Here is a 144,179-nt window from a genome sequence, read left to right as displayed (position 1 = left end):
AGGATCAAGCCAGGCAATACAGGTACCATCAGCAAAAAAAGTTCTCCCAGGGCAAGAAATTAGTCTATGATCATGATCCCATGAGAAAGTGCAATAAAAAACTATCTTTATTTCAAATCACCTAAAACACCAATACTAGTTTAAAACATACAGGAAGGACGCTACTCAGAAGTACCATAAATCAGAGCCACACAGGCATATGTGTATTAGACAAAGGTCTCAGAATGTCCCTAAATACACAGAGGACATCCAATACTAGAGGGAATGAGCTGTAGACAGGAACCCGAGGTAAAGAATAAGAGTTAGCGCCCAACCAGAAGTTAAAAGACAAGACACAATAGCCCCCAGCCATGTTTTGCCTTCACGGGCTTCCTCAGGGGAGAACTAGGGCTATAGGTGTCTACAAATAGGTGTCCCCTCTCATCCTGCCTGTGATGATAATTAGGAACAAACATGAGCTTTAACACTCATACAATCCTAATATTTGAAAATACACAACTGTTGTTTATACTAACCGCATAAAAAACACAAGGTTCCTAGCGCACAATTTGATCAAACTATGTGGGCCCATCCGCCACATCCAGGCAAATCTAAATGGATGAGTTTCTAGCTCTATAGACATCTCTGGGCCTCTACATATGAAAAAGCTGGATAGCCATCTATATACTATCACTGAGTCATTTGAGACAGATGGGACAAGGGAGGGCACGAAACATGTAGGCAGCTACTGCTACAAATATACGCATGAAACAGAAAGCAAAACTCTGCAAATTAAGGCCTCGGTCAGATGAGCATGCTATTTTGTGCGCCTATACGCGCCAAAACGATTTGCTGGACACATGCGCAAAATGCTCGTGACCGAAGCTTACAGGCGCGCATTCTAGGCACGCATGTCCTATCCTTTGTAGGTGCGAGTATTTGGTGCCACTAAAAAAATTGAACATGTGAACACTTTATAGGAAACCAATAGGCGCACAAATTAGCACATTCGTCTGACCAAAGCCTAAGTGTGAAGGCGCACAATAATCTATGGCCGCAACAATTACAGTAGCAAACCTGCTTCTGCACTCTATACAGACTTGATATCTGCATAAAACTGCACAAGTGTTGTTTATATTAACCACATAAAGATGTAAGGTTCCTGCATAATCACTCAGTGTAAGTGCTGCCAGCGACTGAATGGCCAACGATAATTCTTTCGCTTGTTATTTGCTGTTCAGTTTAAGCAGGATAAAAATCAAACGACGATCATCCTCTATAAACAGGCAGTCGTTCATCTATGAATGAGTGCCTGTTTACTGTGAATTTGAGGCGGGGGGGGGGGGCTGGAAGATCTCCAACCTGCTCCGCCTGCATTCACTGAATGATTATCGCTCCTGTATGAAAGCGCCGGAGCGATAATCATTGAGACGACTGTCTGGCACTTAAGTGCCCAATAATCTTCTTGTTTAAAAGGATCCTAAGGCCGGCTTCACACGAGCGTGACGGGCTCCGCCGCGGAATATTCCGCAGTGAAGCCCGTCACGGCGCCCCCCAGAGACCCCATACTTACCAGCGGAAGATAGCGTGAAGACACTTCACCGCCCACCGCCGTCGCGTCATGTGACACGCCCACCGCGTCACATGACGCGGCCGGCCGTGTCACGTGACGCGCCGGCCGCGTCATATAACGCGGCGGCGGTAGGCGGGAAAGCATTTTCACGCTATCTTCCGCTGTGTTACAGCGGGAGATAGCGTGAACGGACGGCTTCCATTGACTGCAATGGAAGCCGTCAGCGCGTACGCCCGCGGCAAATAGAGCATGCCGCGGGTGAGGACGGGAGAGTTCACGGTGCGAAATTCCGCGGTGGAATTTCGCATCGTGAGCATTGAGCTATTAGGTTCAATAGAACCTAATAGCAGGGGGCAACGCAGCGGATTTTTGCCGTGAATTTACGCGGCGTAAATCCGTTCGTGAGAAGGAGCCCTTAAAGTTCAAGCTTGGTTACTAAGTACTTTATTGCCTCCTTGTTAACTCCCACTTACGCAGGCCTCATTCACACGAGCGTATGCGTTTTTATGGCTGCCCGTACACTATTCAATGAAGAATATGCCCTTTCTTGTCTATTCACATGGGCGTATTGTGGGAAAAATACTTTGCAGTACGTAATTCCTTCAGTCGGCAGAAATCCTCAGAATAACGTCTAATAGCTTCAATAGCTTAAATAGAGCCAGCTGTCTTCTTTTCCGAGCGCCGGATGCAGCGAAACTCCGTCTCCCTTTTTTTCAGCTTCCATAGAAGTCTATGGGAGCTTTCAGTGTTTTTCAGCAAAAGATAGGGCAAGACCTATCTTTTCACGCTGCAAGAAAAATCGGTGACTGAAAACGGTCGCTAATGTTCTCTTTTTGATGACACGATTTTTTTACGTGCCCGAAAATCGCTCATGTCAATGAATGCATTGGAATCCAATGATTCACGTGGTCGCAATTTTGGGCTAAGTAGCCACGTAAAAACGCTTATGTGAATGAGTCCTTGAAGGTGGAAACGGATCCAAGAACCAAGGTGTTTGTAATATTAGGGAGAATCATAAGACAGAGGGATAAAGTTAGTTTGTTGCATGCTGCACCTCTCTTAAGTAAAGAAGGTTGAAGAGAACAAACAGCGCCAAACTGTAGTGCGGATTTTGTGTAGCATTAATGGTGTTTCCATAGAGGCTGAATGGCTAATGGAAATTGTTCTATGCTCTATGCTTGCAGCATTTTATGGGAATAGGATTAAATTGACCAACAACAGCTGCATCATAAGTGTTGGAGTGGATTGTATTACTAGAGTGTGTCTCTAAAGTGTCCACCTAGTCACAGAGATCCTAATTCTGCTACAGTTATAACTCTACTTTCGTCGCATTCTTCTTTTGCCAGTTTCCAGTTTCCTTGATTCTTCAGCGCAGAATTGCACCTCTACTTACGTTGCCTGCTTTTAGTTTCACCGGTGGACTCTGGCCCACGTGACCTTACTGTCCAATCACAGCCATTCAGGAATTACTCCAATCACAGCTATTCATTGATGAATGGCTGTGATTGGATTATCCAGTGCTAGCTGTGATTGGCTGAGTGGGCTGTCATTCAGCTGACTCAGCCAATCAGAGCAATCTCTTGCTGGAGGAGGGGGATTTCAATCCCTGACACTAGCAAGATGCTCTGCCAGCTTGACAAGTGCTCGGCCCTCCCGGACACTGACGGCACCTGCAAGGTGCGTATTGATTTATTTTCTCTCAGATAGTATAGCTAGGGCATTTAACGCTGCCAAAAATGTGGTACCAAAGTGAGCCATGCTTTGGGCAGCTCTGAAACTGCTGCCCATTCATTTCAATGGGTGACGCAGGGCCGAAAATGTTTGTGTGAACAGCCCCATTGAAATGAATAGGAGCGTTGTACAGCATTTAGCGCTGCCCTTAAATGCTGTCCACAAATGTGGTTTGGTGTGTTTTTTGGAATGTCTAGAACGAATTAATTGGATTTACATTGATTCCTATGGAAATAATTGCCTCGAGTTTCATTGGTGTCAGGTTTAGTCGATTGCTTTTTGGATGGATTACCAACGAAACTAGAGGTTTGACTGTACTTTGTTGCCATTTCAATATATGTTACTTTTTATCTCTTGCAATTCCACCATGGTATCTGGTATCTTTCTGCCCCCAACTCCGTTCCTGTTACTTTCTAACAGCCCACCTCTCTTCTATTGATAGTAAATGATGTTGTATCAATTCTCTACAAGAGGGAGAATCTAGGCATTTTTTATTACCATTCCTTTTTCTCTTCACTGACACAATTTGTCTCTTATCTTTCCTTTTCCATAACTTGCTCTTCTGTCTTTGATGTAATACAGTGTTCTTTGCTTTTAATGAATCTTTTGGTTACTGCTTTTTCTGCACCTTTCCCCTTTTACAGCTTTGTAAGGATATAATCTTTTATCACTTTACAACCTGTGCATCAACCAGTACTAGGCTTTTATAGCATTCTAACCCTTACATTATCTGCGATTGTCTTTACTGATTTATGTGCTGTTGGTAGATACTGCACAGATATTTAGACTTTTTCTGCTTTTTCAGACTCTTGTGGCATATCTAAATGCAAATTTATGTTATATACTACCAATCTTACATTTATTTTCTTTATGATTTGGATGAACATATTTGTTTCTCCATGGTTCACATCTGTGTTAGGAACCTCAGTTCAGAGGATCCGTCGCAGATCCGGCACAAAATACCATAAGAAATAGAGCTGCACGCATAGGGTTTTTTTCTGGTAAAATGCCAGGCAGCTGAGTGGAATCGCAATGGACCGTATTATGTTCCATGGAGTCCGTTTGGCACTGTTTGGGTCCATCATAAGACGGATCATTTGACCAGGGGATTCCCCTTTCCTGATCCATGAACAGAGCAGTAAAGCTAAACCCCTAACGCAGACGTGAAAGCAGCCTAAGGCCTCATGTCACAGGATGGGGCGGATCCCACCTGCGGGAGCCTGCAGCTGGGTCCTACCCTGCCCACGGCCATGGGCATTTTCTTACCTGTCTGGATGCAGTGCTGGTCTTCTAAGGCCCCATCCGGCGTGCCGCGCGCATGCCCAGTGCTTTTTAAAAAATCTGCTTTCCTGCGGATCCGTAGCAGGTCTGCAGTATCAGCTGCGGGTGTGCCGCTGATCAAACAGCACAGAGCCAGATGTATAACACTACACAACCTGAAGAGGGTAAGTATGGAGAGGGGGTATTGGTGAGCCGACATTGTCTATGGGGCCCCCCCTCCAAAGTGAATTGGGACAGAAAGCAAAAGCTTAAAGATGCTTAGAATGGAGTTTACATACGCAATTACTAATTTGTACAGTTTTTAGTGTTATCTATCTGCATTTTTTTTTAACATAACAGATTTCCACAAAATTCAACAAACCCTACGAACCCCCCCCCCCCCCCAAAAAAAAACACACACTTCAAGAAGTTGCCCAGTTCTAAACTGCTGATGGCTTATATTCACAGGATAGACCATCAACAATAGATTATCACATGTCTGCCTCATGCTCAACAACTGTTAGGCAGGCCATTGAACTTGTGCACTAAGCTAATTTCTGCAGAAAGCAGACAGCTGTTCCCACCGCAGTGGTCAGGCTTGGTATTACAGGCAATATTACCAATGAAGTGAATGGGTGTAATACCAGGCCTGGCCACTGCAGTGGAAACGGAGCTGCATCTGTCCTGCAGAAATCAGCCCATTATGCAAGCTGATCAACAGGGGTCCCGAGTGGCAGACCCCTGCTGATCTACTATTGAGGAGTAGACCATTAGTAGTTTAAAACAGGACAACCCCTTTAACTATGCTGACACCTATGATTAAGATCTTCTTCTTGACCTGGTAGAGGACCTGTGTGGGCATCTTTCTGCTCTATTCACCACCACATAGACCTTGTACAACACAGTCCAGAGAACCCTTAGTAGACATTACATTACTCATCCAAAACTGGTGGGTTAACAGTAGACGTTCAATCCTTTTCTTGGATGAAGTTGGAATATCTGTCCCTACACGGTCTACATCTTAGGAACATGTATTTTCATACCCCTCCTCCCTTCCCAACTACAAATGTGTCATAGGCGGGCAAGAGATAATGAACAATGCAGTCTATATTTAGGCAGGTGATGGCTCATAAATGCACGCTGTGCACATTGTTTGTGTAGTTACTTATGTCGCACGCATTCCGGAGATTTTTATATATTTACATAGTTATGTAGTTGTCAAGGCTGAAAAAAAGACACAGATCCATTAATCCGCCTTATAATCCTTCTGGCTTTATCTAGAGGAAGGCTAAAACACTCATCAGACAGTTGCCCGTTGCCTCATATTTGAGGGAAACAATGCTTCACATCTCCAAAAATGGTGATGAGAGTAAATCCCTCGATCAATGACCCATCTCCAGAAGTCTAGTAGACATAACATAGTATTGTTAATGTCTTTTTGCAATCAACTCCAACCCTGCTTAGTACCATGTTTCCCCGAAAATAGTATAGTGTCTTATATTAATTTTTGCTTTAAAAGATGCCCTAAGGCTCATTTTCAGAGTATGTCTTATTTTGATGACAGCGGGACTACCCAATGTGTGTGTAAGAGCCCGGAACTTCCAACCCTTATTGTTGCTCACACAAGTGCTCAGACCTTTGTGGTTATCAGCATTTTTACTGCGTATTCTGAGAAGTAAAAACGCCGACAAAGACCTTGGCTGCCCACTCAGGATCATTTCCTGGTTGCAGGAGTCATAAATCCCGCCTACACAAAACGATGACTGTGATTGGTTCTTTGAGAGCTTCATTGATTGGCTGAGCTGCGAACTGCAGGAACCACACTGGGGCTCTGGAGAGCAGCAGTAAGGACCTGGGATGAGTCTGCTGGGCAAGTGACTCAGCTGACCTGCATAAAAAGCGTTGTAAAAATGCAGCAATTGCATTTTTACGCCCCTTTTTACACACCTAAAGATTCTATTGACTTTTTTTTTTAATGAACTGTAACTAGAGCTTATTTTCAGAGTATATTTTATTCCTGAAAAATCATGCTAGGGCTTATTTTTGGGATATGTCTTATTTTCAGGGAAACATGATAGTTAAGTCAGTTTTCCGGCACTGCCAGGACACTAATAGAAGGCACCGACCCCTGGCTCAACAGTAGCTGGGCTGGGCTGGGCTGGTAGCACCTTATGAATAAACCGGACTCATCTCTTGATGGAAACTGCAGGAACTAGCTGTAAGTTCTTAAAAACCACATAACATTACCCCATTAGTGACAGACCGCTGAAGTCAACATATCTGTCACTACTTTATGCTACCCTCAGTGAGGGCAATATAAAGTACATGACAGGTTCCCTATAAGCCTGACAAGTGGCCATTTCCACATTTGCGCAGATGCCGGTATCATGAATGAGAATATTCTAAATCAAAGATGAAACACAAAACACATGTTGCAGCTGGGCTGAGCTGACTGACACTAATAGCTCTGCATAGAGATGTCTCATGAGCGTATATTGCTGACATGATGTGCTGTGATTGGCCGGGACTTGCAATATTGGATTTGCCTTCTCATTCACCTGTCACAGCAATCTGTGTTCATCCCAGAAACACTATCCGCTTTCCCGTTTGAAATGTGAAATTTCAAAAGCAATGTCATTTCATAGTAGTTCTGGGAAAAGTGCCTCAGTTGAATTTAATATATATTCACACATGCTCGTATCTTCTTGAGACACAGGCGAGGTCTGACGCGCTCGTTCTGTTTCCAGCAAAGATTGATAATTTAATTACTTTCTCTCTTTTCAATGCAGACAGGATGAACCAGGAAATCTCTCCAGCGTCTCCAAACAATATGACCATTTGCAACCCTATTAAATTTTGATAAGTCTATTTTTTACCAAGAATTGAAGCCCACAAAGAATATTTAAGAGATCGACCTTTCAGAGACGACTTGTAAGTATTCACACATATCTCTTCTGTGGCTTTCCTTTTTTTTGTGAAAAACAAGGTAGGACTGAGAGGTTTTCCTTCTTTCTTCTTCTACTATCCAGATTTAGGATATGCTTGTGTGACGGAGACCCAGCTTGAAGGAACTTTGATGTATGTATGCTTCTAAGGCATCTTCTGCATAGGACACTATTACGCAGCACGATGTAGCCAAATCCATAGGTCTAACTGCAGATTTTGACATGGAATTGCAGGCAGGTTTCAATTCCACATCAAAATCCACAGGTAGTCGGCTGATTTTGGTGCAGAATTTACCATGCGGTGTGTCATGTGACCTATTTAGTCCCGTGTAAAAGGTCCCTAAATCCTCTGCTTCATATAAAAGACCAATGGGAGATGATAATTATTAGTAAGAATTTAATTTACATACAGCGCTATTTATCTAAGGGATATGGATATTTGTCGAACCATACATATGTATGCTCAGTAGGGTTGTTATTTCAGGTTTTCAGAACAGACTGGTATCTATATGGCCACCATAGAAGACAATGGATGTGAGCATGCCATTACAGTCCTTTTACTCAGGCCATATATTAGGCAACTGAAGCTTTTCTTTTTTTTTAAATCAAATTTTTATTGACATTTTGAATTTTATAACAAACAAGGACATGCTATAAGAGTATAAGACAACGTCTCCAGTAGTAAATAGAAATCATGAATAAGCAAAAAATAGTTCCTTGAGATACCAAATGCTCAATTTTAGTGCAGAGACAAAAAGGTCAGCGATATTAATAACCATTGGAAAGGGAGATCCACATCCGGGGTCGGCCCCAGACGGGATATCTCTGGGTCCAATCCAATATCCAAGAACATAAACAAAAAGGGGGGGGGGGAACAGATACAGTAGGGAGCTCACTACGAAGGATAGGGTCGGGAGGGGAGAGTTAGGGTGGGGGGGGGGGGGGTAGGGAACAGTAGGGGGGTCGTCTCGTGCCACCCCGGTCGCCGTCTCTCACGCAGTCCGTTCCCAGCGAGACAGAGCATAAACATACTGAAGAGACCCGGTAAGACCCGGGGGTCCTCCTCCAATCGTGAGGGCCGAGCTTTGGGGGGGTAATGTAATAAAATGATGTGATAGTGACAGTGTTGCTAAAGATAATAGTAAAGATATTAATAATAATGTTAAAAATAATAAAAGATAATAAAAATCTTGATAAAAATCTTGATAAGGGGGATCAAAAGTCCAGATACCAGAACGACATGCGGAAGGGTGGGGGAACTGGTGCCGTCTCACGAGGTCCCGGGGGCCTCCCGGGCTTGGCCTATATCCCTCCTGATGGCTCGCCAAGGGCTCCACGTCTCCAAGAATTTCTCGTGGGAACTATAGGCATAACTGCTCAGCTCCTCTAAGCTGGCCAGGAGGTCAACCCTCTCTTTCCATTTGGTCAAGGAGGGAGGATCCTTCCTGAGCCAGAGAAGAGGGATGAAGGACTTAGCAACATCTATCAAGAGTGCTATCAGTTTGTTCCTCTGCGGGTGGAAACTGAAGCTTTTCTAATGCTTTCTCAACTGATAACAAAATGTTGCATGGTTTATGGCCTCATGACTCCTTACTAGCCTTTTAAATGGCGAGATATTTGCCTTAATAATCACTCAAATGAGCAATTACAGGCAACTGTCGGCTCGTGTAAGCTTGGCACCTGACAGGGTACTAAGTGAAAAGTCACTCATTAGCCATTAGTTGTTCAGCTCATTGAAACAGAATGACTAAGGAGTGACTTCTCACTCAGTATAAACAGGCAGTCATTCATGTTTGAACAACTGCCTGTTTGCAGTGGATGGATTTGGGTAGCCCGAAGAGATCTTTGGTGCCCTCAGCCTCCATTTACTGAACTATCACTACTGTGTAAATGCACATTTGCGATAGACATTGGGATGGCTGACAGACGCTAAAGCGCCCAACAGTGGTCAACTCTAAAACTACCCTTAGCATTGAAATCACTTCCACTTATAAAGGTAGGGGTTACAAGAACATTATATTAAGTCATATTTGGCAACGCAATTTCCTAAAGTAGTCTTTTACATCATTCCAATTTATAGTCTTACTTCTGACAGCCTTAAAATGAATCAACAGTGTGGTTAGTCAGCATAGAAAGCAAGTAGGATGCTTGGTTGCATAGCTAGAGGTATAAGCAGTGGAAAGAGAGAGAGATTGTGAGCCTGCTATATGGAGCTCTGGTGAGACCACATCTGGAATACTGTGTTCAGTTTTGGAGACCTTATCTACAGTAAGACATTGATAAAATAGAACAAGTCCAAAGATGGCTACAGAAATGGTGGGAGGTCTCAAAAATGAACGTTATCAGGAAAGTCTTAAATAACAATTTGTACAGCCTGGACCAGAGAAGAGAGAGATGGGACATGATGGAAACCCTTACATATGTTAAAGGTATAAATAAGGTTCAGGTGGGAAGTTTTTTTGCTAGGAAGCTAAACACTAGATAAGGGGGCACAATCTGAGATTAGTTGAGGGAAAAATCAGAAGCAATGTCAGGAAATGGTATTTTATGGAAGCAGTAGTAGATGCTTGGAACAAACTTCGTGGTTGGAAAACCAACAATAAATTAAGTCAAGCTGCCTGGGAATAAGCATAGATCTATCCTAAGAGAGAAAAAGGGAATATTATAAGAGTAGACTAGATGGACTATGTACTCTTTTTCTGCCATCAGTTTTCTAAGTGTGATGATGATGGCTGCATCTTCTACATTGTGGTGCCTCCATTCAATGTATGTATTCTATTGATTGCAAGGAGATTCCCCCACCTGGGCTTGATCACCCATATAATACAGGATAATAACCGTAAAAGAAAATGCTACGTGAAGTTCTCCATCCATAGCTATGAGACTGCAAGATGTAGAAACAATCCCCTTTCTCAAGAGTGGAGTCATTTTAAATTGTTCCCAGAGAGCCTTGTACCATGAGTATACAGTGGGGACATTAAACTTCAGGATTACTTGGATGGAGATGCCAAGCCAATAAAAGCAAGTGCCCTTGTGGCTAAGATATGATGGGTACCTACGGTTGGAAACCATACCTTTACTGCTGAATTTTCTGTGCTGCATTTAAGAATTTGGTCATTGTGGAACTAGCAAGAGTATTGTACCTTTGTGAATAACCATCTGTAGCAACATCTTTTCGACACTCTTGCGCGGAAAAACCTGACTGCACATTTAGCAGTCACCTTTCCTGGATACGAATGTTGTCTCCAGTATTCAAATGCCTTCAGCATTTACAATGGGGTTGAACTGTTTTAACAATTGGACAGTCGAATGAACAAATATATGAAACATGTACAGTATCATCACCAATAGGAAACACAAATGGAAGACTACGGTAGGAACTCACCAATAGATGACAGAAACAAAGTGGTAATGATAATTAGATGATGATGAGAATGAAAGTCAGATAATGGACTAGGTGGCTACCATTGAACAGCTAATAACAAGCTGACAATAATTGATCCAAAGAATCAAAGAATTCTTAGATTCTCAAAGAACCATAGATCCCTATGTTGTTTTGAGTTTGGTTCAGTAGCCCCACGGTTAGTGCCAGATACTTGTCGATATTATGATCACATAAATGTATCTGTAATACGCTCATGTAAAACTGACCTAACACTAGGTTTCCATAAATCTAACCCTGATTTATCCTTGTAGATGACCCTAACACCAGACACCACTGTCCCTATACCTCTAATGGAAACCCTCTATGGTATGCTGATTCTAATTAACAATAAAAAGTCATTAAGATGCAGATACAAGAAAACCAAACTGAACAAGGCTGAAATATGAAACAAGACTAAGCACATACAAAGAAGGAAAGAGCAGACAAAAACCACAAGGCTGCAAAGCAAGAATTGGATTAAACATAACTATGGCAGTCGTCAATCACTGCTGACAGGGGCCAGAAACACTCCTCTCATGAATACAGTAGACACATAACTATGAATCCACTGTATTCCTTGCTATCTTCTACTAGCCAAACAGCACAATATTTCTTCAGAGAGTATACCTGTTCATATATCATGGTGATTATAAAATGGGGCAACATAACCTAAAGAGAGATCTGCTTTAAAACTGATCACTCCCTTGTTAGAATGCACCTCTCCCTCTAAATGACCACTTCACATTGGGTCCTTCCCACTTGTGGGGTCAAACCTTTATGGGTTGACAGCAGGCATCTTGGCCTTACTGGCATATATGATAAGGATTAGAGATGAGCGAACGCGTTCGTCCGAGCTTGCTATTCGTGCGAATATTAGGGTGTTCGGGATGTTCGTTATTCGTAACGAACACCATGCGGTGTTCTGGTAAATTAAACTTTCTTCCCTGAGACGTTAGCGCTTTTTTTTGGCCAATATAAAGACAGGGAAGGCATTACAACTTCCCCCTGCAACGTTTAAGCCCTATACCACCCCCCTGCTGTGAGTGGCTGGGGAGATAAGGTGTCACCCGAGTATTGAAATCTGCCCCTCCCGCTGCTCGCTATGGATGCATTCTATATGCGCTCAATGGGGCCAGCGGCAGCAGCGCTGACCCCATTGAGAACATATAGAAGACAAATCCTTCTTCTCTGGCACAGCTGTAACAGCTGTAGCAGAGAAGAACGATGTTTGCCCATTGAATTCAATGGAACCGGCAATACAGCCGACTCCACTGAATGCAATGGGCTGCCGGCGATCGCAGGATGAATGGTCGGAAAGGGGTTAAATATATAACCCCTTTCCTGCAATTCATCCAGAAATGTGTTACACTAAAAATATATACCGGCGTATAAGGCGACGGGGCGTATAAGACGACCCCCCAACTGTCACCTTATACGCCGGTAATACAGTGGAGCAAAGAATAAAAAGCATTACTTACGTTTTTAGATGATCTGCGGCGCTCCTGCAGGCTGTCACTCCCTCCTGGTCCACGGCAGACAAGCTTTCTCCACGAAAGACTTTAAATCCCTGCCTCCAGAAGCACATGTGCCTTCAGCCAATCACAGCCAATGACAATGATGTCATTGAATGGCTGTGATTGGCTGTGTTTCTGGAGGCGGGGATTTCAAGCCTTGAAATCCCCGCCTCCAGAAACACAGCCAATCACAGCCATTCAATGACATCATTGTCATTGGCTGTGATTGGCTGAAGGCACATGTGCTTCTGGAGGCAGGGATTTAAAGTCTTTCGTGGAGAAAGCTTGTCTGCCGTGGACCAGGAGGGAGTGACAGCCTGCAGGAGCGCCGCAGATCATCTAAAAACGTAAGTAATGCTTTTTATTCTTTGCTCCACTGTATTACCGGCGTATAAGGTGACAGTTGGGGGGTCGTCTTATACGCCCCGTCGCCTTATACGCCGGTATATATTTTTAGTGTAACACATTTCTGGATGAATTGCAGGAAAGGGGTTATATATTTAACCCCTTTCCGACCATTCATCCTGCGATCGCCGGCAGCCCATTGCATTCAGTGGAGTCGGCTGTATTGCCGGTTCCATTGAATTCAATGGGCAAACATCGTTCTTCTCTGCTACAGCTGTTACAGCTGTGCCAGAGGAGGACGATCTTTATGCTGACAGTGGGGGGGGGGGGGGGGGCACTCTTGCCGCTATTGTGGCTTAATAGTGGGACCTGTGAACTTGAGATGCAGCCCACCATGTAGCCCCTCGCCTGCCCTATCCGTCACTGTGTCATTCCCATCACTTTCCTGAATTGCCCAGATTTTCACACATGAAAACCTTAGCGAGCATCGGCGAAATACAAAAATGTTCCGGTCGCCCATTGACTTCAATGGGGTTCGTTGTTCGAAACGAACCCTCGAGCATCACGGGAAGTTCGTTACGAATAACGAACACCCGAACATTTTGGTGTTCGCTCATCTCTAATAAGGAGGATCCATTTTAGGCGATAAAAGGTTTACTGCAGCTATTTTTTCATTATATTGCATTTAGCACAATCTTATTTGTAAAAAGCTAATTATCATGTTTTAGTGGAGCTTTTATCATAATGTTCTGCCTTTGTTTTGTTCTAACTCTGATGTTTTGTTGTAACCAAGAGTCAGACATACGTCTTTTTTTTTTTCATTTCTAAATTGCACGGATATTACACATCCTTTGTTAGTGTAACCACAGAGTATTCCTTAAGTGGTTTCATTTGTTAGGGACAGCCTGCAGAAACCAGTCATGTTCATAATGTACCCAGTCAGGGTTACAATATAACCAGTCTGTGTTACTATGTCAGAGAGTAGCTAGAACAGCCCTGCAGGTGATTAAAACAACATAACTGGGTCTAGTAGAGAGGCAGAACAGGGGACTGTGTGTCTTAATGGAGCATCACAGGAGATCCGGCTATTTAATGTTCTATTTTCTTTTATTGCGCCTGCAAGATGTATTTATGCTGTGTGAGCTGTATATGCAGCCTCTGCACGGAGCTGTGACAGCCTGCTGAGAGGCTCCTGCATTAGGTAACCCACTTCCCTGGAATACAGGAGGGATTGAGAGATTAACACATATTTGGGAGCAGCTGTGAAGAATGTAAATTGCCAATTTAGGATGGAGGGGGGTACTGTGGGAGCAGAGGCCACGGGAGGAAATGTTGACTTTGGACCAAGGCAAAAGAGTCCACGAGTGACAAAGCGCCTCATTCACTTCCTAATATTTATGAGGTTTGCTCTGCCCCATACTCTGGCTCTGCAGCCTATTGCTCCGTATGTGTTCCCTGTAATTACTGTCACACTGTCCTCCAATTTGTTCAGGCTGTAAACCAAGGGGGACATTGGTCTTAACCATTTGCTTTTTCCACTGCAGCAGTGTTCTCGGCTGCTTAAGAAATGTGACAGATGTCACAGAGCTTTGCAGATTGGTTCTTCATATCATTATTTCAAGATGTGGCATAATGCTGAGAACCTTCCACTATTGTTTGTCTCCTTGCAATACTTAACATACTCTATTCCTCCGTTTTTTCATGGGCGGCCTTTTAAATTGCAAGGTAGAGACACAGAGCAAAAATTGATGTTTCAACGTAGCTCTCAAGAAGTAATTAGATTAATAGAGTGATCAAAGACAAATGTCTCCTTTATTAATGATTTAAACAACCAGAATTAAAATATGTGTTTCAGGGTGAGATTCCTTCATCAGTTAAGCTGGAATACAGGCAGTTAGGGACCAGATGGACGTGAGGTCCTAACTGCTGGATAACAGTACTGAGATGCCAAAGACAGGTGCAGTGGCCAACGGTGGAGAGGTGATCACAGTGATTAAATATGGATGTCCTATCCTGAAGAAAGGGCATCCATAGTTGTTGACCGGTAAACCCCTTTAACCATCTTGCTAATTGGCAAGGGACTGTGCATATAAAAGGTAGGTCCCATACCTGTACTGGTGTGACAAAGCAGTTTTGTAGAAAGTGAGATGTAGAACTGGGCTTTGAGTATACCTGAAAGAGAGTGACATGAGTGAGTGAGGTAGTGTTTAGTGACAATGATACTCTGGGCACTGGAGCAAGAGCAGTCTACTGCCTTTGGAGATGTGCTTGGGAAGTAGCAGTCACCAATTGTGAATTTCGAGGTTCTAACAAGTGGATAGACATCACCGGGAATCAAGAGATCAGCAGAGAATATTTTCGGAGAGTTAATAGCAGAGAAGATTTGTATGAGTACCAACATCCATCACCCAATTTAATAGCGGCACAGAGACCGGCCCTACTCAGAGGAACCTGACTGCATATATAAGAATTCACCCATTATTTTATGGACAGAGATGGTTTGGATACATAGTTCAGTTGAAAATAACCCTGGAGCTTTACACAAACTTTCCTTCAGGTCATTGGACTTTAGATACAAGACTGTCTGTTTGCATGAAGCTACCGGCATTCTCAGGAGGTCTGTCTGTGCAGTATAGCAGATGCCATCAAAGAGGCTCCCTGACCAGTATGAACGTCATAGCGATTGCAAACATTTAGGGTATAATGAGATTTGCTACAGATTGTCTGCAGGACTTTCCGTAGTAAATCTGCGCCAAAAACTGCTTCAAAATCCGCACCATTTGATACAGATTTTGGTGCCGATCCACAGCAGATTTCACCCCTTCATTTAAAATTCAGTTGCCGGTGTGAAATCTGCTGTGAATCTGAACCAAAATCCGCAACAAAATTTGTATCAAATGCTGTGGATTTTGAAGCAGATTATGGTGCGAATTTACTGCGGAATGTCCACTGCAGACATTCATACTGGTTATAACTGTTTGAGTACAACATGTTGTCAATATAACTTCTCTATCCCATCATCAGTAATGTGTAGTTTTCTTGGTAGACCTGGATGAAGTCTCTCCATAACTGGCGTCATATTCCGTACCTGTTACCCGTCATCTATTGTCCCCTCTCTTTTTAATAGTTTGCAAAAGAGTAGTAAGCACATCTGTCTTTTTTTTAACCTAATTGGATGGATGAGATGGGAAGATCAACGTTGGTCCATATTGGAGGGGTTGGCAAAGCCGGCAGTTCTGTAGAGGCACAATTTATGGTTTTAAGAAAAATGCTCTACGTAATGGTGCAACTATTGGAACCCTATGTCAATGTGGCTAATAATGCTTAAATGCCATAATTAATGAGGGGTTCCTTAAATATTTTGTTAAAGAAATGGCCCCTGCCATGACATCACAGATACAGCAATCATTAACATGGTTGACGCATTATGATAACGCAATATAGTACACTGTAGCTAAGTTATCATAACACATTAAATGTCATGTTAACGTTTATTATTTCTGTATGGGGTAGGGCTGGTAACGAACTATTATTAAGAAAGATGCCAATTAAAGGGGTGGAGCTTAAAGGAAGATATGTGTTATTAATAAAAAAAAACAATAGAGATTGATTGAATGATGTGGCTACTAAGTGGTTTGTTGATTGGCTAGCCTGTTGAATTTCTAGAAGTTTTGGTGCATATAGACTATTGGGTAGGGAGATGAGCTTAGTCTCAGGTAGCGTCTTCCATTGCTGAAGTCCTCAGAGTTGTAGCATTCATTATGTCTAAAGTACATGCTTCCTGAGGCTGCATTTACACGAACGTATATCGGCTCGGTTTTCACGCCGAGCCGATATACGTCGTCCTCGTGTGCAGGGGGGGGAGGATGGAAGAGCCAGGAGCAGGAACTGATCTCCCGCCCCCTCTCTGCCTCCTCTTCACCCCTCTGCACTATTTGCAATGGGGAGAGGCGGGACAGGGGCGGGGCTAATTCTCCCGCCTCCTTTCACTGCAAATAGTGCAGAGGGGCGGAGAAGAGGCAGAGAGGGGGTGGGAGCTCAGTTACTGCTCCTGGCTCTTCCATCCTCCCCCCCCCCCCTGCAGATGAGAACGACGTATATCGGCTCGGCGTGAAAACCGAGCCGATATACGTTCATGTGAATGCAGCCTTAGGGTGAAGTCACACGAACGTATATCGGCTCGGTTTTTACGCCGAGCCGATATACGTTGTCCTCCTGTGCAGGGGGGGGGGAGGATGGAAGAGCCAGGAGCAGGAACTGAGCTCCCGCCCCCCTCTCTGCCTCCTCTCCGCCCCTCTGCACTATTTGCAATGGGAAGAGGTGGGGCGGGGGCGGGGTTAAGTTCTGCAAATTAGCCCCGCTCCATCCCACCTCTCCCCATTGCAAATAGTGCAGAGGGGCGGAGAGGAGGCAGAGAGGGGGGCGGGAGCTCAGTTCCTGCTCCTGGCTCTTCCAGCCTCCCCCCCCCCCCCTGCACACGAGGACAACGTATATCAGCTAGGCGTGAAAACCGAGCCGATATACTTCGTGTGGCTTCACCCTTAGGTTGGGGTATTTAATTCTTACAATTGTATTTATTAACTTTGATCACAGATCTATCTACTGCATATCTGTTTGCTTATTTTGCTTGGATAGGGCCAAATTATATGGAATTGTCTTAAACACACAAGTAGGCATCCTTGAATATAATAAAGGGGCTTTCTCAGTACACACATCTTTGTTATCATGATAACAATTAGTTGATATACTTTCGGGCAAAACTTTTGTTTATTGTCTACCGATGCAATTAAAACTCAACTTTTAGGTTACATTATTAATCTTATATTTCAGCCTCATTAGGTGGTATTTTCTAAGAACACTCTTTGTGGAATTTGGTACGGTACATCTGTAATCAGCGCAGTCCCAGAGCCCTATTTATTTCACTTATGGAAACTTACGGCCAGGACTATGTTTTATTAGAGAGGGAAAATATCCCAATGTAATATTGTCATGATACATATTGACTAATCGCTACGCCTTATAACTGTTCCAGTTCAACTTTGATATATAGTTGGTATTGAACCTCCGCTGAGAATTAAGCTTTGGGTTAGGAAAAATAACCCCATAATAAGTATGTGCTTCAACATTCCTAGGTGACCAATTAAGCTCACGGCAAACAAGCTAAAATATGAGAACTACTAAAAGGATTTTTTTACCGAAAACAATGTCTGTGTTTTTTTTGCAAAAACTTTCCATAAGAGTCAATTATGGGCATATTCTAGTACATCATTTTAAAGGACCCTCCTTTACAAGTTTCATAACAAACAAGAGAACATATAAATTAGGAAAAACAAATAAGAGGAAAGGCAGCGGTAGAAGGGTGTAAAATGCAGTGCAAATACAAAAGCCATACCATAGTAGGTCACCACTGGTCTTTTTGGCACTAAAGGGGTTACTGATTTCTCTGACTCCCTTAGGGGAACACAAAAAAGCCCTTGAGAAAACAGAACATGATTATTTGAGGTTGCTTAATTGGGAGGGAGATAATTGGGGTAGAACTTGCAACCAAAGAACACAAAGCATTTAGCTCTGAACGGAAAGTGAAGCTAATAATTACTCAGACAAAAGCCCGGCTCAGGAGGGCACAATATGATTGAAAAAAATGAAAAGAAGGGAAAAAGGGGGATTTTGGGAGGAGTGAGAGAAAAGGACTGTGGGAAGAGGTTTAACCCTCTCCGAACAGAATTGGTTGGGAAATCTTCAAAACACAACAATTCATAGTTTGTTAGTTTGGGATTTTTTTTTAGACATTTCTGATAGTAATTAGGTCATTGCCGTGTATTTCTACTGGGCAGTATCATATTACTAGATTACATGGGGTTGTACCTGGGCTTTGTCTTTGACACATTCTTATAGAAAATATTACTAGATTAGTGCAGTTAGATGTAGTACTATAATTAGTCAGAACAAAAAATGTGTTTTCACTGTAGTTAATGAGAAGGGTTCTGTTGTGTGAACAGCATAATGTACTTCATTAGATAGGCTGGGCCAGTTTCCGAGAAAGGGTGTTTCTGGGAAAAATTAAAAGTGGGGCCAAAATGCTGAAATATTGGACCAATGGCAGTCACGTCCAGTAAGGTCAGAAGCTGGTGTGCATAATGTTACAACACTAGTCTCCCGCACCTCTAGGGGCATTGCTAGCATTTTAAAGGATCGAGGATATTAGCTCCCCCACATACAAAATATCATTTCTGTACAAATATAGTGATTAAATAATACCTCTATAACAGAAGCAAATATTACCACTATACAGGGATCAAATATTGCGTGCATATTGTAAGTGCAGAATGCACTAAACAAACACAAGTATTGCTAATAATACCATTATAGAAGAGCCTAATAATACCATCGCAACCCATGACCACTACCATTACTAATACATAGTAATTGAATAATATAACCATGATGATGATGATTATCCATTCAGTTGAGGCTGACTTTCAGTCACTTTATGGATCATTGTTCTCCATGCTTTCCTTGCCTTGACCGCTTCTTTCAGTTTTTCCATGTGGATGTTTGTATCTGCCTTGATTGCGTCCAGCCAGCGTATTATTTGTCGTCCTCTTCTTTGTGACCCATTAACTGTGTTGAGGATCAGTGTTGTTTCCAGAGAATCGGCTCACATGATATGTTCAACGTACGAGATCCGCTGTTTGCTGATTTTGCCCTCTAGTGATATTTTTGGTTTCATACGCTGTAGGACCATCTTGTTGGTGACCATTGCCAGCCCTGGTATATGCAGCATTCTTCTCCGGCACTATAGTTCAGAAGCATACATTTTCCTTCTATCTGCCTTCCTGAGTGTCCAATCTTCACATGTGTAAATGGATATCGGAAACACGATTGTATCTATCATTTGGATCTTTGTAGCAATGCTAATATCTTAACTCTTCCATATCTTTGCCATTGCTTGTATCCAAATTCTTTATTTGATTTCTGGTTCCGATTGTTCATTGCTGTCAATCTTGGATCCGAGGAAGAGGAAATCTTTAACCAATTCAATGTCCTCATTGTCGAATTCTATATGGACTCTATCATTACTTGCTGTCATCCTTACCTTTGTTCTCTTTATGTTGGGGTTCAGCCCCATGCGCTCACTTTCTTCTTTAATGCTTCAGATAAGATAATCCAGGTCCTTTTCACTTTCCACGAGTAACGTTGTATCATCGGCATATCGAAAGTTGTTGATGTTTCTCCCACCTATTTTCACTCCGATTCTTCATTCGTTCGGGTTGCATCGTCTAATGATTATTTCGGCGTACAGATTGAACAAGGCCGGTGATAGAATGCAGCCTTGTCAGATGCCTTTCTTAATCTTGAACTAGTCAGTGTTACCGAAAGCTATCCGTACTGTGGCTTCTTGGTTCTCATAAAGTGATTGTATCAATTCATCCAGATGCTCTGGGATGCACAAATTGCTGAGGTTTGTCTATGTGGTTTTTGTACTAGTATTTTTCCATCACATTTCCACAGCTTGTTGTGTTCAATGCAGTCGAATGCTTTGCTGTAGTCCATGAAGCACACGCACACGTCCTTTTGATATTCATCTCATCTCCATGAGCCAACGCACGTTTGCAATTTGCAATATTACCATATTGTAACTTAAAAAAAACCACTATACAAAGACCAAATAATACCACCATACAGTGACCATGCAATGAGATACCCTTTTTACACAGGCGCTCTGCAGACCATATAAGTGTTTACAGTAAAGTTATATCCAGTGACTCCCATGTGATGTCTTCTCTTTTTGTAGTTGTTCACTGTTCCCACCTTTCTATCTGTCCCAGATCTCCTTGAAGACTCCTTCCAGCCACAATGTGTCTATAGAGTTTGCTGATCAGATATCTTTGATTCTTGCTTTCCAGCGCCCTTACTATTTTCACCAATCTACACAAACTTCCCATTCTGTTACTGTCTCATTTTCCTCTGTTACTCAACCCACTTTATTGCATAGTAACCGGTTACAATTACTCTCTCCATCAAATGCCTGTCACCTTTCTTTTGAATAATTCGCAAAAGAGTACTGTGAACGCCAGACTTTTTTTTACCTAATTGGGTGGATGATAGGATGGGAAGATTAGGTTAGGTTCATATTAGAGTGGTAGGAAGAGCATGCAGCTGTCTAGGGTCTCATTGAATTTGGAGGCACACTTTATGGATTTAAGGCAAATGCTCTATGTACTTGGTGCACCTAGTGAACCCTATGTCCACATAGCTAATAATGCTTAGCCAAAATATTTCAGAATTAATGTTGTCTTAACTGTAGTTACACTCCAAAAAAGTGCCACACGGACATCACTCCTAAAACATCAGTGCCAAATAGATAAAAATAGTGCTAAACAGATAGTGCCTATATTGTACCACAAACATTAGTAGTGCCCCAGATGATAATACTGCACCATACGGCAAATGTGCCTCCCCTTTGTTTCCCACATTATTATAGCATGGCACAAAGTGGAGTGGAGAACATAAGCCTCATACAACCTGTGAACTCAGCAGCCTGGCACAGTGATGTCACTGCCCATGAGAGAGAAAATGGTAGGGCAGAAAGACTATGGCTCCCTGCTCTGTCATAGGTTTCAACCAGGGGTGTAGCTAAAGGCTAATGGGCCCAGGTGCAAAAGTTTATCTTGGAGCCCCCCCAACTTCTCTTAGCCCCTTAACACAGAGATGTAACTTGAAGCTCCTGGACCCCAATGCAAAACCTGTAACAGGGTCCCTAACTATAATGCTTTATTCATAGTACTAGGCTCTCTGTATGGAGAAGAGAGGCCTTATGGGCCTCCTAAGGCTCCTGGGCCCGGGTGCAACTGCATTGCCTGCATCCCTTATAGTTACGCCAGTGATTTCAACTATGTCCATGTCCTGATATAATTGAAACAGGCACTCTCAGAGGATGTGGCGCTAGTACGGAAGAAATAGGCCCTTTTGGGGAGAGAGGCCCTTGGCAGTTGCTCAGTTTATATCACCTTAAAAAAGCTCCGTAGATGGTGAACACCAAAATCAAAATCACTGAATTTCATTAAAGCTTCTTATACAATGGACCAAATAACCTAAATCTCAGGAATACAAAAACACACAGGTAGGTGTGAGGTTTTAGGGTGCATTCACACAATATGGCAGTTTACACTGTGGTCAAAAACCATATGTGGTTTTACTGTAAATTGCTGAGGTTTGTCTATGTGGTTTCTGTATTAGTATTTTTCCATCACATTTCCACTGCTTTGTGATGGCCAGAATTGGATAGCATGTTGTGGTAGAGTATCCATTAAAAATAAAAGAAGGCAAGTTTGATGAAAACCAGTGGACCTATTAAAAAAAGCTAAATAAATCAATATATACTGTTTTGGTCATATGCGCCATAGATCATATAAAAATGAGTCATGATCCCCTTGTGAACAGAGTCTTAACTGGAAGGAAACTCAAAGTAAAATGAAAGAAAGAACATTTAACAACAACCCTTCAGTTATTTTTACAGCATACAGAACATAGACCAATGAACTGTAATCGGAAGCTCTTGGCCGTACAATAGTTTAAAACTGGATGCCCAAGAATGAAGGAAGCTTTCCCAGAAGAATTTGTTATTGAATTTGGTATTGATTACTACCATAATGATTCTATTTGGGGCCTACTAGTGGGAGGAGAAAACTAGCCAGTGTGAAACAATGCAACATGGTATGAGGGATTGCTCTAGACAGAAAGTTACTCTGGTTACTTAAAGGGATTGTCCCACTTCTAGTTGTTTTGCTTCAAGGAACAGACAACTCCATACATTATGCAGTGGCCTGGGTTGGTACTGCAGGCAGAGTCCTATTGAAGCAAATGAGACTCAGCCTGCAGTACCAATCCAGGCCACTGCGTAATGTATGGAGCTGTCTGCTTCGTGTGGCAATACAGCTAGAGGTGGGACAACTATTTTAAAGTACTGATTTTTCCTTCTTTCTTCTAGACTATACAAATTGTGTTTTTACCTGACTCTCCAGCACAACATTATACAAAAATTTGGAGATGCATCATGTGTTAATTAAATGTGTATTCCCAGCTCAGCAAGTTATCCTCAGTCCACTGGATGGGGAAACATTTGCTGATCAGTAAAGTTGGGATCCATGCTGATCCTAAGATGTCAATCTCGGTGCATCTCAAAGTTCTGGAAGTGGTGGCATTGCATGTGTGCCTTTGCTCCGTTCACTGCAATGGAACTGCCAGCGAATGCCAGGTTCAAGTGCTTGGCTATCTGTTGCAGTCCTATGGAGTTGAAGGGAGTGGCATTGCACATGTGCTACCTCCACTGCCACAACTTGGAGGCTTTGGGGGTGAAATCCAGAGGCAGAACATCTTTTCAGAATAAGCTGCCCTATGTGTATACATTAGGCATATTACTATATCTGGCCATTATATGGCTTGTTTATGGCATTTTTCAAGAGTTTTCCCCTCTGTAGGCTGTATCTCTAATATTCAGCTTTCCCTGATCTGTTGGGATGAGCCTGCTACTATGTTGTCTTCTATACACAGTGCACTGAGAAAATAGCACATTCTGCTTTCTGTAAAAGAAATATAAATAACTTGCACATCAAGGACACTAGATTAGTACTGAGCAGTGTAGATGTGATTTTAGTAGCTGTAACATAGTAAATAGCTCACCATTAGCTGCTACAACATATGTGTGTGAGTTACAACAACATATGTGCTTCTCTCATCCTCTTCCTTCCCCTTCACCTCTCCTTTCTATGAACGTCTATGGGCAGCATGAGTCATCACCCTCCTCCACTTCATGTTTTCTGCTTGCTATCTCTGTTACTATAGACAGATTTCATATGGCAACAGCGGACAGTAAATCAGAGGGAAGGTAGACCTCCATTAGCCAGTGCTTTAGAGAAAGTTTTCATCGCAAAAACATAATTTTAGTGAATAAAGTAATTTGCACTTTTGCTAGTTATCATATTGGCTATCATATTAATGAAGTTATCTCAAAGTGCAGTGACCAACAGCTGTGTGTGACAAGAGTTTAGCTCTAGGGGGTGCAGAGGTAGCAGTCACACCTGAGCCCTGGTGCATGTGTAAAGGGAGCCATGGGGCAGAGTCCTTCTTCCCAGGATCAGGATCGTCTGACAGATGTTGTAGACTCTGGGGTTTTAGCGGCCTACCTGGATCTCCTAATGTGGAGTACTCCATAGGGAACCTGACGTTCACTCAGGTACCGTCTTAGGTAACTGGTCCTCCTTTCTGTCTTAATCCCTGCAAGAACACACATCCATAGTAAGTTTCAATGGAACTTTAATGTGGCACTTGGTTTCTCTCTCTGGGAGCTGGGGTGGCACACTCGGGGGAGCTCAGTAGGTAGTCCCTGCCTCACTAACTACTTGAACTAAGACTTTTATATTTACTCTGAACTGGCTCACTACTTTCTGCCAGAGACGGGCACTGCCCTATCATTTTATACTAAATCCTGATTACCAGAGTAATGGGCACTTTTAGCAAATTGCACTAGACATAGGTTGCCAGTGCTCAGAGGGTACAGTCTTAAGGCCCTTCCACACTAAATGATTGTGAGCGATAATCGTTACGTGTAAACATGGGCAGTTGTGCACTATTCGCTCACTTGTTGTTAGCGGCTGGTTTGTAGCCCGCATAAAAACCATCGTCAAGCTGCTCAAAATTAATTCTATTTGATTGGAATTCATGCAGTCCTTTGAGCAGCTTGCATACACTATAAAACTCATGCCAGGAGAAGAATATGCAATTCTGCCAGCCAGATAATCCCTCGCATAACACATGCCCACCAGAGCAAAAAAATAATACTGAGTTTACTTTAGCTATGTGTAATTTTATGCAAAAATGTCAGCAATTTGTTCAGTTTTTCAGCAGTTTTAGCGATAATCGTTGCGTGTAAAAGAAGGGCCTTTAAACAGAACCTTTCCAATAAATAGAATCTTAAAAGGACAGTGCATACTATACAAACAATACTTAAATGATATGCAAGGGCTATGTACAACCCTCCTACACATGAGCCTCTGACACATAAGAAGACAGCAGGAATATACATGGAAGAAGGGTTGTTGTTAGCCGTTTAGTTGTTCACGACCCTCGGCGACCCTAAAGGCAGGCGCCCTCCATATTTTTCGGTTTCTCACTGATTCTTTCAGTTGTGTGATATCCCTGCCAGTCTCAGCCATCATGTCTTTTGGCGGCCGGGTCTTCTTTTGCCACTGATCTGTCCAAGCATTATAGATTTTTCTAGCGACTCTACTCGCATTACATGGCAAAACTACGTGAGTCTGGGTGCCCTAAAGATGGGTGCCCTGTTACAAATTTTGCATTGGAGCCCAGAAGCTTCCAGTTATGCCCCTGGCATGGGTTTTTGTAAACCAAAATTGGGCATAGGAAGCAAGGGATTATTCTGCTAATGATGCAGACTATATTCTGTTTTGCTGTTATCTAAGGATCTGTTAATAGAGTCTAAACAATAGATGAGATTATTATGAAAGTACAGCAGATAACTTCTGTCTTCAGTGAATTGGTTTGATTAGATTTTATTGCTATATAGGAGCCATAGTTTACTCATTTACTATTCCTAGAAGAGAACGCATTATTAACACATTTCATACAGTTTGGCAGGAACATCACAATGTCTTCTATTTAAAAAGAAAATGTAAATGAGTCCCGTGAATACCAGGATGTGTTATACATATGTAGAACTTATTTCTAAGGACCCAGTTGCTCTTTGTTTAAATGCAATGGATTAAGCAGCTGCAGCTGTTGATGTATATATGCCGTAATACTACTGATAGCAACTCATTTTTATTGACATACTTGTTAAAGGGGGTTCATCAACTTAAAAACTTTAAGCACCTACACACAGGATGGGTATCATTACTGAAGGTCCGACCACTGGGATCCCCATGGATCACAAGAACGGCACATCCCGAGTACCCATAGTGAATAGATCGGCAGTGTGCATGCATGACCACCACTCCATTTAATGCCATGGCACTGATCAAGATAGCTGAGCACATCCCCGGAGGCGAATGTCTCAGACTACAGGAGCACAGTCTGCATAGGGTAGTCTGGCAGCTATTACAGAATAGGATGAACTGTGGCAGCAATATCGAAAAGGAGAGCACTAGATACACATGTATTCAGTGCCAACATGACACGCTGTGCTACATCATTATCATAGTGGACCTATGCTATTTGGGTAGCCCGGCAGTCAATAGACTACAATGTACTATGCAAATAGCATAAGGCACTGAACAAATGTTCGGCCTGCTATACAAATAGATATATTGAGTGTTCCTTTGGTTATGAATACATCCGCATACTAACTGTACATCCTGCAAGTAGAGTGACATTTGTACTTGTGGTACAGTATAGCCCACAAATAGATGGGCTTTATTGCACTCTTATGAAAGTTCTGGTAGTTCTGGAGTTCTGTCCATGTCACAAGTTACAATGGCTGATAAAATAGAGGGGTTTATGTGACTAGAAGCCCTTGAGATGCAAATTCTGTATAGCTACACCTCAAAACAAACCTTGGAGAAAAACAATATTGGGATGTCCAGATATTGAATAATATATTACAAAACCAGGAGGAACAAAACACAGGACACAGCTTCAGTAAATATGATCAGTGGTAATGCAGCGAATATGGAGGAGTATAATAGTGTATATAGATGAAACGTAATCTGGTTAACGGTACTGATTCAGAAGAGGAAATGTTCTTGTCAGTCACAGGCATTGTTAGCTTTCCTTATGTTGTGGGTGGTGTATAGTGAAGCACAATTCGGGACACGATACAGCAGGTGGAGTAACCAAAATGAATTAGATTTATTTAAGAAGAAGCAAATAATATGCCTTTCTTGAGTACCGGTGTTTAAAACTGTACACAATATTCCATGTGTGGTCTAACCAGTGACTTGTAAAGAGGAAGAACAATGCTCTCCTCGTGTAGCCCTAATTGCCAACTTAAGAGTGTGGCACAGTGTTAAGGCAGCAGAAATGCAGCCCACGACCTGATGGTTGTGAGTTCAATCCTTGCTTGGGTCAGGTAGCCGGCTCAAGGTTGACTCATCCTTCCAAGGTCAGGAAAATGAGTATCCAGCTTGGTGGGGGGTGATAAATTACCTGAAAGTGCCACAAAATAAGTTGGCACTATACAAGATTTATTTATTTTTCTGTGCGTTATTGCTAGGGTAGCAGCTAAGCTGCCTTAACTCAGAGTTAAGAAAGTTGTACATGCAAAAACAGTGTCACACCTGTCCATAGGTTCTGTGTGATATTGAAGCTCAGCCCCTTTCACGCCAATGGAGTTAAACTGCAATACTAGCAAAAACCAAATCGTCACATCCAACAAATAAATGAAATGCACATATGCTCATAAGATATGACTGCAACAATACAGTAACAGAAACATGTGTATCAGCACTCATACACATTTAATATATGTATAAAACTGTATAACTGTTATATAGTAACTGCATAAAAAATGCAAGGTTCTTCGATCATATTTTGATCAAAGCATGTAGGTCAATCTACTACTTCCAGGCAACCATTGCTTCCGGATGAGTTCCCAACTCTAATAGAATACCTCTCTTTAGGCCTAAGCCTCCAATGGACTCAGGGAAGGTAGGGTACCAAGCTATACAGTCTAATTAAAAGCCTTTCTCTAAATCCTTCGGATCTTTAAGTCAAAGAAAGGTATCTGTTTATCAGAATTAAGAGCCTGTCAGAAAGGTGTATGAGTGTTGAAGCACGTATTTCTGTTACTGTATTTGTTGCAGCCATGGCTTACATGCATCCATGCATTTGACTTATTTGTTGGAAGTGCATACTTGCATTCTGTTGCATCTGTGGAGGAGCGGCTGCCTTCACTTTTGTCATGCACTCCATCCATCCATCTTTCACAAGCCTTTCAATCAGACTATATAGACTGGCATTCTAGTTTCCCTGAATCCATTGGAGGCTTAGCCCCAAAGACAGATATCTGTTAGAGTTAGGAACTTGTCCAGAAGCATTGGTTGCTTGACGTGGCAGATGGGCCCACATGCTTTGATCCAATTATGCACTAAAAACCTTGCATTTTTATGTGGTTAGTATATAGAAGAATTATAGAATTTTATTGAGATATTAAATATGCTTGAGTGCTGAAGTTACAACCAGACACACCATTGGACAGGAGTAACACCATTTTTGAAAGAAACCAGCTATGTTTTGGTAATCCTGTACAATTGCTTTACGATGCCGTTGGAGATCATGATGGAAGGGCAAAATCATTTCAATGTTTTAAGCTCAGTTTACATTAGAGGTGTTTGTGGTGAGGCGAGGCCCCATATAAGGTGACAGTAAAGGATTTGTATACCAAATCCAGCAATTATGCCATGCTAGGCAGGACTGAGCAGGGTAGAATCTTTTTGGATGTGTCAGTGTGGTTAAAAAGCACACGAGGTAGGAAGAACCAACAGACCTTTCCGAAACGCAACGATCAATAAAAATCTATTTTGCAATTCTCATATCCGTCTTTCTCTTCTAACTTGAGGCAAAAACATATACTCCCATAAGTGTCAGTTCTATTTAGTGGGTAAATAAATAGTGGATTTTCGCATCTAAGTGAGTGTGGAGGACAAATGGCTGATAAAACAAAAAAGGAATTAAAAATGCATTATAACATATGTCCCTTTTCAGGTCAATTAAACTTAAGATTCAGTCTGATGAGTGGGCCTGCCTATTGACAGAGCATATGACACATCTTTTCAGAGAAGCTTAGAAGCTTTTCTAGTTTCCTTTCCAGCACTTTTCAGCTCCCGTTGCCTGCAGGGCTTATGACACAAACACTTTGCTTAGTGTGATACGTGTCTCTTTGAAACAGTGAAACGTCAGATCTTTTCTTTAGAACGTCTTAACTTACAGCTCACGTAGATGTTTTCCGGTAAGGTGGTAACGGATATGTCCATTGACACTGAAGTTGCATTAATAGGCAATACCTGCAGTCATCCCCCAGTAGCTCGCGGGTCCCTTCGGTTCTTATATACAAAACACACTATATACATTAGAACCACATTTTATTGTGGCATGTAATAACATTATAGGTGTTTAGTCTATTTTTTTAATATAATCATATTTTTTGTTTTTGTGCTATTTCTTACTTCACCTTACTAAGCAGTGCACCTATCTATTTAAATGGCATGGTTTGATGGCAGAAAAAGAGGTATACATACCAAGGAAACAGACCTATCAGCCACTATAAGAAGGGGGCAGCTCAGAGTTAAGGTCATTTTTACACTAGCTCATTATCAAGCCCCAACGTTCCATCGAAAACTCATTCGCTCAACAGCCAGGCCATGTAAAGGGAGCAGCGATCAGTTATCAAACGAGCGAAGGCTCATTCATTGGCTGATCATTCATTTTCATCCAACGTAAAAATGCCCACTGATTGGCAGTACATCTCCCCATGTGAACGGGGAAACATACAGCCAGCCTATAGGAACCAATGATTGTGTGAGTGAACATTTGTACCCATAAGCCAATTCTTGATACATGTAAAAGAAAATAAAACAAGCGACAATTAACTTGTGTGTGTTAGGCGGGTACAGAGAAAAGACTGGGAGTCCCTAAAAACCACCCATCCCTCTCACCCTACTTACTTGCCTCGCCCTGACTAAACCCAGGGGGACAACTGGGCGGCGGTCCCTATACTGTCTAGGGATAACCTGATACTATAGGGGGAAAAGGAGAACAAAAACTAAGAAAGATACAACCACAGAGAAACACAAAAGGCTCAATAAAACTACAGCAAGGGTTAAAGCACAAGGACTGAGAGGACCAGAGAGACCTAGTTAACCTCACTAGATACAAACAAACACTGGCAATAAAACTTGCCAGCTGCTGCCTCTTATCCCTGGCAAAGGGGCGGAGCCAATAACATGCTGGTGGGTGGAGAAAGAAGCCCCACCCACTCACATCAGAAAAGGCTCCCAGAGCCGCACGGCCGCTTAAGGGAACTGGCGCCGGACCCAGAAGGAAGAACACCATGCCTGGACCCCCGTAGCTGGACTGGCGTGCTGCCGAGACCTGACTGCGCTGCTGGTAAGTTTCCTCCTAACAGTGTGTTAATCGGTGCACACTACATTGGACCAAGAACTTTGCTCATCTAAAAGGACCTTCTGGCTCACTGACATGCACAGATAATCTTTCAAACGATTGAAAGATTGGAAGTTTTAGCGATCTTTTTGCATAACACTACTGTCCATTAACACTTTATCATCTTCATTTGCATGTAAATGAGCAACCAGGAGCTGTTTGCAGAGCCTAGTGTGTAACTAATCACACGCCATGCTGTGCAAACAGCTGCTTTGTTCTTCAGGAGGCTCTCAGCAGAATACAATGTAATCTCCCAGCTCCTGCAGAGAACAGAGCATGTGGTTTATTGAGAGATACTTTATCTCTCTGCTGCTGAATGATGGATTTCAATTTCATCCTAAAATCATCATTCAGACGAAAAGTGCACGATGGCAGTGTTTACATGTAACGATTATTGTTCATTTTCAGTCATTTAAACGAATTTTGAGCGATAATCGTTATGTGTAAAGGAGCCCTTATTCCTCTTTCCAATGGGGGGTATGAATCCTTCTCCAAATGGTAGCTGTTTTAGCAAACCAGTAGGTTAAATAGCCAGTGGCTATGGCACAACACTATTCTGTACTACCTGCAATACAACGGGGTAACCACTAGGGGTTCATTTCTGCATCCTGTAATTTGGAAAAGGGACACATTATATTCAGATGAGGGCTGGTTTGCTTTAGGATTACTGTACACGTGATGAATCATTGGCCCAACAACTGTCCTAATGATTATCGCTCTTGTGCTTGTTTATACAGAGTGACAGTTGCACACTAGTAGTCACTTAATTTTCAATTAGCTGAAATGAAGTGACTGGCAAATACTGAGCAATTTCCTGCCCAATACCCTGTCTAGTCCCCGATAACTATCACTAAAAATTGCTTGTTGGAGCACTTTTTCGGCTGCCACTTCTTACATGTAAAGCCACCTTTAGTCTATATATCTTTCCTTCTACTGTTGTGTGCTCGGTGTCTAGAAACAAAAACTGGCTACCTTATGATAAACACCGTCCCCTTCATGATTGGAGCTTACATGTATGGAATTATACAAGTGAGCAAGTTTGTGTGGGGTGTAGGGTTGTTTCTCATGCAATGCTCTTGAGTGTGTCCTTAGAATGATGGGATCGAGAAAGAACATCCAAAGAAAGGGGAACATGTAGATGTAAACTACTCGTTAACAAAAAAGGCCAGAAGAGGATGTCAAGAATTGTTCTGATAAACAGGTGGTGCACAGTCAAGCAAATTGCAACCAAATGCAATACTGCCAATCACAGTCGCTGCTCGATCATTCACAGCCATCCAGTGATTGAGATCGCTGAATGGCTGTGATTGGTTTATCGAGCGCCGGCTATGATTGGCTGGCGCTCAATCCAATCACAGCATTTACTTACACAGCGCTGACGATAGGGGAATTCAAAGCTGAGCAGGGAGATGACAGCAGGGAGAAGTCTCAAGCAGCTTGCCGCACCGCCGGGGAGACCATCGCGCCGGCGACACAGACGCCGGCTGGGATTGCGTTTTTCTTCTTTACCTAGTATATACTCGAGTATAGCTAGGCTTATACTCGAGTCAATAAGTTTTACCAGCTTTTTGTGGTAAAACTTATTGACTCGGCTTATACTCGGGTCGGCTAATACTCGAGTATATACGGTACATCAAAAAAAGTACATCAAATTAGGATAAAGGAATATGAGGTTTTAAAAAAGTTATAACCCTATTATACATATATATATATATATATATGTGCCTGTGAAAACTTTGGCTTCCAACAGCCATACCCGTGTGCGGTGTCCTCCCAGCTGAATAACACATACAGCAACAGCTTGCCACCCCGATACATTTTCCAGAATGTGTTTTTCAACTCTCCTAAACTCATACCAAACCTGTTTGAACTAAACTGTTTTTATATTTTACAATGAGCCAAGAAACAATACTGCGATACTGTCTCTTTAAATATATGATTAGTCCCATTTCCATAGCAGAAGAATTAATCCCACTCTCTAGAACCTGCATTCTAAGTGCCATAATAATGCTAGTTCAAATATTATTATTAGATTGTTTAACTGTTTGTGGCTTCAAATCCTAAATCTAGATCAAAGCTGCGAGTTCTTTGCAGGTAATATATCGTTACATTTTAGGACATTTACATCATATTATTTCAGAAAATATTAAAACTGCACATACCCCGGTAGCTGCAGCTACTTTCTCTTTGGAAGTGAGGTCTGTTCTTTCTCAAAGACACCTTCTTATAACCCACGTGTTGCCTTTTATCAGCTGGCCTCTGATAAAGGATGAAGATTGAAATCAGATGCTGGAGATTGACGCACTGAGTGCGCTTATTGAGGCAAAGCCTCTCAATAAAATGGACTATTCTGCACGACTCTTGAAATCTAATATATTTCTGCACTGTGCCCGAGGCCTCGCAGGGAAATCACTCTCACCCTGGCATATGTACAGATGGAGGGTATGAAAGCTATACTTCTTATTTGATACGATACAGTGTATTACATATATATATATATATATATATGTATATATGTATATATATATATATATATATATATATATATATATATATATATATATTCTTTTTTTCCTTTTTTTTTCCTTTATTGTATTAAATAAGTAGTATAGCTTTCATATATACAAAAAAAAAAAAATGCAACATTGTTTAAGTATTATTGCAATAACACAACTACGACTCACTTCAATTTGCTGGGCTTAGGGTTCTCGTCAAGTGAAGTCAGTCATAGGTAAAGTTAATTCGGACCTCTGCCCTGCTCTCTAGAATTCCTTGCAGCATTGTCCTGGAGTGTTTTTGTCACAAGGTGTCGGCCACAATTTGGAACAGGACTGGGGTGACGTTATAGCATCAACCCACGTGACCCTCTCCTTGGCACATGCTCAACATAATTCCCAGTCATTGTTACAAGGCTTGTATAAAGAGTCTAACTTTTGCTTGAAGGAATGCTGCCTTCCAATAGGTGGCGCTGTGGAGGTATTGTTTCATCTTCCTTATTTGCAATGTCATTTTGATACTGGCCATCGACAGGAGCACTTCTCTGCATGCTTATAGAAGGATTGGTTGGCTGGGAGGTGTGATAGTCTAGCCAGACGATCGCCATTAGGTTGTATACATTTATTCTAGCTCCTCCTCACTGAGGATGTTGGTTATCCACTAAAGGGCCATTTATATGGGATGATATGACTCAAAGTTCATTCAAATGACCGAAAATGAGCGATAATTGTCCAGTGTAAATGCCAAAAAATCGTTTACTATTCGTTCGCTTCTCATTATCTCTGACTTTTGCTCAATGTAAAAACCATTGCTGGATCACAGGATTTTCGCTGCGTGTAAACATGGAAGGTGTAGCGCTGAGCGAGAAGCCTGCAATTCAGCGGTGAAGTCTGCCTGTTTAAACGCTCTGCACAAGTGCAAACGACCTTAGTGGTGACATTAGCGACAATCATTTACCTGATTGTCATCCCATCTGAATGGGACATTAGTCTGCTCTGATTTTCTATCTAATCACATTATTGAAGATCTGTTCTGGTGTGCAACTCCCTGTAAGACTGCTTTCACACGGGCAACAAAATCGAACTATTTTCAGGCAATGCGATAGCGCTACAGATCGCATGTATGTGAGGCTCATGCTTTCCAAGGGCTCCTTCATATGATATATGTTTTCTCTGATGCTATCTTGCAAGAAAAAAAAATCACAGCATGCTCTATATTGCTGCGATTTGCCCATGTTTCTGCAGCATCCAAGAACTGGGCCCACAGCCGAGGAGATAGCAGGGTAGATTGAGGCCTTGTCATGGGCTCTACCATTTCCTCCCCAGGGGGTAGCACGGTACCCATCCAAGTCACTGCTAGGGGAGTTTCGCATGGTAACCCAATACGTGGTTTACCTTTAGTCCTTTTTGTCGCTCATGACACCATTGTTCCATCCTCTGTGGTGAATCCAGAATTGGTAATAAAGTAGTCCACACACACAGAAATGGTCGGTAGAGCTCCTTTACTTGCAGAAAAAAGAACTATGTACAGTCCAAACTTTACATACGCCAGCAGGATAACGGTGCAAACACAGAATAGTGGTGTGACAGGGGAGATTCACAGGATGACAGACGAGTCCACAGTCCTAGTTATCTATGGGGTTCTGCTCTCGGCCAGTCTCCTTCACTTCCTCCAGCTCTCTACTGGTCAACACTCACAATTGGAAAATAGTCACTCAGCGCTGCAAGGTGTCTCCTCTCACTCTCACTCAGTGCTTACGGGTATCACTGGTATATCCTGGGTAAGCTGGTTCCAGGCAAAGCAGAAGAGAATCACTCAGCTTCTTCCATTCTGTATACACACAAACCAATCTGTGTCTGTGGGGTTCACTCACTTTCAGACTTCTGCTAGCCTGCACACTGACTCCTGCAGGAAAACTAACTTTTGCCAGAAGTCCTGCTTAGACTAACTTGCATAGACATATATAAAACATGATCACATGACATACAACAAGATACATTTTCCATACATAACCCAGATGTTAACCCATTCAGTGCTTCAGAGGTGCAATACATATCAAATTCATGCACATAGAAGGCACTGACAACATATAGGCACAAGACAAATACATTCACATTTATGGAGGTGCCCCGTTAACTCTGGGCCGCTACATTTCCCTATGGAGCTTCCTTGTTTATGGTCTCGCATCTTATGAACTAGCGATTTTCGTGAGATGCGATGTGTTTCCCTACCGCTAAAATAAGACCTAGCTGCATTCCCAGAGAAAAAAAAGGAATATTTACCTACCAGGCGTGGTCAGGCTCAGATAAGTCTGTCTAGTGATTTATTTTCATCTAGGGGGTCGTTACATCCTAGCCCTGTACATGTGTGGTTCATTTACTTGTGTAACATCGAACTGCTTTCCCTGTCCCTACCTACAGTGAGTCAGGGTCACCCCAGATTCCTGGCATGGGGTCATCCTCATCGTGGTGACCGTCCCGCTTATAGGTAGGGTCTCCACATATCATTTGGTAAGGGTCAGTTCCCCGTTTTCCCCTTTATTTTTCCTTATATATATTTGAGCTATCCATGTTTGTTCTAGTATGTATACTGGTCCTTTTAAGACATTATAGTTATGTCCGTGAAGGTCATCGTGGTTGCGCCTCACACTGACATAATGGATTTTTGTTGGAATCCAGAGTGTAGACTAGCTCAAGATGTGTCCCGTTTCCTGTTACTGTTTTGACAAGGACAATAGAAAGTGGGGGCCATATCAATGATTAAAAAAGATTTCTACCTGAGACATAAAATTAGCCAGATAGTAGTAAATCAAAGTTTAGAAAAGTAGCCAAAGTTGGTAATTATATTTGGTTTACTAAGGGTGCATTCACATGGGCGAGCGTGAGTAGTGCCCAACATTCTCAGGTGCAATTTGCATCACATGGGGAACAGACACTGTCCATGTGTTGTGTGATCTGTGCAAGGCTCACACGAAAATATAACATGCTACGATTTTTACATCTCGCAACATCTCTGTCTTGCCACCTGAGACCCTAAAAGTGATTCCACCCTTTGCATGTAAAAGGCTCTCAGAGGCTACTTGTGTGTAGTGGAGCTTTTTTTCCGCTTGCATAGAGCTTGTTGACCACTAGACGCCTTATTGATGCAATTGAAAAGATTTTGTCCAGTTGATAGAGTTTGAGAAGAGGCACATTATTGGAATGTGAGAAACTGGATGGTCGTATTGTTGAATTGCCCGCCATGTGGGATGTTCTGACCAGACTGTTAACAGGTGTTGGGATCAGTGGATGCAAAGGGCATGCACACAAGGTCACCGGGCATGGACACCCTTGACAGACCACCAGTAGAAAAGATTACTTTGCCGCCTGGCTCCCCCACTTTCTATCCTGTGAAATCCCAACCCTCATCCTCGAAGATTTCAACATCCCTACTAATGACCTGAGCTCCTGGGTTTTAACGCTTACCTTCTCCCTCGGCCTATCACTAATCTCTGACTCTCCCACTCACAGAGATGGCAACACTCTCGATTTAATCTTCCTCCATCTCTGCTCTGCCTCTCACTTTACTAACTCCCCCCTTCCACTCTCGGATCACAACCTCCTCTCTTTCTCCATCAGGCATCCTAGCATCTCCCCTGACTCTTCTATCTATTGCGCCTCTAGGAACCTCCAGTCCATCCGCACCCAACAGTTCGCCGAGACCATTCAGTCTTCCCTGTCCCCTATCTTTCTCCTCCCCTGCCCTAACCTGGCAGCCGGACACTACCACACCACCCTCAGCCATGCCCTGGATGTAGTGGCAACACCCATGACCTGAGTCGTCAACCGCAGAAAATGGCAACCTTGGCTCACATCCCAAACGTGCTTCATCCTGTGTGCTGCGCGGCTGTGGAGAAAAGCAAAGCTGCCCGCAGACTTTCTCCACTTCAAATTCATGCTTAAAACTTATAACCTAGCCTTCACCATGCCAAGCAAGTTTATTTCACCTACCTTGTCTCCTCACTATCCAACAACCGAACGACTCTTCAAGATCTTCAACTCGATCCTCAGCCCCAAAGAACAGCCCCCCCGTAATGGATCTGACTCCTGGGGAACTAGCTGCCTAATTCAAAGAATTTCAGACACGCCTTAAAAACGCACCTCTTCAGGGAGACATACCAAATCCCCTGACCTAGTCCCCCACCCCTCCCTACAGTTTCCCACACCTTCCACTCTGCCTATCACGTAAGACCTCTACCCCTGCACCTCCTTACCGCCCCACCGTGTTTGCTTTCTAATAACAGATTTCCACATGAAATCCCCTACTGCCTGTGTTCCCCATGCCTCACTCCCCCCCTCCCTTATACCACTCGTACCACCCCCACCCCATTTGTTTCAAACTGATTGTACCTCACATTGTAATTGTTGTATTGTTTGCATTTATCCCATGCTTGAAAGCGCTGCGGAATAATTTGGTGCTATACAAATAAAGATTATTATTATTATTGTCTGATTGTCCAACAAGCATGAGCAGCTCAAAGTATTTCCTTGTCCACCATCCAGGGACAGGTGGCACCATCGTTATAGACCCCTGTGTTTGTCGGACCCATTTCCAGGAGCTTAGCTGAAGGACATTTTGTCTCATGGCACCCATTACATTTGAGGATTTCAACACAAGGTCTCCAGATACAAACAAAGCCGTCATGAGTGCCCAAACCAAACCTGGATTCATCATTGAAGACAACCCGGTTCCAATTCATAGCAGTTCAGTTTCACAACACTACTGCAAATGAAGGCATCAGTGGGTGGGTGCCAAAGGCAGTAAATGTAATGGGTGCCGTGAGACCAAATGTTCTTCAGCCAAACGCCTGGAAATGGTTCCAACAGACACAGGGGCCTATAACAATGGTGCCACCTGTCTCTGGATGGCAAACAATGAAACAGTTGGAGCTTCTTGTGCTTGTCGGAGGGCGTCCTGAACTCAGTTACCTTCTGTGCATGCCATCATACATCCACTTCTTTTCAACACCTCCTCACAGTCAGGTCAGAGCGGCCCAGGTTGCGAACAATTTGTCAATATGACCATCCAGCTTCTGACATTCCAATAATGCTCTCCTTCTCAAAATCTGTTAACTGAGCAAAAATCTCTTTGATTTCATCATAGAGGCGTCTAGTGGTCAACAAGCTTCACACAAGCGGGAGAAGAGGTCACTACACACAAGGAGCCTCTGAGATTCTCCGTATAGGCCAACGGTGGGACCACTTTTAGGGCTTCAGGTGGCAAGACCGTTCATCTAATCACACCACAAATAAATAAAGATTTGTATATCTACCTTATCTGCCTGAGATGTAACTGAATGCTGAGCCTTGCAGCAAAAAAAACAACTCCTTCTAGGTACTTGATTCCCCCCCCCCCCCCCCAAGACTGTAGGTAGTTGTGCAGTTAAATGGGTTATTGATGCAACTGTTAAGTATGACCAGGGGTGTAACCACAGGAGATGTAGAGGATACAGTTGCACCCAGGCCCAGGAGTCTTAGGGGGCCCATAATGCCTCTCTTCTCCATATAGGGAGCCCAGTACTATGAATAAAGTGCTATATTTGGAGGCCATCTTACAAACTTTGCATTGGGGCCCAGAAGCTTCAAGTTACGCCTCTGAACACGACCACATAGAACTCTCACGCACCTCCCATATACTAGCAGAGACAAAACTGCTGAGTAATCTCCCACGGTTGCATAATGTGATAATCGTGTTTTGCATGCTGTAAATCCCATGGATCCCGGGCCTGACAGAGTTAACGGTAGAGTATATAAATCAGACCGTGCGATCTTCTCATTGTTGTCCCCAATCCATCCTCATTGCTGCAGTAGACGTTTGTCACCATCGAAATCAGAAAACAGGATTATGTAACTTCTGTGCATACCATTGTTAGCATCTGGGAGGCAGATGTACTTCATTTAACTCTTTGACTCTTCTATTACTACAGACGAGCTAAACAAAAAAGCAAGCCTGTATCAGCCATCAAGACAGGATTATGTTAGACAAAGCCCCAACACTCGAACTGTTTAACATATTGCACGTAAATTTATTCTCAGCAATTATACTCATGATTATAAAGCAGCCAGAGGACTGTAAGCAAGTGACAGACAAGCAAAGCCATTTTATACACTCCCTAAAGTCATTGTATCTCACTGTGTAACAAATGAGACTGTAATCTCTTCCTGCCAGTAATTCATTATTCATTCTTTGCAAGTTTTATACACAGATCACAAACACCCTGGAAGGTGTCTTTAGTTACATTTCCCACTTCACTTTATTCTAAGCGCTGGATGTAACCCTTTCTGATCAAGTCCATCATCAAATACAATGCTTTGCTCAAAAATTTTTGGAATATATTTTTTTTTTTTTCAAATGCGATGAACGTGTAACATAATCACACTTTTTTAAGTATCAAGAGACATTTCAACTGCCTCTTGCTAGCCAAGCCAGAAACCTACTGCACACTGATGAGGGGCAAACACCCCGAAACAGCTGTCTTTGTATGGATTCTGACTTGGCTTTTTTTAAATTCCCAGTGTAAATTGTTACAAGGCTTGTATAAAGAGTCTAACACTGACTTGCAGGAACACTGCCTTCCAATATGTGGCACTGTGGAGATATTGTTCCACCTCCCTTATTTGCATATTACCCAGAGGAACATGTATGGCCTTATAAGTCACTCACTCACCTTCTAAATGCTCTCCTTATAGAGAAAAGATTGTGTTCCTGATCTCAGAAATGTAACGCGTCCAAATAAATTCCCCTCTTATTGGGTTCCTTTACTATAATTGTCAGCTGTAAATTAGAATGAGGTGTTCGCTTGCAGAATGCTTACTTCATCAAAGACAGATGTTTCAGAGAAAGTTATTAGCTTTTATTACAGTAACTTTTTGATCAAGTCCATCATCAAATACAATGCTTTGCTCAAAAATTTTTGGAATATTTTTTTTTTATGGGATGAACGTTTAACATAATCACAATCACAGAAAATGGCCGTTACTTACTGATTGAGGAGTGCATATAGATGCATCCTCCTCTCACCATGCAGGTAGCTGACTACCTGCATGGTGAGAGGAGGATGCATCTATATGCACTCCTCAGTCAGTAAGTAACGGCCATTTCCCAGCTTGGTGGGGGGTAATTAAGTAATAATTACCTGAAAGCGCTGCGTAATAAGTTGGCGCTATACAAATACCAAGATTTATTTATTTATTTATATTTATTTTCTGTGATTGTTTTTAATTTTTGATTTCCTCTTCTGTGATGCCTTTAACATAATCACAGTTTTTTAAAGTATCAAGAGACATTTCAACTGCCTCTTGCTAGTCAAGCCAGAAACCAACTGCACACTGATGAGGGGCAAACACCCCGAAACAGTTGTCTTTGTATGGATTCTGACTTGGCTTTTTTTAAATTCCCAGTCATTGTTACAAGGCTTGTATAAAGAGTCTAACATTGACTTGCAGGAACGCTGCCTTCCAATAGGTGGCACTGCAGAGGTATTGTTCCACCTCCCTTATTTGCATATTACCCAGAGGAACATGTATGGCCTTTTAAGTCACTCACCTTCTAAATGCTCTCCTTAAGGAGAAAAGATTGCGTTCCTGATCTAAGAAATGTAATGTGTCCAACTAAATTCCCCTCTTATTGGGTTCCTTTACTATAATTGTCAGCTGTAAATTAGAATGAGGTGTTCGCTTGCAGAATGCTTACTTCATCAAAGACAGATGTTTCAGAGAAAGTTATTAGCTTTTATTACAGTAACTTACACATTTGTGCTAGAGCTAGAGCTGTAATAGGTTTTGATGAACCAGCAGGGGCAAAGACCATGGGCCCCAAGTTTTGTAATGTTGTATAGGTGGATTAGCGTACTTAGGCTGCTGATAAACTCAAGAGCGAGTCTTCGAAGGCTCCTGCTACTCACCTGCCAACGGCATGCCTGGCCTAATACCAGTTTTTGTAGCACTGCCACAGCAACTGGCATTGACGGATGATGTTATCAGACAGCATTTCACTCATATATCACACACAGTTTTGTCAAGTTGCCAATGCAATCAGCGCTGCTTGATGACATCAGGAGGCAATGGGTTGTTGAAATTAGGATTTCTCAAGTTTTTGCAGTCTGACCTTCAGCGGCTGAATAATACTGTATCTACTTCAGCCATTCTTTTGTCCAGATTATTGGTTCTGACTTCTGCTGTTAAGGATAAACCTTAACTCTGATAATTGGTTCTGCTTTTGACTTCTGGGGCCAAGTTATGGCTGTACCTTCCCATTAGCAGGCTCTAGCCTGCTTCCTTACTCTGGTGTTGTAAATTAGGGTATTCCTTAAGATTAGGGTTGCTTGTTGTGATGAGTCGGTGGGTAAAATTGGGACAATTTTTACAGCATAGGATCGGATCAGTCCGAAGTGTTTTTTTTTTTAGCAAACATTGCTGGGAAATCAGCTTTTCAATAATGCATGCTGTATGGTGGAGGTGGTGCCTTTTCAGTGAATGTGGCTCAGTGGTTAGCACTGTTGTCTTGATATGCTGGGGTCCGGGGTTCAATTCTCATCAAGGACAACATCTACATGGACTTTGAAAAACTCCATACAGATGTTGTCCTTGGACAGATTTGAACCTAGAAACCCAGTATGCAAAACAACATTGATAACCACTGAGTCACAATAATTAAAGAGCCACCAACATCATGTATGACTGTAATCCCATGCAAATTGGCTGCATAATGGACTTTCTGAAGGCCAAATTTGTAAACCTGATTTTAACTCCCATTGACTTTAAGGGGAATTGGGTCATCCCAATTCCTGATTATTTTTGGAAAATCGGTACAATCTTTCTGGACCTGATTATTCTGATAATCACTCATCCCTATTTAGTGACCAATGGTGGTCTACTACTCAGGTATATATCATTCCCACTTTTTACATAATGGGCCATTAAAATATATGTTCATAGTTTAGGTTTTGGCCATACACATTAGATAAAAGTTGACATAGATGTCTGATTTTGAGCATTTTGTCCAATTAGCAATGCTAAATTTGTATATTATCATTTATGGCGACCAGGGCATTTCGAAAAGATGACTGATTCTGGATATTTTTGGTCAGTTGTCAACTAAAATTCCATGGCTTTGACATGATCAGTCCGCTGCTTCTGTTTCTTCATCACTTCATTCAAGCGCATTTTGTTTTCTAACCTTTTTTTAAACCAGACTCCTGATCGACCAGCTCAGACTAGTACTATGTCTTAAAGACATTGTCCATATACTTGATGCAACATATGATTGGTTGGCCACAAGGTGTACATCCTCTACCCGCTCCTGAACCAACCCATAAAAGCTTGTGCAGATGTGTCCTTCCATACTTTCGTTCAAGATATTCCAAAAAGGCTGGAGAAAGCTGACGACTTTGAAAAATATAAACTTTTGCATTATTCACAATGCCTTGACTGAGACAAAATGTTTTTTTTGTTTTTTTTAAAGCCGGTCATCTAACTCTTCCCATCCCACGATATGTTCAGCCAAGGTAAGGAAGGACACATCTGTAGTTCCATAACTTCTTCTTTGGTTACATGGGCGTTCCTACCTTATGTATGACAGCTGTATACAATAGAGTATCAGGCATACGCAAATTCCTCTTTTTATTTATGTCCTCTATAATGCATCAAAATAAAAAAATGTAGAAAAAATTGGCAGTAATCCCAACATAAGCTTCAGAAAAAGTAACAAATAAGTACAGTGACAACAGCTGCTTTAAATAACAGGTTGCATTTTCTTCCTTTAAAAGCAGGAATATGGTCTTAAAATGATATTATGATCCAGCTTTGTTCCCCCGACATTACTATGTTATTTCTTTCTCAGAAATCCCCAAAGTTGAATGAGCTGTTGATGACTTCCTCTCTCTGGCTTCAGTAGTTTCGGTTACAGACCATTTGACTTTATCCCAGGATCCTGTTTTTTCTTATGTTTTCAGTAAATACTGACTGTTTGTCTTCTCTAACACCAGCCTCGCACACGGTACACGCCGCCTCCATCGTAAACTGCTGATCATCTAATTTCACCACTCGAGACACTATAATAGTAGTGACTGGGATTTCAAATGTGTTTACTTTGCATACTAAAAGCTAGAGCTTTTTTCCAAAATAGCTTATTTTTCCCTTTAGCCCCAATTTAATTTTCTTTGATGAACCCTCTCCAGTGACTTGTCCAAGGTCACCATTCTTGGATGCAAACCAGATTCGCCCACTTCAAACACATCTTTCTTACAACTTAAGCAAAGCTGCATAGTACACTGTACTGGTGTAACGCTTATCTCGGGGCTTGTAAATCAGCAATATGTGGAGCGATTTCCAAATATCTGTGTACATAAAGATGTAGAAGACCTTAGTGACAGTGAGTCAAAACGGAGTTTGTCCTTTAGCATTACTCAGTGAATATCACAATGTCTAAGCTGTGGTTTTTTGTGGGGTAGAGGTATTCATATACTTTAGAAGAGGGCTGGTTGAACACTCAGATAATTTAATTGTGTCCAACTCTTCCCCAATGTCAGATGTTGGGGATTCTGATTTCCTGCTTTGTTTGGGAAGCAGGGAAGAGGAATCCCCGCGGCTAAGCTTCTTCGTCTCAGTATGGAACTGGACATTGTTGAGTGGACTCCGTTGACTATAATGGATTCTGTTGGGTTCACACTAATCTGCCTGGCTTTTGGACAATCTGCAAGGTTCCAATACTCATGTGAAAACCAGTGTAAGGCTAACTTCACACGAGCAAGGCCGATATCGGGCCATGAATCACAGCCTGATATCTCCCTTGCCATTCATGAGAAATCCCCGAGGATGTGAGGCGTTGTCATGTGAAAACAGCCTTGCATCACTTCAGGGATGCGGGGAACCTCCACTGCAGCTGAGGTCCGCAGAATTTCTCCCATTGTTTTCAATGGGAGATCTCACATCACATCACATGCACTTTGCACATGATGAAATACTGCCACCGTCCCCATTGAAAGCAATGGGCAGTGCGATGCAATAGCACGCACAAGATAGGACATGCTGTGATTTTGATTTCCACATCACCATGTGAGAAAAAAATCACTCATGTGTATGACTCCATGTAAAAGAATGGGGTTTATTTTTGTGCGTCTTTTTTTAATCATAATTCTCTTTATTGAAAAGTTTTTCCAAATACAACAGGAGTAACAGAGACAAATCTGGCACGATTTTCTCACCCGTGTGAAGCCATCCAAAGGTCTATAGCCTTATCAAAGAAGGCCTATCACCTCATGCTACCTTTCTTTTTTATTTTACAACTTAATAAAACCCTAAAGTAAAAGCTATTCTAACTGGGACTCATTAAAATATGATAAAAAAATGCTGCATACAACTGCTTAAATCTGGCAACTTTTTGAAAAAAATCAGCCAGGCATTTCTGGCTTTTCGCCTCCTGGCATCCTGCAAGATTGAACATTTTCAGAATGCAAGATATCACATTCTGATTAAAAGTGCACTATTCACTGCTTTATTGAATAAATAAGTAATCAATAAGCATTAAAGGGGTTTTCCAAGTTATTTTTTGTATAGTTCTGGGTCTCCCCATGCCCAAAACTATATAAAAGTAATATACTCGCCGTGGCGTCAAACTGCCACCAAAAACATAGAATGGCGTCAAGTGGCAGTGTGGGAGCAGTGTGGCATTGAGAGGGGAGTATGTTATTTTTTTTACTTGGGCTCAACCTCCCCCCATTGCCGAAAATCACATGTGCCTAGCAAACATTTTCCAGAAAGTCACTGGATTCGAGCAGCATCATAAAATAATGTTTTTGGTTTTTTTAAAGCTAGTCATCTCGCACCACTCATGTTGGGATACAGAACGCCAATTTAAGAGGATATGAAAGTAATTTGGGAAGTAAAATACATTATAAAGTACACATGACAACGCCGTACACGGTTTTATAACCTACATACTAATTTTCCACTTTTTATATATTGAGACACTTAGGGTTCCTTCCCACAAGCATAGGCGCAGAAACACTTGCAATACCGTATTGGTGCTTTTAACTGCACTTTCTGCGCTCCTGGGGACCATTCACTTCGTCATAGGATACACCCGCGCCATGATTGAAAAGGCTCTGCAGCCTCAATAGTCCCTGGTGTTATCGAATTCTTTGTGCAATTTTGAGGGGATCAGGTGTGCATTTGTGCACCCCATAGATTGCTATGGTGCCTTAGGTGGGCAAGTGCGCACAAGAATAGAGCATGTGGTTCTGTTTTTTCTAAACAATGAGCTTTATTCTGTTGCGCAAACACAATCGTGGGAGTAAGCCTTTAATAATGCATCAATACAAAAATGTGTATAACCATACTGCATACTAACCCTCAACATACCGCTATAGCCTGTGTGCGAACTCAGCATTATGGGACAGCTTATATACTTCCTTTAGGGCTCCTGCAGATGAGCATTTTTGCACATTATTTCACTTGCGCAAACCACACACAATGGAACCCATTGATTTCACGTTTTTACGCTCAATTTTCACGCGCACAAAACATGCTCTATTTTTGTGCAGATTTGTGCTCTCCAAGTACCATAGTAGTCTATGGGGGTGCGCACCACATCCGCATGAAATTGCGCACTGAACTGTTAATTGATAACGCTAAGGACTAATTATGCTGCACAGCTGTTCAAATCACGTTCAATGGATAGTCCAGGCAGCGCAAAAAAATACAGTAAACAGCGCTGCTACGTGTGCAAAAGCATGTGATAGCGCTAACTTCACAGCACAATAACGCCATAATCTCGCGAGCGTACATACGCCTACACTCGTCTGCAGGAGCCCTAATAGTACAAAAGGCACGTAAATTTAGGAATGGAGCATAGACCTCTTCAGATTATCAAGCAGTGCGGCTTACGAAGAGTGAGGCAGCAGCTAAGGGGTTGCAGCGTGGCATTTAGGAACATTGGCTAGTTTCCCTGCTGCGGTATTACAATACTAGAGCCCAGATAATGTTTTCTGATCCAGGGTTGTTTGGAGTATTGATTGCCCTTTATGACACGTTTTACAAAGAAGAATGGATGAGGTGGCCCTCCTGCAATCAATTCCAGACTTTCCTTTTCCATTTACTAGCACAGATATGATGGTCATTACACTCTTGTAAAAGGCTTTATTTTCATTGGGCTTGTTGTATGAAAGGGCACTGCTGCTTGGTGTCAGAATGCAAGAGGGTTGGTTCCAAAAATATCAATCACCATCAGCTGAATCTTCATCTCCCAATGCCGCCTTTGATCTTGTTTTGTTGAAATCCTGCATTCTTCCATGCTCCAGCTCCTTGCTATGACACCATCAAAGGGCGCAGGGGTTGCTGAGAAGCTGTGGGGATTTCGCCTGTCACAATGTATTGTATCAATAGTCTTGAAGAATGTGACAGCCTAAGGATGGGAATCAGCAGCAGGCAGGCATTAAGGAAGACACGTACCATATGTGGTCCGAAGACCTGCCATGCCATTGGTTCTAGATGGGACTCGAGAGAACACAGATATCACTCTTTGTAGCCTAATCACTCTATAAACTTTCCTGTTACTTCTTACTAATGTGATTCCTATTTTAATGTGTTTATAGCAGATGCGTTACTATTTTTTTGAGAAGGCAATGGATGGTCTTTATGTCCTATGTGAGTTCACACATCTTCAGATCACACGTTTCTTATCTCATGTGTATAAGCTAAACACAGAAGGATAAGGAATGCCATAACCCCGAGCGAAGTTTTCAGTAACCCAGCTGATACACAAAGCAAAAGTACATGGAAACATATAGCATATACTACAAACAGTTGATCATAAATCATGTAGGTGATTTGTGCCTCCATGGTTAGGTGAGAATGACGTCCTACACCTGGTGGTAAAATATCAGGCTGTGTTTATGAGAATGTTCCATTTTAACACTGAATGAAAACTGTCAAGATATCAACTCTTCCATTGAAAATGTGTGATAGTCAAACTTCTTTTCTTTTTTTTTTAGACTCAGTCTCCTTCGAACACAATCTTGGCCAACAATATAAAAAAGATCAGGGATAAGTAGACATGAAAACATTTATATATGTGAGTTATCCAAGGAAGGTCAACTTGGAAGCCTACAAGATACACACTGAGTATTTTGGAAAGTTTTTGTCCCCTTGTCACCTCTAATAGGAGAATTTATAGTTGTATTCCTTAGTGGCACTGGCTTTGTGGATACCTTATCTGCCATCGTCTTACTAATGATAGGTTCTAGGTAGTTCAACAAATATACATTCAAAGTATCCATAGACTATCATTAACCAAGAATAAAGTAAGGTCTCCAAGCACCAAGTCATGACTGACTCCTAGGGTGATGTCACATCGTGAAGTTTTCTTGGCAGACTGTTTTTGCAGGGTGGTTTGCCATTGCCTTCCTCAGTTATCTTTTGTCCCCCAGCAAGCTGGGTACTCATTTTACTGACCTTGGAAGGATGAGTCAACTACTTGAATCAAGCAGGGATTGAACCCGCAACCTGCAAATCATGAGTGAGAGCTTAGGACTGCATTTCTGCTGCCTTAACACTCTGCACCACACAAGGCTCAGTGTACTCAGAACCAAGAGTACATTGGTATACCCTTGCCTCAAATATAGGTGAAGTCAACATAAATTCAGTGGCAGAAGTATGCAACTAAAAAGGCATACAAGGTACATTAATCTGGGTTATAGGCTCAACAGACTGTTTCAAGTAGCGCCACCAAAAATAATGCCCGAATGTGGTGTCAACTTGCTAAAAATGCTTCAAAACACCATCACTGGTGATTGATAACTATGCAGAATCTGGGTGTTGCTGCTACAATATTGACCCTAACATCTGGCCATACTGTATTTAGGCCTTGAAGTAATTTTTGTGGAGTTTTTCATGTATTTTTTAGCCAGAGTCAAAAGTAGATTCAAGGAAATTTAAAAGAAAGCCTTCTACTTCATGCTGATCCACCTCTGGCTTTGGGTCAAAAACCTGTATTAAAAGCTGCCACAATAATTGACACAAAAGCATGGGTATAAAACTAGGTTGAGACTTCCTTAAGATATTTTTTATATTTTTTCCTGTCATTTTTTGGTGGGGGAAAAAAAGACTGAAAAATTGCATTCATTTTTTTGCATAATGCCTGCATTTTTAGTGCCATTTTTTGGAGACGTTTTCTGGTCACACATGCAATTTTTTTCTGCTTTTCTCTCTTGTAGAGAAGCCAATGAGAAAATGCTAGAAAACGACCAGGATCAAGAGCATGCTGCGATTTAGAAAAAAGCACCATGGACCCAAGGGAGGAAAAAATGGCACTAAAAAAAGACAGCGTTAGTATTGCCTTTCATACTTTAAAGTTTTTTTGCCTTCCTCTGGATCAACATTGGGGGGTAATAGGTTGAACTGGGTGGACATATGTCTTTTTTCGGCCTTACATACTATGTTACTACTGACTTACAGCTAAAATATGGAGCCGACATTTCTTACAGCTAAATGGCTGCAGTGAAAATACACTAAATGCAACATTTCTGCAATAAAGACTAAAGGCTCCTGCACACTGGCAAGGGTAATATTGGGCCGTGATTCACATATTTGGAGAGATAGGGGGGTGGGGCTAGAGGGCTCCCCCAGGGCTTCCCCGAGGGCTTGAGAGGAATCACTGTGAGAGCCCCCACTAGCCCTGCCCCCTCTCTTGACGAAGCCCTCTAGCCCTGTCCCTATCTCTCCAAATATAAAGCAATCCATAGGAGATCCCCTGTAGCTCTGTCCTCCTCTCTCTCCTCGCTATGGGGGATTCCTTCAGCCCCGCAAGCTGTTTCGAAATCTTCTTCCGTTGATTTCAATAGGGCCGGTGCTACTGCTGCTGGCCCCATTGAAAACAATGGGCGATATCACTAAAAGAAAGAACATGCTGCGATTTGTTTTCTGCATGGCATCGCAACATGGTGCTATGCAGGAAAACATCACAAATGTGAATGAACCCATTGAAAAGAATGGTTTCATATTTGTGCCGGATTTATGTGTCTCGCAATGCACAAATCTCGCAAAGTTTTCTCGCCAGTGTGAAGGAGCTCTGAGTGGGACACCAGCTTCAAGGTGCTTTCACAGTGCCGTTCATTAGGGCCGTGCATGATCCTATCAGATGGGGTAACTTAGTTTTTTTTACAGTAAATATATGGTCCTTAAAGACACCAAAAATCTGAAAATTCAAGTTGAACCTTATGCCCTGATAATATGCTATAATAGGGTAGATCTACTAATAATGTCTAAGATTTAGTGCAAACTTAACAGTCCTAAAACGTAGCAGTTTATGTCATCAATTTACTGTGGATGATATTTCTAGACTGTCTAATCTAAGTTTATCTCACCTATTAATTGCATTAGTCTTGCACTAATTTTTGTGCCAAATGTTTGATACATTGTTAGTGCGCCGGGATGCATTTAGGCCACGCCCATTTCCTATGAAATTATGTCCCCAAGCATAGGTGACAATGTGTGGTGCAATAGTAATCTGCTCCACTATTTCATTCTCTTCTACCTAAAGCAAACAAAGAACTATGTTCTTCACAATAGGCCAGTAACCCGTACAATCTGTGTATTAAATCCATGTCACACATATATAATATATATGAATTTGCTTCATAGCATAAGGTGCACTAATCTGAGCTGAACCCACATTATAAAGATGTCTTTTATAGTTTATTTACACATAAACCAAGGCGAGTTCCTTCAAAAGAACTGTGTATATAGATGTGTGTTATCATGTCAATGAGTATCCCCAGGTGGCAAGTCTTAGCCCTGGATTCTGTTCTTAGAGACTCCTGTTTGTTGCCCTGGCTGTCCCATGCTGTGTTTAGCTATAAGTCTGACTGCAAGACCCCGTGGTGTTGAGTGACAAATTGCTCTGAGCCTTAGACTAAACATGTTTAAAAAATGGAAGTCCTGTGAATACCGAGAGCAGGCCCATCACTCAACTCTCCTCTGAACACTATCCTAGAGCTATCTATCAGGATAATGCTGAAGCACACCTTACCTGACAGCAAGCAGCCTGCACACTGGCAAGGAAAAGTGAGGAGCAGCTGAACATCACTGAATACACAATACAGACTCATGTATAGAAAGGGTTGGCAGCGGGGGATGCAGAACATTGGTCTTTCATAAATGGCAATTATACTTTTGCTATATGCATAAAGGAAGTTTGTGACATTTTCTAGGCCCTCACCGACAAATATCTGTCTATTAGACCATTAAAGAATAATGTTTATTTAATATATTAAAACCAGGAACACTGTTAAACTCTAGTAGACCCTATACACTAACCTCAGATTGTTTATGGAGCACCCGCCCCGAGAAGGGCAATCCTGTCTGTAACCTAACCTTCGCTTCCCTGTTATACCCTATATAGATGAAGGGCAAGGTCGAATACAGTATTTGGTTAGTAACAATTTACTATGATGATACTCATTAAAGATAAATATGTTTAATATTTTAATCAAGGCTATAGCATCGATAACACTACTATGTGTAGGTTATCCAAATTGATGACAAACCTACGCGTTTCCCCTTTTAATTTCAATGGCTCATCAGGTAACTCAATAACCATGTGATGGTAAGAAACTCAGTAATACATTTTAGATAACGGTTAATAATGTTAGCTATCATAAATCCAAAATCAACCCAGACATAGTAATATCATTGGTGTTATAGCCTTGATTGAAATATTGAATATACTTCTCTTTAATGGGTATCATATTCAATTATTACGAAACAAATCATGTATTTAGCCTTTCCCTCCCTATATTGAGTGTAATTGGGGAAGTTATGGACAGGGTCACCCTTTTCATTGCAGGTGCTCTGTAAACTAACTGAGATTTGTGTATAGGGTTTATTGGGGTTTAATAGTGTTTCTCAAATAATATATTAAATAAAGATTACGTTTTAATGGCTTAATAGACAGACATTTGTCTGTGAGGTTGTTTTATTTCTAAGACTGCAGGGTGTTATAGGAGTTTACCTGGGGCTGCTATACCTGGGCTTTTCTTGCAGATATTTTATAGGTCCTGCACAAAATGTAGAAAGATAAGCTGGTCATTGCATGACATAAGCATCAAATATAAGTGTTCCTATGCGTAACATAGCGATATATTGCACAGATGGCGCACTGACCACTGTAATGTAATAACTTGCTAAATGTAAGCTCAATGCATTCCTCTCCGAAGTCTGTCAGGAAGGGTATCATCACTCCTTAAGTAGAGCACCTAGAAGGTGAGTGAGGAGACTTATAAGGCCATGCATGCTCCTCTGGGAAATCTATGCAAATAAGGAAGATGGAACAATACCTCTGCAGCGCCACCTATTGCATGGCAGCATTCCTGCAAATCAATGTCAGACCCTTTATAAAGGTCTTTACATCAATGATTGGGAATTGAAAGCCAAGCCAGAATCCATACACAGACAGCTGTTTCGGGGTGTTTGCCCCTCATCAGTGTGCATTAGGATTCTAGGCCTCTCACTAGCCAGGCCTTATTTGCATATCTCTGAAGTTTAAAACCTTGGGAAACAGAGCTGGCATATTGCAAATACAGCAGACTTGTGCAGCTGACCTGGGACTACATCTTCTCTACATGGAATAGATGTAATATAACCAATAGGAAGAGAAGAAGCGGTACTGTTTAAGGACAAGCTGTCCTACATTTTATAGGTTTATAATTATATATTTCCAGGCACTGCATGCACACTATTTAATATTAATAGAAGAGAATAAGGTGAAAAACACTTTGTAGATGTTATTGTGTTATTCTTGTGTTGTTAAAAAGTAGCTGCTTTTTTGCAGTAATTTTATTAAATGAGGAATAGATGCAAAAAGTATTATAAAAGCAAAATCATAATGTTGCCCAGAGCAACCTGTCAGGTTGGAGACAACACTTTTGTAGTACTGCTTAGAAAATCAAGTCAATGATCTGTCTGGATGGCAGGGGCACCTTCCCTTCTGCAGTACTTTTCACATCATCCTGAAGTGACATCTGTAACTTTTTTATCTTTTGTGAAATTCACCCAAGCATAGGCTAATACATGTTAATGAGAACATACTGTAGTGAATGCTGCCTAGATATAATACGACATTATGAGGATTCTAAAGGCGAGCATTGTGGGAAAGGGGCTGGTTGGTTTATCAGTTTCTCTGCTGGGACAGTTTTCACACTTCAACTAGTATGACACCATATGCCAGAGGGACCTTAAAATATAATTACTATATACTAAAAAAGATCACACTATAAATTTTAAAATTCCATACACTGGGAGACTGTGCATGCGGGTGGCGTCCCGAGCGGGATTTGGTTACAAGGTTAGGGGGGAATTCATATAGCCCACTCGCTGAGCATCTGAAATTGTAGACGCTTGGCTACTTTCACGTGTCCATAATCAAACTACTAATGACGATCTGTCCGTGCGTGCGTGATTGAGTGGGTTTGTCAGTGACACATGCTCCACCCCTGATCACATGATAGTGATGTCATCAAAGGTCCTTTATCCCCAATGAGGGAGTTACATGCCCTGCCCCTAATCACATGACGGTGACATCATCACAGATCCTGTACGCACACTTTTGCTGACCGACTAGGTGTTTGTTAGTATTCCATAGCAACTGAGGCCGCAAGGGGTTTCTAGTACGCCCATAATCTGCACAATGATGCAGGAACTTTGAGGACGTCCCCGTCATGTGATCAGGGGCAGAGCATGTAAGTTATTCGCTCGGGAAGCATGATGGTGACATCATCACAGGTCCTTCATCTCCTTTGCTGTGCTGCTTCTGATCCCTGTTGTATGGGATGAACAATGTATGTAGCAGTGCTGTGTGTGTGATGTGCATGTAGCAGAGCTGTGTAGCTTTATAATGGTATTATAATTTCCTAATAATTGCTAGTAGGGACTTATTGGTTACCTAGGTCAGTATAAACTGCCAGAGTAGCTGGCATCCCGCTTGGTCCACAACTGTCTGTAGAGTTTCACCAATGGGCCTGACTAATTATATGCAGCCTTGTATTTTATAAGGAGGGTCGTTTTTTCTCCTTATACTTGTCCTTATTGATCTGTTGACACGCTCAGGCAAATGTTTGTCGCACCCCGCTCATACCGTCAGCAGGGGTTTTTTAAATTTATATTGTGTGACCTTTTTTAGTATATCTAATATAAAGAAGCCTTCAGGCTTTTTCTTGCACCACACTTTGACCCCTTTGCGTGGCCTTTGATGGATGATTTTGGTGTCATTAGATTTGTTACACATCTTCACCACTGCCGTACAATCATAAAATTTGAGTTTGATGCTTTGAGTGACTGTCGGGCCAGGTCAAAGTTCCTATGTTAAATCTAGCGGCACTGTTGTGCTTCAGCCATATCAAGTGCTTACTAGTTTGACTGTTGCCATGTACCCAAAATGTGAAAGACCAAGCAATTTTCCAACCCTCATCTTAGGTGATTTTAACATCCCCATAAGTTACTCCATCTCCCCATCTACCTCTCAGCTTCTATCACTCACCTCCTCCCTTGGTTTCTCACAACTCACAGCCTCTCCCAGTCACAGGGATGGCAATACTCTTGATCTGGTCTTCCTCCGTCTGCTCTGTCTCCCACTTCACTAACTCCCTGCTCCCGCTCTGGGACCATAACCTTCTCTCTTTCTCTGTCAAGCTTCCTAGTATCTTCCCAGACCCTCCTACCTACTGTACATACAGGAACCTTAAGGCAGTTTACACTCAAAACTTTGCTGAATCCCTACAGTCCTCTCTGTCCCCTATCTCTCTCCTCTCCTGCCCCAACCTGGCTGCTGCACACTACAACACCACTCTCAAACATGCCCTGGATGAAGTGGTGACCCGTGTAACCCAAGCTATCCGATGCAGAAATCGGCAACCCTGGCTCATGCCTCAAATGCGCTTCATCCAGGGGTGCTCTAGAAGTGCTGAATGGCTGTGGAGAAAGTCACAAATGTCCACAGACATTCTCCACTACAACCTAGCCCTCCACCATGTGAATTGTAGATTTAACTTGAGCAACCAATGCCAGTCAGCTGCTGCAAAAGCTAATAGAGTCTTGGGGTGCATTAAAAGAGGTATAGGGGCGAAGGACAAGAACATTATTCTCCCACTGTATAAGGCACTTGTCAGGCCTCACATGGAATACTGCGTACAGTTCAGGACACCGCTGCTCAGGAAAAATGTTGCAGCACTTGAGGAGGTTCAAAGAAGGGCAACTAAACTAATACATGGAATGAAGGGACTGGAATACCCATAGAGACTATAAAAATTAGGACTTTTCACCCAGTAAAAAAAGCGACTAAGGGGCGATCAAATAACTAGGTATAAATATATTAGGGGACATTACAAGGATCTCTCCAATGATCTGTTTATACCAAGGACTGTGGCAGTAACAAGAGGGCATCCTTTACGTCTAGAAGAAAGCATGTTTTATCACCAACACAGAAGGGGGTTCTTTACTGTAAGAGCAGTGAGACTGTGGAACTCTCTGCCTGAGGACGTGGTGATGGCAAAATCCATTGAGGAGTTTAAGAGGGGACTTGATGTCTTTCTCGAGCGGAAGGATATTACAGGATATAGACATTAGGTGACCAGCAAGTTTGTAGTTCCAGGTCTTATATTTAGGTAGGAACTATCAAAGATTTATCTAGGGTTTATTCTGATTGCCATTACGGAGTCAGGAAGGAATTTTCCCCCAAATGGGCTAATTGGCCTTTACCTCTTGGGGGTTTTGCCTTCCTCTGGATCAACTAGGGGTTGAAACAGGCTGAACTAGATGGACATTGTCTTCATTCAGCCTAGCATACTATGAAACTATGTTACCATGCCAAACAAGTCTACTTCACCTCTCTTGTCTCCTCACTATCTCACAACCCTAAACGACTCTTTGATACTTTCACTCCCTTCTCAGCCCCCGGTCACATATCTCAGTGCTGTAGAGCTAGCTGCTTACTTCAAAAAGAAAATCGACGACATCTGGCAGGTAATAACCTCTGAATCCCAGACAAGCCTGGACCCTAGTCTCATCAGTACTAGCTCTTGCTCACTCTCTGTACTAAGACCAACAACAGAGGAAGAAGTCTCCAGATTGATTTCCTCTGCTCGCCCCACCACCTGCACCCCTGTAGCTTCAGCTGCTACATGGATGCCTCTGCCCTTGGTGCCTGTCAAATACAGAATGCAATTTAAACTCACCACCTTCGTCCATAAAGCTCTCCACAGCACCGCCCCACCCTACATTGCCTCCCTTGTCTCAATCCACCACCCAGTCCATGCCCTCCGCTCCGCTAACAAAATCAGTTAGTGCTCCTTTAATTTGAACCTCTCATTCCCGCTTCCAAGACTTCTTCAGAGCAGAACCAGTCCTCTGGAACGCGCTACCAAAGGCTATCTGGGCAATCACTGACACACAAAACTTCAGACGTGTTCTAAAAACACACCTCTTCAGGGAGACATATCATATCCTATAAACCAAACCACTGTGTAACCTAATAATATGCTCCCTGACCTATTGACTGCAATCCCCCCTAGTCGCCATCAAACACTCCCTGCAGTCATACTGATTCAGCCACTATACGGCTCAAGCCTGACCATTGTCTGTGTGTATAGCATCCCTCACTCTCCACCTCGCCATACCGTGCACATCTCCCCCCCCCCCGCCATACCGTGCACATCTCCAGCCCCTTTACCTTCTGTATCACCCCATTACTTGTAGTGTGTAAGCTCATTAGAGCAGGACCCTCACCCCTATTTTTTACATCAACTGATTACTACATGTAACCGTGGCTTTTGTATTTTTGTACTTTTGTCTTTCTGTATCCCCCTGTCTATGTAAGCGCTGCGGAATATGTTGGCACTATATAAGGATTATTATTATTATTACTCATATGAAAAAAGTGAAGTGGTGACAGCTGACTTGTCTTTCTTGCTGATGCCACTTGCATCTTCATTTCTCCTTTATACACACAGAACTAGGAAGTAAAACTTTTTATGCTGTTCCCCGACTTCAAGAGAGTGCTGCGTTCCTAATATCGTACCTAAAAGCTTTAATTCTTGGCTTTATCATGATGCCAAGACCTACACTATGGCCCTTTAATTCTAGCAGTGGCAAGCATTTGCAGCCATGACATATCACCTACATCATTGGAAGTGAAAGAGTTAAGTAAAGGCTGGTCCATTGGCAAGGAAGCGCATCTGTCTAATTCTACCACTCACTCTTATTAAACGTGCGAGCAAAGTGTATTATTTCACCACAATAAAGGTACCCCAATGAATTTTAATGGATGCGATTTTCCTAAAACCATGCGCAAAATTGCCCGTCTGCAGGAAGCACTAAACTTGTGCGAATATGAACCGCATTCTTTTGAATGAGGTCAAACATATGAGCGATGCTGTGAAGTAAATAAATTACTACATGTCCTATTTTTTCACGTTCCCACGGAAGGCATCGCCCGTTGTTTTCAATGGGACAGTCACACACATTGCATGCCATGAGATCTGCATGCAAGTGCAATGTGATGTTTCCCGTTGAAATCAATGGAAAAGACTTGCCGATCCTCCAAAGCACGTGAAAGAAGCTCTGGAGGATCGCAATTTGACATAAGTGATGCAAGGCATTTTTGCATGAAAAACGTCTCACATTCGCGTGTAAAACGCATGTTGACAAGCGCAATATCGGGTCAAGATTCTGGGCCATTATCACTCTCACCTGTGTGAATGTAGCCTCAGGCTAGTTTCACACGGGCGATCATGATTTTGCCACAAGACAATCACAGCAAAATTGCATCTTTGTTCTCCTGATTTTTGATCGTCATTGATGGAGTTGTTTTTAGAATAATCTTGCATCGCATCGCTGTCGCCCATGATAAAAGTCTTTAGGACTTTCTAATGTTAAGATTGCATCGCATTGCAATATGCGCATTTGATGTGATAAAAAGTAGCCTCCATAGGGAAACACAGGAGATAAAAAAAATTGCAAACGCAGAAAGATAGACCATGACGCTATTTTTTTATCTCTCAACATAGCATCAGTGAAAACAGTGCAGATGGGAAATAAACCATTGAAAATCATTGGTTTCATAATCTGCTATCTTACTGAGTATTGCATCAGGCGAAAATCGCGAGAAAATTGCACGATTTTTGTCCGATGTGATAGTAAAAAAGCAGATTATGAAACCAATGATTTTCAATAGTTTCCTTCCCATCTGCGATGTTTTCACTGATGTGATATTAAGTGAACGAAAAATCGCGGCACGCTCTATCTTTCTGCGATGTGCGGTTTTTCTTTATCTCCAATGTATCCCTATGGAGGTTACTTTTCATCACAAAATTGCGCACTTTTATCACAGGTGGCAGTGATGCAAGATTATTCTAAAAAAAAAACATTGTCGATGCTCAAAAATCGCGGGAACCAAGACGCAATTTTCTCACGGCAAAATCGGGATCGCCCGTGTGAAACTAGTCTTAGTGTTCTTTTTCCTACTCAATCTATTGAGTTGTGACTCTGTAGAGTTGTAGATATTTGTAATGATATCTCCGAAAGTACACGGGTGGTTAATTTCCCCACGACCTGTTTATAAGCAATGCGTCTTTTTTCTTAAACCAAGTTATGTTCTCCTGAGCAGCTTGTGGAACCCTTTAGAAAAGCACACATTGATTGTGACATTCTTTTAAATGAATGGAGAAAACAGTGCTTAGCAAACAGTCACAATGAAACCTCTGGATGAGGAACTGCTAAAGCCCAGCAGTAAGAGCTTTATTTTTTTTAATAAAACTGGACATTAATGTTACCATTGCCAGGAAGTCTGTCTGTAGGTCCCTAAGCCCTAGTTGGCCCAGAGTCCTTGTGACACAAGGAAAATAATGAAAATTACTTCATTTCCTTCCAACAGCTCGGAGAAAAAACTTTCATCATACAGTCACTGCCATTCCGTTTTCTGCCCCAGCCCCAATTTAACATCAAGAAAGAAGACTATCTGCTTCTTAAAATAATATAGCCTAAGCCAAGTACAGCGTATTTCCAGGACCACACTTCTCAGCCTAGATAACCTAGATTTCTACAAAAAGCTGTATTATAAACCTGCAAAAGCAAAACACCTCTATAGGATGTCAATACAGTTTATACCTACTGTATGGTAGAAGAAGATGCCATAGGCTCCTTGCCCTACCATTCTCCGTCTTGTAGGCTGCAAGTCCCTTCAGGCCTGCGCCCTACAGAAAGCTGAGACCACAGACTTGATGCCAGCATCCGACACTGGCTGCACAATGAAATGTTGATATTGTATTGTCTGTACTGGGCCGGAATAGCTATTGGCGCTCATTGGGATTAGGTGGGTATATGTTTTACTCTTTTTTCTTCTGGAGCACTCAGTAAGCATTACTTTTTAAGGGGGCACTCAAAAGGCATTGTTACTTTTTAATCTAGCACTCTGGGTCATTATTACTTTTTAAGGGGGCATTAATACATTTATGGGGCATTCAAGAGGCATTACTACCATCAAAAGTGCATACAAGAGGGTTTATGACTATCAAGGGAGCATTATTACTGTCTACGGGGAAACATAGAGCATTATTACATTCTGGGAGGCAAAATGGATCAAAAATCGACCATGATGGCAAATCCACCCCAGAAATAAAACAAGTCATGCGTGCAAACTTACTAAAGAAGTCAATAATGTTGGGAATACCAAGTGGAACCAGAATAAAGGGCCAACAAAGAACACGCTGGCTCAACACCATCGAAATGGATACCAATATATGCAGCAAGCAGTAAAAGAAGCAGCGCTTGACAGGGAAGCATGGAGAATGTTCACCTATAAAGTCACCGAGAGTCGGACACGACTAAATAAATATAGATTGATCGGAGGCCAAAAAAGGGCATTAGAACTTTGTAAAGGGCACAAAAGTGGGCATTATTACTGCGTAAGAACATAAAATGGGCAATATTACTTTGTATGTGGCACTAAAAGGAGCAATATTATGGTGTGGGGCACTAAGGGGAGCTCCATTGCTTTGTGGAGCACTAAGCAGATCACTATTATTCTGTGGGGTACAAAAGATGGCAGTTTTACTTTGTGGCGCACTAATAATATCAGGGCTACCATATGGGATGCTATTTGGTTGACATTATTATTTTTAGGGGTGCAATGTATCTTGGCATTATTCCTTTCGGCAGTGCTGTCTGTTTTGGACTAATTTGAAGGGGGGCAATCATTAGTTCTGAAAACATTATTTCTGAAGCACATTTTATGAGGGCATGGTGCCAAATAGTAGGTACAGTCATAGGGCAAGCTGGAGAGAAGCATGCACAGAACTCGAGGTAACAGCAAGATTGTGAGTTTGGGTATCTGGTAAAAACTTAATGGACTGCTAGAAAAGTGAGAAGCCAAAGATGTCTGTGTAGAGACAAGTCTTGTCTGGAAAAGTTATCGTGGTGGTCAGGACCGGATAGAAGAGGCAGAAAAACTGAACAACTCCAATTAGAGAGGATGTTACATGTGAGTCACTGGATATAATGCTACTGTCATCACTTACACAGTCTGCAGAATGCTGTGTAGAATTGGTACCTACCGCTCTATTATCACTGTATGGTGGTAATATTGGGCTTTGTATAGCGACTGTGATTAGGTTGTGCCTCCGCAGTTGTTGGGAACCTACTCAGGATATTTCATTTCTCCTCTGCCGAACCCTTAACTATTTCTCTATAGACTAGATGAAATATATGACATTTATGTAGAATATATGGAAAAGGTGTTGACTGTGCGTGAAAGTGTGGGGTGTAAGTTGACAGTGACAGAAATGATACAGGTATGGATAGCTATAAAACCTCATCTAGAGACATTTGGAGAAAGAATAGTTGTAATTTAAGAAGGAGCAGTTAAGTCTAGAGCTTTGAAGGTGAAGCTGAAGACAATGTAACAGTATAGTGCAAAACCGAGTGGTGGGCTAAGAGACAATAGCGACAGCAGATGTGAAGACAGATTGTAAGGGAGGAAGGTAACAAACAGGTGCATTAAGCCACCGAGCAGAAGGTTTTCCGAACCTTTTTAAGTGTAGTTTATAGGTTTGCTTAAACTCAATCTCAGAGGAAATGCCGAAAATTCTGCAATCCTGGTGCAACTCTCTGATCTCTCACCCATCAAAGGGAAGGTACATTTACACAAACGAGCTTCACATTCGACTTCTGTGCATTGCAAGATGCACACAAACCACACGTGAAAAGAAGCCATTGTTTTAAATAGTTAATTTGTATGCTCGATTTTTGATGCAGAGAGAAATCACAGCTTGTCCAAATTTTGGGCGATTCTGTTCAGCAATGCGTTTGTATAGAAGGAAAAAAGATCATATAGCACTTGCATAAAATGCAAATTTCATCAATTTTTCTCTTTTTACTATTGCAATAATGTGGAATTTTCTCGCAAAACACATTACACTCACTTGAAAAATCACAGGTTGAGGGCTTAGACACGTGAGGATGTTTTAGTCCCGTGATAAGGAGCCAAAACAAACCCATTGATGGGTTTCACTTCCACTACCTGGATTCTCACCTGTTAACTCTTTGCAATCCAATTTTGGATTCAGGGTTTCCTAGGGGGTTTTCTCTTTCTAGCATTATACCATGGTGCCATCTGCTGGCTAGAGCCAGTACTGCAGTATGTGAGATGCTGGAGAGGCCGCAACAATAAAGCGGCTGGCAATAAATAGTAAGAATACCCTGCTGGACATCTTCCGACATCGGAGCTGCACAGGCTTCAATCAGAATGTAGGAAGACGTCAGACAGTGGATTGGAAAGGGTTAATTGTATGTGCGAGAATAGATAGGACTTGCCCTGTCTTTCTCGTACGTATCTTCCCTCTTTTTTGTTTTCAAACTCACGTGCATCGGCGCAGAGTTTGAATAGTCTGAAGAATTCATTTTTCACACTCAGGTTTTAAAAAAGAAGAAAAAAAGGACACCACCATTTTTGCACCATTTTTAGCATGCCTTTTTTTGGGCTAATGTCAGTAGATTCAAAGTATATGGGAAATACAAAAGAAGGCCTTAACACTTCTTCTTGCTGGATCTGCACAAAAAACAACCATGAAAACTGAGCTTTTTAAATAAAAAAAACCTGTGTGTCAAACTTTTACTAGGGCGCCTTAGGCCTCATGTCCATGGGCTTAAAATCGGCAGCGTTTCTCCCGCACGCGGATCCGCGCCCCATAGGGATGCATTGGACACCCACAGGTAGTTAAATACCTGTGGATGTCATTTTTCCCATCAGGCGCGGATCTGCGTGCGGGAAAAAAAATGGACATGCTCCATTTTCGTACGGGTCTCCCGCGGGGACGGCTCCCGCAGGCTTCTATTGAAGCCTATGGAAGCCGCTCGGATCCGCAGGAGACCCATACCAGAATTAAACTCACCTGCTCTGGACGATGTGGTTCTTCCCTTATTCGCGAACGTATCTTCTTTCTTCAGCCCAGCGGATGTGCCCGGCGCATGCACGCGGCACGCTGCCGGTGTGCCGAGCACGTCCGCCGGGCCGAAGAAAGAAGATTCGGCTGCGAAGGAAGGAAGAACCGCATTGTCCGGAGCAGGTGAGTTTATTCAGATTTTTAGGTCTCATGTCCACGGGGCAGGAGGGACCCGCTACGGATTCTCCATGAAGAATCCGCGGTGGGCCTGATTTTCCCCGTGGACATGAGGCCTCACACCTGCGATAAAATCACACAGAATTATGAAACCAATGATTTTTAATGGTTTCATTCCCATTGGCGCTGTTTTCCGTCCTGCGATGTTGCGAGATTTGAAAATCGCAATATGTCATATCTTTCTGCATTTTGCTTTTTTTATCACCCACTTTTCTCTATGGAGCCTCCGTTTTATCGCAACGCACGAACTTGGGATTTTTGTGTGATGCAATGTGTTCTTAACTTTAGAAAGTCCTATTGACTTTCACGCAACAAAAACCGTGGGCGGCAGAGACGCAATGCAAGATTATTCTCAGGATGCTCAAAAATGCAGAGGCTCAAAAATCGCCTGAACACAAATGCAATTTTCTCGTGGCCATATCGCCATCAGCAATGTGAAGGAGCCCTTAAGGGATAAAAGAGTTGTTCTTGAGGTCTCTTAGTATGTGTGAACCCCTAGCCAGGGGCGTAACTATAGAGGGTGCAGGGGATGTGGTTGCACCCGGGCCCTGGTGCCTTAGGGGGCCATAAAGCCTCTCTTCTCCATATAGGGAGCCCAGTACTATGAATAAAGCATTATAGTTGGGGCCCTGTTAAAGGTTTTGCATTAGGGCCCAGAAGCTTCAAGTTATGCCTCTGTGCAGCATGGTTTAGGTATGGGTACGGGTACAGATACAGATAGAGGGGGGGGTCCAGCTCACCTTTTGCAACAGGGCCCCTGAGCCTTTAGTTACGCCCCTGTCCCTAGCCTTACAATGACAGTTAAATCACACAAAAATGTACATATACCCCTCATATACAAAAAACATTGCAAATATACACACCCCTGGGTACAACTAATGTGCAGAAATATGTCTAGAACATGATTTGAGGGAAGAAGGGATGACATGTATCGTCATGAGTCTCCCCCCCCCCCCCCCCCCCATTCTCCTCGTCTTCCCCGGCTGCTCGGCAAGGCTGCCATGTATACTCGTCAGTACAGTAGAGCCAACCTCTTGCTATACTATGCTGCACGCACATGGGGCATATTCAGGTGACAGATTTGCGGTTGTACAGATCTTTATTTTTCTTAATTTGCTAATAATTCTGTAAATTATTAATTTCGTCTTTGGTTTAGGACAAACGTCAGCAGAAAGACTTCCCAAGGTACATTATAGCCGTCAACCAGCGCCGTCTCTGCAGCATGTTCCCCATCTACCCTTAACACAGACCGGAGTATTTGCTGATGTTTTTCTTTGGTTTCTGTGGTCTAAGCTGCGAGATGTTGAAATCCTGTTTTCCATGGCTCCTTCTAGTTGTTTTTAAGGCAGATTTTGTTGGCATCACATTACTGACAACTAATAGATTTGTCAGATTAAATTACTTATTCGAGAAACTATGGCATACCACATCCATGACGGTGTAGAGCGTATAGGAAGATATGCCTCTACAGCACCACCTATTGGAAGGCAGCATTCCTGCAAGTCAATGGCAGATCTTTTAACACCTTAATGCCAAAGTGTAAGTTTACATACTGGCAGGGTGGTAGTTAACATAACAGGACGTAAACCTCAAAAGTGAGCCTGAGCCATCCTGCAGTGGGCGCTGGCTGGGATTGACAGCCAGTGTCCGTTGCAAGAGTAGGGAGTGGTGAGAACACTGCCCCCCCCCCCTAACACTTTACATACTGCAATCAATGTAGATCGCGGACTGTAAAGGGTTCACAGAGGGAGAGCGCTTCCTTTGTGACAATGTCGGCCTTTCGCTATGTAATCGCGGAGGGCCAATGAATTGCCATGGGAACCGAACGCCAGACACTGGCATCCTAGCTTGCCCTGGCCTGTGATCCGTATTGTGAGCAATAATACATTGCAGTAGAGAAGTATTTGCAATGCAAATAGTAAAGATGGAACAATACCTCTACAGCGCCACCTATTGGATGGCAGCATTCCTTCAACTCAATGTCAGACCTTTTATACAGGTCTTTATAACAAGGATTGCGAATAGAACCTGTATACGGGGTCTGACATTGAGTTGAAGAAATGCTGCCATCCAATAGGTGGCGCTGCAGAGAAATCATTCCATCTTCCTTATTTGCATAAATTACCCAGAGGAGCATGCATGGCTGCATCATGCTCCTCATTCACTTTTCTAGTGTCTTCTCATACCCCTTCTGGGTGCTCTCCTTGAGGAGAGACGATGGCATCCCCCGACCCACTTACCCCCTAGGTGTCTCCACACACTTTTTGGGCGCTCTCCTTAAGGAGAGATGACACCCACAGTATTTGCAATGTATTATCATAGCTTTCTGGCCTGACTAGAGGTCTAAATCTACTGCACGATGATGAGGGCCAAAAACCCCCAAACAGTCTGTCTGTACATGGTTATCGTTTTCTTCTGGAGGAGACTCTGGCTTTAACTTATATTCACAGTCATTGTTACAACACTTGTTAAAAGGTCTGACATTTTGCAGGAATGATGCCTTCCAATAGTTGGCGCTGTAGAGGCATCATTGCATCTTCTCATTTGCATATTTCCCAGAGGAGCATTTATGTCCTCATACCTTCTAGGTGCTCTCCCTAAGGAGAAACAATACCCTTCCTGATCAGTGTAAAGCATGACACCTTCACATGGTAAATCTACACTGCATTGCTGGTCTATGGAAACTGAACTGTATCCACAAATGTAAAGTAAGGATCCATGTATAAATAAAGGTTTTAGAGTCACAAAGAATTAGAATGGGTTAAAGAGGTGCTGCCAAAAACAAATTCTAATTAGAAGTTCAAGACATAGAAGAATCTGAAATATTAAAAGTCTAAGAGAAGCATTTTACAGGTTCTTTTCTCTTTAATTCCCCAAATGCAGTTGCTATATAAAGATGTTTCATTAGTTCTAACAGGAGTTGGAAAACTTTTCATATCACTTTCGACGCAGAACGGCAAAAGGCAGAAGGTTAGAGAAAACCTAGAGGGCTATGTGGGACCTTTGCATCACAGGCCAACATCAAAGTGAATGCACCATATGGTAAGCGCAGGTGCAATATAGCTAAACTAATAATCCCATAGCAATAGTTGGGGCGGGGGGGGATATGCTGATTTAGATTTAGCTTTACTTGTCCTTTGGTTTTGTTTTTTTAAGTTTGTGATCACTCCATGTTACTTGTCAGACTTTTTCATTAAAGTACAATTCACACAAGGGGATAAGGTGGTCACCCATGTAAAGTTGTATTTTTGTCCTACCTTCGCCAATGCTACATGGTCATGCATATTGCAACACATATGATGTCTTATTGGTATACTTAACATAGAAATGCTCTTTTAAAGGGAATGTATTAACTGTATGAATAAAACTAATTAAAACTAGATCGAGAAAAATTTTATATTTTTCTAATCTGTTTTATTTTTTTAAATTGTACATTTTTGGACGCCCATCTTGCTTTTGTTGCAGAGATATACTTTATATACTTTACTACAATTCATAGAAATATGCTTTACTGCAGCCTCATAGGTTATTTACACAATGGACAAGAGCTGGCCAATTGGCTTCTATGGGAAAGTGTTCAAGGCATGTTCTGTGAAGAGGTCATTGTATGAGGTGGGGGAGGAGGTAAGCTGTGACCATCACCTATCTCAATGAGGGTGGTTAAATATGAAGTAATTATAATTCTAATCCTTTGAATATGTACATAGATGACCAGCTTATACTTAGTAAGACGGGACAGAGGAATGTCACAACATATCACTTTAATTCCAATCTATTAGCGATTTAGAGCAGTCAGAGTAAAGAGGTCACCATAGGATGCAGCTGAGAGAAGTGAATGAGCTGCAGCAAGGCGACATAAAATATTAGTCTTCTGCTCATTAAAAAATAAAAACTCAGTGGTCACCTGCTAAAATGAGAACACCTTCTACAATATCTATTTCTTTTCTGCTGCCAATTTACCTTAATTGAAATTTGGGGGGAGGCCAAAAGCCAATCAGTGTCCTGTAACTTTGCCCAGAACTTGTTCACCAGCGATGCTTGTAATAGCCGCCCTCATTTTGCATCCTTCAAATTTTGCCGTTTCTAAATCCCGTGTTGTCCAACGGACACAAAAAAGTCACAAATAAACCCAATTTATTTCTAATAGGGTTCCAGTGTTTTAACAACAAGACCAGAGCTGCATGCTTTGTCATACTTGTTGTCAAAAGTGACCGAAATCTTACTGGAAATGCTTGTGTGAACAAAAAGGTGGAGTACACGGGTAAAATACGTTGTATGCCGTCGCAAAAAGAGACATTTAGCACATTCTGAAATGCCATTGTGTTCATTATGTGATTCTGCAAGGTCAGCAGTAATATAGCAGTGGGATTAGCAAAAAGAAACATTTAGGGCTCGTGTTCACGGGCCTTTTTTACCGCCCAATATGTGTGCACGGCCACGTGATTCGCAGTGAACGGGGTCAAAGAAAGTTAATGGACTTTCATTGATCCATACACCTGAGCGTGTTGATACTCACAAGAAATAGATCACAGCATGTTCTATATCTCTGCGTACCACGCAGTGTGAGCCCTGTACATTCATATGCATATATTGGGTATGGGCGCCGTTTTCACACACAACCCCACTGTGTCCCTTTGTTCCACAGACATTTTCATAGCATCCTCTTTGTGTCATACAGTAGTTATGTCCCCAAACACTGATGATGTCTCCTCAGTAACCCCTCATATTGCAAATTCCCTCTTAGTACCACACACAGTAAGAATGTCCTCAAACAATGATGATAACTCTTTAGTGCTCTGTTATAGTAGAGATGCCTCATTAGTGCCCCAAGAATGGCCCTTTGTGCCCCTCACAGTAATGATGCCCTTAAAGGAGATGTCCCGCGCCGAAACGGGTTTTTTTTTTTTAAACCCCCCCCCCCGTTCGGCGCGAGACAACCCCGATGCAGGGGTTAAAAAAACCACCCGCACAGCGCTTACCTGAATCCCGGCGGTCCGGCGTCTTCATACTCACCTGCTGAAGATGGCCGCCGGGATCCTCTGTCTTCGTGGACCGCAGCTCTTCTGTGCGGTCCACTGCCGATTCCAGCCTCCTGATTGGCTGGAATCGGCACGTGACGGGGCGGAGCTACACGGAGCCGCTCTCTGGCACGAGCGGCTCCATAGAAGACTGCTGAAGACCCGGACTGCGCAAGCGCGGCTAATTTGGCCATCGGAGGCCAAAAATTAGTCGGCTCCATGGGAACGAGGACGCTAGCAACGGAGCAGGTAAGTAAAAAACTTTTTATAACTTCTGTATGGCTCATAATTAATGCACAATGTATATTACAAAGTGCATTATTATGGCCATGCAGAAGTGTATAGACCCACTTGCTGCCTCGGGACATCTCCTTTAAGAAATATCTCTCATGCGCCTCCCTCTCCCCTTCCTGGAAATCTTACCTACGTCCCTGGCCAGGCTAAGGCCTTATGTCCATGGACGGGTTGGATTCTACATGCGGGAGCCTGCAATGGAATCCAACCCTGCCCATGGCTGGCCACCCTACGTACCTGCCTGAGTCTGTACTGCGCATTTGTGCGGAAGTGCCGACCGGCGTACATGCGCAGCACTTTTTTTTTTTAAACACCTGCTTTCCCGTGGATTCCGCGGCCTGTCCACAATGTCAATTGCGGACAGGACATGGATCGGATGGCTTCTATTGACTTTAATTGAAGCTGTCCTAGCGGAAACCGCACTAAAATGTTGCATGCTGTGATTTGTTTTCCACATGTGGGATCCAGAAAACAAATCTGCATGTCAAAATTCAAGAGCGGACACCTATGGTTCCCTATGGGCGGCTTGAACTACAGATTGCCCATGGACATTGGGCCTAAGCAAGAGACCGTGGCTTGCCCCTCATCCCCGTATGATGCTAAGCCTGATCTTTCTGCTCTGTAGTTCTGGGCTCCAGGCAATCAGGCCGCAATGTCTGGGCCCAGCAATGGAGGTGAAGGACACAATAGGCCAGGTGACGCCTTTCCATTCTTTTCCGTCTCCCCGCTCCACCATGATATGTATATCAGCATACTGAGGAAGCAGACACAGTTGAAATTGTGATATGCAGCATTCCCTCCAGGACAGTGGGAGATTGCCATAAGCTGGGAACTGTTCGGTTAGATCCAGGAAAGTTGGAGGCATACATATGGCTTCATTAGGAAAAGTATCCATCAAGGACATCATGACTTCCATCATGAACAGTTGTTATTATGGTAGTGTGAATGGAGACTTGGGCTGTTTGTGACATGTCTGTCATCTCACTACCAAGGGTCTGCTCCATTATAAGAACAGAACAATGAAAATGATGACTGGGACAAATTCATCATACACTGGACAACAACCCCTAATAGACCCCCTTAAAGGGATTGTCTGAGTTAAGGAAACGCTCGCCAACAGGCCCCAAATGCATTAAAATAAAAAACCAGCAGTTACTTACCTCTCTCTATTCCCCCCGTTCATCCCGAACTGCTGGCGCTGGTCTCCACTGTCTGTATACAGGCAGCTTTGACATCCCATAAACCTGCTGCAGTAGTGTCATTACCATAATGGGGTCTTTTTGGTTTCCATTATAGGGTCTGGGATTTTACTAGAAACTCTTTTTGACAGAATATTTGACAGATGCTCCTGATAGACGTAAACAAGGCTTTACATGATCTTTTCTTCTATAGGTTATGCTTAAACTCTAAAATGTAAAAAAAAAACACATTTTTACTACATATTGTGCAATATTGCTTTTCCTGCACCTTCTTGTTAGAATTGTTGTAAAGTGTGTGTGTGACAATTATGAAGTCTGTAATAAACTATTACTAAGCAAGTAATTAGTAATTGTGCTTTGGTTAAATGCTCTAAATATAAGGTCATGCCCAGCAATGCTGCTGGCGGCAGCTGTTCTCCACGTAACTCTCCTGTAAGCTGTTCCTTTTATATGCATTTTGTAGGACTTGTAAAGCAACATCCAATTTACCTCTCCATCTGACATAGTAATGCTTCTGTTTTTCAATCATTAAATATTGAAAGACTCACATCAGCCTTTTAACATCTGCCAGTAACTCACTCTCTGGGCTGCAATGCTTGTCTGTGCACCTTCTGTCTTTGTTTTTGTCTTTCTTCTACTAACTTTGGACATCTTTTATTTACTGTATTATAGGTATCTGAGGCCAATATCCCCCAGGCCATATTTGTATGCAAAGTCCATTTAACTGTAGAGTGACTAGTTTCCCTAAAGCTGTGAATAAGTGAGGCAGTTTTATACATGGTCCTTGACCCTGCTTCTGCACCCTGCTGGAGAATAGCACAGTAATAGAGGCAAACACACAACAGTAAACAGTAAACTGGTGCAATGTTACTCCTCAGGAGACACAGTGCTTGATGATTACAAAGTCTTCTGAAGTACAGAGCTCAGTGGTTATATATTTAGCAGACAGCTTGGTGGTTACACTTTTCCAATAGACACTCTCTTCTTGGCAGTTGCAATTCTATATGAGGGTACTCAGCTTAGTGGTTGTTAGTAGCAACACAACTGTCTCTAAATACAAGTCTCACTATAATTTCAAGTTGCCAGTAGTAACTGGTACAGTCTCTTAGTATCTGCCACAGTATAACTCACAGTAGATGCACAGGACTGCATTTGGTCCACAGTACTTGCAACAACATGAGCTCTTGCTCACAGCCTGAAGGTTGCGGGTTCAATCCCCATGTGGTTCAGGTAGCCGGCTCAACATCAACTCAGCCTTCCGCCCTTCTGAGGTCAGTAAAATGAGTACTCAGCTTGCTGGGTGGTGAAAGATGACTGGGGAAGGCAATGGCAAAGCAACCCATGAAAACAGTCTGCCAAGAAAACGTCACAATTTGACGTCACCGTAGGAGTCAGTCATGACTCTGTGCTTGCATCAGGGGACTTTACCTTTACCTACAGGTGGTTACATGGATTTTTAGGTTAGCTATGTCACAGTCTCAGGCAACCAACTTAATCCAGAGTATCTCTGTTTATATTTGACCACAGTGGAGGAAGGAAGTGGCTATAAGAAGTGGGCTATAGGCTGGAGGTGGTCTGCTGTCATGGTAGGTGGTAGGCAACATAGAGTTCAAGACACAAAGCAGACAGGGGCATACAAATAAATAGATTTTTATTACAACTGATAATGGTATGAAATCTGCTTGCACAAGAATAACAGTGTGTTACAAAAAAAAGGTGTTTTTTTTAATTTTTTCTGGACAAAATGTTTGTGTTTCTCACATAGTTTTGGGTGCTGATTCCAAATTTGTGCTCAGATTTTGACTGTGAGGAACAGATTTACAGACAATAATCCTAATAGTAGAATAAAGAAGTGTAAGTATAATTTCAATTAAATATGTTTTAAATGTCCTTATAAAAACTATAAATTCTGATTAGGGTAACAGACAGTTATAAGCAGGACATAAGGGTTGCAGATGTATAATGACAGAGAACTTCCATAAGGGGCATGAAAATATGGGAAGTTTTTTTTATGTCCTCCAGTGTTCTCCCTTGGAATGTTCAAGCAATAAAATAGGCCAGCATTGCAATCATCCACTTTCCTTCATACCATTTCTCAATTGCACATATGTCTTGGTGAAATCTTTCCCCATGCTCATCTGATAAGCCACTGCATCTCTTCGGGAAGTAGTCAAGATGCAAGTATATGAAATGTACTTTGAGGGACGTTTTGCATCCCAAATCTTTGCAAGCTTTCGACATGTCGGTCACAATCTATTCCAAGTCGTTTGACCCTATTTTCACAGAATTTTGTCTGTCACATTCTTCAATGCCATCCGGGCAAAATTTTTCTTTGCTTGTTAAAAACAAAAACACCCTCTTATCTTTGTTTCTGTAAATTCGGTCTTGAGATAGGAAAATCCTCTGCCTTTTTTATCCATTGGTTTGATGAACTGCTTCATAAGGCCTATGTTAATAAGTAATGGATGAAGCAAGATGTCTTCAGACACAATACATTTTTGTTCCCAACCCTCCAAATTTTGCTTGGCCAGTCCATTATGTAGGAAGGAAACTGGAATACTTTGTGAACCCTATCTGCATTTACAATATAACAGCAATGACCTTCCAGTCTTGACAGTTCTTTCACTTATGTTCACAGTATTTAACTGAGTGAAGCATATGCTGTAGGATTTCATAGGACTCCCTTGCAAGATTGGCATAACCGACTGCAACAGAATGCAACACATTGCCAATGTAAAGCAAAATATCTTTTAAACATTTTTTGAGGTGTCTATTAAAAGTCTCCACTCTTGGACATCATAAAAGCGACCCAGAGCTGACATCAAACCACTTACGTCGTTACAAAAAAGTTAGGCTCCTAACTAGAGATGAGCGAGCGTACTCGCTAAGGCAAATTACTCGAGCGAGTATTGCCTTTTTCGAGTACATGCCCGCTCGTGCCAAAAGATTCGGGTGCCGGCGGAGGGCAGGGAGCGGGGAGGAATGGGGGTAGATCTCTATCTCCCCCCCCCCCCCCTGCTCACTCCCGCAACTCACCGCTCACCCCCGCCAGCACTCAAATCTTTTGAGACGAGGGGCATGATGTACTCGAAAAAGGCAATACTCACTCGAGTAATTTGCCTTAGCTCATCTCCACTCCTAACATAAGTGAAAAAATGCACAAAACTTTGTTCTCTATGTTTATAAATTGTAACACTTGTTTCGCGTTGGAGAAGATTCCATTCTTGCAGCCCAAAGCCCAGAAGTCCCGCCTTCCATTTACTTAGGCCTAAATCACAGACTAAGTTCTTTAAATCTGCCCGTGTTGAAATGTGTGGAGTTGCATTTCCTGTAGGGTTAATGTAATATCATTCATTTCACTGTTTGATGGAAATTCATTATCTTCCTGCATTGTCTCATCATCATCTTCAAGTTCTTCCCTGTAGAGGGAACAGGAATAGTTACAAAGTGCGGTACAGATCTCATTTTAGACGACGAGTTGGGTTACACAATGTGACGTTAGATTTTCTGTTTGTGAAGCCCTTGACGTTTGTTAGAGAGAAGTAGCAGTCAGTCACTTGGTGCTTTTGTTCTCTCCATATCATAGGATACCCAAAGGACATTGATATACCTGGACTTTTCCACCAGTTTATTAATTTAACATAGCAAGTGGCACAAGAAAAATGCAGGTCCCAAGTCTTGTCTTGATCTCAGATTTCACATCTAAAATAATGCTTGTAGGTCTTCTGCCAAATATATATATATATATATATATATATATATATATATATATATATATATATATATATGCGAAACTCACTGACTGACCCATTGACTTGAAATTTGGCATGGCCATTCTTTAGATCCTAAATAGGAAAATTCTAAGTGCACAACTAAGTGACCCCATATGTAACGTTCCTAATCTAATTCTCAAACTTCCTGATGTCGTACAAACTTGAAATTTGGCACAACTATTCTATAGGTCATAAATAGGAAAAGTAAATTGATTATTCAATTCTAAGTGCCAAAGTAAGTGATCACCTGTGTAATGTAACTAATAACACATCTGTACTGCACAAACATAAAATATGCCACGGCCATTCTTTATGTCCTAAATAGGAAAAGTATGCATGAAAAACTGTGTGTAAATTCACGATACATGAGATCATTCTTTTCTCAGAAACCATGAAGCCTAGGGAAATTATTTGTATACTGAGGAGAATCTACCTCACCTCTATGTGTATATACTGAGGAGAATCTAACTGACCTCTGTGTATATACTGAGGAGAATCTACCTCACCGCTCTTTGTATATACTGAGGAGAATCTACTTCACCTCTATGTATATATACTGTTGAGAATCTACCTTACCTCTATGTGTATATACTGAAAAGAATCTACCTCACGTCTATGTGTATATACTGGGGAGAATCTACCTCACGTCTATGTGTATATACTGAGGAGAATCTACTTCACCTCTATGTGTATATACTGAGGAGAATCTACTTCACCTCTATGTGTATATACTGAGGAGAATCTATTTCACCTCTATGTGTATATACTGAGGAGAATCTACCTCACCTCTATGTGTATATACTGAGGAGAATCTACTTCACTTCCATGTGTATATACTGAAAGGCTGTAAAGTACATAGGGAAGCGGCCATGGACTGCAGGGATGGAGAATGCGTTAAAGGCTAAGAAGGGGCTGCAACCTCCAGTCTAGGGGTAAATTCGAATAAAAAGGGGTGTTACCTTTAAGGGTAAAAAGTGAGTAGAGTGGGAGGGGTGGCACATTCTGCAGAGGGACATTGGTACATGCAGCCTGAGGAGAATCTAACGCTTCTCTATGTACCAAATTATCTTGGGCAAAGCTAGGTGTGTGTGTATATGTTTATATATATATATATATATACAGAGAGAGAGAGAGAGAGAGAGTTCCATCATGTGTAAGGGGCCGTACTGTTTCGCTAGGAAAATACGGGGCCTCATTTATCAAAACTGTCAAACAGTAAAACTGTCTTTGCTGCCAAGAACAACCAATCAGGGCACAGCTTTTATTTTACCTTAGCAGTTTAAGAAATGAAAGCTGAGCTGATTCTTTAGGTCTATATAGTATAAGGCTAATTGCCCATTTTTTTCAGTCTGAACTTGATATTTAGTGAGATATGTTGTGTAACCTTCACACTTGGAGCCATGATTGATTGCTTTATTCGCTGTCCTAAAGTGCACGTCCTGTATATAATTATTCTTACACGACTAGTGTAAGTCAACACCCTGCTGAATATGGTGACAATGGCAGTGCTAATAAAGTCTGCATTACTTGTGATCATTTTGAAAGAATACAAAGGTTAACTAAGCACTTGTTTCTGGGACTTTAATGAAGCCATTAGAGCGACAGAATTCCGATAAATGGACACGTTAACCAGCCCCAGTCTCAATTTTGTCATTATTCAGCTCTTGTGCAGAAGTGGGGAAAATGTTGTTGGATATATTGTCATGGAATTCTGCATTTTCTTAGTGAAGCTAAAATTTTGCATTTTTTACAATAAAATGTGCAAATACCCTTATTTCTAAACATATTTTTCATTATGTTGATCTTTGTAGTTGTCATTCAGTAACAGGATGGTGGCATTCCGTCACTATGTGGTGGTAATATGTGATCATGATGTGGTAGTATGATTTGGCCTTTATATAGTGTTATTATTGGTAATATTGGTCTTGATATAGTGGATTTTGTTCAGTGACATATGGAGCTGCTGCAGAAATTCTACAACAAATCCACAGCATTTCCACTAAATGTGAACGCACCCTTAAGGAAATAGCATCACAGATGCAATGCACAATACAATGTGGCAAAATGGGCATGTAAATGCAGGGTGGGCCCCCAGAGTCAGTTATACTAGTGGTCCTTAGGTACCCCAGTCCAACACTGCCTCTTGAACTCTTTTGGTGAGTTCCCTATCACCATGTCCTCAGGCAGAGTGTTCCGTAGTTTCACTGCACTTACAGTAAAGAACCTTCTATGCCAGTGTAGAAACCTTCTTTCCTCTAGACGTAGAAAGGCCCCCTTGTTACAGTCACAGTCCTGGGTATAAATAGATGATGGGAGAGATCTCTGTATAGTCTCCTGATATATTGACACATAGCTATAAGGTCGCTGCTCAGCCAGGAGTCCGCTTGCTGAGGGGCCGGGTCACAATTGTAACCCCTGCGACCCCTAGCGGTACGCCAGTGATGTACCCCATGATCCTATTTGCCTTGGCAGCAGCTGCCTGAGACTGGTTGCTCAAGTTAGGTTTACAGTTAACTAAAATCTTTGAGTCCTTTTCCATGTCAGTGTTACCCAGTGATTTGCCATTTAGTGTGTAATGGTGACACATATTTTCAGTTGGCTTCATGGCTCTGAAGAGTCATTGCATAGCACCTATTCTGAAGAAATCATGGATGGGAAAGTAAAAAATTGTCCTTCCTTGATCTTAGCTAATGCTAATGTTGGAATAGTTCCATTAGAAATGTTCATATTACCATTTTAATAATGAATATAAATACATTATAGGTTCAATAACATATAAAATGAAATAGTTATACAAGGGAATGGCACATTATGACACATTGTAAAAGTGGGAGTTTAAGAGATAGAAGATAAAGCAATATAAAAAAATGTTAAATAAAGCACAACCTCCTCACGACAATCTCTCACTGTCATTTTTAGACTGGCCCACTAGAATATTAATGGATCTAACACAACAACGAGCCCCAACAGTCTGTCAGAAGACAACTCCAAATGGAGATAATTTGAAGTGCTTGGAGCCAACCACTTACCCACTGGACCTCAATGATATGTCATACATGTTCAATGACAGCAATAAAGGTTCCAATGCAAATAAAAATGGCCATGCATATGTATACATGGAGGTTAACCCCCCAGGATCATTTTCTTTAGTTGGCCTAGGGAACCTTGGCTTGATACTGCATCTCGAACAGATTCCTGTTATGTTTCTTGTGTTTTCAAATGGTGGTTTCACATCTACATTGGATCCTCTGGTTGGAGTTTCCACTGCAGATCAGGCTTCCATTTAAAAGCCAGGCAGACTCAATAATAGTCAATGGAGTCTATTTGGTTCTGTCCTAACACAGAGCTGTTGGGGCACGACAATTCCCCTTTCCTGCTCCCCGAACACAGCAGGAAAGTGGAACCCCATCACAGATGTGAAACCACCCTAATAGATGTAAAAAGCTTGGGTATAAGCTAAAAGAGATCATACTGTCCAGTTTGTTAGGATGTATTACGCCACGCGAGATCTTGTCTAAAATTGAAAGAATAGTTTATATTGGACCAATATAGAAACTATGTCACCTCTTTTCCTTCTTTTCTTGCCCACAATAAAGAATTCATGCTTTCTTCTACAGCTGTTTAGGTCTGATTCTGAGAATCTCCCAGATTTCCATGAATTTACAAAGGTAGACTTTCCAAACTCAGCATCTGGGTATCGGTTTGATGTCCATACTGGTCCATATATTACGCTGTCGAATGTAGAAAATAGAGGGGGATAAATAAAGACATTGATTGTTTAGACTCTGTTCAGTGATGACATTACTAAACAAATATGGCTTCACACTCACGGCTTCGGACATAAGAGACAAGAAGCCATTGTATACCTCCTAAAGTTCATGTCTGTTTTTAAGCCACTAGGAATGTGGTATAGTCTGTGCTTGACAAAAAGAAGGAAAAAATTAGAAAGTTACATATTTGTTTTCAAACTGACTTTTGGAATCTTGGAGCCATCTGGACTGACTTATTCAGGTCTCTCTCAATCTAGTGAAAGAGTCTATACAGCTGCCAACCTCCTGCAGAAGTACCGCTGCTTCGGCCTCATGTACATGTATATATCATAAGTATATGCTGAGAAAAACTGAAATGAAAGATGGATTTTTCCATCGGAGAAAAAGTTTAAAGGAAACAGGTGTTTGGGAGTAAGAGGTCTTACTCTCCTCTGGAGTCGGGGTCTGTTTAATAAAGTTTTCACATTCAGACCTGAGAGTGAACGTAACTCAGAGCAAAGCAGACTGTGCAGAAATCTGCAGAATGACTCTAGGGCAGATAGGAGGGGCTGAGCAAATCCTTATTAGAATTTAATAGTAAATCCAGGGAGATCTTGCAGTCCATATGACAAAACAGATCTACCTATCTATGCATTTTATTTTCTATTACTTTTTGTCATGTAATCTGGGCTTTTTGAATAGCTTTCATCTGTACCCTATGGTTGTCCTCTGAATATTGACATAGAAAAGAGAGGCCCTGAAGCAACGAGGACCCTTATTTTGTTTCAAGGTCTTCCTGTTTGATACTCCCTCCAATGCCTTCCCAAGTCCCTGGGGGCAATTCCTTGTTGGCTAACAATGCAGATTAATGCCACTGTTATGTTCGTGTTGGACTGCCTAAAGAACCCTGAGATCACTTGGTACGCGGCCAGCCAGGACGGACGAGTAAGCTTGCAATACTGGTGGCTAGACACAGGAATGGACAGAAATGAGTGAGAATGAACAGAGCGGGGCAGTCAGAACCCCTCAGACTGAACCCACTTTGCAGCGGAGCACCCGTCTCGAAAGTGACGATCTCACTTCTTCCACGAGGGGAACCAGAGAACAGAAAACCAAGTAACAAACTCGACTGACAATAACTAAAAGACAACAGTAACAGAATACCAGACAAACAGGTACAACAGAGAACAAACCCGAACACAGGAGCCAGACACACAAGAGCACTGAGCAGGATGACTGCTTAGGGAACACTGAAAATAACCAGCAACTCCCAACCAGGAAGAGCTGGATTATATAGGGAAGAGGGCAAAGCTGACTGCTTGACAGAACTGTCAATCACTAGCCACTACCTTAGCTAAAGTCCCATTTACACACAATAATTATCACTCCAATTTCCCTCAAAAGCCATCACTTGAACGATAATCGTTCTGTGTAAATGCTCCCATCTTTACTCTTCAATTGAACGATCATTTTTAGGTGAGCATAAAATCCATCTCTCAGCTGGAGAACTGATAGCAGGGACCACATGCTGTGTTCTCCATGAGGAGCACTGATTACATTGTATTCAGCTTGCAGCCCCGCGGCAGAACAAAGGAACTGTATGCAGAGAATAGACCATCTACAGTGCCCAGAGGCTAACTTACATACAAATGAAGGTAATAAGCTGCTAATGGGCATTAGTGCTCATTAGCAGCTTATGCAAAATGATCGCTCAAACTGTCATTCTCCCTATCTTTTGAACAAATTTTGAACAATCATCTTTGCGTGTAAATGGGCCTTAACAGCTGCAGAACTAATTAACCTGAACCAGTAAGCACAGGACATGTTAACCCTAATTAGTCAGAATGGAACCCACAGAAGCAAAGGTGTGCTGGCATAGACTTGACCGTGTGCTGACTGTAATGTGACAGCCACCTTATAGTTAGTGGGATTAAACCAACCAGGCATAGACTTTTTTCTAAGGGCTTCATGGTCCGCCTCCATCATATTTGTGGTTTAACACCTACTGGTGTTGTACATATCACGAGTGCCACAGAAATGCTCTGCCATAAATGTACATTAACTGTAATCACATAGTAATGATAGTCACAGGATGTTAGTTGGTTTGCAGCTCCATAAAGATTCCTCATATTTACCACCGTGTATAAAATATAAACTTTCACATCTTTATAGTTTCCAACCAGCTGCAGAAGCCACTATTCCCTTGCTGGGATGGCCTTTTAACCCTTACAACAATAAGTTTTTCTTGTTCTGTTTCTACAAATATGGTTTTCATTCTGAAGTTTATCCATGGAAATGACTGTCTCCTCTATAAGGCCCTTTACCAGCTTTGCGAGATACTGTGTAAACATCCTATAAAATTAAATCATTTTATTTCCCCAGCTTCTCCCGGCCTTATCCCAAATTTCCTTTTCTGCCAACTTTTGACTGCTACAAGAGAACAGTAGACTCATCTATGAAGGTTTAGTTGAAAAGAGCATCTGCCGTACCCACAGTTCTTTTTGTGGTGTTTACAATAAAGTTGCAAATTATATGTCAGTAGAAAAGAACCTAACCAAAATTCGCAACAGTTTCCATAGAAGTGAATTGGAATTCTGGCTTGTAAATATAAGATACTAATTGTATTTGGAATGTAACCTTAAAGTAGCTAACTTGGAAAAGCTATACATGACCAGGAACACGACTGTAACAGTGAAGGTGCAAGTAAATTAATTAAAAAATGGTTGAAATAGAAGATTTGTATATTTGGAATGGCTTATTCAGACTTCTGACCTTAAAGGGGTTGTCCCGCGAAACAAAGTGGGGGTAAGCACTTCTGTATGGCCATATTAATGCACTTTGTAATGTACATCATGCATTAAATATGAGCCATACAGAAGTTATTCACTTACCTGTTCCGTTGCTAGCGTCCTCGTCTCCATGGTGCCGTCTAATCTTCAGCGTCTAATCGCCCGATTAGACGCGCTTGTGCAGTCCGGTCTTCTCCTTTGCTGAATGGGGCCGCTCGTGCCGGAGAGCGGCTCCTCGTAGCTCCGCCCCGTCACGTGTGCCGATTCCAGCCAATCAGGAGGCTGGAATCGGCAATGGACCGCACAGAAGCCCTGCGGTCCACCGAGGGTGAAGATCCCGGCGGCCATCTTCACAAGGTAAGTATGAAGACGCCGGACCGCGGGGATTCGGGTAAGTACTATCTGTTTGGTTTTTTTTATCCCTGCATCGGGTTTGTCTCGCGCCGAACGGGGGGGCTATTGAAAAAAAACAAAAACGTTTCGGCGCGGGACAACCCCTTTAATCCTATCAAGATGCTGTGGCACAACCTGAAGATGCAAAGCATCCCAGAAGTATTGATGAACTGAAATGCGTTTGTTGTGCAAAAAGGTCCAAAACTTCTTCTTGACATTGTGCAAATCTTATTTTCAGCTACAGATACATCTGGTAGAGATGAGGACTGTTAAAGCGGGATCTACAGGTTATTATATTCAAGGGTTCACTTACCTTTTTTCTTTCTGCACTGTTAATTATTACTCAGTGTGCTGATTAAATACATGAGCAGTACAATCGTTTGTGTGTTATTAGTATAGGTAGCTTTTTTTTGGTCTATAAATGTGACTGGGGTAAAAATGAGACCACATTTTAGTGATCAGTGCTGAAATCGAGGTCATTCCAAAGAGTTCACTTACTGTGTGTACACTGTTGAAAATAAAGAAAAAAATTGGTCCGGTGCTAGCAGAAAACAAAATAAGCTTGTAGATATAAGGGTGGTTTCACATCTGCGTCGGAACGTCCGGTCGGAGGTTCCTTGGCAGATCCGGCACAAAATACCGGAAGAAAAAGCGCTGCATGCAATGCTTTTTCTTCCAGATAAAAGTCGGGCAGCTGAGCGGAAAGCGGACAGACCCCATTATAGTCAACCGGGTCCAATTGGCGTTGTTTGTTTCCATCATAAGACGGAGCCATTCAGCTACGGGGATTCCCCTTTCCTACTACCCGAATGGAGCAGGGAACTGGAACCTGTGGCGCAGATGTGAAACCACCTTAATGCCTTTTAACCCTTTCCAATCCACTGTCTGACGTCTAAAGACATTCTGATTGATGGCTGTACAGCTCGGATGTCGGAAGACGTCCGGCAGGGTATTCTTACTGTAGATTACTGACCACTCTGTTGTCGGGGGGGCCTCTCCAGCATGCCAGCAGATGGCGACATTGTATAATGGCAGAAAGAGAAAGCCCCCTAGGAAACCCTGAATACAAAATTGGATTGCAAAGGGTTAATGGCTAACAAAAAGTAAGGATGTTACAGCAAGATTTTAGGCTACCTTCACACAAGACGGATACACTGCGGAATGTCAGCTGTGGAATTTTCACAAGGGAAGTTGACAGATCGTACTAAAATCTGCAATATATAAAGTTGCTGTTTGTTGCAGACTTTGCAGTGTTTTTCTTGGCTAGTGGTATGTTTTTTAGGGGCAGATTTTATTGCAAATTTGATTTCCGTTCGTTTATGCAGATTTTGCTATGCTCCTCTATATTACTTTTATGTTAAATTTTACAGCGGAACGTGCAGAAAAAGCTGCTTATACGCTACTTTTCTGAAACATTAAAATCTGTACTGCAAACAAAATTATTCGTTGTAGACGAAAAATCACTAAAACTCATTCATTTAGCTGGGATTTCAAAAAGCTGCGGATTGCTGGTCAGAAATTCCAGAGCAAACATTCAACAGAGTATCTGTCCTGTATGAACGTAGCGGTGACGGCAGCGCTCATGCAGTCGTTTAGATGACGGTCGTCCCGTCTAAATGGGACTTTAAGGAAGAGAGTAGCCTTGCAATCTTATTTTTGTTAGCCATTAACCAGTTAGCAGGGAAGGGGCTAACATACATTAACATACTAGCTGGGAAGGGGTTCTGGCGTTCCCTCTATGATGTCATCAGCCCTCCACCATGTAATAGGTTGCCTCCAGGTTTGCCATGACCTGAGATTACTATGCATTACTGCAATGTAATCAGAGCGATCATAGGATCACAGGTTCAAGTTCTCTGCAGGGGCATAAAAAATAAAAATTGTAAAAAAAATAATCAAAAAAATTCTTTTTTGAGCACTTTCCCCTTTGTTTAAAAAAGAAAAATTAAAAACTTCTATGTTTGCTATCATCACATCGGTAACCACTTGTTTGATAAATTGAGCACACTTTTTATGCTGCATGGCAAGCACTATAAAAAGAGGGGAAAAAATACTGAAAAATGCTTACTTTGTTAGTTTTGGCTCCCCCCAAAAAACGCAATAAAAGTGATCAAGAAAGTCATATGCATCTAAAAATGGTCCCATAAAAACTACAGGTTGTCACACAAAAATCAAGTCCTCAAAGAGCTAATGCAATGAAAAAAAAACGTTATGGGACTTTGAATGCAGCGATGCAAAAGAAAAATGATTTTAAAAAAGGGTTATTGCGCAAAAGGAAGAAAACCTAAAAAAAATATTATGTTGGTATTGTTGTAATCATACTGATCCACAGAAAAAGTGTATTTCCATTTATTAGAGATGAGCGAACGTACTCGTCCGAGCTTGATGCTTGGGCGAATATTAGGGTGTTCGGGATGCTCGTTACTCGTAACGAGTACCACGCGATGTTCGGGTTACTTTCACTTTCCTCTCTGAGACGTTAGCGCGCTTTTCTGACTAATTGAAAGACAGGGAAGGCATTACAACTTCCCCCTGTGATGTTCCAGCCCTATACCACCCCCCTGCTGTGAGTGGCTGGGGAGATCAGATGTCACCCGAGTATAAAAGTCGGCCCCTCCCGCGGCTCACCTCAGATGCCTTGTGAGATAGCTGAGGGACAGTGCTATAGTGTTGGAGCTGCAGTAGGGAGAGCGTTAGGAGTTAGTGTAGGCTTCAAGAACCCCAACGGTCCTTCTTAGGGCCACATCTAACAGTGTGCAGTAGTGTGGAGGCTGCTGTTAGCAGTGTTGCACATTTTTTTTTTCCAAATCGGCCGTGCAGAGCATTGCGCCCTGCAGTAATACTACAGGGACAGAAGGGGTGGTTAGGCAGGGAGAGTGTTAGGAGTTAGTGTAGGATTCAAGAACCCCAACTGTCCTTCTTAGGGCCACATCTAACAGTGTGCAGTACTGTGGAGGCTGCTGTTAGCAGTGTTGCACATTTTTTTTTTTTTTCCAAATCGGCCGTGCAGAGCATTGCGCCCTGCAGTAATACTACAGGGACAGAATTGTGTAGGCAGGGACAGAAGACATATATTATTGATTGAATATAGTCAGTGGGCCTTTCCTTTAAAAAAAAAAGGGCAAAAATTCTATTTGGCCTGCAGGCTTGCGCCAATTTATTTCCTGGCTGGGAAATCACCGCTCTGCTGCAGTTAATAACACTGCAGTTCTGTGACACACAGCAGGGCCACACAACACATTTATTAATTGATTGAATATAGTCAGTGGGCCTTTCCTTTAAAAAAAAAGGGCCAAAAAATTCTATTTGGCCTGCCTCTGACAGTCCTGAGCGTTCTGGGTACGTGTGTGCTGGTTGGAGAAGGTAAAAAAAATCATACGCAGCCAGCTAAGTTTAACAGCAGGCTTGCGCCAATTTATTTCCTGGCTGGGAAATCACCACTCTGCTGCAGTTAATAGCACTGCAGTTCTGTGACACACAGCAGGGCCACAACACATTATTGATTGAATATAGTCAGTGGGCCTTTCCTTTAAAAAAAAAAGGGAAAAAATTCTATTTGGCCTGCAGGCTTGCGCCAATTTATTTCCTGGCTGGGAAATCACCGCTCTGCTGCAGTTAATAACAGTGCAAGACTGCAGTTCTGTGACACACTGCAGGGCCACAACACATTTATTATTGATTGAATATAGGCAGTAGGCCTTTCCTTTAAAAACAAAAGGGAAAAAATTCTATTTGGCCTGCAGGCTTGCGCCAATTTATTTCCTGGCTGGGAAATCACCGCTCTGCTGCAGTTAATAACAGTGCAAGACTGCAGTTCTGTGACACACTGCAGGGCCACAACACATTTATTATTGATTGAATATAGGCAGTGGGCCTTTCCTTTAAAAAAAAAGGGAAAAAATTCTATTTGGCCTGCAGGCTAGCGCCAATTTATTTCCTGGCTGGGAAATCAAATCACTGGTAATACACCATGCTGAGGGGTAGGGGTAGGCCTATAGGACGTGGACGCGGGCGAGGACGCGGAGGCCCAAGTCAGGGTGTAGGCACAGGCCGAGCCAGTGCGGTGGCCAGGGGTAGAGACAGGGCCAGACCGAATAATCCACCAACTGGTTCCCAAAGCGCCCCCTCGCGCCATGCCACCCTGCAAAGGTCAAGGTGCTCTACGGTGTGGCAGTTTTTCACAGAGACGCCTGACGACCGACGAACAGTGGTGTGCAACCTTTGTCGCGCCAAGATCAGCTGGGGAGGCACCACCAACAGCATGCGCAGGCATATGATGGCCAAGCACCCCACAAGGTGGGACGATGCCCGTTCACCGCCTCCAGTTTGCACCACTGCCTCTCCCCCTGTGCCCCAACCTGCCACTGAGATCCAACCCCCCTCTGAGGACACAGGCAGTACCGTCTCCTGGCCTGCACCCACACCCTCACCTCCGCTGTCCTCGGCCCCATCCAGCAATGTCTCTCAGCGTAGCGTCCAGACGTCGCTAGCGCCACAGTTTGAGCGCAAGCGCAAGTACGACGCCACGCACCCGCACGCTCAAGCGTTAAACGTGCACATTGCAAAATTGATCAGCCTAGAGATGCTGCCGTATAGGCTTGTGGAAACGGAGGCTTTCAAAAGCATGATGGCGGCGGCGGACCCGCGCTACTCGGTTCCCAGTCGCCACTACTTTTCCCGATGTGCCGTCCCAGGCCTGCACGACCACGTCTCCCGCAATATTGTACGCGCCCTCACCAACGCGGTTACTGCCAATTTCCACTTAACAACAGACACGTGGACAAGCACAGGCGGGCAGGGCCACTATATCTCCCTGACCGCACATTGGGTGAATTTACTGGAGGCTGGGACAGAGTAAGAGCCTGGGACCGCTCACATCCTACCCACCCCCCGAATTGCGTGCCCCAGCTCGGTGGTGGTATCTGTGGGGGTGTATGCTTCCTCCACTAAACCACCCTCCTCCTCCTCCTACGCAACCTCTGTCTCGCAATCAAGATGTGTCAGCAGCAGCAGCACGTCGCCAGCAGTCGGTGTCACGCGGCGTGGCAGCACAGCGGTGGCCAAGCGTCAGCAGGCCGTGCTGAAACTACTCAGCTTAGGAGATAAGAGGCACACGGCCCACGAACTGCTGCAGGGTCTGACAGAGCAGACCGACCGTTGGCTCGCGCCGCTGAGCCTCCAACCGGGCATGGTCGTGTGTGACAACGGGCGTAACCTGGTGGCGGCTCTGCAGCTCGGCAGCCTCACGCACGTGCCATGCCTGGCCCATGTCTTTAATTTGGTGGTTCAGCGCTTTCTGAAAAGCTACCCCCACTTGTCATACCTGCTCGGAAAGGTGCGCCAGCTCTGCGCACATTTCCGCAAATCCCACATGCACGCTGCCACCCTGCGGACCCTGCAACATCGGTTTAATCTGCCAGTGCACCGACTGCTTTGCGACGTGCCCACACAGTGGAACTCTATGCTCCACATGTTGGCCAGACTCTATGAGCAGCGTAGAGCTATAGTGGAATACCAACTCCAACTTGCGCGGCGCAGTGGGAGTCAGCCTCCTCAATTATTTACAGAAGAGTGGGCCTGGTTGGCAGCCATCTGCCAGGTCCTTGGAAAATTTGAGGAGTCTACCCAGATGGTGAGCGGGGATGCTGCAATCATTAGCGTCACCATTCCTCTGCTATGCCTCTTGAGAAGTTCCCTGCAAAGCATAAAGGCAGACGCTTTGAAATCAGAAACGGAGGCGGGGGAAGACAGTATGTCGCTGGATAGTCAGAGCAACCTCATGTCTATATCTCAGCGCGTTGAGGAGGAGGGGGAGGAGCATGAGGAGGAGGGGGAAGAGACAGCTTGGCCCACTGCTGAGGGGACAGATGCTGCTTGCCTGTCATCCTTTCAGCGTGTATGGCCAGAGGAGGAGGAGGAGGAGGAGGAGGAGGAGGGGGAGGAGCATGAGGAGGAGGGGGAAGAGACAGCTTGGCCCACTGCTGAGGGTACAGATGCAGCTTGCCTGTCATCCTTTCAGCGTGTATGGCCAGAGGAGGAGGAGGAGGAGAATCCTGAAAGTGATCTTCCGAGTGAGGACAGCCATGTGTTGCGTACAGGTACCCTGGCACACATGGCTGACTTCATGTTAGGATGCCTTTCTCGTGACCCTAGCGTTACACGCATTCTGGCCACTACGGATTACTGGGTGTACACACTGCTCGATCCACGGTATAAGGAGAGCCTTTGCACTCTCATTCCCGAAGAGGAAAGGGGTTCGAGAATGATGCTATACCACAGGGCGCTGGTGGACAAACTGATGGTAAACTTCCCATCCGACAGCGCTAGTGGCCGAAGGCGCATTTCCGCGGCCCAGGTAGCAGGGGAGGCGCAGAGATCAGGCAGCATGTACAGCGCAGGCAGGGGAACACTCTCTAAGGCCTTTGACAGCTTTATGGCTCCCCAGCAAGACTGTGTCACCGGTCCCCAGTCAAGGCTGAGTTGGCGGGAGCACTGTAAAAGGATGGTGAGGGAGTATGTAGCCAATTGCAGCACCGTCCTCGGTGACGCCTCTGCCCCCTACAACTACTGGGTGTTGAAGCTGGACACGTGGCCTGAACTTGCGCTGTATGCCCTGGAGGTGCTTGCTTGTCCTGCGGCTAGCGTCTTGTCAGAGAGTGTGTTTAGTGTGGCTGGGGGAATCATCACTGATAAGCGTACCCACCTGTCAACCGACAGTGCCGACAGGCTTACACTCATCAAGATGAACAAAGCCTGGATTTCACCAGACTTCTCTTCTCCACCAGCGGACAGCAGCGATACCTAAGCAATACGTAGGCTGCACCCGCGGATGGAAGCATCGTTCTCTCTCACCATCCAAAACGGGGACATTTCTGCTTCATCAATCTGTGTATAATATTCCTCCTCCTCCTCCTGCTCCTCCTCCTGAAACCTCACGTAATCACGCCGAACGGGCAATTTTTCTTAGGGCCACAAGGCTCACTCATATAATTTTTCTAAACAATTTTTATACGTTTCAATGCTCATTAAAGCGTTGAAACTTTAACTTGAACCAATTTTTCGTTCAACTGGGCTGCCTCCAGGCCTAGTTACCACTTAAGCCACATTAACCAAAGCGATTAATGGGTTTCACCTGCCATCTTGGTTGGGCATGGCCAATTTTTTCTGAGGTACATTAGTACTGTTGGTACACCAATTTTTTTGGGCCCTCACCTACAGTGTAATCATAGTAATTTCTATGTTCTTCGCCTGCACTCATGGTACAGAAAGGTGTGTGGGGTTGGCCTACACTTTAGCTACATAAATGTAACTGGGGCCTTGTCTATACTGCAGCTACTGAAATGTGAAAGAGACTGTTATTTCCCTAAACTGCTGCAATGGGAATGTTACTGGGGCCTGTCTTGAGTACTACTATTACTGAAATGGAACTAAGACTGCGCTCCCCCTATACTGCTGCTAGAAATATGTTAGTAGGGCCTGTCCCTAATGCTACCGCTGAAATGTTAATAATTCTGGGCTCTGCCTATACCGCTGCTAATGGTATGTCACTGGGGTGTGGAAACAAAGGCTTCACAAAGACATGATGGCGGCGAGGCCATTTCCCACCAACGCTGTTACTGTTAAGGTGCATATAACCACGGACACGTGTAGAGGACACATAGTGCCTCCAAAACATCCCCCTCCTCCTCCAACAATGAAAACATTCTTGGCAAATACCTTTGCATTGGTCCGTCTGGTGGCAGTCCAAGAATTTCACCTTTAACGACACAACAAGAGAGCACCACCACCATCCCCCCGCCACGGCCCACTTAATCCTGGCCACATTCCGAAAACCAACTACATAAAACCGCGCTACCAGGTCCGCAGTCACCACCACATTACCACCAACGAGGTTACTGTTAAGGTACATATTACCAGTCTGACTGGGGCATGCAGTGTGGGCCGAAGCCCACCTGCATTAAGCACGGCATTACTACCTCAGCTGTGTTGGGCAATGCAATGGGATATTTTTATGTACTACCGGTGGGTTCCAGGGAGCCACCCATGCTGTAGGTGCACACGGAGTTTAACCTACATCTGTCCACTTGTAAAGAACCCCAGTCAGACTGGGGTATATAGTGTGGACCGAAGCCCACCTGTATTAAGCATGACATTACCTCAGCTGTGATGGGCAATGCAATGGGATATTTTTATGTACCGCCGGTGGCTTCCTGGCACCCACCCATGCTGTGGGTCCACAGGGAGTTGTTACTACATCTGTCCACTTGTAAAGAACCCCAGTCTGACTGGGGCATGCAGTGTGGGCCGAAGCTCACCTGCATTAACCACGACATTACCTCAGCTGTGATGGGCAATGCAATGGGATATTTTTATGTACTACCAGTGGGTTCCAGGGAGCCACCCATGCTGTAGGTGCACACGGAGTTTAACCTATATCTGTCCACTTGTAAAGAACCCCAGTGAGACTGGGGCATGCAGTGTGGGCCGAAGCCCATCTGTATTAAGCACGACATTACCTCAGCTGTGATGGGCAATGCAATGGGATATTTTTAGGTACCGCCGGTGGCTTCCTGGCACCCACCCATGCTGTGGGTCCACATGGAGTTGTTACTACATCTGTCCACTTGTAAAGAACCCCAGTCTGACTGGGGCATGCAGTGTGGGCCGAAGCGCACCTGCATTAACCACGACATTACCTCAGCTGTGATGGGCAATGCAATGGGAAATTTTTATGTACTACCGGTGGGTTCCAGGGAGCCACCCATGCTGTAGGTGCACACGGAGTTTAACCTACATCTGTCCACTTGTAAAGAACCCGAGTCAGACTGGGGCATGCAGTGTGGGCCGCAGCCCACCTGTATTAAGCACGACATTACCTCAGCTGTGATGGGCAATGCAATGGGATATTTTTATGTACCGCCGGTGGCTTCCTGGCACCCACCCATGCTGTGGGTCCACAGGGAGTTTAACCTACATCTGTCCACTTATAAAGAACCCCAGTCTGACTGGGGCATGCAGTGTGGGCCGAAGCCCACCTGCATTAACCACGACATTACCTCAGCTGTGATGGGCACTGCAATGGGATACATTTATGTACAGCATGGGTGGGTTCCAGGCAGCCACCCATGCTGTGGGTGCACACGGAATTCCCATTGCGGAGTTGTACCTGCCTGTGACTATTTATAAAAAACCGCGGTCTGACTGGGGCATGCAGACACCTTGACAGAATGAATAGTGTGTGGCACATAGGTTCCCCATTGCTATGCCCACGTGTGCAGCTCCAGATGGAGGTGGCACAGGATTGGATTTCTCATTGCTTCTGTACAGCATTGTGGACTATCGCCCCGCCCCTTTTATGGGGGGGTCGCTGCCTAGCCATGCCAACCCTCTGCAGTGTGTGCCTGCTTTTCCTGTGGCAGACGCACTTATAAATAGACATGAGGGTGGCGTGGCATGAGGGCAGCTGAAGGCTGGGCAGGGACAATTTGGTGTACGCTGTGGACACTGTCGTGCGGGGGTGGGGGGGGGGGGTTGGGCAGCATGTAACCCAGGAGAAGTGGCAGCGGAGTGTCATGCAGGCAGTGATTGTGCTTTGTTGGAGGTAGTGTGGTGCTTAGCTAAGGTATGCCATGCTAATGAGGGCTTTTCAGAAGTAAAAGTTGTTGGGAGGGGGGGGGGCACTCTTGCCGGTATTGTGGCTTAATAGTGGGACCTGTGAACTTGAGATGCAGCCCAACATGTAGCCCCTCGCCTGCCCTATCCGTTGCTGTGTCGTTCCCATCACTTTCTTGAATTGCCCAGATTTTCACACATGAAAACCTCAGCGAGCATCGGCGAAATACAAAAATTCTCGGGTCGCCCATTGACTTCAATGGGGTTCGTTACTCGAAACGAACCCTCGAGCATCGCGATAATTTCGTCCCGAGTAACGAGCACCCGAGCATTTTGGTGCTCGCTCATCTCTACCATTTATGCAACATGGTTAATGCTGTAAAAAAAACAAAAACAATGACAGAATGGATTTTTTTTTTTCTCCTTGCCCTCCCCCAAAAAATGTAATAAAAATTATACAATACATTATATGGACCCTAAAAACAATACCTATAAAAACTACAGCTCAACACACAAAAAAAGACTCATATAGCCATGTCAATGGAAAAATAAAAAAGTTATGGCTTTTGAAAAGTGGAAATGAAAATTCCCCAAAAATCGTTGTGTCTTGACCAACCCGCTGTACAACCATCATTATCCGTGTGGACTCGCCCTTCAGGATGCATGAATATATATATACCTGTTTCTACACGCACCTTTATGTTTTATGTATCTTTGGCCTGGAGAGGATGGCCCTAAACGCAGGGAAGACCCCCTTCATTACCGGACCTTTCAGGGCTGTCTTTGCAGACTATAATGGCCCAGCTGTCCTACTTGAGGCTCTGGAGGAGGGAGGGCAGGTCTCAGCTCTCTGATTGCCATCCCATTGGCTGTCAACCATCATGGCAGTCCGGTGTTTATTATTATCATAGTTTAGAAGTTGAAAGACTGTCTGTCTCCTGATGAAATGATTAGTTGGAGTCTATGGAAACGCATTAAGCCTTAGACAAGAATGGGTGATTGGGTTTTTTGATAGGGATAGTCAGTAATTAGACCGATGTGTGTCTGATTAGTAATACAATGTACTCCAGCAATTATCAGGGCAAGCCAGCGGGGCTTTTGGGTCATACATTGGATCATATAGCCAGTCTTTGCTTGCTAACATGGTATAGGGTTGCATTGATTATGGGACTTTGGGCTAGAAATAATTGAAAGCATTCCAGCTTAACCCTATCAGTGCCATAATTAACCCTTTAACACCCTGTTTGGCAACTTTGCTGGGGTTCTATTGGTCCCATATTAGATGGGAGGATCTATTTTTTTGGGAAGTGACTATGGCTTATTGCTTGGTCTGGCCCTTCTGTTATATGCATGCCATATGTATGAATACCCTCCTGGTTCTGAATGGGCGGATGCAGGTGTATATTTCTATCATGGCATCTAAAGCCTGTTCTATAGGGATTTGTTAATATGGATGTTTTAATGTGAATATGGACATTGGGGTACAAAAATATAATACTAATACATGGTCAGTGATACTAGATGATGGATGAAAGACCTTGCTGGGAACGTTCTTTCAAAAAAAGAGCTTTTGCTTACAAGATCTTTAGTGAACGAAAGCTCTTTCAGCTACTTGAAATATCTTTCATCTGTCTATTGGACAAACAACAAAAATGTGACCAACTTCTTTCCATTTGATGGTCTGTCATCAATCAGATGATACGATTCATTGTTAAATGTCACCCAGAGAACGATTGAATTGGTTGATATTGTCCATTTTCATCAACTTTAGCCCTAATGAATATTGGCAACTTAAAAGGGGTTTCAAGGGAAATACTATTGATGATCTATCCTCAGGATAGGTCATCAATAATTGATTGGCTGGGGGCTGTCGCTTGGGACCCGACTGATCAGCTGAGTGGGCGCATGCTGTCAGCAGCGCAATTACACAGAGGTCAGAGCCGTGCCTGCAATTACAAGCGCTGGCACTTCACGGAGATCGGTGCACAGACTTCCGCTCCAAATACACAGGTCATAGTGGAAGCCTCCGTGACGACCTCCCATGTAGTGTCCGGCGCTTGTAACTACAGGCACGGTGCCCATTGATTTCAATGAGAGCTGTGCCTACAGTTACAAGTGCAGGCCACTACATGGAGGACTGCGCGGAGGCTTCCACTCTGACCTCTGTTATTGCAGTGCTGACAGCACGCGCCCACTCAGCTGTTCGTGCGGAGTCCCGAGCCATGGACCCCAGCGAATCAACTATTGATGACCTATCCTGAGGATAGGTCATCAATAGTATTACCCTGGAAAACTCCTTTAAGAGAAGACTCTGACATATGCCACTATATAGGCATACAGCGGCATATGCCACCTATAGGATCTTATTCTAATGAAAAAATGCATACATTTAAAATGGTTCTTTATGGAATACTCTTTTGTCATACAGTTTGTTGGGTCAATGGATGCTTCCGTCTTATAAACTGAAAACTTTCCTGGCACATACAGGGGGTGGAGAAAAATATGGAAACATCTTAGTAATGTATGGGATTTTAACCATTAGCACTGAGATACCCTTTTGACCCCTGCTTGACTGAGAGCTCGACAGCCAAATTTGTGTTTACTTCACCTCTTGCCCTGCTCTGGGTGGTTTTGGGAGCCTGCTGGTAACAGCAGCTGAGCGGCTCAAACCCCTGACCAATGGAAACTTGTTGCTCGGGCAGTTCACTTCTGCCCGGCAACATCTGTGTTATATTACCTCCACTTAAGATCGGTCTCTACATGTGTTATTGAAATATGATTTATTATCCCATGTAACTTAAGTCATGCATTCCGTACGGTGTTTCCATATTTTTGTCCACCCCCTGTAGTCTTCCAAGGTGATGTGAGCACACGCTAGGTATACTGGTACTAAGTTTTCTCTTTGCTTCTTCTGACTCAGTCATAGTGTTCCTAGAGTGGTATGAGCTATAAGTCCACTGCAGCAAAGAAGGGGTTGAATTTTCCTGAAATGCATACATAGTCCCCTTCTCATATGCAGAGCAAGAATCTACTCTCAGGTCCTGCCTGCTTTCTCCCAAGATAACATTATCTTATCTCATATTCGGAATTCCCAGGACAGCTTCTATTACCCAGTGCTGATCCTGATTGCATTTGGTCTCTGAAAGCCACATTGTATCCTGGGCAAACCAGGCTCCACAAAGTGCTTTGTAACATATTTAACAGAAGAACAGGCACTTCCCTTCACTTTAAATCAATTGCAATCATTTTTCCTTCTTTCGCTAGGCCTGTCTGCTTTAATGCTGACAAAATAAAGAGAGAGAGAATTCCATGCATATCTGAGCAAAGCCGTGCTGCTTCTTACCCCTGTCAAGCCCTAATCTCCCCTAAAATGGACTGGTCCAGGGGGGATTGGCCCAGTTGCCTTTTTTGCTGTCATTCCATCTCTTCTCACTAAGGGAGGTTTTGATCCCTCTTTGATACTGGGTGCCAGTCTAGAGGTGATTGATTGACTCCTGGCTGGATATTAATAAGTTGTACTTTTCCACGTTCCGCCCAGCTGGAAGCCCCCGCGCATCTGAAGCTAAGGGGGGATTAGAGAAAGTGTTGGATTTTTGTCTGGGAAAGGTAGGGGGGGAGATGTTCAACTCCACCAAAGTTTTAGAGATTCTGAGAGTGTTAGACATCTGTTTAGGAGTCGGATTGATGGGGTGACATATTGATAAGAGATCTCCTATAATGTCTTTAGGATACTTTGTATGCTCTCACTGTGCTGGACCTGCTAGAAATCTTCCATATCCCCTGGCCCTTAATCCACTCAAGTCACACAACAATGACATTTTGGAATCATTTGAAAGAATATAAAAGGTTTAAGGAGTTTAACTTCAGCCTACAAGAAATGTATTTTGTAGACTATGGTGTCTTTTAATGGAATAAGCTTACCCGCAAAGTATTCCGCTGAGCATATGCCGTCCAGACAGAGGACGCTTCACTAGCGAAAAAGGGAAGAAAAAGATACATATGAGTGTTAAGTCCGTACCCTATAAATTGTAACTCAGTGTCGAATCCCCGCGCTGGATACTGCTTGTCGCAGGCACAGTTCATAAAAATATGTCATTGGGGAAAGACCTAATTGATTGCAGAGAAACATCAATGTCGCTGCATTTCTTTATGATCCCTGTTGGTCGGTAAAACTCGATCAAGTTTAACTCTTGACAGTAACCAATGTAGGCCTGACTCTACAGCAATGTATTTTGCTGGATATCAAAGAGATTTTTTGGCGCCTGCATTTCATCGCTAATATACCGTAATGTATGATGTTGTTGACCTCTCCGACAACAAATGGCCAACAGTTGTGTACACAGCAAGTGATATGAGAAGTAGACGTCCTCTTTTTAGAGGAACTGTATAAAGACATAACACATTATGGCTCAGGGCCTGGGAACTGCTGGAGCCAAGCATGAATTAGCAGCCGCGACTGGAATGGAGCACTACACTCCAGCATGTGCTGTGCACAGATCCCCGGCCTCCTGAGCACTGCAGATCTTTCAGTGCCGGCACTTGGGGCTTTTGTCCCTGTTACAGCCTTCAGCTCTTTGGCACTAGCTGAGGGTCTAATGCGTTCCCCTGTGAATGGGACGGATTCTTCCTCTCCGCAAGCTTTCCATTACAGCATGACAAAGCCACCTCCTGCTTTTCGTTTTCTTACACGGCTACGGATCTAAATGCTGTTACATTTCTGCCTTATTATTTTTTATTTGTCTTCCAGACTTTGTGTTCCAAAAAAATAATGGAAGCAGATGGGAAAGTCAAGGAGAAATACAGTTATTGCGGATACAATTCAACACGGATTCATCTATGAGCGGAGGAATTTATACCGAGGGTTACGTTATTCTCATGATTCACTTGTCAATCACATTTACCATTTACCATATATCATAGTTCAAGGGAAACAAATAAGAGGTATTGAAGTTACAAATGTATTCTGTTTGTACACAGACTGTAACAATGATCCAGGATTTGTACGGGATTTTAATAGTGCATGTATTTTTTTATGGGAGTTATATATGCCGAGTGTGCCGCAGAGGAAATCATCAGTATAGCCCAGTTGATGTGCCATTTCTCATACTTCCTATGTGACAGAGGGGTCCATGGGCCCAAGATATAGTTGCAACTGCTACATCTGCATCCCCTACAGCTACACCCCTGCCTCAATCTCCAACAAGTAGAAGGCAATTGTTATGTTTGGCAATGTGCAGCATTGTTGTGTATGTTGATGTGCCTAATTTTTGGTGATGCTGTTAAATGCAATCTTCCACTCGATTCCCACGGGCACTTAAACCTCCCGTCCTGCCGATGCTACTTGCAATAATTTCTCCAGTGCTTACCGCTGCACCCTCCACTGACATCCTCATATTCTTTCCTAGCAGTTGGGACGACTGGCCAAACTATAGGGGATGCGGCTGCACCCAGGCCCAGGTGCCTTAGTGGGCCAATAAGGCCTCTTTTCTCAATATAGGGAGCCTAGTACTATGGATAAAGCATTAAAGTTGGGGGCCCTGTTACAGCTTTTGCATTGGGGCCCAGGAGCTTAAAGTTACGTCTCTGCGTTAAGGGGTTAAGGGAAGTTGGAGGGGTCAAGATAGACTTTTGCACTTGGGCCCATGGGCCTTTCGCTACGCCCCTGGTTGGGACCTCACATTTATCAGGTTCCTGACTGTATGTAATCCAGCTAAACTGTTGATAGCAAATGTGTATTTTAATGCTGGTTGCACCAACAAAGGAGAAGTTAATCTAATTGTTCCAGTAATTTTATTGCTTCTGGAGTACTGCGCCAAGCCATCAGATTATCACTATGCAAATGAGTGATGGGATTATCCTCCACAGCGCCACCTATTGGAATGGTGGCTACCCTGTAAATCAGTAGTTTAGCTTTGAACAGTCCTTCCAATATGACTAGGGATATGATTCAAACCAACATATCCATTTTGCTTACATTGCTAGTCATATTTCAAAACTCATAGGGTAGCCACCATTCCAATAGGTGGTACGCCAAAGGCTTATTCCATTACTACTTGCATGGGTTCTTTCCAGGGAGCATTGCATGGCCTATATAAGACTCCCTACACCCTTGAGATGCTCTCTTCTTTGTTGCTATGTACAAGGAGAAATATTACCCCCCCCCCCCCCCCCCAATACCGAACTGTATTATTTATGCCATGTACCCATAGAGTTCAGACACCCTCTAGCATGCACAACAGCAGCTGGCGAACCATTAACTCAACAGTGTTGCAGTTCTGAGGCTGATTGATGGCACCAGAAACAAAGTTCCTGGATGCTATTTTGCAGAAGGAGGAGATTTCTAGTAGGAGATGTCGTTTTCCTGGTGCCTGGCACTGACTTAATGGTGAACATTGTGGAGCTAGAAGAATTGTGTTGCAGTGTTTGGGGTTGAGATGCATCTATATAACCCTTTGTGTTTGCTGCTTCTGGTGAGTGTGAGAGCAGAAAGCACATGTGAGACTCTGAGACTTGCTATGGGAGAGTGGAAGTGCAGGACTAATCAGCCACGAGAAAGCACATTAGTGAACTGAGACAGAAGGAGTGACTGAGGTCTGAGTAGGAGTGGGGCCCATGGAACAATTATGTGAGGATGATGTAGGAGAGTGCAATGAGTCCTAGAACTGGAAACCATCAGAGGAGCCATTCAGAGAAAGAGCTACAAAGGCTGGCAAATCTAAGAGAATATTGCAAGCATGGGAGTTGCTGTGTATTGTATCGGAGCCTCAAGTTCAGCATTGGATTAGCACTGGTTACCCCACCACTTGGTCAGATGCCAGAGTAAGACTCAGACTATGAGAAAGAGTGTGCTGTGATTGGAACATGTCTACAAGCTGCGAGAACACGTTGAGATTAAATCAAAAAATCATCATCTGTAGTTAGCCTCCTCTTGCAATTAGAGAACCAAGAGCTAAATAAGGGTAAATAGTAAAGTTCATGTCAAGTTGAATGGCGTGCTGCTTGTTTCAAGTTGAAGTGGTGCTTTACAAGAGGCAGTAATCCTGATATGTTCTGTGAGAACTGTAGACTTGAACTGTGCTAAAAGCAATCGCTCTTACTGACTGGTCAACTAACATTTGGAGGACCCCTGGAAGCAACAAGGCATCATTAGACCAAGGTCATTGCAACCTTGTGAATAATGCCTAGGTTTAGCATGCTGTCGTAGAGACTAGGTAAAGGTAAAGTCCCCTCAAAGGCTGATGTCATATTGTGATGTTTTCTTGGCAGACTGTTTTTGCGGGGTGGTTTACCATTGCCTTCCCCAGTCATCTTTACCCCCCAGCAGGCTGGGTACTCCTATTACAGACCTCGGAAGGATGGAAGGCTACCTGACCAAAGCCATCTACCTAACCCAAGTGGGGAATGAAACTGCAACCTTGAGGTCGTGACTGAGAGCTTAAGACTGCATTTCTGCTGCCTTAACACTCTGCGCCACACACGGCTCATGTAGTAGAGGGTAGCCCTCCCTAAACTCAAAGAGGCACAGAAAGTTCCATCAAGAGCCTTTAGCTGTCTTGGAAGTGACCTGACCTTCAGACCTCACAAGAGACTGCATTATTTTTGCAACTGTTCTTCTGTTCATCCATTCAAGTGCAAGATACCCACCCAGTGTGAAAGCCCTAAACTATTACACCTCTGCTATAGATTTCTCTATCACATTTATAGCCCACCTAAAGTGGAGACATAACTACCATGTTTCTCTGAAAATAAGACCATGTCTTATATTAATTTTGGCGCAAAAGGAGGAGCTACATCTTATTTTCAGAGGATGTCTTATTATATTTACCTAGCAGACTCGGTCCAGGTCCCTCCCGCTGCTCTCTGGAGCTTGAGCGCTGCATTGATTGGCTAAGCAGCAGTCGAAGAACCAATCGCAGCCATGGAGGTGGGATTTATGAATCCTCCAACTAGAAAGTGATCTTCTATGGGTGGCTGAAGACTCCAAGAAGCGTGTCGGAGCTCCGGAGAGCAGCAGGAGGGACCTGAACCGAGCCTGCTAGGTACTGTATTCCATTTTTTAAATGTAATTCGACTAGGGCTTATTTTTGGGGTAGGGCTTATATTTCAAGCCTCCTCCAAAAAATCAGGTTAGGGCTTATTTTCAGGGAAAGGGGGTACCTGGAATATTGTGCCACAAAGAAAATAACATGAATATATCTTTTTTACACCAAAAAGTATATGTGACCCTTTTTCACTGGCACTCACTGGATATATTTGCTTTTTATATTTTGATCCGAGAGCAAAGATCGCAGTGTTCTAGAAGAAACCAGAAATGTTCTTGCTAATGGATCATTTTTTAGCTTTCTTAGTATTTCTTATATTACGGTAAAATAAATGTACATATATCAATTGGAATTTGCTATTTTGTTACAAGATTAAAGGGACCATAAGAGCTGTTTAAAATATAACTAAATTCTAATATATATATATATATATATATATATATATATATATATATATATATATATATATATATATATATATATATATGTGTGTGTGTGTGTATAAAACATATATAGCAATTGTGACTACAATTATCACTTGTGGATTTAGACCATCATAAGCCAAAGCAAATGAGACTGCAGCTGCTTATTTGAATCAGCTGCCTGAATGTACTAGGCCCCTTAAATGAGTACAAATTGTTAACGAAGCCCTTCTTTGCAAATTAACTAACACATCAGTTGTTCTTCAAATGCTCTTTAAAAATCATCTAAGACAGCCTACCTGCACTGTCCTTCACACCACCAACAATGTGAACAAAGATGGTGTAAGTTGTAGATAGCTTCTGCCTTTAAGTTTAGCCAGAGGATATAAAGACCATATTCTAAAAAATAGTGTAAGTCCAGCACATTGAGTTATTCTGGCCACACATGTTGTGATAATTGAAACAATATTCAGCAGTGGAATGATCTGGAAACTCGAATAACCTCAAAACTAACCTATTATTCTTTTTAAAAATGCAGTCAGTTAAATGGACAGTGATAATCTTTGTCTTTCAACTTCTAGATGTCCAACTTGCAGGAAGCCAAAAGTGATCCAAGCAAATCGGGCAGGGACCTGCCCTAAGTCTCAACTGCAAGCCTTAATGTACAACTGAATTACAAGATTGTTTTTCCATTTGGCAGTATCTTTCCATTGGTGTCTCTTTCTTGTGACTTTGGAACTAAATAAGGTATAACATACTGTACATAGAGTTGACCCCATTAGAGATGACAGAGAACTGACCTTTATTTCTCAGTTTTTTTCTGTTGTACACCCCTTTAACCTTAAATAGCCTTTTTTAGATAACAAACTGTCACATCTTGCTACCCCACTCCTACGTCTTCACAATGTCCACCACCGCTCTACAACTCTGAGTCTCAATAAACAGCACCCTGCTTACCATCATTTCTCTGCTGCTAGAACTACTGGTTCTCATTCAGGTTTGTGGGCATTGACTCTTGTTCCATATAAAGAGCCAACATATGCCAAGGCATTCTCTCCAACCAATGTCCTGCCACCCCAGGCTTCTTAAGGACTCTTCTCCTATCGCCCAGTGCCTAAACAATAAGGTAATTTAGGTACTAGTAAGCTGCGAGGCGTTCTTCTAATCAGTACTTTTTGGCATTGAGCCCACTAATCTTCTGATCCCATCTACTGACCTATTTCTTGTCCAGATCTCAACTTGCCTACTATTATGAACATACTTTGACAGCCCGAAGTCCACCTGACTAATGTGGGGAACAAACTCTCCCTATCCTGAGCTCTGCATGCATGCTGTAATATAATTTCCATTTGCTTCTTTGGTAGTGTGCATTGGTGTCTTCCATCCACTTGCATATCAGCCATTGTTAACAAGACTACTGCTAAAAAGGTAGTGACCTGGGGATTCACCATAAGAAAGGAGCTCCTTGTAAGGATTTTTAAAAGGCAAAGAATCCACAATCCATTTGACTCCATCCCATGGTTCAGACCTAACTAGAGATGAGCGAGCGTACTCGGCCACGACACTTTTTCGCCCGAGTACCGCGATTTTCGAGTACTTCCGTACTCGGGCGAAAAGATTCGGGGGGCGCCGTGGGTGAGTGGGGGTTGCAGCGGGGAGTGGGGGGGAGAGGGAGAGAGAGAGGGCTCCCCCCTGTTCCCCGCTGCTACCCCCCACGCCGCCACGCCTCCCCCCGCCCCCCGGCGCCCCCCGAATCTTTTCACCCGAGTACTGAAGTACTCGAAAATCGTGGTGCTCGATCGAGTAATTACTCGAAACGAGTAGGTTCGCTCATCTCTAGACCTAACCTAAATCTGTTCATAACCCAGTGAGTGCACATCAGCATCTCTGTTGGCCTCATGGCAAGTTTGCTCATGCCTCGGACCCAAATGATGAACCCCTGCCTGGAGTCTATGAGTTAGCTATCAAACTTTCCTGGTAGCGTAATTTTCAGAACTAAATGTACCAGGTTTTGGAAGCCACATCTTTACTGGTTGTTTGGACACCAAGCTCTCAGATCTACATTTGCCTATTCCTTCTTGCTGTGATGCAATCTTAGGTCATGCAGAGGATTTCATAATCTATGTACCATCCATTTCAAATTCCAGCACACCTGTTCTTTTCTAAGAGGACTAAAGTGGCATTCATTATCTCATTACCACTCAGAGTAGCACTGGCCTGGACATCAGCACTTGGGAATGGAATGACCTGATGATATTCAATGTGAAAAAATTCCTTCCAATCTTTGGGAGAAACTTTGAAAAACCTGGTAGCTCTGCAGCTGTATCCATATTTTGTTTGCATCAATGAAACTCTTCCATAGGCCAACATGCCATTCAATTCCATATCTTCATCATAGACTTTGATTAAAATAGTGAGTCACTTGTGGTTACTTTTTGGGAAGCTCTCTCTGGTCATATTAAAGATGAATTGGCTGGTTATGACTAGCGTGTACCCCTGGATGACCTACTCTCACTAGCCAATCCTATCAATATCCGGTTCCATAGGCGGCAATGGAAATCAGGTCAAGTTTGATGGGTGCCTAGGCTAGCACTCATCTTTCAAAGATCTTGTACTTATTTTCCAGGAGGACTAATACAGATGGAAAAACTGAAACTATCTGGTGCAGAACATCAACAAAAACATAATAACACCCTACAGCAAAGTTTTACCTGAGCCTTAAAGGCCCATTTAGAGGGGACGAATGTTGGGCAAACGATGCCCGACACTCGTCCCTGCACATACTCGCTCTTGTGCTTTTTGCAAGGGAGCTAGTACCACTGGCTTACAGTGGGGCTGGAGGAAATTTATCTCCTCACGCTCCCCCACCCCTCTCCATTGACTTAACATAGTGGCTGTTCAGTAGTGAACAGCTGCTATTTACACTGAACAATCATCGTTCAGCTTATCGTCCATCGTTTATGCTGCTTGAATGATGGACAATGAGCTGAACGCGGATCGTTCGGTGCAAACGGCAGATGTTCAGTATTGAACGGCCATTATGTTAAGTCAATGGAGAGGGGCGGGGGAGAGCGAGGAGTGAAATCTCCCGCAGTCTCCCCACCATCCCTGCTGGCCACTCTGTGAGTGAGCCAGTGATACTAGCTCCTGTGCAACAGAACGAGAGCGAGTGTATGCAGGGACAAGTGTTGGGCATCGTTTGCCCGACATTCATCTCGTCTAAATGGGCCTTAACACATTTAGTTCTATGTCAGTTTATTTGCCCTTTTAGTATCTTTTCAATGCCTTTTGTTGTGCTATGATAAGAAAACAATAGCTCTTCAATGGGTTCAGATAGGATAACTTGTTGCAGAAAGTTACACTCAAATTAAAATTTGCAGCATCTTTGTGCCTTTATTGCAGAGACTAGCGTCAATTCTTGAAAGACTATCCAATGAAGCCAGGACAGTTCAATGCCTAGGGCAAATTGCAGAGGCTACCGTAGACAATGTTCCCTCCTCTCCTAAGATTACCATAGCCATAATTTGGATTTTACCTGGGTTTCCACTCCACAGGTTTAGACTTTACGGATTTCTGTGTCTGCTGGTAACTTTATTCATCAGTCCTTGGTTTGCCAATATTGGATTCTCATAAAACAGGTGTAGAAACAGCTCTCAGTTGCTTCTGCGAATGGCAATGTTCCAAAGATTGCCTACTGTACTACTATTCCTTTGACATGGCAGCTGGACATTGGAAGTAGGTGGTAACAATGCCAGGAAAATCATGTGGCAACTGAAGAAAACTGAGCAGAACCGTAATAAGATGAAGAAGCATAGAGATTTCCTAGTGCTACTGCCACTTGTTCATTGAGTATTACTTTGGTTTTCCTTTTTTTATCTTTTATTCTGTACTTCATAGAGGCTAGTAAAATAAAGATTTGCATGTAGGAACCTGAAGACACATTGATGGAAGAGGAAGAGTATTTTACATAAACGGACGGCAACCACTACAGGTATTCTGGTATCTCCTCCTGTCTACACCAAAGGCCTGTTCTTTGCTGTTCCATCAGGAAATAGCCATGTGGTTTAAATGAGAGTAGCCTGTGAAACGGGGTTAGATGTTTCAGTTGGGGAGTAGAGGCGGGAGAGTTCGGAGGGAGGACGGGGTGACAAATCCTGGAACAAAGAGTGAGGCATTTTATTTATGAGCATCTTATTACAGGTCCTGTTTTGAATTTCTTTTTAAGACAGTCGTGTCTGGAAGAGTAAAATATGAGGGGAACATTGCCAGAGCAGTGATGCGGGATTTCACATCCTCTGACACAGAATAAAAGGGGCCTTGTGCTCAGCTGATACTCTGTATGTTTTAACCTCCTCTTTGTAACAGAAATAGACGTATCCTTAAAAAGCATGCATAATTTTTACCCCTGAGCTGAAGTGACGGATACAATTATTGCAGGGCAGGAGACAGAGCTGAGTTTTCTAGATATCCAGATAGTTTTTTATTTCTAGAACTCTTTTGTTCAGGATTCCAAGTTAGAGATTTCCTGATTCTCATTTGAAAGGAGTAACATTTTAGACGCATTACCTTGTAACTTGAATTTCTCAAATATCCCCCTAATAAGATATATTGCAAGTTAAAACTTTTTTTTAATTAGAATTACGTTTTCTGCTATTTCATCCTTCGTTAACATTGACTTTTTTTTCCAGTCAGCCATATTTAAATGGAAACTTTTTTCCTCCTCATATATATTGCACTTAAAGGGTTTTTTTTACATGGGCAGATAAGTTGCTCAGATTCATGCATCTGGCTAGAATCTCTGACCGATTGTCTTTCAGTCTAAATGCACGCACCAACTGGATGATGAATAAGAATTTGCATGCATAAAACTGAACGACGCGACAGCCCGTGTAAACAGGCAGTCATTCATTTATGAATGCCTGCTTACTGCAGGTGGGCTACAATGATCTCCGGCTCACTCCGTCTCCATTCAATGAGCGACGATCATTCCTGAGTAAAAGAACAAGAACGATCATCACTGGGATGACCTGTTGGGCATCTGCGTCCGTCAGGTTGACCCTTGTGAAAGGGCCCTTAGGCTATATTAACACAACTTTTTTTTTTTTTTTACAGGAATGGGCAATGTGAAGAATTAAAACTTAACCTTTATTCCTCAATTTTAAAATATACAGTGGAATATAAATGTTAAAAACAAATATGGCCAATTTCATAAATATATTGCACTGGCACATATTCTCTAATCCAAACCAACTGACGATATGATGTAACCAATGGACCATATGCTATATGTTCAATAATTCACTTAAAGGCATTTTTCCATGACTTAAAACTGCTTCAGAGCCACTCTTACTTCCTGTCTGCTGCTGGCCAGAACATGTGACTGCTATAGCCAATCACTGGCCACAGCAGTGACCTTTTATAGCCAGTAATTGGCTGCAGCAGTCACATGTCCTGGTCAGCAGCAACCAGCAACTACTGAAGTGGTTGTGAAACAATTTTAAGTAATAGGAAAACCACTTTAAGGCACAGAAAACAGAAGTAAAGTACCGTATATACCGGCGTATAAGGCGACGGGGCGTATAAGACGACCCCCCAACTGTCACCTTATACGCCGGTATTACAGTGGAGAAAAAAAAAATAATTTATTACTCACCTCCCACGGCGTTCTGTCGCGCTCCGGCAGGATGTCGCTCGCTCCGGCAGGCTGTCGCTCGCTCCTCGTCCCCGGCGCAGCATAGCTTTCTGAATGCGGGGCTTGAAATCCCCGCTTCCAGAAAGCTAATACACACGCCGGCAGCCATGACATCATTGAATGGCTGTGATTGGCTAAAGCACACGTGGCTTCAGCCAATCACACTATTCAATGACATCATTGAATGGGTGTGATTGCTAACACGTGCGCCTTCAGCCAATCACAGCCATTCAATGCTGTCATGGCTGCCGGCGTGTGTATTAGCTTTCTGGAAGCGGGGATTTCAAGCCCCGCATTCAGAAAGCTATGCTGCGGCGGGGACGAGGAGCGAGCAACAGCCTGCCGGAGCGAGCGACATCCTGCCGGAGCGCGACAGAACGCCGTGGGAGGTGAGTAATAATTTTTTTTTTTTTACACTTTTTTTTTTTTTGTATTACCGGCGCATAAGACGACCCCCGACTGCAGAGCAGATTTTTTGGGGTTCAAAAGTCGTCTTATACGCCGGTATATACGGTATTCCTACCAGTCCTGTTGTATGAATGACCAGCATTTCTCAGCCTTTTCAGTTAAAAAATCTAAGGATAAGGCTTTTCACAATTCTAGAGGATATTACAGGGGTCAATTACCAATCTCTGTGGAAAGAGAGTGGGACCGTCACCCCTGTCCCTAGTACTCCCTAATCACTATTATTCCCTGTTTAGATGTTAAATAAGGTGGGGCAATCAGCCCAAAAAGAGCGGTTCTACACTCTCCCTATTGTAAAAACCCTATTGCATCCTACAGGTTCCATGTGTCTGTTTATCAGAGGTCAATACAGAGATCTCTCCAACAATTTATTTATACCCAGGACTGTGACTGTAACAAGGGGGCGTCCTCTACATCTAGAGGAAAGAAGGTTTCTATACCTGCATAGAAGAGGGTTCTTTACTGTAAGAGCAGTGAGACTATGATGGAACTCTCTATTGAATTTGCCATTACTCCGGCAGAGTACCAGAGGGGTCTGGATGGCTTTCTTGAGTGTTACAATATTACATGGTATAGTCACTAATTACTTCAGAAGGGTCAGTGATCCAAAGTTTATTCTGATTGCCAAACTTGGAGTCGGGAAGGAATTTGTTTCCCTTAAATGAGGATTAATTTGGTTTCTTCCTCATTGGGGTTTTCTTGTCTTCCCGTGAATCAACATTGAGAGGGTAATAGACTGAACTAGATGGGTTTATGTCTTTTTCAGCCTTCACGCTATGTCACTATGTTTTCAGTTAATTCAGCACCAACACGTTTTGTCCTTTGCCCATTAGTAATGGGCCATTACCTGTGTTAATAATATCGTGTACAATTTTATTGGACAGGATACAGATTATATTGAAATCAATGACATATGGCTGGTACAAAAGATAGGTAACACATTTCAGGGGTTTGGGCTTCAGAAAGGGGAAGCTGTCAAACCCCTGAAACACACTGACTATTGATGGTACCACCTATATGTCTTTGATTTCAATATAATGCATATCATACTTGCATCTGTTAGAAGAATTATCTCGAAAAAATTGCTGAAGATTTTAGCATCTGAGGAGTCGTTGTATAGAGATTCCACCTTAAAAGCCTTCAATGGGGTGGTAGTAGATATCTGTTCTCCTTCCCTTTCCTATCCAAGTAATTGAAGATTTACTTCTATTTAATACACCATTCACGATGGTCCCAACACATCACCGCCTGAGCGTGGTCAGATTATTTTTGTGCTATTCTTAACCCTTTCCAATCCAATTTGTATCCTGGCTTTCCTATGGGGGCTTACTCTTTTTCTGCTGTTACACAACGCCTCTATATGCTGACTAAAGCCAGTACTGCATGAGGTGCCACGCTGGATAGGCTCTGACAGCAGACAGGCTGGCAATAATAATAATAATCTTTATTTGTATAGCACCAACTTATTCCGCAGAGCAATATACAGTAAGAGAACCCTGACGGACGTCTTCCAACATCGGAGCTGTACAGCCTTAAATCATAATGTCTTCAGAGGTCAGACAGTGGATTGGAAAGGGTTAAGCTACTTAGGGTTATATGAGTTCAGAACAACATTGGCTGATATGTACAGCGCCACTCTTGCACATAGACTGTGTCTGGTATTGCAGCTTAGCCCCATTTACTTGAATAGAGGTGAGCTGAAATGCGAGACACAGACAATGGAATAGAGTGGCATTGTTTCTAGAAGAAAGCAGCCATGTTTACCTAATCTCATTCAACCCTTTAAAGGGACTCTATGCCTTTAATGCATTTTGCACACAGTTGAACATTAAAAGTTCCCTCCCCTCTATTGATTACTACATGTAACCGTGGTTTTGTTTGTTTCTCCTTGCTTTGTAAGCGCTGCAGAATACGTTGGCGCTATATAAATAAAGATTATTACTAAAAGTTCTATATTTTGTAAATTATTGAATTTCAATCCATAAATTGACAATAGTCAGGAATTACAGCTGCAGAATTATGCTATATTTGCTTTTCTCTGTAAAATTCATATAGCAATCTCCATGGATATGCCGTGCACATTGATCGCTATGCACACAGCCCACCCTCAGAGCCGCATGTACAGATATCAGTGTAAGCAAACACTGGTGCCTTCTCCGCTGTTGGGGACCAAATCTGGACTCTGTTTATGTTACACAACTTTGAATACTTCATATGCTCAGTCTACAAGAAAATGTGTTAACATGTCTTAACCAAAATAACTTTCTATATAGAATTTAAAAATTCAGGAAATCAGATATCAATTACACTGACCACAGTGGATATAATTAAGATTTTTGTGCATACTCGTCAACAGAAAAACAATGGTTTATGTCAAAGTGAAAATAGATAATTTTTTACAATTTTTAAACACAAACAAACTAACTTAATGTGTAAAGTTGCCTCATTGCCATGACATACCTAAATAATTACTGGAATAGCCAATGGTATTGATAACCACAAGTGTCAGAGTTGACGTGTAGGAAGTAGAGATGAGCGAACGTACTCGTCCGAGCTTGATACTCGTTCGAGTATTAGCGTGTTCGAGATGCTCGTTACTCGTAACGAGTACCACGCGATGTTCGGGTTACTTTCACTTTCATCTCTGAGACGTTAGCGCGCTTTTCTGGCCAATACAAAGACAGGGAAGGCATTACAACTTCCCCCTGCGACGTTCAAGCCCTATACCACCCCCCTGCAGTGAGTGGCTGGCGAGATCAGGTGTCACACGAGTATAAAAATCGGCCCCTCCCGCGGCTCACCACAGATGCGTTCTGACAGAGATCAGGGAAAGTGCTGCTGGTGCCGGAGCTGCTATAGGGAGAGCGTTAGGAGTTATTTTAGGCTTCAAGAACCCCAACGGTCCTTCTTAGGGCCACATCTAACCATGTGCAGTAGTGTGGAGGCTGCTTTTTGCAGTGTTGCACTTTTTTTTTTTTTTGTATATCGGCCGTGCAGAGCATTGCGTCCTGCAGTAATTATACATAGTCCAGGGCCAGTAGTGGTGGTGAGGCAGGGACAGAAGACATATTTATTGAATATAGGCAGTGGGTCTTTCCAAAAACATTTGGGAAAAAAAATCTATTTGGGCTGCCTGTGACTGTCCTCAGTGTTCTGGGTCTGTGCTGGGGGCAGTTGTCCTCCTAATTCATACGCAGCCAACTAAGTGTTACAGCAGGCTTGCGCAAAATTATTTCCTGGCTCTGCTGTGCGCTCCGTAAGCGAAGTCAGCCTCCAACCACAGGCCAATAAGTGGCACATTTAATTACAGCGTTCTGTTTCTGCACTACTGGTAATACAGCATGCTGAGGGGTAGGGGTAGGTCTAGAGGACGTGGATGCGGGCGAGGACGCGGAGGCCCAAGTCAGGGTGTGGTCACAGGCCGAGCCAGTGCGGTGGCCAGGGGTAGAGGCAAGGCCAGACCGAATAATCCACCAACTGTTTCCCAAAGCGCCCCCTCGCGCCATGCCACCCTGCAGAGGTCAAGGTGCTCTACGGTGTGGCAGTTTTTCACAGAGACGCCTGACGACCGACGAACAGTGGTGTGCAACCTTTGTCGCGCCAAGATCAGCTTGGGAGCCACCACCAACAGCATGCGCAGGCATATGATGGCCAAGCACCCCACAAGGTGGGACGAAGGCCGTTCACCGCCTCCCGTTTGCACCACTGCCTCTCCCCCTGTGCCCCAACCTGCCACTGAGATCCAACCCCCCTCTGCGGGCACAGGCACTACTGTCTCCTGGCCTGCACCCACACCCTCACCTCCGCTGTCCTTGGACCCATCCAGCAATGTCTCTCAGCGCAGCGTCCAGACGTCGCTAGCGCCACTGTTTGAGCGCAAGCGCAAGTACGCCGCCACGCACCCGCACGCTGAAGCGTTAAACGTGCACATTGCCAAATTGATCAGCCTGGAGATGCTGCCGTATAGGCTTGTGGAAACGGAGTCCTTCAAAAGTATGATGGCGTCGGCGGCCCCGCGCTACTCAGTTCCCAGTTGCCACTACTTTTCCCGATGTGCCGTCCCAGCCCTGCACGGCCACGTCTCCCGCAACATTGTACGCGCCCTCACCAACGCGGTTACTGGCAAGGTCCACTTAACAACGGACACGTGGACAAGCACAGGCGGGCAGGGCCACTATATCTCCCTGACGGCACATTGGGTGAATTTAGTGGAGGCTGGGACAGAGTCAGAGCCTGGGACCGCTCACGTCCTACCCACCCCCAGAATTGCGAGCCCCAGCTCGGTGCTGGTATCTGCGGCGGTGTATGCTTCCTCCACTAAACCACCCTCCTCCTCCTCCAACGCAACCTCTGTCTCGCAATCAAGATGTGTCAGCAGCAGCACGTCGCCAGCAGTCGGTGTTGCGTGGGGTGGCAGCACAGCGGTGGGCAAGCGTCAGCAGGCCATGCTGAAACTACTCAGCTTAGGAGAGAAGAGGCACACGGCCGACGAACTGCTGCAGGGTCTGACAGAGCAGACCGACCACTGGCTTGCGCCGCTGAGCCTCCAACCGGGCATGGTCGTGTGTGACAACGGCCGTAACCTGGTGGCGGCTCTGCAGCTCGGCAGCCTAACGCACGTGCCATGCCTGTCCCATGTCTTTAATTTGGTGGTTCAGAGCTTTCTGAAAAGCTACCCACACTTGTCATACCTGCTCGGAAAGGTGCTCCGGGTCAGCGCACATTTCCGCAACTCCAAGATGGACGCTGCCACCCTGCGGACCCTGCAACATCAGATTAATCTGCCAGTGCACCGACTGCTGTGCGGCGTGCCCACACGGTGGAACTCTACGCTCCACATGTTGGCCAGGCTCTATGAGCAGCGTAGAGCTATAGTGGAATACCAACGCCAACATGGGAGGCGTAGTGGGAGTCAGCCTCCTCAATTCTTTACAGAAGAGTGGGCCTGGTTGGCAGATATCTGCCAGGTCCTTGGAAACTTTGAGGAGTCTACCCAGATGGTGAGCGGGGATGCTGCAATCATTAGCGTCACCATTCCTCTGCTATGCCTCTTGAGAAGTTCCCTGCAAAGCATAAAGGCAGACGCTTTGCACTCGGAAACGGAGGCGTGGGAAGACAGTATGTCGCTGGATAGTCAGAGCACCCTCATGTCTATATCTCAGCACGTTGAGGAGGAGGAGGAGGGGGAGGAGCATGAGGAGGAGGGGGAAGAGACAGCTTGGCCCACTGCTGAGGGTACCCATGCTGCTTGCTGACACTCATCAAGATGAACAAAGCCTGGATTTCCCCAGACTTCTCTTCTTCACCAGCGGACAGCAGCGATACCTAAGCAATACGTAGGCTGCACCCGCGGATGGAAGCATCGTTCTCTATCACCATCAAAAACGGGGACATTTTTGCTTCATCAATCTGTGTATAATATTCCTCCTCCTCCTCCTGCTCCTCCTTCTGAAACCTCACGTAATCACGCCGAACGGGCAATTTTTCTTAGACCCACAAGGCTCAGTCATATAATTTTTCTAAACAATTTTTATACGTTTCAATGCTCATTAAAGCGTTGAAACTTGCACCTGAACCAATTTTTATTTTAACTGGGCTGCCTCCAGGCCTAGTTACCAATTAAGCCACATTAACCAAAGCGATTAATGGGTTTCACCTGCCCTCTTGGTTGGGCATGGGCAATTTTTCTGAGGTACATTAGTACTGTTGGTACACCAATTTTTTGGGGCCCTCGCCTACAGTGTAATCCAATTAATTTTTTGCCCACCTGCATTACAGTTGACGTTACATCAGCTGTGCTGGGCACTGCAATGGGATATATTTATGTACCGCCGGTGGGTTCCAGGGAGCCACCCATGCTGTCGGTCCACACGGAGTTGTAACTACATGTGTCCACTTCTAAAGAACCCCAGTCTGACTGGGGCATGCAGTGTGGGCCGAAGCCCACCTGCATTAAACATGACATTACCTCAGCTGTGATGGGCAATGCTATGGGATATATTTATGTGCCCCCGGTGGCTTCCTGGCACCCACCCATGCTGTCAGTCCACAGGGACTTCACAATAGGGAGTTGTACAAGCCTGTGTCTATGAATTTAAAAGCCCGGTCAGGTTGGGGCATGCAGTGTGGGCCGAAGCCCACCTGCATTTAATCTGACGTTAGCTCTGCTGTCCAAGGCACTGCAATGGGATACATTTATGTACAGCCGGTGGGTTCCAGGGAGCCACCCATGCTGTGGGTGCACACGGAATTCCCATTGCAGAGTTGGGGATTCCCAGTTGTACCTGCCTGTGACTATTTATAAAAAAACGCGGTCTGACTGGGGCATGCAGACACCTTGACAGAATGAATAGTGTGTGGCACATAGGTTCCCCATTGCTATGCCCACGTGTGCAGCTCCTGATGGCGGTGGCACAGGATTATATTTCTCATTGCTTCTGTACAGCATTGTGGGCTATCGCCCCGCCCCTTTTAAAGAGGGTCGCTGCCTAGCCGTGCCAACCCTCTGCAGTGTGTGCCTGCGGTTCCTCCTCATGGCAGACGCACTTATAAATAGACATGAGTGTGGCGTGGCATGAGGGCAGCTGAAGGCTGCGCAGGGACAATTTGGTGTGCGCTGTGGACACTGGGTCGTGCGGGGGGGGGGGGGGAGGGTTGGGCAGCATGTAACCTAGGAGAAGTGGCAGCGGAGTTTCATGCAGGCAGTGATTGTGCTTTGTTGGAGGTAGTGTGGTGCTTAGCTAAGGTATGCATTGCTAATGAGGACTTTTCAGAAGTAAAAATTGTTGGAAGGGGGGGGGGGGGCACTCTTGCCGGTATTGTGGCTTAATAGTGGGACCTGGGAACTTGAGATGCAGCCCAACATGTAGCCCCTTGCCTGCCCTATCCATTGCTGTGTCGTTCCCATCACTTTCTTGAATTGCCCAGATTTTCACAAATGGAAACCTTAGCGAGCATCGGCGAAATACAAAAATGCTCGGGTCGCCCATTGACTTCAATGGGGTTCGTTACTCGAAATGAACCCCTGAGCATCTCTAAAATTTCGTCCCGAGTAACGAGCACCCGAGCATTTTGGTGTTCGCTCATCTCTAGTAGGAAGTCAAGGTGTTTCAATTAGTACTAGCATAAATACACTGAATGGCCCCTTTTTTAGAGACCTCCATCTAGTGGTATATTGGCTTCCTTTGGCCTTCAGAACTGTAACAAATTATTGTGGCATAGATTCCGCTGGATAGTCCAATTGTTGTGCAGGAATATTGGCCCCTGCAGACAGAAGAGCTACTCAAAGTTGCCATTAATTAGATAATGTTACTGATAGGCTCTGACCAGCTGACCAGAAGTGTTCATTGATTTGTGCTGCCTACGCCAAATTTGGACCCTCCAATCAGAATGATGTAACAGAAACCTAGATTAATCTGATCATGTTTCTCCACTGCTTAGTGATACAACTGTGCTGTTTTGTCCATTGTAGTTTTGTCATTCTGTTTCTATTAGACAGCAAATGCACTCAAACTGGTCATCTGCTGTCATATCCCATCCATTCTAAGAAATGACGAGTTGGTATTTAGATACGCTAGTCAGAGCACCAGCCTTGTATTCGGCTGCAATTTTCTTGACTGTGCACTTCCTGTTGTGGTGCAGAGTGATAAGGTAGTAGAAAAGCAGTCCTAAGGTCTCGCTCATGACCTGAAGGTTGCAAGTTCAATCCCTGCCGGGTCAGGTAGCCGGCTCAAGGTTGACTCAGCCTTCCATGGTTGGTAAAATGAGCACCTAGCTTGGTGGGGAAGGCTGGGGGGTAATAAATGAATTAGCTGAAGGTGCTGTGGAATAAGTTGACGCTATACAAATAACAAGAGTTATTGTTTTTTTTCTATCCTGTTCATCAGAAGTGAGCATGATTTCTGTGGACCAGTTTCAGTACGAATCCACATTAGACTGGAAAAATCCAATATTCATAACTAAAAGACTAGACTCTCCAAGGTCAGTATTTCAAAAACTGCCAACCTTGTAAGGTTTTCTCATGCAATAGTGAACCTAAACAACATGTCAGCAAAAGGGATCACATTTTGCGCCACACTTCAGGGTTTCATGTGTAATCTCCAAACAGGGAAGCTCCAATTGTGAGACGACAGTTGCCTCCAAAAGTGGCCATTCATTGTATACGTGTATTAATGAAGTCCTGCTAGTGATGAGTAAATGTCCTGCTAAAGCCATGAAGAAACTTCAAAAACAATTTAACAATATTTTGGTCAAACAATAAGATAATTGAAACACATTTGGAAATAGGTGAGTTATGGTATATTGTATACAGTACTAGACTTACAGCAGTCTGATGCCTTGGACTCCATCCATGAGATAGACCTCAATTATTCTTGCTATGCTTATTTGATACTTAATCTCCATCCTGATATTTATTGCACCAACTTTCTCTAACTTCTTTATATAACCATGAGCAAGCTAATAGCATATAGCACTCAAGTGTCTACAAAGATCAGAAGAGGCACTCAAGCGGTGCAGATTCAAACCATCACATTTCGTCAAAATAGAACAGCATGGCACAATGTGTTCTACTTTCCATATAAATACTGCAGCAGACTGTATTCTGTTGCCAGTTAACTAAAATGTAGGCAAGGCTCGATGACTTTGAACTTCCCTAGCACTGTGAACACATGAGCATAACTCGAGGATTTCCATTAGACATAATAGGCTACTAACATCCATGCAAAAGCTTTGTCACCAGTCCAATAAAGCACTGGCCCACTTTTGAGAAAATCGCAGTAAAACCTCAAAAATGCATTGATGTGTGAGCATAGTCTTACTATTGTATGAGTCGACTCCAGTGACATGGACTAGTGTGAGAAGACCAACCACCTACTTAGTGAGTAACACTTCTTCCTAGTCTCTTCTTCCTTGAGACTATCTTATGTCTTTTATAGTCATTGAGCAGCATCTATAAGGGGTCAAGTAATGGTGCACATCATGTTGGCCCACCCCATACACTCTATAGAGGTCAATGCTAAAATGATTGACAGCGTACATTGCAACAATTACATTCCAAAAGGGTGTTTTTACTTCAGTGATGCCACTTTCTGGCTATAAAAGCCATGCATTGGAGATCTATGGTAGATAGAACACATTCCTATCTTGGAACAACAATCTTTTTATATGGCTGTACAAGTTTGTATGGAAGAGCCTGTGCATACAGCATTCAAACTGACAAATGTCTGAAAAATATTGTGAGTTCTTCATCTGCATTTGACAGTTTCAATACATTCTCACTGTAGGCTTCAAACCCAAAAGTGTCAAAAATGGAAAATAATTCATCCTTTGAATATGAGTTTTTCGGAGATGTTTTTAATAAATGCTGACGGTTGTTTTTTTTATGTCAAACCTCGGGTATCTATGATTTAGACATGCCGCATCTCTCTTAAATGTAGGTTTTATTTTCTTTTTAAATGGACAATATAATGCACAAAGAAGAAACACTGTGCAAGAAAACGTGCCTTCTCTGTTTTGCCTTCTTTTGATGTTGTACTACACATCTAGTTAAAGGGGTTTAGTCATTAGAAAAAAATCCTTACCTATTCCCTCCCTGTCATTATTCTTAGCACATCTTCTCCTCTCTGATCTTCTCCTGGCTCCTGCAGTTCCCCGGATCATGGCACTTCCAGCCGGCTGGATCCTCTTCCTTCTGTTTTAGAGCGCCCATTCTTGGCAGTCTCCTTCCGGTAGGTCAATGTAAGTTATGTCACGAGTGACGCAGTGTTCACTGCCTAGGAGGGAATGCCGGGCTATTGCCAAGACTACACATGCGTGTTGTCTTACCGCGAGTGTTCACATACTATTGTCGCAAGACACGCACTTGTACAGTCTCGGCAATAGCCCGCATTAGGAGTCCGCATTCCCTGCTAGGCAGTGATTACTACGTCACTAGTGACATAGTGTACATTGATATATAGGAAGGAGACTGCCGAGCATGGATACTTCGTCACAGGAAGAAGAGGATCCAGCCGGCTGGAGGTGAGGTGACCTGGGGGACTAGAGGAGCCAGGAGAAGATCAGCGAGGAGAAGATGCAGTTAGAAGACTGCTGGGGAGGAATAGGTAAGTACTAGGGTTGAGCGAGTATACTCGCTAAGGCACTACTCGCTTGAGTAATGTGCATTAGCCGAGTATCTCCCTGCTCGTCCCGAAAGATTCAGGTGCCGCCGCAGCTGACAGGTGAGTTGCGGCGGGGAGCAGGGGAGAGCGGGCGGGAGAGAGGGAGAGAGAGATCTCCCCTCCGTTCCTCCCTGCTCTCCCCCGCAGCTCCCCGCCCCGCGGCGGCACCCGAATCTTTCGGGACGAGCAGGGAGATACTCGGCTAAGGCACATTACTCGCTCATCGCTAGTAAGTACTGATTTTTTTTTTTTTTTTTAATGACAGAACCCTTATAAAGAGACTCTGTCACCATCTTTTTGCACCCCTCTCTGAGAGCAACATAAGGTAGTAGCAGTCACAGTGATTACAGTGATATGTCTGCTCTGTGTATCTATGCAGTAGTTCAGGAGAAACTTCCCTTTTATTAGTGGCAGCAATGCATCGAGGACTAGTTAAAGTAGTCCTAGATATTCATGAGCTCCAGCTAGTTCCACCTACTCCACCCTCCAACCATTGATTGACTTATTTTGCCTATTACTGTGCATAGAGAGAGAGAGCTGTTAATCATTGGCTGGAGAGTGAGGTGGGTGTGGCTAACCTGCAGCTCATGAATATGCAGGACTATGTCTGGGTGCCACTAATAAAATGCAAAGTACTGCCCAGATATACACAGCACACATATTACTGCAATTAGTGTAACAAACTCTATTTTATGATGCTCTCAGTGAGGGTTGCAAAAAGATGGTAACATAGTCTCTTTAAGCTGTACTTAGAAGCATATATGGATTTTATAATGCCCCAAGAACGACCCCTGGCACGTGCTTAACTACCATACCGTCCAAATAGAACTTTTATTTTCTCATATCCTTGATATTTTTTGTTATTACACATTATCCATTAGAGGTAATAACCATTTCCGGATTGCAGCAATTCCATTGTAACTGTGGCATCATGCCATATCACTCAGAAAATAGGAGATCAAATTGTTCAAACAAGAGCTAAATATCTGCCTGTAATTTTGGTGGAAGGGAGGGAGCTAAACATTTGTACTTGTATGTCTTACAGGCAGATTCCAAATGTAAAAAAAAAAAACAATACAACATTGTGTTTATATGGGTTCTACCACGTTTTCCTGAAAATAAGACCCTGTCTTCTATTAATTTTGGCCCCCAAAAAGGCACTATGTCTTATTTTCGGGGGAGGGGGTTCTTATTATACTTACCTAACAGGCTCGGTCCAGGTCCCTCCTGCTGGTCTCCACAGCTTCAGCGTTCTTCCCGCTGTCCTCGGTCACTCATACAACATCACTTTTTGGTTACGGTAGTCATAAATCCCGCCTCCAGGAAGCAATGGCTGTGATTAGTTCTTCGACTGCTACTCAGCCAATCAATGCAGCGCTGGATGAACCAATGCAATGGCTGTGATTGGTTTATCAATCACTGCATTGATTGGCTGAGAAGCAGTGGCAGAACCAATCAACAGCCATCATATTGTAGAGGTGGGATTTATGAATTGGCCAATCACAGACATTGTATTAGTTCATCCAGCGCTGCATTGATTGGCTAAGCACCGATGGAAGAACCAATCACAGCCATCTCTTCTTAGAGGTGGGATTTGTGAATCCTGTAACAGGGAAGTGATGTTGTACGAGTGGCTGAGGACGGCGGGAACCGCAATGAACCTCTGGGGAGCAGCTGGAGGAACCTGGATCAAGCCAGCTAGGTACTGTATTTTTTTTTTATAATGTAGTGTAACTAGGGCTTATTTTTTTGGGGGGGGGGCTTATATTTCAATCCTCCCCGAAAATTAGACATGGGCTTTTTTGTGGAGTAGGTCCTATTTTCAGGGAAACAGGATATGTATTTACTGTTCGCACATGGTTTCTACATTGCAGCAGCTACTGGCTAGTATCTCAGTTGCATTTATTTACCTTCAGTAGCAAATGTTTTACTGTGCCAATGCATACAGTCAGGTAGCCGGGAGGCTAAAAATGCTTGTCTGTGACGTTACTATTGATGAGCTATCCTCAGGAAAGGTCATAAATAGTTGATCAGTAGATCGGCTGCTGGGAATCCCCAATGATCAGACAATTCTGTGGCCCACATTGATATTGCAGGTGCAGCTCCCATTGAATTTAGTAGGAACAGTGCCTGCAATACCAGCCCGAGTCATTGAACTACGGGCAGAGCTGTCTGCTTCCATGTTTGTCCACAATTACCACAGGCCCAGGAAACAGCTGATCAGACAACCTCCCAGATCAACTATGGATGGCCTATTCTGAGGCTAGGTCATCAATAGAAACATTTTGGACAAGCACTTTAAATCATTCCATTAATCAAACCTCCTTTATTATGACTCACCTCCAAAATACTTACACACCAAAATCTTTGCTTTAAAGGGTGGGATCGGCCACATCGGTTACTAATAAATCAGCACAGATGGTAATAACTAGAGATGAGCGAGCGTACTCGTCCGAGCTTGATACTCGTTCGAGTATTAGGGTGTTCGAGATGCTTGTTACTCGAGACGAGTACCACGCGGTGTTCGAGTCACTTTCATTTTCTTCCCTGAGAAATTTGCACGCTTTTCTGGACAATAGAAAGACAGGGAAGGCATTTCAACTTCCTCCTGTGATGTTCCAGCCCTATACCACCCCCCTGCAGTGAGTGGCTGGCGAGATCAGGTGTCACCCGAGTATTAAAATCTACCCGCCCGCGGCTCGCCACAGATGCATTCTGACAGAGATCAGGGACAGTGCTGCTGATGCCGGAGCTGCTATAGGGAGAGCGTTAGGAGTTATTTTAGGCTTCAAGAACCCCAACGGTCCTTCTTAGGCCATAGTCAGAAATCGCAGATCGCACCTATCTGCGATCTGCGATTCCTGTTCTCTTCTCTATATGCGCTCAATGGGGCCGGCGGCAGCAGCGCCGACCCCATTGAGAACATATAGAAGACAAATCATTCTTCTCTGCCACAGCTGTAACAGCTGTGGCAGAGAAGAACGATGTTTGCCCATTGAATTCAATGGAGCCGGCAATACAGCAGGTTCCACTGAAAGCAATGGGCTGCCGGCGTGCGCGGGATGAATTGTCGGCAAGGGCTTAAATATAGAAGCCCTTCCCTGCAATTCATCCAGAAATGTGTAAAATAAAAAAAAAATATATACTTACCTTGTCCCGGCAGACAGCGCGGCCTACAGTGGGTGTGAAGGGGGTGTGAGTCAGACCTGCCCCCTGATTGGCTCAGCCTTCTATATTTAAGCCCTTCCCGACAATTCATCCCGCACATGCCGGCAGCCCATTGCTTTCAGTGGAACCGGCTATAAGCATGTAACCCAGGAGAAGTGGCAGCGGAGTGTCATGCAGGCAGTGATTGTGCTTTGTTGGAGGTAGTGTGGTGCTTAGCTAAGGTATGCATTGCTAATGAGGGCTTTTCAGAAGAAAAAGTTGTTGGGGGGGGGGGCACTCTTGCCGCTATTGTGGCTTAATAGTGGGACCTGGGAACTTGAGATGCAGCCCAACATGTAGCCCCTCGCCTGCCCTATCCGTCACTGTGTCGTTCCCATCACTTTCTTGAATTGCCCAGATTTTCACAAATGAAAACCTTAGCGAGTATCGGTGATATACAAAAATGCTCGGGTCGCCCATTGACTTCAATGGGGTTCGTTACTCGAAACGAACCCTCGAGCATCGCGATAATTTCGTCCCGAGTAACGAGCACCCGAGCATTTTGGTGCTCGCTCATCTCTAGTAATAACCCTAAACCATAGTAACAATCTCACAACTGCCATGGCATCCTGAGCTTTTAACCAGTTACCCCATAGCATGTTGACTCCTGGATGTCCAACTCAGCCACAACCCACTGCATAATTATACATCTAGCTGTCATTTAAAGGGGTATTCCCATCTCAGTTTTTGATGGCATATCCTCAGATAGATGCATGTACCATCTTGGGACCCATGTCTTATTATATGGGACCATATCTAATTATTGTGGCCCCCACTGCCCCCAGTCCAAATCCCTGACCTATTAATTGACAAAAAGAAACTATTAACACTTCTGTTTTTGAAAGCATTCTTACTTTGCAAACTTTTTTCCAGACCTGCCTAAAACTTTTATACAGTACTGTATATCTTATATAAGTATGCTCTAGTAGAAGTCAAAGTAAGTTGTTACGATTTCTAGCATGTTTGCCTATCAATTCAACTTTTAACAATCTACTTTCTATCTAAGCATCCATATTAATGGCAGTTTTTTGAAGTGTTCTTCTTTTAGTATATATTATGTTAAAGAGGTGGTATTAATCACTGTCTTTGGCAGCTAAGAAGCTCCTTCTTCCATAATATGCATAAAATGTTCTCCCACAGGCGCAGTAATGGAGGCATTGGATATTGTCATTAGTCTGATTCCCATGTAGAAGTGTCAGTATCATCTCCCTATTGAGGGGCAGATATTCAGGAGGGATTCAAAAGGATAATTTTGCCCTAGTTTAAACATTCAGGTTTGCCATAATTATACTTAATTAGATGCAGAAAAGAGAGCTGGCCCCAAGCTGGGGAATTAGTGTAGATTCCTATAAAGTAAAGGAATCCCACAGAGTCTTTCCAAAGCTAGGGTGACAAGCAGGGGGTGTGAAAGATTGGAACTATGGGCATCCGGGGAAATACTCTGTGCACTGATGTAATCTTTTAATTACCCAACAATTCCCTTTATGTGCACTGGAAACAGCATCTAGTTAGGTGCCCTAAAAAATCACTCGTCTGAATAAACCTTATAGGCAGAAAAGTTCCTGAGTATATTAGCGAGGATTAAAAAAAAAAGGACACATGAGTCAAGAGGCAAGCATCTTTCATCGAGGCAGTAGACACTCCAATATACACAGATGAACCTCGAATGTTCAGGGGTCTTTGGGGAACAGTTCATGGCCATCAATTACCCTTCATCTCCTGTTTCATTTGGCATGAGTAAAGAAAAGCAAAGGTTAATGCCGGCTAGAATATAAAGAATCCAGTTATTTCACCATGGCATTTCAACAGACTGCTTTCCTTTTGTCAGACTTTATAAGCATAAATCGAATTATGACAATGTTAGTAATCTGCGGAGTACAATAGGATTATTAAATACTTGGATTGGCCATTTATACTTGGGAAACATCCAAGTGGACCTCATTACCAAGCAGGATCCTAGGCTAGCAATCATTTCAATTGCCTTTCATTTTTTTAAACAATCTCATTTTATTGACAAAAGCAAGTAAGTTACAAAACAAGGTGCATAGAAAGATGTGATGAGGAAATATAACCGTGAGGAGCGGGACTCAAAGGTCTCCGATAAAGAGCAATCATGTTACATCAAATCAATACTCACTTGCTTTATGAACGCATATTTAGACTAGTTCAAAAAATAATATTAATATGAACTCATAGATAACTTTTAGAACCTGAAGAACGAAGAGCAACAAAGATGGCCGTGTGGTTGGAACCCAAGATAGAATAGCCTTCCATTTTTAATAAGACATTACCAAGCATTGATGTGTTTCTCAGTTACAAAGCCATAGACCAGCTTCTGATGGCATATGTAGCTTCTACGATACAGATCGCTTGCCCTGATCATTAATGAGGTACTTTGGCTGGAACACAGGGTGATACCGTTATTGCTGAAACTGATGGGGTATTGTGGCTGCTATTGTTATAGGCATTGATGGGATCCATGTGGCTGGTACAAAAGGCAGAAACTGATGAGGCACTCTTGCTTGCACTAATCAGAAGCACTGGGGTTGGCATTGATGGAACATTATGGCTGCCACTTCTAGGTCACCGTGGTTTGCTCACATTGATAAGAATACTGGAGCTGAGCACATGAGGGTGGAGCATAATGGTTGGTACTATAGCTAGCATATTTTGGCTTGGCATTGGCATGGAAGCACTATGACATGGCACTGTTATGGAACTGCTGTGGCACAGTTCAATCAGCAGGGAGGCAATATCTGAATGCCCAACCCTCTGCTTTCCCAGGTTGAGGGTGCATTCACACGAGCGTAGGCGTATTTACGTTCGCACGTCCGCAGCGTATAATCGCCGGAAAGAACGTTTTTCGGCGATCATGACCAGAGCTAGAAAGCGTATTATCGTTTGTTCCTACTTTACAAACTATCTTTTCGGCCATCGAATATGCGTTGGCGCGTATTTCGGTCGCGTATGTTCCTTTTTTTTTCGGGTTGCCGTTTTTACGTGCCGTAAAATCGCCCGTGCGAACGAATACATTCGAAACCAACGCCTCAGATGGTCACGTATATACGATTGGGCGCAAAAACGCGCCGTTTATGCGCTCATGTGAACGCACCCTGATTGTAGGAAATGGGCATTCAGAGACATTCTGGCTAAATGGCTAGTAAACCGAATAAACTGTGCTCACACACACACAAATGTGCTGTAACAGCAGGAGAGGCAGAGAATGTGGAGATTGCAGACACAGTGTCTGTCACCCTGTCAGTGCAGAGAATAAGCCTGCAAAGATCCACAGCTAAAGCAAATATCCTAATGTCCCTGTTGCTACAGAAGCTCAATACCTAACAGGCAGTGGATTGCAGTGGCCACTTCAAACTTGATTTACAGTAATAAAACAAGTGAAAGAAATTATATTACAAGATTGATAAGGCTATTAGATGAACATTAGTTGTCTGCAAAGTTAGTGCCCCTTTAACGATATTTGAGGAAAGCAGAAAAAAATAATACAGAATAAACTTAGATATGTCCATACTGTACTACACCCATATTTAGTATTAAGGGCCAATCAATAGATGCACATTTAGGGCTCCTGCACACTTGCGTTTTTCTTGCACGTTTCTTTCACGCGATATTGCTACGTTTTTTTTACACGACTGTCAATGGGACTTTCTAATGTTAAAAAGGCATCGTAAGTTTGTGCTTTGCAATTTTTGTATGACACGTTTTTAACATTAGAAAGTCCCACTGACAGTCGTGTGAAAAAACGCGCAAGAAAAACGCAAGTGTGCAGAAGCCCTTACACATCTTGACCTTCTTATTATTGGGATAATTTATTTAATACTTCTGAAACATCTCATGAAAAATACTCTAGAGGATGTGATAGGGAAAAGTTTGACTAGCGCTTCACAAACAGCAAGGCGCCTCCTAGTTATTGGTGAGGCGCAGCTGGGGAGGTAGGTTTAATATAAGTGGTTATATGATGTACACTCTCTTCTTAGGCTGCAGCAATCTCTTATTTTAGCAGCATACTTGATTCCTCTTTTTTATTTTAATATTCCATTTGGTTTAGAAGACAAATTTTAGGATTGAGGTCATTTAAAAAAACATTTGACATTTGGTGAGGACCAGACACCAGTGTGTTAAGGCAGCAGAAATGCAGTCCTAAACTCTCCCTCATGACCTGAAGGTTGTGGGTTCAATCCCTACATGGTTCAGGTAGCCGGCTCAAGGTTGACTCAGCCTTCCATCCTTCCGAGGTCGGTAAAATGAGTATCCAGCTTGGTGGGGGGTAAAAGATGACTGGGGAAGGCAATGGCAAACCACCCCGCCAAAACAGTCCGTCATGATATGACGTTACCCTAGGAGTCAGTCATGATTCGGTGCTTGCACCATGTGACTTTACCTTTTTAGACACCAGTATGTTCTGGCTGGTGAGGATCCAGTAGAAAAAGATTCAGGAGCAGTGCTTTACATCACTTCTAATGTCAGAAAATTTCCTTCAGCCCAACTAGCTTCGAAAAAAAATGGTTGCAACTTGTGGACATCAGGTCTTTGTTGTGATCTCTTTATTTGTTTTTTGCCTTAAAACAGCCCTCCAGTTTTGGAACAAAATTCCGCCCTGGGATTAGAGGGGGGGTATATTATCTGCAGTTGTTCTTTACTATCCCTCCAATCCGCCAGTTCCTGTTTGCAGTCATCCAAGATGTCTGGCACAATCATCAGACTACCAGATCCCCACAGTGCTTTGGTAGCATTAAGACTACCAATGCAGTATGCCTGCTTTCTGATTGGCCAGAGCTACTCATGTGATCAGAACTGGCCAATCAGTGAGAAATATACAGTTTGCATTAGCTAGATAGAAAATTGCAGCTATCTTGGATGTCTGAAAGCAGGGCTCCAAACTAGTGAATCAGAGGGGCAGCAGAGAAGAACTGCAGGTAATATAGTCCCCTGCCGTCTGGTGCCCGGACAGAAACTAGAGTTGGTTAAAGTTTAGTGTTGACATTGATTTTGTCTACTTTTTACCTCTCCAAATCTAGCTTTCTCAAGTAAGTGTGTAATGTCACCAGACATAGCAAGTGAGTAGACTGTGAAAAGATAGATTTCTTGAGTTTTTGATAAGTCGAAGAACCTGGTTATTGTATCATAACAAAACTGAAATCGGAGGAAAAAAATGTATGGTATCACCCGGATAACTCTCTTCAGATTGTTTCTGAGTTGACACAAAAACTGTATAATTATACGATTACATCATTTTCACTTGAAGGTGCAATACCATCCATAACAGAATATGAATACTGAATGTGCTAATACTGGATATATTTCTGATGTTTACCTTTTAGAAGGGGTATTAGTAATAACCAGCTATACGTCAAAAGACATGTTGTAAAGATGATTCACTCTGGTGAAGTCTTAATTATAACCTGACTTTTGCAAAGAGGAAATGAGATGGCACACATTTTGATGGTACGGTGTTAATGAGATATTTCCCTTTCACTATTGGCACAATGAAAAAATAACGAATTTGAATGTGGAAGAATTGGCAAAGCAACCGGTCTATGTTGGTAAGGAAAAGACAAACATCAATCCATCATGCCTTATCTTAGTTTAGAGGGGTATCATCACTCCTAGAAGGTGAGTGGGGAGACTTATAAGGCCATGCATGCTCCTCTGGGTAATATACAAATAAGGAAGATGCCACCTATTGGATGGCAGCATTCCTGCAAATTAATGTCCGACCCTTTTATACAGGTTTTTGCAACAATGATTGAGAATTGAAACCTAAGCCAGAATCCATACACAGACAGTTTCCCAATCATTGTTTCAAAAACCCGTATAAAGGTCTAATTTTTGTGGAACGAACTATACTTTTTTGTGCACACATCAACATATTTTACTGTACTTTTTACGCTCACAAGACATGTTCATTTGCGCATGGCAAACAAAGACACACCGATTGGAATGGCTAATTAGTCTTAATGAGTTCCAGATTGTTGTTTTCCAGTGGAATTATGCAATGTTCCACGTGTCTCCTAGTTTGCACACCTTCATTGACCTCTATGGGGACCTTTGGTGCGCAAATGCGCAGGAAAATAGAGCATGTTGCTTTTTTTTTTTTTGCACGATAGAAATGTGCACACAAAGTATGTACATTTGAACAAACCCATTGAAATCAGTGTTTTTTTTCCCTCTGCGTATTGCACACTTACATTTGCGCGCGCAAAAACGTACGTGTAAATCTGGCCTAAGTGAATCAGAAATGCGGCAAATGTTTTATATACAATCTTTATTCTTTTTGTATGTAAAAAAAATAAGGGTGGGTTCAGATGACCATATGTGCAATTGCGCATGACCTTAGTGTAACAGATTTGCACATGTATTTGCTTATAGTACCGTGCACTCAGGACATGTTGACATGCATGTGCAAAGCACCCCTGCCCTGAGTTAAAAGGTTATTTAGTCTAATAAGGTCCAAATATGTTCTGTTTTTCAACGAATTGCACTTTTGCGTGCACACTGAGTGAACATTTCATCAACTCCCATAGACTCCTATGGGGGCCTTGGTATTATTGTATTTTGATGCCCACTGGTGGAGTCAAGAGTGACAGGGGAGTGACACCCTGTACGTGATAGGCTGGAGAGGTGGCTGGACTGCAAGTTCCGGCAGCACACTAACGTTAGCCTACAGCTCCAATGATTTCTATTGGAGAATGCGGCCCCGGCTGCAGCTGCAGGTGCAAGGGGCTTTACTGCCGGCGGCACCTCCCTCTGTGCTAAAGCGCAGAGTGGGGTCGGCAGCAGGGAGCCCACACCGCGGGAGCATCTGCGCCGCGGCCACAAGCGCCGGAGGTGAGCTACGAGCCTGAAAGCTGCATCCTCTACAATCCCCCAAGTGGCGTGAGGACACGGCAGCAGGAGTGCTGGAACAGCAGAAGCAGAGGCGGAGGCAAACTGCAGAAGAGGCACTGGTGGCAGAGACGGCGGCAAACTGCAGGAGCTGCACCACCAGCAGATGCGGTGGCTCAGGCAAAGGGACAGCAGACCCCATCAGTGACGGAACGGAGCAACAGGGAGAAGAGCTGCCGGGCCGCGGGTGAGCACTGCCAAGTGGGGTTGGGGAGTACTAGCTCACTACTCATAGCAGCACAGCAACCAGGGGACTAAGGGCAAGGCAAATGTCCGATGAGGGCTCAATGAAACCTGGCAGGAGGGGAAATCATGGGCTTCCTAGCAGCTTCCAGGACCTCCCACTATTCAGCCAATTGGGAGCTATGGGTGTGACAGGGGCGTTCCTCCGGTCAAACCCCTAGCTTCCGGTAGTGTCAAGATACAATAATACCGGGGGGCCTTTTCTGTGCAATACGCAGAAGATGGAGCAGGTCCTATTTTTTTTGCACACGCAGGGAATGTGTGCACAAAAAAATTAATGAGAACGAACCCATTGACATCAAAGAGTCCTATTCTCTGTGCACTGCTGGGCGCATGTGTCTTACTCGCGCGGATATGGTCATCTGAAGCTGCCTTAAGACAAGAAATAATCAGGGAAGGGAAGGGTGAAGAGGGTCTTATTCTTTGTCTTAACATTTTGGTCCCAGATTCCATTTTGGTTCCAAACAATGAGTACGATGAAGATTGGAGAACAGGACGCGGGAGACGAGCTCCCCAAATCATGACTATTTTCATAGGCTCTATTCTATGTGAAAAATAGTCCTCGTTACTGTTAATGCATATTTATGGCGTATTTCCATCGCGCCTGTATAGATCAGAGTCTTGGATGTCAATGCTACATCTTGCAAATAATTAAATTTTCCTAAAGTGCTTCTATTTGAGCTAAGAAGCTGCATTATTGTTATTACCAACTTTAATGTTCATGTCCTCGCAGCATCTATTCCCAAAATGGCAAGTCCGATCCGGAGCTAATGCACTAAAATGTGTTTTGTTGCCTGCTGAAAGAAAAGCATGATAACCACAAATATGATATGATGCCTTTACCATGCATAAACTGCCTGTTGCAGCAGATGGAAGCTGTATTTTTCATTAGTCGACTCCTGTATGGGAACATCCATCCAGAGGAATAATGGCTAGCACTATTTTGTCCTGAGTAGAGAGCTGTGATATATGTGATAGAAGCAATGTATCTATCTAGGATAAGTGTTGCTACTTCTAACAGAGGGGATGACTAGATGTTTTATTGCACTGGCTCAAGAGGCTCTGAAGATGGAGCCAAGAGAATAAATGAGAGGAGGGTTCAGGTAGGCGGAGGGGTTTGATCTCGGCTTGTCTTCCTCTCATGCCAGTTTCACAAATTGTTTTCAAGCTTTATACATTTTTGAGATAACAGTCACTGATTTATTTGGATGCTGTATAACTTACCCAATATTGGAGGGGATAGCCCAGATGTGCTCTTACGGGAGGGGGGGGGGGTCTGCCTTTTATCATGCAAACATCTTACAGGAGACATACTCCTGCACAGCCCATACCAAGACCCGTTTTTTATGGGGTGCTAATATTATAAAACAGTTTAGCATCTACTTATGACTCATAAGTCCTTTGTGTATATCATCTACTTTAAAGCGCCTTTACTAAAAATGAGAATTAAATCTGGCCCTGACCTGAATTACATTTAACTCCATAGTGAGGGTCTTTAAAGTAGTAGTAGTAGTAGTAATAATAATTACATGGCGGATCTGTTGCAGACTTGCTGGGCAGTAGATATAATACATATGATTGGAGTATTCAAAACTCTGTTCACATTGCATGGAGAAAAAAGTCATCATGGGTTTCCATGCACGCTACAGGTTTCCATATCCACAGCACGCCTATGGACAAAAATATGGAAATACCAAACCCCAAAACACACACGACCTTGACTAATATGCCATAGGAAAAGCTTTGGCTGTCAGAACTGTTAGCAGTCCCCTCAAAATGGATAAATAGAGGTCCTGTATTGCTTGCAAGGGGATCTTGTACTATTCTACCTGCAAAACATTGGAAAGTTCCGGTAATGATGATGGAGGTGGATAGCACGCTCGAACAATTCTTTCCAGCGCTGACCACAGCGGCTGAATGATATTGATATTGGGCAACTTTGAAGGCCATGGCAAATGTGTTACTTTGTCTTGCTCTGAAAACCAGTCCTGGACGTTGTGAGCTGGGTGAATAGGGGCTTTATCGTCTTGATAAACTGTATCACCATCAGGGTACAAACTTTGCACCATAGAAAGGACCTGGTTGTTCAAAATGGTCACATAATTGTTGGCAATGATGCAACCATGCAAGGTAATGATGGGTCTGGCAGAATACCATGATATGGCTGCCAATGCCATGACTGAAACCCCACCATGTTTCACTCTTGGCAGAAAACCATCTGGATTGTAAGCTTGGGTTGGCATTCTCCAGACGTAAATTAGACCAGAAATCAGAAACAGTGTAAAGATCGATTCATCCGACCAAATAACCTTCTTCCATTACTCCATAGTCTGGGTTTTATGACTTTTACACCACTGTCTTCTCTGAGTAGCATTTTGATCACTGATGAGTGGTTTTCGGAGTCGGCTGGTAACAGCAGCTGAGTGGCTCTTGGAGCCTTGTTACTCGGGTAGATGTTCACTGCCTAGCAGCATCTGTGTCATATTACCTACACTTAAAATTCGTCTCTACAGGTCTTATTGATATAGTTAAAATTTACTGGAAGTGTTGCGAAATATGATTCAGAATCTGATGTAATTTAGCGCATGCATTTCGTATGATGTTTCCATATTTTTTGCTAATTTTCTGCACATTTTGCCATGGAAACACCTGGACAGTACATCTTATACTGATGTTAAATTCATTTTATATAGTCTTAGAATAAGAATAAAAATTAATTTAGTCTACAGTCATTACTCAGGACATTCTGCACGGGTCCATGGTGATTTGTTTAACCGTACAACACATAGACTTTTGGTCTACCTATCAAGAGACGCATGTTGTAGGAATCTCCCTCTTGCCATTGGCACCGGCTCATCTGCTCTATGAGATAATAAGACAGGTCACTCATTAAAAGACAACAAGGGCTAAGCCAGTGTAATTGTTACTTGGAATTTAATTAAGCTCTTCCGAGTTGGACGAACTGCGACAATTCCCAAGAGGAATAACCACAATGGATCTTGGAATATGGCTGTGGAATGATGGATGGACAAAGCAACTGGGAGAAAAGCAGATAACAAGAGAGCAGAAAAAAACATTAAAGGACAAAAGGATATTTGCTGTTCTTGTCTTTCAATGTCAAGGTGAGTGTTTTCGTCTTCAGGCTTGTTAACACTTTGGTGCCAGCAATGGACTTTTTTGTGCGGTATGAAATGAAAGAAGGTTGCGCCATGCAGATGTTATTATTTTAAAACCTGGTCCACTATCATTACCTACTGTAGCTTAAGAGAGATTGGATTAGTTATAACATCTATACATTATCAATTAGATTAAGACCACATGGGACCAGGGTAGCTTTGAAGTTTTATCATTTATGGCTGTAGACTCTTTTCAGATTTATTGTGTGTATTTAGCCATTTCCTAAAAACAGCTCCATATGGGTAAATATCCAGCCCATTCTTTTTATGACAAGTGATCCCAGTGTATAAAGTGTAAGATAAAATCCATCTAAGGAGACTCTTAGATGGACTTTTAAAATTCTAAGATGCATCATATCACACCCTTGCATATTGTTTCCTCAAATTCAGATGTCCCTTTCATTTTCTTTTCTAGTAATGCACAGTTTCTTCCATAAAATTGTTGAAATCTAAATGTCTATTCACTATTTCAATTCTTTACACCAAATAAATGCTAAATAAGCACAGAACTAAATCCTAATGGTGCCCATACTCAACAATCGCGCAAAAGATCTTTCATCTACGAATGATTTCTCTGTTGAAAGAATGTTCCCACAGTTTCACTGAACATGTATGGACATTGGGAATGACTGTAACAGCCAGTATGGACTAAAATATGTATAGTAGTGTCTGCATAACAATTGTTCGTTAGACATTCATTTGTTCATCCGTCAACCTTCTTTTTTTTAGTGTGCATGGCAACCATTAGAAGGGGGTCCGAAGACTTTCAATAGCTGTTGGCCAACAGCTTTTTCTTTCAACTCCACTATATAGATGAACACTCTGTTGAGTCAAGCATTCACATGTTTTCAATAGGCAAAGTAGAGTAAAACACTGCCAAACAACTTTGGTGGTGGCTTACCTCCAGTGGAAACAAAATGATCTAGTGTTAAAAATTTGATATGAAATAGTCATCTGGTTCTGCAGAAATCAACCATTCTGGAGGACTTTTCCATAATCTGTTTGGGAGCCTTAAAAGGGTATCTGTATCCAAAAGTATATATAAAATAATTTACTCAGCATGGTGTCGGACCACCGCTATGGGGCTCCAGTGCCATGGCATCTGACAAGTGATGTCACCAGGTCTTCTGGCCTATTGACAGATGGTGAGCTATCAAGTCACCTTCTAATGTAGAAGCCCCCAACAGGTTTATGGGATGTCACTGATGACATCAGTGTTGGGCCTACTATTGCCTGTAGCAGTCATGTGGGTAAACCCAACCCACGTGACTGCTGAAGCCGAAGTAAATAGAAGACCAGAGCATGCAGCAAGTTAGCGTCATGGCAGCAGAGAGGTGAGTACTGTTTTTCTTTAGATATAAAATGCATACCACTGCCACCAATGTAATAATTACTTGAAAAACTCCTTTAAAGGGGTTGCCAAGTTGATGGCTTATCCTCAGATGGGTAGGGATCTGTTCCCAGGAACCCCTGCCAAACAACTATTTGCTGGGCCAATGTGCTTGTCCACTGAGCTGATCTCTGCAGGAAGTAGACAGCTCTGTTCCAACTGCAGTGGTTAAGCTTGGCATTGCAGGCAAAGTTCCCATAGAAGTGAATGGCTTGTAATACCAAGCCTGACCACGGCAGTGGGAATGGAGCTGTTTGCTTCCTGTCAAAATCAGCACTAATACAATGGCTTGGCAGCAGCTGATCAGCAGAGATCCTGAGCAGTGGACCCGATCAACTATTGATGACCTATCCTGATAATAGGTCATCAATAGAAAATACTTCTGAGATCCTGGGCAATCCCTTTCAGGCCTTAGGCATATGGCAGAGCTTAGCCAGAGTCTTTATGGCTCCATATCACTCCATGTGGTGCTGTATGGCCCCTTTTTGTAACACTGTATAGAAACAGGTATTCTTACCAAAAAATAATGTTTTAAAGTGAAATTACCTCTGCAATAAGGCATCCAATGCAGTCAACCAGCAATCATGCATTTATGGCCAATTCTACGAATAGTTCATCAATGTTTAGTCCTAGAAAAGCCCATTCGATATGTAGGGAATTGGTATTCACAAAGTGTTGCACATATGTATACTGCCAAAAACTGTCAATCAGGTATACATCATATTCTATAAGCATGTATCTGAAGGGTAAACTGTGAAAATGTTAACATAGCATTCATCTCGCTTCTTTAAAAGGAGTCTGTTGGCAATTTTGCCAATGCAAAACTGCTGACATTATAATGAGGGAGGCAAGGTGTAATCATACCTGTGTGAAGCTTGTTACTATTTGTAGCATCCATAAAATCAACCTTCATTCTGTGTCGTGAGCCTCCGCAAGTGCTCTGGAGGCAGGCCTTCACAACGAAGTATTGCGGATTGAGCTTCTCTACAGCTCTGATTGTCAGGTACTGCGGTTTGCTGCTTGGATGCTACAGCTGTCATTGAGAGCTCAATGGAAAAAAGGAGAGCGCTTCAATCAGAAGCCCCGACGCCCCCAGAGCGGCAAGCACTGCACAATAAGAGCTGATTTTATCACTGCTGCAGACAGTAACAAGTTTCACAAAGGCATGATTACACCCTGCTCCCCTGCCTCTATAACAGCGCTGTCAGCAGTTTTTGCATTGGCAACATTGCTGACAGATACTCTTTAAAAGGATTTTACAGGCTTAAAATGATGTAAAATAAAGAGAAAAGGTAAGGGAAAGTCCCCTGGTGCAAGCACTGAGCCATGACTGACTCCTAGGGTGACATCACATTGTGACATTTTCTTGGAAGACTGTTTTTGCGGGGTGGTTTGCCATTGCCTTCCCAATCATCTTTACCTCCCACCAAGCTGGGTACTTATTTTACAGACGCCGGAAGAATGGAAGTCAACCTTAAGTCGGCTACCGGAACCATGCATAGATTGAACTCACAACCTTCAGGGCGTGAGCGAGAGCTGAGGGCTGCATACTGCTGCCTTAACACTCTGCGCCACACGAAAGAGAAAATGCATATTCGACTACTCTTGCAGCTTCCTGTCCAGTGCTGTAGCCCTGGTGCCCACTGGTTAAATCTAGAGGAAGCTGGTGGGCACGTGACATCTCAGCCAATCACAGCCTTCAGCAGTGATTTTTCCATGACTATTGAAGCCTGTGAATGGCTGAACGGTCATGTGCACAATGTACGAACGTTACTGCTCACTGCTTCCAAGAGGCGAGTATCTGGGCTCCAGCCACAGGCGTAGCTATGTATTTTTTCAACATTTTGAGCCCCAAATTTCTTTTTAAGTCCTTGAAAACCCCTTTAAGTATACTAGGTGTATTTTGCGCTGACAGGGTATTTCAATGAAATCTTCAATCATTTCTGTAACTATAAGGTATTTGATAGATTTGTGTTTCCCTTTCTTGCAATACTTTGTATCCTATATCTGAATTTTGCCATATGTCAACCAATATAAACCCACTGTATTGTACTTGGCATCATAGTACACAGGCATCACTTTTACAAATTTGGCATTATTGTACCTCTATCACTCCTGCCAGCAAAAATGTAACTTTCTGTAATTGTACTCCATGGAGCTACCTGCCCTAACATTATAAAAATAAAGATGTCCCTACGAGAAAAATTCCAGTACAGCGCAGATGGTCAATTTTAGAAACTGGGTCATACCCTAGGACAAAAAAATTCAATGGATAAATCTTTTTGCAATTCAGCACAATCGGTAACTGTTCTGTTCCCGGCTTAAGAAGGGTGAAGCATTTAATATAAATCATTGAGACTAGAATAAGATAGAAGAATGACAATAAATCATCCCCATCTCACAGGAGAGCCATGGATCACATCTAACCCCTCCTGCTGCAGAGACAAAAACTCACAATTCATGTCTTGGAGGGACATGAGCTTTCTGATGTTTAGCAGACAAGACCCTTTCTCCCTAGGTGGTCATTCCACAAATTGCTCTCCAAAATTAATAAAAGCCTATCTCTAAGCTTATCCAGGTCATCCCTTCCTCTAGATAAAGAAAGCATAAAACTGATTAGTTTTCTATCTGTCTATGGGTTATGTACTGGTTTGCTTAACAAATAATAGTAAAGACCTTCAGTTTGCATTGAGAGCAAACATTTAACTCCTTAAAGGGATTTTTTTCCTTGGGTTCATGTTGCCGAACCATAGGCAGCATAAACCCAGGAAAGTGATGCCTGTTGCCCCATGGGTGTTTTATTCAGAAACACTGTGGATGTTCAAAAAACTTTTTTGTCCTAGTCAGAGCTGTGACCCAAGTTAAAGGGACTGGCCTCCCCCCACTTGTATGAAGACTGACAACTCTCTCCTTATGTGTGTAGGGAGAGTGATTATTAATGGTACATTGGGTCACTGTTACTAGTGGGCTACCATAGGAGTCAGTACTGGGCCTTTTTTAAAATATATTTATTAATGACCTTGTAGATACAAAACTATGTAAAGTAATTAACACAAGAGAGGACAGTATACAGTTATAAATGGGTCTGGATAAGTAGGGGGCTAGGGCAAAAAAGTGGCAAATGAGGTTTTGACACTGAGTCAAACTTCAAAACGTATTTAGTTTCACAATAAAATACTAATGGGGTCAACAGGCATCCCTGTCTTGGGTACATGCTGTCCATTATTTGGGAAGCAGGAACCAGATGACAGACTTCCTTTAAGGACATGGTCATTTTTCATTTTTTGTTGTCTTTTTTTTTGTCCTCATGTTTCAAGAGCTATAACCTTCTATATTTCCATCAAAAGAGCCATGTGGGAGCTTGTTTTCTGTGGGACGAGTTGTATGTTTTAATGTACCATGTAATGTATGGAAAAAAACTTTTGACAATTTATATTGCACCATTTTTTTCCAGGGGGTGACTTTAGGTCATTCACAGTGTGGTAAAAATGACATGTCCTCTTTATTCTGTGGGTCGTTTTGACTACAATAATACCAAATTCATATAGTTTTTTATGTTTTACTGCTTTGGAGAGTAGTGTAGAGTTGGAGTGTGGAGAGTTGAATAAGGCTTGAAAAAATGGGTCCTTGAGCCCCCGAAATGCATTACCACTAGAGATGAGCGTGCACCAAAATGCTTGGGTGCTCGTTACTCGGGACGAAATTATCGCGATGCTCGAGGGTTCGTTTCGAGTAATGAACCCCATTGAAGTCAATGGGCGACCCGAGCATTTTTGTATTTCGCCGATGCTCGCTAAGGTTTTCATGTGTGAAAATCTGGGCAATTCAAGAAAGTGATGGGAACGACACAGCAACGGATAGGGCAGGCGAGGGGCTACATGTTGGGCTGCATCTCAAGTTCACAGGTCCCACTATTAAGCCACAATAGCGGCAAGAGTGCCCCCCCCTCCCAAAAACTTTTACTTCTGAAAAGCCCTCATTAGCAATGCATACCTTAGCTAAGCACCACACTACCTCCAACAAAGCACAATCACTGCCTGCATGACACTCCACTGCCACTTCTCCTGGCTTACATGCTGCCCAATCGCCGCCCCTCCCCCCCACAGCGCACACCAAAGTGTCCCTGCGCAGCCTTCAGCTGCCCTCATGCCACGCCACACTCATGTCTATTTAGAAGTGCGTCTGCCATGAGGAGGAACCGCAGGCACACACTGCAGAGGGTTGGCACGGCTAGGCAGCGACCCTCTTTAAAAGGGGCGGGGCGATAGCCCACAATGCTGTACAGAAGCAATGAGAAATATAATCCTGTGCCACCGCCATCAGGAGCTGCACACGTGGGCATAGCAATGGGGAACCTATGTGCCACACACTATTCATTCTGTCAAGGTGTCTGCATGCCCCAGTCAGACCGCGTTTTTAAATCATAGACACAGGCAGGTACAACTCCCTATTGTGAAGTCCCTGTGGACTGACAGCATGGGTGGCTCCCTTCAACCCACCGGCGGTACATAAAAATATCCCATTGCAGTGCCCATCACATCTGAGGTAGTAATGTCATGTTTAATGCAGGTGGGCTTCGGCCCACACTGCATGCCCCAGTCAGACTGGGGTTCTTTACAAGTGGACAGATGTAGGTTAAACTCCGTGTGCACCTACAGCATGGGTGGCTCCCTGGAACCCACCGGCGGTACATAAAAATATCCCATTGCATTGCCCAACACAGCTGAGGTAGTAATGTCGTGCTTAATGCAGGTGGGCTTCGGCCCACACTGCATGCCCCAGTCTGACTGGGGTTCTTTACAAGTGGAAACAGATGCATTTATAATTCCCTGTGGACCCACAGCAGGGGTGGGTGCAAGGAAGCCACCGGCGGTACATAGAAATATCCCATTGCATTGCCCAACACAGCTGAGGTAGTAATGTCGTGCTTAATACAGGTGGGCTTCGGCCCACACTGCATGCCCCAGTCAGACTGGGATTCTTTACAAGTGGACAGATGTAGGTTAAACTCCGTGTGCACCTACAGCATGGGTGGCTCCCTGGAACCCACCGGCGATACACAAAAATATCCCATTGCATTGCCCAACACAGCGGATGTAACGTCAGCTGTAATACAGGTGGGCTAAAAATTCATTTGATTACACTGTAGGCGAGGGCCCACAAAAATTGCTGTATCAACAGTACTAATGTACATCCAAAAAATTGGCCATGGCCAACCAAGAGGGCAGGTGAAACCCATTAATCGCTTTGGTTAATGTGGCTTAAGTGGTAACTAGGCCTGGAGGCAGCCCAGTTTAACGAAAAATTGGTTCAAGTTAAAGTTTCAACGCTTTTAAGAGCATTGAAACGTATAAAAATTGTTTAGAAAAATGATATGAGTGAGCCTTGTGGCCCTAAGAAAAATTGCCCGTTCAGCGTGATTACGTGAGGTTTCAGGAGGAGGAGCAGGAGGAGGAGGAGGAATATTAGACACAGATTGATGAAGCAGAAATGTCCCCGTTTTGGATGGTGAGAGAGAACGTAGCTTCCATCCGCGGGTGCAGCCTACGTATTGCTTACGTATCGCTGCTGTCCGCTGGTGGAGAAGAGAAGTCTGGGGAAATCCAGGCTTTGTTCATCTTGATGAGTGTAAGCCTGTCGGCGCGAGTTCAGGCCACGTGTCCAGCTTCGACACCCAGTAGTTGTAGGGGGCAGAGGCGTCACGGAGGACGGTCGTGCGATCGGCTACGTACTCCCTCACCATCCTTTTACAGTGCTCCCGCCGACTCAGCCTTGACTGGGGAGCGGTGACACAGTCTTGCTGGGGAGCCATAAAGCTGGCAAAGGCCTTGGAGAATGTTCCCCTGCCTGCGCTGTACATGCTGCCTGATCTCTGCGCCTCCCCTGCTACCTGGCCCTCGGAACTGCGCCTTCTGCCACTAGCGCTGTCGGATGGGAAGTTTACCATCAGTGTGTCCACCAGCGCCCTGTGGTATAGCATCATTCTCGAACCCCTTTCCTCTTCGGGAATGAGAGTGAAAAGGCTCTCCTTATACCGTGGATCGAGCAGTGTGTACACCCAGTAATCCGTAGTGGCCAGAATGCGTGTAACGCGAGGGTCACGAGAAAGGCATCCTAACATGAAGTCAGCCATGTGTGCCAGGGTACCTGTACGCAACACATGGCTGTCCTCACTAGGAAGATCACTTTCAGGATCCTCCTCCTCCTCCTCTTCCTCCTCCTCAGGCCATACACGCTGAAAGGATGACAGCCCAGCAGCATGTGTACCCTCACCAGTGGGCCAAGCTGTCTCTTCCCCCTCCTCCTCATCCTCCTCATGCTCCTCCTCCTCCTCCTCCTCAACGCGCTGAGATATAGACAGGCGGGTGCTCTGACTATCCAGCGACATACTGTCTTCCCCCGGCTCTGTTTCCGAGCGCAAAGCGTCTGCCTTTATGCTTTGCAGGGAACTTCTCAGGATGCATAGCAGAGGAATGGTGACGCTAATGATTGCAGCATCGCCGCTCACCACCTGGGTAGACTCCTCAAATTTTCCAAGGACCTGGCAGATGGCTGCCAACCAGGGCCACTCTTCAGTAAATAATTGAGGAGGCTGACTCCCACTGCGCCGCGCAAGTTGGAGTTGGTATTCCACTATAGCTCTACGCTGCTCATAGAGTCTGGCCAACATGTGGAGCGTAGAGTTCCACTGTGTGGGCACGTCGCACAGCAGTCGGTGCACTGGCAGATTAAACCTATGTTGCAGTGTCCGCAGGGTGGCAGCGTGCGTGTGGGATTTGCGGAAATGTGCGCAGAGCTGGCGCACCTTTCCGAGCAGGTATGACAAGTGGGGGTAGCTTTTCAGAAAGCGCTGAACCACCAAATTAAACACATGGGCCAGGCATGGCACGTGCGTGAGGCTGCCGAGCTGCCGAGCCGCCACCAGCTTACGGCCGTTGTCACACACGACCATGCCCGGTTGGAGGCTCAGCGGCACAAGCCAGTGGTCGGTCTGCTCTGTCAGACCCTGCAGCAGTTCGTGGGCCGTGTGCCTCTTCTCTCCTAAGCTGAGTAGTTTCAGCACGGCCTGCTGACGCCTACCCACCGCTGTGCTGCCACGCCGCGTGACACCGACTGCTGGCGACGTGCTGCTGACACATCTTGATTGCGAGACAGAGGTTGCGTTGGAGGAGGAGGAGGAGGAAGGTGCTTTAGTGGAGGAAGCATACACCGCCGCAGATAAGACCACCGAGCTGTGGCCCGCAATTCTGGGGGTGGGTAGGACGTGAGCGGTCCCAGGCTCTGACTCTGTCCCAGCCTCCACTAAATTCACCCAATGTGCCGTCAGGGAGATATAGTGGCCCTGCCCGCCTGTGCTTGTCCACGTGTCCGTTGTTAAGTGGACCTTGGGAGTAACCGCGTTGGTGAGGGCGCGTACAATGTTGGGGGAGACATGGTCGGGCAGGGCTGGGACAGCACATCGGGAAAAGTAGTGGCGACTGGGAACCGAGTAGCGCGGGGCCGCCGCCGCCATCATGCTTTTGAAAGCCTCCGTTTCCACAAGCCTATACGGCAGCATCTCTAGGCTGATCAATTTTGCAATGTGCACGTTTAATGCTTGAGCATGCGGGTGCGTGGCGTCGTACTTGCGCTTGCGCTCAAACTGTGGCACTAGCAACGTCTGGACGCTGCGCTGAGAGACATTGCTGGATGGGGCCGAGGACAGCGGAGGTGAGGGTGTGGGTGCAGGCCAGGAGACGGTAGTGCCTGTGTCCTCAGAGGGGGTTGGATCTCAGTGGCAGGTTGGGGCACAGGGGGAGAGGCAGTGGTGCAAACCGGAGGCGGTGAACGGGCATCGTCCCACCTTGTGGGGTGCTTGGCCATCATATGCCTGCGCATGCTGTTGGTGGTGCCTCCCCAGCTGATCTTGGCGCGACAAAGGTTGCACACCACTGTTCGTCGGTCGTCAGGCGTCTCTGTGAAAAACTGCCACACCGTAGAGCACCTTGACCTGTGCAGGGTGGCATGGCGCGAGGGGGCGCTTTGGGAAACAGTTGGTGGATTATTCGGTCTGGCCCTGCCTCTACCCCTGGCCACCGCACTGGCTCGGCCTGTGCCCACACCCTCACTTGGCCTTCCGCGTCCTCGGCCGCGTCCACGTCCTCTAGGCCTACCCCTACCCCTCAGCATGCTGTATTACCAGTGATTTGATTTACCAGGCAGGAAAGAAATTGGCGCAAGGCTGCACTCAACCGTAGCTGGTTGCGTCTGATTTTTTTACGTTCTCCACGCAGCACACACGTACCCAGAGCCCTTAGGACTGACACAGGCAGGGCAAATATACTTTCTTCCCTTTTGTTTAAAAGGATAGGCCCACTGCGTCTATTCACTGAATAATAAGTTTAATAACTGTGTTGCGGCCCTGCAAAACTGTCACAGAACTTTACTGTTGCAGAGTTACTAACTGTGGCAGAGCAGGTACTTCCCAGGCAGGAAAGAAATTGGCGCAAGGCTGCACTCAACCGTAGCTGGTTGCGTCTGATTTTTTTACGTTCTCCACGCAGCACACACGTACCAAGAGCCCTTAGGACTGACACAGGCAGGCCAAATAGAATTTTTTCCCTGCTTTTTACAAGGAACACCCACACTGCGTCTATTCAATGAATAATGTATGTCTTCTGGCCCTGCCTACACAATTCTATCCCTGTAGTATTAATGCCGGGTGCAATGCTCTCCACAGCCGGTTTTGAGAAAAAAAAAAAAAAATGCAACACTGCTAACAGCAGCCTGGACAGTACTGCACACGGATAGATGTGGCCCTAGAAAGGACCGTTGGGGTTCTTGAAGCCTACACTAACTCCTAACACTCTCCCTGCCTAACCCCCACTTCTGTCCCTATTGCAGGGCGCAATGCTCTGCAGATCCAATTTTGGAAAAAAAAATAAAAAATACTGTGCTAACACAGTACTGCACACTAGTAGATGTGGCCCTAAGAAGGGCCGTTGGGGTTCTTGAAGCCTACACTAACTCCTAACGCGCTCCCTACAGCAGCTCCAGCACGATAGTACTTTCCCTCAGCTAAGTCACAAGGCATGTGTGGCGAGCCGCGGGAGGGGCCGACTTTTATACTCGGGTGACATCTGATCACCCCAGCCACTCACAGCAGGGGGGTGGTATAGGGCTTGAACGTCACAGGGGGAAGTTGTAATGCCTTCCCTGTCTTTCAATTGGCCAGAAAAGCGCGCTAACGTCTCAGAGAGGAAACTGAAAGTAACCGGAACACCGCGTGGTGCTCGTTACGAGTAACGAGCATCCCGAACACCCTAATATTCGCACGAATATCAAGCTCGGACGAGTACGTTCGCTCATCTCTAATTACCACCCATCTACCTATGTACTTGCACTGTGTCAATCTATCTACCTGACTCCTGTGATTAATACATTCTTGGCAATATGCCTATCATTGTGTTGGATTGACCCACCAACTTGAACTGAGGGGATAGGTTTCCTAACAATCCCCTCCTCCACATGATCCTCCAGTGAAGTAAGGTATTTGATACTATTGGAGGTACACTATATATTTAATTAATTCCCTGAAACCCTGTCATAGTTATCTTTTTGTTTCTATACTTACACTCATGCCGGGTGCATTTCTGAACTAACAGGGATTGGGACCACCGCTCTCCACCCATTGGATGTCTGTGAAGGGGAAGCAAGATATGCTAATATAACCTATAAGGACCACTTAAGCCTACTGGTGTGCATGGAGAGACATACCAGTCACTTTCCCACCCCAGGTGAGTGTTTTCCTTTATTTTTTAGTTTCCATTCACAAGTCTAGTTGAAGACACCATTCCTATTTTTCAACTTTACAATGTAATATATGGAAAAACTTTAAAAAATTTGTAATGCACTATTTTTTTTCCAGCAGGTGTCTTTAGGTAAAAATGACATGTCCACTTTATTTTGTGAGTTGTTATGATTACAGTAATACCAATTTTTTATGTTTTTTTTAAAAATGATTTTACTACTTAAAATAAAACTTTTTTTTTCTAAAAATTGCTTTCTGTCGCTGTGTTTTGAACCACTATAACTTTTTATCATTATTATGCCGATGGAGCAATGGAATGGCTTATTCTTTTGCAGGGTAAGCTGTAGTTTCTATTGGCACTATTTTGGGATACCTACAACTTCTTAAAGGGGTTGTCCCGCGCCGAAACGGTTTTTTTTTTTTTCAACCCCCCCCCCCCCCCGTTCGGCGCGAGACAACCCCGATGCAGGGGTTAAAAAAGAACACCGGAGAGTGCTTACCTGAATCCCCGCGCTCCGGTGACGTCTTACTTACCTGATGAAGATGGCCGCGGGGATCTTCTCACTCGGTGGACCGCAGGGCTTCTGTGCGGTCCATTGCCGATTCCAGCCTCCTGATTGGCTGGAATCGGCACGTGATGGGGCGGAGCTACACGGAGCTACACGGAGCCCCATTCAGAAAAGAAGAAGACCCGGACTGCGCAAGCGCGGCTAATTTGGCCATTAGACGGCGAAAATTAGTCGGCTCCATGGAAACTAGGACGCTAGCAACGGAGCAGGTAAGTGAAAAACTTCTTATAACTTCTGTATGGCTCATAATTAATGCACAATGTACATTACAAAGTGCATTAATATGGCCATACAGAAGTGTATAGACCCACTTGCTGCCGCGGGACAACCCCTTTCATCATTTTTCATTTTGTTCTTGGGGCCACGGGTGATCAAAAAATGCAATTCTGGCATTGTGTATTTTTCTAATGGTTTCCACCTTGCAGAATAAATGTAATATTTTAAAAGATCAGACTTTTATGAATGGGGCAATATTAATTATATCTTTATTGTTTTATTGTTTTCATTTTATATGAAACCTGGAATAAGGGTTTTTATCTTTTAATATTTTTGTGCAATATTTCAAGAATTTTTTGCAGTATTGCAGTACATTGTACTTTTGACATTAAGGCTGTTAAGCTCTGCCACAGGTCTTAATCAATAGCAAGTCTCTGAGATTTCGCTAGTCCACATGTTTCCATGATACCCAATCTGCCCCCCTGCAATTGATTGCTGCTCTTATGCCATGGTCACCATTGACCCCAGAATGTAAGCAGTTAAACGGCCAAGATTGGAGCTAAGTCTGGTTGCAGCCATTGCAGACCGCTGTTTGCAGTAGGAAACAGTTGACAGCCGTCAGGTATGCAGAGAACTATCCCCCTCCATACTCCGCTTGTGAACAAGTAATGTATACCCTTTCTCACCGTGGACACGCCAAAAATGCTCACTGTTGCCCTCATTCACTCTCGGCTTAATTACTGCAGCTCGCTGATGATCGGCCTCCCCTGCAGCAGACTCACCCCCTTCAATCCATCCTCAATGCCGGCAGCCAAGCTCATCTTCCTGTCCAGCCGCTACTTGCACGCCTCGGCCCTGTGCCAGCCACTGCACTGGCTGCTGTCAAATATAGAAGTCAATTCAAACTCAATACTTTCATCCATAAAGCTCTCCACAGTGCTACGCCGCCCTACATTGCCTCCCTCATCTCAATCCACCACCCAGACTGTGCCCTCCACTTCACTAATAAAATAAGATTAAGTACCCCATTAATTTGAACCTCTCATTCCCGCCTCCAAGACTTCTCCAGAGCAGCACCAGTCCTCTGGAACGTGCTACCCAAAACTATCCCCAACACACAAAACTTCAGGCGTGCTCTAAAACTGCACCTCTCCAGGGAGGCATATCATATCTCCTAAACCAAACCCCTCTTTACTCTGCTCACCGTTCTACCGACTGCAATCCCTGCTAGCTGCCATCAACCGCCCCTGCAGTCATATCCATTCAGCCACTATATGGTCAAGTCTGACCATTGTCTATGTGTATAGCATCCCTCACTCTCCACCTCGCCATACCGTGCACATCTCCAGCCCCTTTACCTTCTGTATCACCCCATGATTCGTAGTACGTAAGATCATTGAAGCAGGACCGTCACCCCTATTGTCTCCATCAACCGATTACTACATGTAACTGTGGTCTTTGTTTCTTGTATCTGTTCTCCCCTGTTTTGTAAGCGCTGCGGAATACAGATTATTATTACATACATCACATTTGGGTAAGGAGTTGAAATGATAGATAGATTGATAGCTAGCTGATGAAATCTTCATCAGTAGGGAAAGAAGATTGCGACATTCACCAGTAGATGAAACACAATCTTTTATTCCATACTTCTTAAACCATAGCTCTACAAATACACTTTTCAAGACCTCAGTCAAAGCAGCCCACGATGACGCACAATCCAGCTCGGGATGGCTGTTGCCTGAGATCTTGAAAGGAATACTTCCCATGTTTTGTTTTTAAGAAGCATGGAAAAAAGGATTGAGTTTTAGCTACTGATGAGGGCTGTGATCTTCTTTACCTACTGATATAGATTTTTCTATCTGTTGTGTTTGCTTTGTACTGCTTTTGCTTTACTTATTTCATAAATGTCTTGATAAAGGGGTTTTGACCAAAATGTTGCCAAGTTAAGGGCTTCAGAAGTTTGTTCAAATAAAGTACCTTCTTTAATGCATCAAATCCCTACAAGTAATCCATTCTATTCTACTGATGAGATGGGAAAACCTGGCCCTCTGTTACGATCCTGCCATGACCCGGGGAGGTCAGACTACCCTTCGCTGCAGTCACCCCCATTCCCAATGACAAAAAACACCTTTTCTTTTGGATAAAGTAGCCACAGTAGGAACTTATTAACATACTAAACACAGCAAATTTATGACACATATGAGGGGGAGTCCTTGGAGCCACAAAAATCTGGTGCTAAACATATCACAACCACGAACACTGCCCCTAACTGTACCGACAGGCTCAAGAGCACCACAATCCGCCCTTGGGTGGCTACTAATACTGTCATTTATGGTCAGAGGGGGTTTACTCACTCACTAGTCAAATCACACTGCACCAGATACCAGTCAAATTACACAAAGGAGGTGAGACCGTACCCACCCAACTTCTCCCAACCAATTTCAAACAACTCCAAGGACCCCCACCTGCAAATGCTGTCATGACAATAGAATGCTGTCTCTCCCACCTAAACCCTTATCGGCTGGGAGGGCAGGACTCTTCTTCCAAGATGGCCATCTCACTCATTCCCCCCTTTATATAACCCCCGCCTCCTTCTCTCCCAACCAATCCCTGCTTTGTACTACCTCTTTCTAGCACTTTCCTAAACCTTCCTTCCCCCATTAACCCTTTCACTATTACTCCCTAGCTGCCTGACCTCCCGTGTTATGCAGAGCTTCCTCTTAAAGGGGCCCCATGACCCCTTCGCTACAGCTCCATCCTGAAAGAGCCGAGCACTTAGCACAATACTGTTTCCGTTGCTCTCATTGAAGTGAGTGGCAGCTACGGAAACAGGGTAGCGCATTGTGCTACTCTGTGTTTGTAGCTCCCATTCACTTCAACGATAGCTATGGAAACAGCACTGTGGTAAGCGCTTGGCTTTTCCTATAGGCTCCAGCTGGGTGGCCGGTAGCGATGGCAGTGGTTTCTCATCGTGACTATGAAAAGCCAAGATTCGAATACCCCTTAAATATCTAAGTCCTGGAAACCCTCTAATAAAAATTGATTGAAAAAAAAAAATGTTGAGGTCTATCTATTACAATCACGGGTAACTAACATATATACTCCATGCATATAGGATGGCTTCCCAGTCGACTACAGGATAAGAAACATCCAACGTGGTAGTGGTGGGGGTCTGCACAGATCCTGCCCCCTGCAGTCACGTAAGCCACCTACAGCAAAATGATTATCTTGCCTCGTGGATGATTCCCCCAAATTAAAATTATTAAACACGAAATAATTGCACACATTACTATTCACTTCTTCTTTCTTTTTGCACTTAGATTTATTTCCAGGCTTCCTGCCTGATAAATCACACAACTTGTTCCCTCTGCTGTTCAGTCTTATCTGGGGTTCCAAAATATTTTTTCGTACAGTTTATTGATCCGCATTTAGTTTAATCCTTCATTGGACAGAATTCTTTCTGAACTTGTAAGTTTATCCCTCACTTGTGCTTCTGCCAACAAAAAGAGGAAGCAAGACAACATAAGCACAATCTGCTGCTCCTGCCCTGTTTTTCAGATACAAGAAAGAAAAATGCATACATTGTATAGAGATAAATGCGTAGATTTAGGCTGCTCTCACACCTGTGTTAGGCCTCCTGCACACGGGCGTATTTGCATAGCAGAGTCCGCGGTGGGTGTCCACCTTCAGACTCCGCAGCAAATACAGACCATAGTATGCAATGGCAAAACGTAATTTCATCTCCACAAGCGGAAATCGATTGCGAAGTCAATGGAAGCCATCCGTACCGCAGTACTTCCGCAGTGAGCACTGCGGAAGCATCGCGGAATACGCGTCACCCCCCAGTGCTAGCGGCAACTGCACATGTGTGACGGAGTGCTGGTCGGCACATCCGCAGCGTGGGCAGAAGCTGCCGGACAGGTAAGCTGGGGTCACCGTCCGGGCTTCGGGTTGAACTCCGCAGCGGGAATCCCGCATCAGGGTCCGAATAGCACTGTTAGCGAGTGAACAATTTATCTGCCTGTATAGGCAGGCTGCACAAGTGAACTCTGACATCATGACATCGTGCGAATGATAAATTGCTCTGTCTAAAAGCACCCTTAAAGGGGTTGTCTCGCGGCAGCAAGTGGGATTAAGCACTTCTGTATGGCCATATTAATGCACTTTGTAATATACATCGTGCATTAAATATGAGCCATACAGAAGTTATTCACTTACCTGCTTCGTTGCTAGCGTCCCCGTCGCCATGGATCCGTCTAATTCTGATGTCTTCTTGCTTTTTTAGATGCGCTTGCGCTGTGCGGTCTTCTTCCTGGTGAATGGGGCCGCTCGTGCCGGAGAGCTGGTCCTCCTAGCTCCGCCCCGTCACGTGTGCCGATTCCAGCCAATCAGGAGGCTGGAATCGGCAATGGACCGCACAGAGCCCACGGTGCACCATGGGAGAAGACCCGCGGTGCATCGTGGGTGAAGATCCCGGTGGCCATCTTGGTGAAGGAAGAAGAAGGAAGAAGGAAGACGTCGCAGAGCGGGGATTCGGGTAAGTAATAACTTTTTTTTTTTAACACATCCTTTGGGGTTATCCTGCACCGAACGGGGGCCTATGGAAAAAAAAAACCGTTTCGGCGCGAGACAACCCCTTTAAAGCCCTTTTACATGAGCCGAGAATCTCACAATTTTCATTTGCCCTATGGGACGAGCTGGTGATGTCATCACTAGCTCATTCACTCTCAGGTAGGTCATTTAGACAAATTTGCAGTTCTACCAGGGGTGTGATTCTAATGCTTTAGCAGAAGCAGGTGTTTAAATTACAGCCTGATCACCAAACTGCTGAGGAGCAGCTGCCCGATCTGGTTTGGTGGAGAAGGCCATTAAACACTATATTATCTTTTGCTCCCCAAGCCACTATAGTATGGTCCTTCTTCCTTCTGTGTAGCCAATCACATGCTAGATGGTACGTTGTCACTGTTGCCAATCCCTCACCTCATCGTCTGAGGCCAGGGTTTAGCAGCAGTGGTCACTTGTCAAAGCATATGGCCATGCTACCAGGATAGAAGGACCAACTCAGGATGGCTTGAGGAGTGAAAGAGTGAGTATATATTTTTAATAGTAAAAAGGGGGCAATATTACTTATGGGGGCAGAAAAGGGGCATTTTACTGATTTACTGATGGGACTTTATTACCTATAGAACAGAAAATGCTGAATTATTACTTATGGGGGCAAAAAGAGGCATTACAGATGGGGATATTGTTACTCATGAGAGTAGAAAAGGGGACATTATCACCGATGGAGATATTAGTTATGGGACATAAAGGGGGCATTATTATTTATTGTTACTTATGGAAGCAGATATTGGACATTTTTACTTATGGGGGAGAAAACATGTCACTGTTACTTTTAAAGGCAGAAAAGACTGTATTACTTCTGGGACAGGAAAAGGGGCATTACTACTTACAGGGGCAGAAAAGGGGTCATTGTTACTTATGGTGGCAGAAGATGAGCCTATATTACCTATGGGTCAGAAAGGCTGCATTATTACTTATGGAGCAGGGAAGGAGAATTATTGCTTATGCAGGCAGAAAAGGTGGCATGATGAAGGAATAAAACAACTTGTTATTGGAATAGAAGGTTGAAGAAGATAGACTGGGTATTTAGATATAAATGGAGTGCAAGGCAGGGTTAAGCCTTTCTGCCATTTTACAGGCTGAGTGATTGGAAGGTGTAACTGTGTCTCCTTATCTGCAAAATTCCTCACAGCCCATGAAGTAGTCCAGCTGTCCCCTGATGCTTCCATACCCACTGAACACCTTATTCACCCGGATGAAGCCTATCTGCCTCCCCATCTAACAAATGCCTCGCCACCCCTGTATTTCTTATGAGCTTGGTTCTGGTGCTGTATTTATGTTTTGAGCTTGGTTTGGGGGCTGTAAATATGTTA

Source organism: Eleutherodactylus coqui, chromosome 10 (genome assembly GCF_035609145.1).
Source record: "Eleutherodactylus coqui strain aEleCoq1 chromosome 10, aEleCoq1.hap1, whole genome shotgun sequence".
Lineage (NCBI taxonomy): Eukaryota > Metazoa > Chordata > Amphibia > Anura > Eleutherodactylidae > Eleutherodactylus > Eleutherodactylus coqui.
Note: the sequence above shows the minus strand (reverse complement) of the source record.